The sequence below is a fragment of the Vulpes lagopus genome, chromosome 5, assembly GCF_018345385.1.
Source record: "Vulpes lagopus strain Blue_001 chromosome 5, ASM1834538v1, whole genome shotgun sequence".
Taxonomy (NCBI): Eukaryota; Metazoa; Chordata; class Mammalia; order Carnivora; family Canidae; genus Vulpes; species Vulpes lagopus.
In genome coordinates, this window is record NC_054828.1 from 79,204,989 (window position 1) to 79,347,622 (window position 142,634).

Sequence of the window (142,634 nt, forward strand, 5' to 3'; positions counted from 1 at the left end):
CCACTTTGAGGCTTGCCTCTACCTCTTTTGGTAGTATTCTTTAATGAATGCAAGTTCTTAGCATAGTCAACTTTTTCAAACCTCTTTTTTTTAATCGCAAATTCTTTGGTACCATCTGTAAGAAATCTTTCCTGATCCAGAAATCATAAAGATATTCTCTGATATTATCTGTTAGCTTTATTGTTCTTATTTTTCCCATTTGATCTATGATCCTGCTGGAAATGATTTCTGTGTATAATTTATTAAACACTTTCAAAAGAATTCTTCTATCTTTTGGTGAAACTGAGCTTCTGCAGCCTTGGTTCTACATACTCCAAATTTGAGACTAATTAAGATGTCAGGTCTACCAAATACCTAGACAGTGAAGTGACCTACCAGGTCTTTAAGATGCTACAAAGAATGTATACATATAATGCAACTTGTACATGCGATACACACATGTGTACAAACAAATAACAATAATGATCATCTACCAAGAAGAGAAAAAGATATCCCTTTGCAAGGAGACAGAGATATGATGGTGAAGGTGACTATGTTTTGAGAGAATGCAAAAAACAAGAAATATAAAGAACTGGCTATTGACAGAAGTCAGTGTCTTGGGGTTCCCTGGATAGCCCAGTTGGCTAAGCATCAACAAGTAGGGATGCTGAGCTCAGATCATGATCTCATGGGTCATGAGATGAAGCCCCACATCAGGCTTCATGCTCAGTGGGGCGTCTGCTTGAGATTCTTTCTCCGTCTCCCTCTGCCCACCCCCAATCATGTACGCATGCAGCATACAATCCCTTTCTCTCTTTCAAATAGATAAATAAATCTTTTTTAAAATGGAGATCAGTGTTGAACATTTGGTCTAGTAGTTATTGACATAAGTCAAGTGTAGTGCATGCATGTCTACTGTTTTTCTGTCCAGAACAATAGTCCTCTTCTAAAAGTTTTATAAAATGTATGCTTCTTGATATCAGGGTCTTGTTGGTCTTGCTCATCACTCTATATTATCCACATATGCACAGTGCCTAGCACAGCAGAAACACTCAATAATATCTGTTGAATGAATGAAATGCTCCTTCTAATATCATGGATCCAAATGAGAGCTATCATCTTTTCACAGATCACTACATAGCCTTAACTTTTTTTTATTTTAAAGGTTTTATTTATTTATTCATGAGAGACAGAGAGAGAGAGAGAGAGAGAGAGAGAGGCAGAGACACAGGCAGAGGGAGAAACAGGTCCCATGCAGGGAGCCTGACGTGGGACTTGATCCCAGAAGTCCAGGATCAGGCCCTGGGCTGAAAGCAGTGCTAAACCACTGAGCCACCCAGGCTGCCCACTACATAGCCTTCATGACAACTTTTGCTGCATGCTTACTATGTGCCAAGCAAGATGCTATATGATTAACTTTCATCGTCTCATTTATTCCTTAAAATCACCTGACAAGGCATGAATTATTATTGCCCCCAACTTATAGATGAAGAAACCAAAGACACAGAGCAGTTAAATGAGTTGCATAAGGTAGAACTGTAAGTGCAGGAGTTGGAATTTGAAACCAAATAATCAGACCATGGAGTTGATGCTTTCAGTCTTTCCATTAAATTGCCATAGAGATTGACTTAAGCATGACCTCCTAACACTCCCAGTTGAACCAGGAATGATTGTTGATTGCTCACCTTGTGGCAGGTACTACATAAAATTCTTTACATGTTTTATCTCATTTAATTATCACATAAAGCCTATAAAATAGATGCCATTATTATCCTCATTGTACAGATAATGAAACTGAGGTAATAGAGCTGAAATAACTTGCCCAAGATCATACAGCTAGAAGGCAAGGGAGTCAGTATTTGGACCTCTTACCTACCATGCTATCTGCCTCAACGATCCTATGGCCCTTGTCTCAGAAAGGAACATCTCAACATGCAATGCCAGCCAGAGCCCTTCTCCAGGACTTTTGAACATCTCCCAAGCAGAGATTATTCTTTTCTGGAGGGAGAAGATGTGAGGCTAAGAGCCAATGATGACCATAAGCTCCATGGGGTGGTGGATCCCATCTGCAGTGAAACAGAAAAGAACCCACCAGAGAAAGAGTGAGAATCTTGCTGGCTCATTCACTTACTTTCCAGCTCTTCCTTTTGTTATGAGAGCTTTCCAATAAATTACTCCTTTCACTCCTTTTTGTTCTGCCTAAGCCAGTTCCATCTGGCTTCTTGTCACTAGCAACCAGAATAGTCTTAGCTAATATAGAAGGCAATGGTCCGCTCCCAAATGTCCTAACATTTATGAAAAAGCATCAAAGCACTTTGGAGTTTAACACAAACTCCATTTTCTGGCTTTCCATTCCATGTCTGAATGAGGATGATGACTTTTATGAAGTGCCCCCTCTGAGTTTATAAATGAATGAGAAATCTGATCTTGTTTTGTCCAATGCTGCAAAATCTTTCCAGTGAAGGGGGTGGGCCTGTTTTATGCTCTTCTAAACAGTACTTTTTTCTACCTGCTAATCTACTATGTAAAAATGCAGAGTCTTTACCATGGGTAGTTTCTCTGGGCAAAGTGGTCATAAGTCTTAGACTTCCACAAACAGATATTGCAGTTGTATTTCTTCATGGGTTTTTGAGACTATACCTTCTTTCTAGCACTGTGAGTCTTAGTCATCATATCTACAAAATGAAGGGATTGGACTGCAGGGGACCTTTGAATCCTTTTCCAACTCTGAGCTTGGTGATTGAAACTGAGTCTTATAATAGCTCAAGAGAGATGGGTCATTTGTTTCATTGGTTCTGGTGTTGGTGTGGATGAGATAACACCTGTCATTTCATACTGTGAGGACCACTCTTTCTTAGTTCACTTCTTTGATGTCTGGTGTCGCATTTCCCTGAGGGTGTTCTGCAGGATGGAACGCTAGGCCTTGGCACGCTCCTTAATAAAGAACTCAGTGATCAAAAGCTGTATGTTCCCTCTCCTCAGGGATTCCCAATGAACATCAGAAACTTAAAGGTCCTGGGAAATTTTGTAGTAAAGAAGCCTGTGTAACTTACTCCACCCTATCTAAGATTTAAGATGCACATTGACATCACCTTTAGGAACTGCTGATTTAGCTAACATCTTCCCTGTAGGTCTACACAGTAGAATAGATGTCAGGACTGTCTTGGTGTGAGCATATTTGAAATGTAATAATGTTGTCCTTAACAATCTCACTTCCTGGGTAGCTTTTTGTGAATTGAAAAGTGATCTTTTTGGAAATTATAATCTAATCTAATTGTGAGTTCCCATTATATTACTCCTTTCCCTGAACACTAAATGGCTGTAAAGATTCCCTTCAATTGACCAGAAGAGGGAAGCAGAGGACCTGCGATGGCATCTCAGGCCCCTGTGGTGACTTGGGAACAAACCTAAGATAAGGCTGCTAAGTCTAGGAACTTGCCTCAAGGACATCATTTCCCAAGCAGAGTGAGGTCCAGCTTTGGACCATTTGGACCATAACCTGAGGTCTGCAGAACGTGAGGTCTCGTTGTTGGAGGCCATCCTATCAAAGCAGCATGAATTTCCCAGAGCTTCCATAGGAACAGTTTGGGGAGCTCCTGGAGACCCATCAGCAGGTCCCATTTGGGTCCCATTTGGACCATAACCTGAGGTCTGCAGAACGTGAGGTCTCATTGTTGGAAGCCATCCTATCAAAGCAGCATGAATTTCCCAGAGCTTCCATAGGAACAGTTTGGGGAGCTCCTGGAGACCCATCAGTAAAAGACTGACGGAGATAGCAGAAAGTAGTGAGGCGTGGCCAGCAAAGAGGCAGACCTGGGATCACAGTAACAAGGAACAAGCCCTCCTCACAGTTGTGTGTTTGCTCCCTCTGATCCCTAAGAGCAGCCACTGCTCAGCTGGACTCAGAGCTCAGCAGTCCCCTGCTGGCCACACAATGGCAAATCGATTATTACCTATATTATTACCTATGTTTCAGGGGGCATGGTATTCCTTGGGGGGCAATACTGGGGTTGGGCCCAAGGTTCCAAACCCCAGATCCATTATTCCCAGAGCTATGTGCCCTTGCCCGCGGGGTCCACAAGAAAGACATGTTTAGAGGACAGGGCCAGGAAAACACGTACATTTTATCATGGTATTTTGGCCTCAAGCACCATGCTAGTCCATTGAGAAGCTGAGAGCAACCACTGAAGGATTCTTTTTGCCTAACCTAAAGGCAAAACTCTGTTTTACAAGTAGACCAAATGATGAATGTCCTCAGCATCTTTTCCTCTAAATTTATACCTCTTCGTTTATACCTTTCTTTGACTTCCGTATTTTAATTTTCTGATGGCAAGAAAAGATAACTCCAAGGAAAAGAGGAAAAAATGAGTTTCTTCTAGAGATTTGGAATACGGATGGCGTGAGTTACTACAACCTTCTTACACTACAACCTTTCTTAGCACACCAGAGGTACATAAGAGAAATTCCCAAGACGTACATTCAAGAGAATGATGTGGCCAATCAACTACCTATGAACTTGACTCATCCTCATTAACCTTTTTATCACTCTCTGCCTTGGCTGTGTGGGTGGGAATTATTGGAGGGGAGTGAGGTAAGGAAAATGGAGTAGGCAACATAAAGGAAGCCATTTCTTCTCCTTTCTTCTCCCACCTGCCTCCTCTCCTTCTTTCTGTCCTATTTCCACTCATCAGAGTCCCTAAGTATAAACTCGAGGATCATTGTGTTGAAATATCAGCACCCATGCTGTATTCTCTTGTATTTTCTGCTTCTCATCTCTTGGTGGTTCTGTAAGATTGGGAATTACTTGATGTTTGGTGTGACTTGGTGATGTGACCTCTTTTCTCCTCCCAACCTAGAGAACCCAGGAATACACGAGCCTCGCCCTTTCAGTGTCCCTTCATGCCTTTAGTCTCCCAAGAGACTTTCATGCCAGGCAAGGAACAGTGGCAGATACAAATCAGTAGCTAGACCAGCTCCTCATAATTGTCAGTATAGGGTTTTCTGGTGAAAGATAAGCTTGATTCCATGGTTTAAGTTTTGCTGTCTGTATGGGATCTTTTATTTCTCTTCAGTTTGAAATCTTAGGCATGATATGGTAGATAGAGAGATCCAGGCTCTACAAGAAGAACTAAATTCACTTACCCTCCTAGCACAGTGTTGAGGAAGAGATAAGACATCTTATGTCTGCTTATCACAGGAAGAGAGGAAGCAGAGAGTGTAAAAACAGAGCATGAGTGCTGACATTTCAACACAATGGCCCCTGCTAATAATCAGGGTCCAGTCAAAACCTTGGACTGTGACCCATTAGTGTACAGATATTCTTCCCTCAAGTTGGAGAGATTGGGGCTACCTACAGGGGTGTAAAAAGAGGCATAATCTCCTTCATATATGAAAGAAAATTTCCTGTACAGTTTGGATATCTGAAAAGAACTCATAATAGATTTTTTAATCCTAAGAAGGAGATCAACATCTATCATGCCTTACATTGTGCAAGGCAAATTTCCTCAAAGTATCTGTTGGCTTTTTTAATTTGTAAATAACAAAAAACAATGCTTACCTATTCAAGCAGAAGGGGAACTTATTTAAAGGATATTGGATAATTCATAGAATTGCTAGTTGGAATGGACAAGCAGGCTCAAATACTCAGTAGTCAAAATCAGTTCCAAAACTCAAATTATCTCCTCTTTGGCTAGGGGAAGACTATTTAAGTTAGTTCCTGAGTCCTTTGAAATGATAACTTCAATAACTTCTTTGCTACCTGGATGACAGAATATTTTATGCCCAATTTATACACTTCCCTTGTCAGGCCTGGAATTGGACATTCACTAAGGAGTTCTGGTTCATTTTAATAGGAAATGGTATTTAGGGGATCCCTGGGTGGCGCAGCGGTTTGGCGCCTGCCTTTGGCCCAGGGCGCGATCCTGGAGACCCGGGATCGAGTCCCACGTCAGGCTCCCTGTGCATGGAGCCTGCTTCTCCCTCTGCCTGTGTCTCTGCCTCTCTCTCTCTCTCTCTCTCTCTCTCTCTGGGACTATCATAAATAAATAAAAAAAAAAAAAAAAATTAAAAAAAAAAAAGGAAATGGTATTTAGAGACTATAATCTGGGCACTAGTGGTCTCACTGCTAGGGGATTGGTCTTTGTTTCTTGCCTTTTCAGGAGATACATATGGAATACCTCTTTGTGCAACACAGATATTATATTGTACATAATATATATTAAAATAATATAAATTATAAATATAAAACACGACATGAGCTCATACTGATAGTTTCATTCAAATTCAGGACCACAGAGTTTTTATTTAGCCTTATTCATCTTGCATCCATGTTTCCTTTCTCCCATATCATACATTTCAGTTCTCAGTGTACCTATTATGGACTGAATTATGTCCCTCCCAAATTTATATATTGAAGCTCTAACCCCAATGTGATGTATTTGGAGATAGGATCTTTAAGGATGTAACTAAGATTAAATGAGGTCACAGGAGTGGCACCTTAATCTGATAGGACTGGTGTCCTTATAAGAAGAATAAGAGACAGAAGATTCACTTGCTCTCTCTCTCTCTTTGTAGGCAAAGAGGAAAGGCCATGTGAAGACACAGAAAGATGACAGCTGTCTCTAAACCAAGAAGAGACCTCAAAAGAAACCAACCTTCATGACACCTTGATTTTGGACTTCTTAGAAAAATAAATTTCTATTGTTAAGCCACCCAGGCTGTGCTATTTTGTTACGATAGCCATAGAAAACAGTACAGTACCATAATTACTCATCTGCTTTATCTCACAATGCATACACAATAATACCATGGCTACCACTACTAAAATGATTATTGTAAATAGTTTAAATTCTTTATGTAATTTTTTGTTGTTGTTGTTGCCCTTAGTGACTAGTCAAGTCACTTTGACTAGTTCTTTCCATGTGGATGTGCCACCATTTAAATACAAATTAGAATTGTTTGTTTCCTTTTTTTTTTTTTTAAGATTTTATTTATTTATTCATGAGAGACACAGAGAGGGTGGCAGAGACACAGGCAGAAGGAGAAGAAGGCTCCATGCAAGGAGCCCGATGCAGGACTAAATCCGGAGACTCCAGGATCACGCCCTAGGCCAAAGGCGGACGCTCAACCACAGAGCCACGTGGGTGTCCCTGTTTCCTTTTCCTTTTTATTTTTAGGGATTGCTTTTTAATTTTTTTAATTTGTTTCATAATTATGTAAAATATTACATGATTCTAAAGTCAAATCTGCAAAGCATGTTTCATTTATAGAATTCTATCATTAACATCCATACGCCCAATTACAAATCTGTTTTTTCAGAAGATCTAGAATATGTTTAGGTGGATGTACAGCAAACTCTGTCACATCAATAATTTGTGTTTTCTCTCTACTTTTAATTTTTTCTCTTTTTCTTTTGTGTTTCGTAATTTATGAAAATGTGTTTAGTTGTAGACATATATTTTTCATCACATTGAAGACCTAGCATGCTTCTCGAATCTAAGATTTATGTTTTTATCAATTCTGAAAATTTCACAATCATTTTCTCTTCAAAAATGTCTTTGTCATTTTATTTAATCTTTCCCTTTGGAACTAAATTGCTCCTTCTCAATATATCTTTCCTGACTCTTAACTTCTTTTTAATATATTCTATCCCTTTATCACTTGGTGTTACATTCAGGTTCATTTTCCCAGATTTACCTTATTTCTTCAGTTGTGTTTAAATCTGTTATTTAATTTTTTCCTCTGACTTTAATTCCAATTACTAGATTTCTCTTTTATAGAAGTTCCTGCAAAAATTTACTTCCTTTTATCTCTTAATCATTTAAAAATACTTATCTTTTTTAAAGATTTTATTTATTTATTCATGAGAGACACAGAGAGGGGCAGAGACAGAGGCAGAGGGAGAAGCAGGCTCCTCCCAGAAGCCCGATGCAGGACTCAATCCCAGGACTCCCTGGAGTCAGGCCCTGGGCTGAAGGCAGGCGCTAAACCGCTGAGCCACCCAGGGATCCCTAGAAATATTTATTTTATACAACTTCATGTCATACTTTTGCCTGAAATTTGCAAGGCTGCTATCCTCCTAGTTATTTAGTTTATAGCCTTTCCTAAGTAGTGGATGACCTTGTCACATAGAAATTTTTTGGTCACACAGTAACTTTGTGTTGTAAGCTGATCTTTAATGGGGGGTATTACCCTCCCCCCGCTTTGTGCTCTGGATCAGGGGTTGGCATGCTTTTCCAATGAAGAGACAGACAATATACCCAGTAGCCCCTCTTTATCCACAGAGTATATGTTCGAATACTCCCAGGGGATGCCTGAAGCCTGAAGCCATGGATAGTACTGAACCCTACATATACTGTTTTTTTCCTACACATACATGCATATTGATGATAAAGTTTAATTTATAAATTAGGTACAGTAAAAGATTAACAATAATAACTAATAATGAAAGAGATCAATTGTGGAAAATACTATAATAAGAGTTATATGAATGTGGTCTCTTTTCTCTCTCATTCAAATATCTTATTGTGCTGTACTCACTCTTCTTGTGATGATATAAGATGATAAAATACCTACTAATGAGATGAAGTGAGGTGAATGGTATAGGCATTAGGCTGCTATTGACCTTCCAGACTCAGAAGGCTCATTTGCTTCTAGACCATGATTAACTGTGGGTACCTGAAGCCATGGAAAATGAAACCGTGGTTAAAGGAGAGAATTGTATTTTAGTTTTTGTAGGTCACATACATTCATAAAAGCTCTATCTCTCCTCCCCCCTCCTCCTCCTCTTCTTCCTCCTTCTTTTGCTTCTTCCCTTTGATAATGCAAAAACTCATTCTAAACAAGCAAGTCATACAAAAACAGTATATGAGCAGTATTTGGCCCTTTAGCTTTAGTATGCCAACTCTCACAATTGGCGTCAGAAGAGTGTGCTTCCATCTGCTGAGGATTCTAGGGATTTGCTAACCCTAAACCAGCTTAACATTACTTTTTTTTGACAGGGGCGCCTACAACCCTAGGGAATATGCATTTGGACTCCACACTCATGCAAAGTGCACTCATGCAAAGGCTCTGTATTTGGTTTCTACAGGAAGAATCTTTCCTCTAATCAGAGTTCTGGGCAGATTCAAATTTCCGTATCACTTTTCTGGTCCAGAGAATGAAGTATGTTTTTATTCCTAGTTCACTTGGTGAGGGAGATGGTCACATCTTTGTGATGTCACACCCTTCAAAGTTCCAATTTTATGCAGTGAACTGAGTCATAAGCCTCCCACCTTAGGCAGGACCCAAATCATTGCCTTATCCTTTAGTGAACAACAACAAAATGCTGATTTTTGACCCTTAGAGCAATAGTGGGATTTAATACCTCTCACCCCCCATCTCCTAGATCATCACTACATTAGCTTATAATTCTGGCTTTAAGTGTATTCATTATTTATGTACCTAGTTTTTTCTTTCTTTGGAGGCCTACTATTATTTTTATTGTATATGTCGTATATTATCTACCATTTCTCCGTGTTGAGTGAAGCAAGAGGTCCAAGAATTGCTTATTCTTCCAAGTTGCTAATGAAACTCTTAATCAGAAAAAGTGTTGAATTTTATCAAAAGCCTTTCTTCATCCTCTGTAATAATAAAATAGGTCTTACTCACTGAAAAAAAAATACGTCATATTATATTAACTTTTTTTCTAATTCTAAGCTATTCTTGCATTTCTGCAATAAAGGTTTTTGGGCTGTGATGCATGAGGCATTTAACATAGTGTGAATTCAACTTAGTAGTTTCATGAATAAATAATAAATAAATGAGTAAATAGTAGAATGCATAAATAAAATTGCTGTGAAGTTTGATATGTTCTTCTTTTTCTTTCTTTTTTTGTGAAGAGGTGTTCAGATTTTGTATTACAGCTGTCTTAGTTCTGTTTAAAAAATTGGGTAACTTTCTTACTTTTTTTTTTTTGAGGGAGAGAGAGAGCATGTGTGGGCACATGGGGGAGTGAAGAAAGAGGTAGAGAGAGAAGGAGAGAAAAAATCTTAAGCAGACTCCATGCTAAGCACAGGGATCCTATGGCAGGGCTTAATCTCACAACCCTGAGATCATGACCTGGGCTGAAATCGGGAATTAAATGCTTAACCGATTGAGCCACCCAGGAGCCCCAAGTGACTTTCTATATTTATTTTTATATCTGTGTTTTTAAGCAATTTTTTTGTTTTTAAACAATTTTTGATTAGATGCTTATCTTTTGCACTTTTCCTCCAAAATAATAAATCTTGAATTTTTAAAAATAAATCTTGCTCTTTTTTTAGTTATTTTTATTTTTTCTCTCTCTTTTTTAAAGAATTTTTTTACCCTTATTCTAACTTCTTGAATTGAATTAACAATTCAATAATTTCCATTCTTCCTTCAATTATTAGAAAACTTAGAGTCATCAGTTTTTGTATTTGCTGCATGCTATTCTCTAACACATAGTGTAGGTTGTCTCTCTGCTGGAATGTTCTTTTCCCACATCTTTATGTGGTGAATTCTTCCTGATGTTCAGATCTCAACTTAAATGCCATCTCAAGGAGGCTATTCCTACCAAAAGTACCCACCCCCGTGCCAGTCATGTTACTCAGCTTTATCTTTATTAAAGCAAGTGTTGCCCCTGATACTTTCTTGCTTTAGTCATATCTTCATTAGCTATTTTCTCCTACTCTAGTGGTAGAATGTAAAACCATGAGAACAGAATTTGTCTTTTCAGTGCTATATATATCCTGCTGTTAGAACAATGTCTAGCATCTAGTAGATGGTCAATAAATATTTATTGCATGAATTGCACTAAAAGTGTTCTCATTTCATTATTTCAAAAATAGCCTACTATAATGTTATATCTCAATTATACCGCAATTAAATTTAAAAAAATTTTTGTTATTATTACATTTTTAAGGAATGTTTATTTCATTTTGTCATCATAACTACTTGGAAGTTTGCCCTCCACTTCAAGTAGATGGTTTATTTGCTTATTTAATTTCCAATTTTATTACTTTCTTATATGATAAAATGGCTCAGATAAATTTTATGCTTTGAAACATATGGAGTTCATCTTTGTGTCTTAGTTATGGTCACTTTTTGTAAATGTTCCTCAGAAGCTTAAAAAGATGGCATGTTTTCTCTTTGTAAGAGAAAAATTTTATGATCCAGACTCCTTATGTGTTTGACAGTTTTTGTTTATTTCAGCTGCCAATATTTGAGATACATGTGTTTAAAAATCTTACAAATATCATATTTCAAGCATTTTTTTCTGACATTTCTAACATACTCTGTAATTGTCACAATAAGTTTCCAGCTATTAGATCTTTATGGTAGATTGTATCTGTGTTTAAAGGTAGAAGATATTTTTCTTTGACCCATTTAATACTTTTTGACATGACGTCTATTAGTCTGAAATAGGCCACTCCTTGCTCTTTTTGTGTTTGTGTTTGTCTCAGGAGAGAATCTGGGAAACTCTGGCCTCAAACTCTGATGGTTCCCAGAGCCCCATTCCTAAGGTGCAACAAAAGGTTAAAATAATACCCCAAGGGCCAGCTGAATTTAAAGGGGGGAATTTAATGAACTATATGTTTGAAATGTTTCTCTTGTAGGAAAAAGAGAGCATATATTGGTGAATTCTCCAGAAGTGCTGAAATTACAATTTTACCAGAGCCAGAAATTGCATACCTGTTGACTAGTTTAGCAATGTCCCACCTTTGATGTCTCGAGACCCAAGATTACCTGGCTTTGCGGGACAAGATGGCACCCTTCATGTCACTCCTGACACTCAGAGGATCAGAAGGCCAGTACATGGTGAATGGACCACCACATTTTAGGGAAAGCACATTGTTTCCAAGGGAACCTGGGAAAAATGACAAAGTCTGTACCTTTTAGTAAGGATGGCACCTTGTGCATTAACGGGAAACTACTGGCACCCCTTCCACCTCTCAAAGGCAGTTTGCTTGGAGTTCTCACCAAAGCATGCTGTTCCAACAACGTGGCAGCCTCACACTACTTCTAAAGATGGCACAGCTGGGTTACCCAACTTACAACTTTATGATGTGAAAACTGGTACATGTCTGAAATCTTTCATCCAGAAAACAACGTAAAATTCATGTCAGAATATGAAACTATTTGTGCCCTGGTCAGAAGATGAAACTATTTGTGCCCAAATGTTAATCATGACATTCACTTCTTTGAAAACAATGATTTTAGTATGGAAAGATTTATGAAATTAACTTATTATTTACTATCAAAAAAAAAAAAAAAAAAGACTGTCTCCAAAGTGATTGTGCTTAGGATTCACCCTGGACTATGTAATTGACTCTTTTATGACCATGTCCCTAGAACTGACTGTGATTTGTGGTAGCCATATAGCTCAGAAAGCAGGATATGGAAGGGGTAAGGTGTGGAAGGCTCCTGGTGTCTACTTCCCTGAGACCTCCTTGCTTGGTATGGTTAGCAATGGTTGAGACATCCTCATCCACTCCCACCTAAACCTAGTTCTGGTACCAAGATGTGGGAGTGCAAGATGCTTGAGAAAGTTCATGATGCTCTGGCAATGAGGCAGAGCCCTGCCAAGTCATCTTTCTCCGCAAAACGAAATAAAAAATAATGCTCAGCTTTGGCTTCATGTCACCTAGACACCGTGGCCAAATAAGAAGCAATGATGCGGTAGCAGAACCCTGGCTGAAGGGCAGAACTGTATGTGAGTCCCTGTCTTGCTATATGCCTCTTTTCATGATGTGAAAAATGGTCATGAGCAGAGCAGGGTAGTACCTCATTCCTCAAGAGCCTTCTGCAAATAGATGAGAAAAATGTGCTAGTTTGTGAAGTGTTAGGAGCTGTTTGGAAGCAAAATACAGTTTAAAAAAAAAAAAAAGACCAAATAGTACAACCGAGCTGTAGTGCAAACTGTGATCTGCCACCAGATGCCCCCTCCCTTTCACTGAAGGGCTGGCTGTCCCAGCTGCTAGGAATGCTGTTGGCAGATGATCCTCAGCTGCCTCACTGTAGAGAGCTTCCCCACCCAGGAGAGCCCCTGTCTCAGGGTGGCTCACATCCCAAGACTGATCAGTGGTGGATATAAAGTTCATATCATTTTGCTCCAACCCAAAAAACCCCAAAGTTCAGTTCCAGAATTTCTAGAGGATTCATCTGAGGCCTTCACTGAGACAGCACAGCCAGATCACTTTCAGTTGGAGCCCAACTCCAACATTGAGCCATGGAGAGTCGGAGGAAATTTTTTTCTCATTGCTTTTTCTCCAGAAATTTTAACATACCCTGAGTACAGGTGCATCTACCTTTAAGAAAAACCCATCTTTGAAAGAGTGGATTTTTTTTAAGAGTCAGATGGAAGGAAAATTTTAACAATAGCTACCATTAATTTAGCATTTAATATGTGTCAGATCCTGCTAAATGCTCTCTATCCATTAGCTCATTTGATTCTCAGAACAATCTTCTGAGATAGATACTAATATTAGTTTGATTTTATAGTTGTGGGGAACTAGGCTTAGGAAGATTAAGTAATTTGCCCAAGTTCACCTCTAGGAAGTGGTGGGTTTGAAACTCCATTCTGTCTGATGCCAAAAAACTGGCTAATTAACAAGCTCACAATACCATCTCTTGAAACTATGCTATAGCATGTTTCCCTATAATTCCTATAAGTAATAAATTCTTTTCTGGCACTGAGAAGAGAACTGGGTTTGCAAAAAGAGCTGGGGTGGGGGAGGAGATATACTATGTTTTTTCGCAAAAAGGGATACCAGGCACAGTATAAATATTAAACCTTTCCTCTTGGCCTATCTCCTCCCCTACCCTAGCCTATGAAAAGGACTGGAAATAGAATAAGAAGCACTTTTTATGATTTAAATACATTGGGAATTTATAAACTATTCAGGACAGTAGTGTCCACAGAACAATGCATCTTGAAAATAGACCTATCTGTTGTCCAAGAGGTAGGGGCCTATCCATAATTTCAATGGCCTCTTTGGTTTATGTAGACATTGTTAAGCAAAAATAATTTTGGGTGCATTTTTTAACCTCTTCAAAAGAGAGGTCATTCCATCAAGGCCATTTCAGTGTTTCAATCCCTCCTGCCTGGGCCCTGCACATACACCTCCATTGTGTGCAATGCCCTTGGAAACCCCACTTGCTTCCCTAGCTGTTGTGTCCACTGAAGAACCAATCTCTGTCCCACCCTTCAGGAAGCAGAAGCAAATTTCCACAAGAACACCGACACCCCCTTAAACCAAGCCCCAGGGTCAGGTTAGCATGCCTTGTTCTCAATTCCTCCCCAACCTTGCTGGGAGTATAACACCCAAAGCCCGAGTTGGCAGCATTCCAAAGAGCTGTCAACCCTCCTTTTCCCCCATCAGGTACTGCAGGCCAGATCTCAATCTCAACCACATCATTCACGTAGGCCTGACTGGCTGAGAAAGAACAGAACAAAATTCTCTCAGGTCACGGGCCACATTCTTGCACCAGATAATCCAAGCTGTTCCTGCAAGAATATTTGTCCCCTAGACCAAACACCCCGGGCCTCTGAAAGCTGAGTCCATGCTTTCCTCTGTGAATGCTCATAGCCCCTGGCCAGGACCTGGTACCTTCCAAGGCTCTCCAGAGTGGGCTTGAGCAGCCCCCTGCATCCATTCTTTCTGTTCATCCAGTCCCCCAAGGATAGGATAGTGTGCTGTGGTACCCTAACACAGAATGCTCAGCAGAGGTCATTCAGCTGTAGAGGATGGGGGATCCCTGGGTGGCTCCGCGGTTTAGCGCCTGCCTTTGGCCCAGGGCGCAATCCTGGAGTCCCAGGATTGAGTCCTGCTTTGGGTTCCCTGCATGGAGCCTGCTTCTCCTCTGCCTGTGTCTCTGTCTCTGTCTCTCTGTCTGTCTCTCTCTCTCTCTCTGTCTATCATGAATTAAAAAAAAAAATCTTCAGCTGTAGAGGATGTTGTTGCAGAAACTGGCTGTGAGGGATGACGAGTGCTGGCTCTGCTTTAGAGCTTTCTGGGAGGAGCTCTGACCAAGGACCTTCAGGTCTTCATGATTTAGTGTGCTAATAATGGCAGTACTAAGTTTTATTGAGTATTGATTATGTGCCTGGCAGCATTCTAAGTGCTTTGGCTACACTATGTCACTTAATCTTCCCAAGAATGCTATGAGATAGACCCAAAGTGATCCTCGCATTATGGATGAGGAAACTGATGGTGAGAGAGGTGCCTTGCCCAAGGTCACAGACAGGGGCTGTGCAGGATTCCCACTGGTCTGTCTGCCTTCCACCCCAGTGCTGGGCTGCAGATGCCGTCCAGGCAGCCCATGGGCTGGACTGTGGTTAGTCTGCTAGTGTTTTCAAAGCCATTTAAAAATGTAAGCCAGTATTTAACATGCAAGAGATTTCCCTTATAAACACGTACAAAATGCTATTATCTCTGTAAGAATAGATGTGTCTGGTGATATTGGGCCCTCAGGCCCAAAGGCTCCCAACCTCCTGGAAGTGAGCATGAGGTGGCTCATTAGGTGACACCTGTGCTCCTCAGTTTCCATAGAACTCAGCATGGCAGGCCAATTCTGGTGACACACATGCATGACTTCCATGTGCCTCTGGGTTACCCGGTCCTGCTCTCCAGGCCTCTGGTCTGTGATTTAGGGCTGGAGGCGTGTATCCCTGACCCATACTGCCCTGGAAACAGAATTTGGAGCTAACACTTGTGTCTCTGACTGGTTAGGAACACAGAACACAGTGTAAGCCAGTGACGGTTCCCTGCAACAAGGCAGGGAACTGGTTTATGGTTCATTCCAAAGTCACTTCATCTCCATCTCCGGAAGGTGGGTTCGGGGGTGGGGGGGTGGGTGTGGGGGGTGGGCGGTAAGATGAAGGAGTGGCTTGGAAGATGCTGGGAAGTGACTGCAGACCTGCAATTCACTCTGAGTTCCACCCAAGCAGCTTGTGTGAGCCAGGCTGAGTCACTTCTCTGCCCCTAGGAGAGGGAGAGAGTGAGGCTGGTCAGTTAGAAGGCAGATGTCAGTTCTAATACTCTTCTGTTGGGACACCTGGGTGGCTCAGTGGTTGAGCATCTGCCTTTGGCTCAGGTCAGGATCCCAGGGTCCTAGGATCAAATCCTGCATCGGGCTCCCTGCATAGAGCCTGCTTCTCCCTCTGCCTGTGTTTCTGCCTCTCTCTGTGTGTCTCTCATGAATAAAGTAGACTCTTTAAAAAACTAAAATCAAACTCTTCTGTCCTCCTGCTCATAAGTCATCTCTTCACCTGAGAGAGATTGACTCTGAGAAGTGGACAAGTCTTTGTCTCTTGCCCTCAGTAGCTACAAAGGGACAGGTAAGTAGCAGACAACTCTGGCTGGCCAGGGTTCAGAGCAGCCGTGAGAAGGGCCATGGCTGGGGTTTCCGCACCTTCTTTGGCTGCCAAATTCCTTGACGTTAGTTCAGGGGGTTCATGTTGAGGCTCGGTTCTTTCTTTATTTAGCAAACCATAACAGCAACCACTGAACCCAGTGCTTGCCAGGACAAACATCTCAACCCCAAACAATATTACTGAGAACTCTGGGAGGGAGAATTTCACAATCTTGCGGTGCATGCAGAGGAACCTGTAGGAACTGTGTTGTTTTCTACTCTTCTCTCTCTCTCTCTCTCTCTCTTTGTCTCTTTAAAGCACAAACCTCACCATGACAGCATGAACCTGGTTCTCAAATTAGAGGAGCCATGAACATAAATATCCCCAAGACTGCACTAAAGGAAACCAAGGTATACATCAAGAGATCAGACACGGGTCCAAGAAAAACCCGCATTATACGTTTGACCTACATGCTATGTCGTCATAGCTCTGTGGGTTTCGTCATTCCCTGGGGCCTGTCACCCCCCTGTGAGTGTAAGACTTGCTGGTGCCTTACAGGAAGCCTTATTTTCTCTTTGTCAAGGGCGGTGTGTACAATCTGAAGTTCAGCTGCTTATGTGAAAATCTGATCTTGAGTGTGACTTCCTAGTATTCCCCTCCCCAAGCCCAGGCAGGCTTGAGGGTGGGTGTTGGGGCCTATAGGAGGGAGCCTGCTACCAACAGAGCCTGTTTGTGGCCCCTTTAAGGAAGCCAAGTCAACCGGGCCTCATCTTACAGCCTTGCCTCCGTATCTAGGGTCACCTGCCTGAATGGCTCATGCAAGAGCAAAGGGTGTCCGAGAGTAGGGATCCCAATACTTGAATGTGCAAAGACATCGGTGTTAAATGCAGATTTTGGGTCAGTAAATCTGGGGTGTAGAGGCAGCCATGAGCCCTGGGCAAACTGGCCAGGGTACTCCTAGTAGCACGAGTTCTCCAGAGAGTGTGCTGGGTGCTTTTCCAGCAGCACACGGTGGTGTTCAGGCGAGACCAGGCTATACTGAGCACCAGGGCTGCAGGGAGGGAATGAGTCTGAGGGTGAGGGTGAGGGTGGGGCATCAGGGGAGGCCCAGCAGGCAGCACCCACCTGGACAGCAGGCAGTTCACAGTGCCATTCCTTGCCTTGAGACTTGGAGGATAAGCTAATGACCAACTGTGAAATTTCTTCCTAAAACCAGTGACATAGGGGTGGGAGAAACCTAAGTTCATCATGTGTAAGGACCCCCCATTCCTGCTCTTCGGTCTCCTCTAGAGCTTTCTTGCCCTGCAGTGCAACAACAGCTGGCACATGTGGACACATGCAGAACGAGGACTCCCTGCCTCCTGAGCAAGAACTTTCCTTTGAAGCAAATGAAAATTGACATTCCGGTAGCTTTCTTCCATCTGTTGTCCCTTCCTTAGAGAACGTTGGCTTCCCCCGTCCCAACCTTTTTCTCCACCCAACCTTGCTGAGTGCTTTTGAGCAATTGTCTTCTCTTTCTGTGCCTATACCTTCTCTGCCTGTCTGAGAGAATTTCTGGCAAGATCAAACAAAATTATCATGTGAAAGCACTTTGAACTAGTAGATTGGCCCTAGAACATAATCATGTTGGTTATTGGTTTGTTTGGCTGGCTAATTCTCCCACTTGGTGCCATGCTTTCATGTCTACCCTCCAGCTCCAAATCCTATAACTCCAATATCTATCCTTTCCTCCTTCTTTTTCTCTTTCTTCTTCCACTCCTTCTCTCCTCCTCCTCCTCCTCCTCCTCATCTTCCTCCTCCACCTCCACCTTTTTCCTTCTGTAATAAGATGCCAAGATATGAGTAACATCAGTACCACATTCTTTATAGAGATACAGCTGCACCCCACTCTCCCTCCTCCTGTGTGGGAAATGGCATCAACTGCAGCAGCCACAGGTGGGAGCCACCCCTGAGGATGGAAGAGCTGCCCCAGTACCTATATCTCTGATGACCTCAGGGAACAGTGCTGTATGTCTGTTCCACATCGCCAGCCTCTCTGTGGACACTTACAACAGGAACATTCAACTACTGTCTTATTTGAATCGCTGTATTTTTGGATTTCTTTGCTGTACGGTTACACCTGTAACCTAACTAATAAGGATGTTCATTTTGGTGTTCATCAGTAATAAAAGTGGAAACAACCTAACACGCCTCAATAGGAAGAGGATGAAATAAACAAATATATAGTTTATCATATTATAGAAGGCAAAGGCAGCCACTTCAAAGGAGATAGGTTTGTATGGACCAGTATGTTAGTCTATCGAGTTTTTGTAAATATGCTATGAAATAAGTACCATTACCATTTCCATTCTATAGATGGGGAGACAGAAGCACAGAGAGGGTAGCAAGCTGCCCAAGGTAACCAAATGATGGAGCTGGGGTTGCATGCAGGCAGTTTGGCTCCAAAGAATGCTCTTACCCCCACTGTTATGTTAATTGATGGAATGAACAAATGAATGAATGAATGCTAAAAGTAAAAAAAAAAAGAAAGAAAGAAAGTTTTCTGGCTAAGTCTTTGATATGTAAAAGAATCAGTGAACCAGTAAGGCTCATTTCCAGAGCATTCTGCTTAATCAAGGTTCTACAATTTATCTTTCATTGCAAGGTAATGGGCTGTTTATACTCTAAGCCTTCCAATGCTGAAAAGACACTGATGTTAACAGTTGTTGATGAGTGGCTGGGAAAGGCTGAACATTTTAATTTAAAGTAAGTGAAAGAATTAATTGCCAGCAAATTAAAAGGCTTCATCTGCCATTTTTTCTGGTCCTTGGTCTTCTGCCTTCCGCCCAGAACAATAACAAGGGCGTTGTTGAGCCTAAGCATGGAGGGCTGGTGTTTCTTTTTCCAAATCACCTGGTTTTGCAGCTTGTGCATATACCTGGGGACCTGGACATGTGATAATGAATTCAGTACTCCAGAAGCACCTTGATTCCCTGAGGGGTAGCAGGGACTCCTACCTCAGGAAGAAAAAGGCTAAAGTGTAGACAGTAAGTTCCTGGATCAGAGGAAGTAGATTGCATCCTGATTGTATCCTCGGCAGCTGGAAGGGTGCCTGGCACATAGCAGGAGTTTTGCACAGGACCGGCTATTAGCACTGTTAGATCTGTAGAAAAAATTTTAAAATATTTTATTTATTGGGATCCCTGGGTGGCGCAGCAGTTTGGCGCCTGCCTTTGGCCCAGGGCGCGATCCTGGAGACCCAGGATCGAATCCCACATCGGGCTCCCGGTGCATGGAGCCTGCTTCTCCCTCTGCCTGTGTCTCTGCCTCTCTCTCTCTCTCTCTCTCTGTGTGTGTGTGACTATCATAAATAAATAAAAATTTTTTAAAAAGTAAAATATTTTATTTATTTATTCATGACACACACACACACACACACACACACACACAGAGACATAGGCAGAGGGAGAAGCAGACTTCTCTGCAGGGAGCCGGACATGGTGACTCGATCCCAGGACACTGGGATCTCAACCTCAACCACTGAGGCACCTAGGTGTCCCAGATCTGTAGAAATTTTGATGGCAGAGAGGAAGTTCTAAGAAAAATGATAAGCCCTCCTTAACTGGAATAGTGTTTTCTAAATTTACAAATTGCATTCATTCAGCAAATAAATACTAAGCAAGTGCTATGTGCAAAGCACTGTGGGAGGTACAGGTGAATACAAAGTAGTCCCAGTCTTCAAGAAGCCTCCAGTGTGAGAGATGTATACACTATGCTGACCCTGTGACTTTAGAATAAGGAGAAGAATTTTGTAGATTTGAAGAAGGAAAAACAGCATCTTTCTTTTTTCTCACACTCTCGCCCTCCCTCCTCCTGTCCCTCTGCCTAATCTTAGATTATACAGGAGTAATTGTGTGGGTTATGAAATTCGTATACGTGCCTAAACTGAACTTTTGTGGCACATGGAGAACAAACAGAACCATTTCCCTAGAACAGTTGAATGTGGTTTCCTGGGAGGGTGGAGACTGGTTTATTAGTGCCCAATTGAGTTGAGGGTAGGTTTGCACAGAAGCCAGGCACTCTTCCCGCTGCTGAGGATGCAAATGGAGTGAAATGTACTTTTTCCGTTCCAGGAACTCACAGTATATGCTTTAGCCTTTTCTCCTGAGTGAGAGAGCCTCAACAATCCCTTAAGAAATAGAAGTGCAAAAAAAAAGTGCAAAAAAAAAAAAAAAAGAAAAGAAAGAAATAGAAGTGCTTCTGGAGTAGAGAATTCTATCCCGCATTTCCAGGTCCCCAGGTATAAGGACAAACTGCAAAACCAGGTGGCTTGGGAAAGAAACACCAGTCTGCCACCCTTGTACTAAACAACGCCCTTGTTATTGTTCTGGGTGGAAGGCAGAAGACCGAGGAGCAGAGAAATGACAGATTGAAGCCTTTTAATTTGCTGGCAATCAATTCTTTCACTTACTTTAAGTCTCTTCTGTGGGAAGGCAGAAGAAATCCCACAGGAAAAAAAAGACATGTCAACCTGTTTGATGGGACAAATGACCTACCAGGGGGAGAGGAAAGGAGAGCATTGCTTAAATTAACAGCCATGCCAGCTACTTGATCCTTAGCAGTCTTATGGAAAGCATATAGAGCACTGAGTAACTAAGACACATAACTGATGGAATTAGAAAGATACTTGGCCAAGACTTGGACTACATACCCCTCTGTCTTTCTCGAAGTGGATCTGCACAAGTTCCAGAGTTGAGCTGCAACAAGCCAGGGATATTGCACTTCTCCATTTGCTTCCAATCAGAAATAATACCACCTCATTGAATATTTTTCTTTGAGTTTTGGGGAAGATGGCATAGAGCAGTGGTGAGAAGAGCAGGCATTGGTGTCAGACTGCCATTGGTCCAAGTGCATCGTCTGTGTCACCCTGGGCAAGGACACCCTGTGTGGACAGTGAGAAATTCGAAGGGTTGCGGTCAAGGTTAAATGAGGTAATATATGTGAACTATGTGGCACATTATAAGGACTCAATAATTGCTAGCTGTTATCACATTCCATAGTAACAAGAAGTCAAGTATGCAGAACCTGAGTTTGCAGAGTACTTTCACATGCATGATCTGGGGTGAAGCACGATTCTTAAAAGTCAAACATCTGGGGTCGTACAAATGTGAATTCAAATGCTGGTTTCCTTCTCATCCAAACACAGGCAACTCAGTTAACCTCTGAGCCTCAATTTCTTCATCTGTAAAATGGGGTAATAGCAGCACATAAGAAGTATAAGATAGTAGTGAAGGTGAAATTAATTAATGTATGTAAGTTGTTTAGCACATACTAAGAGCTCAATAAATATTAGCAATTATTTATTCTCCTATTTTTCCTCCTAACAGATCTATCATGAGGAACCTAAAACTCTATATGCCAGAGCTTCTCATATTAGCTGGACGCATTCTGGAACAGGACTGAGATCACACTCTAAGGAAAGCACCCAACTGAGAACATGTTCCAGTGGTGACGTGAGGGAGACGTTTCAGAAAACGAGTTGGAGGCTTCAAAGAGACATACCCTGTAACTGAGCCAGGAATGAGGAGTCTAGCCCCAGAGGCCTTAAAGCCAACAAAGGAAATCTGAAGGGAGGAGTCCTCCATTTGAACCTGGAGCAATGCCACAGTGATCTCTTCACCTCCCTAAATGGGGCCATTAAAGTGGACATTCTCTTCTGGTCTTAGCTCTGGTTATCAGGAGTAAAGGGTGGAGAGATCATAATAGGTCTTGGTGTGCCCAGAAGGTTTTTGGTTGGCCTTGAACTCTGTGGATGTGCTTTAAATTAAAGAGCATGCAGAATGTAGACTCATCAGGGTGGGGCCAGCTGGGCACTCTTGGATGAGCTCCCACCATGCTGCAGAACCAGGTGACTCAGCTCAGAGATCTGCTGGGTCAGAGAAGATTGTCTTCTCACAGGCACCTGTAGCAATTGTGCATCAGATACGAAGGGACAGAGTTCTATTTCTATTGAGCCCATCATCCCTCAGCTTTCTCTTCCCCCTCTAGTTACCACCTTCCAAATCACACCTCCACAGATTCTCAGATTCTGAATTCTTCCTCTGTAGAGATGCCCACTCACTCAACTCTATTTTTTGATTATTTTTTAAGATTTTATTTATTTATTCAGACACACACACACAGAGAGAGAGAGAGAGAGAGAGAGGCAGAGATACAGGCAGAGGGAGAAGCAGGCTCCACGCAGGGAGCCCGATGTGGGACTCAATCCCGGATCTCCAGGATCATGCCCTGGGCTGAAGGCAGCTCAGCTAAACCACTGAGCCACCAGGGCTGCCCCTCAACTCTATTTTTGAGTTCTGTGTATGCGGCCTAGATGAGTGTCTACACATGTTGATGTACAGTGTGTACCCCCAGTGTGCTTGTTAATATGTGTATCAGTATGGTCTAGAGGAGTAGCTATCAGGGACTTAAACCAAAATCAGGAAGCCAAACCTAAGGGAAACATTCTGATTTGCTGAACTAAGATAAATCTGAAGGTTAAACTTTTCTTAGAAGAAAAGCTTAGAAGGAAATAGCTTGGTTCAATTTAAGACAAGCAATAGAATTTTTCAAAAATCATTTAATCTTGTAAGTAGATAATACATTTATAAGATTCAAAGTTAAATAAATATGTATATATCAATGTCTGTTTTCTATCCATGTCCTCAATGTATTCAGTTCCATCTCACCTCCCCAAAATGGCCACCATATCAATATTTCCTGTGGATTCTTCCAGAGATTTTAGATATATGCACAAGCAAATACAAATTTACAATGCAATGTCTTCCTTTCTACACAAATGAGAGCATGCTCTACATATTATTTTGCAGCCAACTTTTTTTTAACTTCATAATCCATCTTCAAAATCTTTCAATTCAAATCATAAGAAGTACTCTCATATTCTTTTTACAATTACAAAGTATTCTACTATATAGATGTACCATAGTGTATATAACCAATCTCCTATTGGTGGACATTTAGGTTGTTGCCAATTTCTTGCCATAGCAAACAGTACTGCAATGAATAACCAGTTCTGATTGTTATTACCCATGAGTGTCACCAACTGACTTGCAAGAGCAGTGTAAGAGAATGCCGATTTCTTCTTTCCTTGCTAATACCATACATTAATACACTTACTTATAATACACTTATTTTTACTAAGTTGATAGTGAAAAATGATATTTTGTTGTAATTTGTACTTGTGCTTCTCTTAAAATATGAAGGACATTGAACTTTGTGAGATGAATTACAAATAATTTGCTCCCAATTTTTCATTTGTATTTTTACTCTCTTCAAGGAGTTTTTGCTAAGCAAAGATTTTAATTTTTATGGAATTTAATTCTTAAATATTTTACTTAATGCTTTCCAGATTTTGTATCATAGTTAGAAAGGGCTTCTCTACTCTAAATTTATACAGGAGCTTTCATTTTAGGATTTGGTTTTTACATTCAATATTTGATTCATTTGAAAAGGATCCCAGTATAATGCACTTCACAAATTCAAAACCTGAAGGACAAGGAAGGAAGTCAGAAGGATGTTCCCATGTGGGCTGAAAGTCGGAGTCAAAAGCATCCAGAAGATTCTCGTCACTTTGCCATGTTTGTCATGTGTCCCTGCCTTTCTAACCACAGCTCTTTGGCCCAGAGGTGAGTATGTAACTCAAAGACCTTCTTAGGCATGTCTGAACTTGGGACCAGAACAAGAATTGGGCAGTTCTTGGTGGAGACAGCCATTAAAGGTGAACCCTGGGACTTGTGTGAGCCAGGCTTCCTTCCCCATGAGGTAGCAGAGTTGTAGTGAAAGAGTGAAATTGACACAGAAAAAGGCAGGGGTGATGGAGTACGACTCGGCAATAAAAAAGGAATGAACTAAAGATACAACAGCATGAACCAATCTGAGTGAAAGAAGCTAGGCAAAAATAAGTAGCTACTATATGATTCCATTTACACAAAACTCTTAAAAATGTAAACTAATCTAGAGCGACAGAAGTCAGATCAGTCGATAGCCAGGAAGAGGAGGGTGAAGAGATGCAGCATGGAGTGGGAGAGAGAAGTTACAAAGAGGCATACAGAAAACTGGAGAGTGATTGATATGTTACTGTATTAACTGTGGTGATGGTTCCATCAGGCTCCCTGCAGGTAGCCCAATGTGGGACTCCATCCCAGGACCCCGGGATCACAACCTGAGCCAAAGGCAGATGCTCAACCACTAAGTCACTCAGATGCCCAACAAAGGTGTTTTTAAAAAAGCAGACATGAGAGGAAAAATTGACATAGAAAAAATCAGAGTGTATATGTAGGAGGGAGGGAGATCAAGAGAAAGAATGAATTTAGATGGTATCTAGTTCTTCTGTTCTAAATGCCCAGCTGTTTTTCAGTTTAGTATCTTGACCCAAATTTGTATTCTTGGGCTAACATTTTTATCACTTCGCCCAAGCTGAGTTTCTATGCTTTACAGACAGAGTAATAGAACCATACCCTCCTTCTTCCCAAGAAAGAACTCAAAGACTCCATTTTGGCTCCTTTTCTTCTTTACCTTTCACATCTAGTTTCACCAAGCCAACCAATTCTACCTGCGAGCATTTCTTGTGCTTGTTCTCTCCCATCCAGACCTGCTGAGAATCCAGGCTCTCATCTTCCTCCAATTAGATTCTTTAGGCTTCTCAACTAGGCTCTACCCTCCATATTGTTTCTAAAGTTGCATATTCAAAGCATAGATCTGATCCTTCCATCCACCCTTCTTAAAACAATAGTATCAACAACCAATGATGACTTAACACGTTGCCCACTGCAGCTCTCGCCTGGCCCCAGGATCCCCCTCTAGAGCACCTCTGGTGTCCCCCACTTCCTGGCAGGCAGCTAACTCCTACGACACCAGGCATATTTGCCCTTGAGTACTCCTTTCCTATTTGTCCACCTGACAAACTTCTAACAGAGTTAAAGTCTGACTCAAACATGACCTTTTTATAGCTTTATTTGGTCTCTCAGGCTGAATTAATTGCTCCTTCATCTGTGTTCCCATAGCTCTTATCACCTCTTCTGTGGTGATTGATGAGTCTGTCTCTCCCAGAAGATGATAAACTTCTAAAGAACAAGAAGGATGTCTTATCCATCTTTATAAACCCAGAAACTAGCATAATTCACAAAATTGTAGCAGGTGCTTAATTAATGTCTTTTAATTGATTTAAATTGAAGGAATCAAATAGATCAATGGTTTCCAAGTCTTTTTGAACAGTCCTCAATATAATTCTTATTAGAAACAAAACATTACAAGGAATCTCAATTTATAATTTGGATAAAGGTAGAACTGATCTGGTCAAAGAGTAAATTAATGAGTTTGATACCAAGGCTATTTTGTCATTCAAGTTTTCTTTCTAACTGGATCAACACGTAAGAGACTTTTCTGCCATCTTTCTCTATCTCTACATCCTTTTCACCACCTGACAAAGACTCCACTACCCTCTCTAGAAGTATCCCTGACCCTCCTGTATCACAAAAAGACCCCCAAAAGACAACTCCCCTGTGTAACCAGGTATCCCTGCTCACAGCTTTCCTGTGCCATAACAAATTCACAATTCTGGGGGCCTGAGGAAGGGAAATGTTTTTGGACAAAGAGATTCTTAACCACAAAGAAAATTCTTACAGAGAGGCCTCTGGCCATTTGCTCAAATTACTAAGCTAATTTGCAAAACGTTACATGAAAGAGTAAGTGCATCTCCAAAGTGCCAAGGAGTCTGGGAATTAAGCCATTGCTGTTGAGTGCCTCTCCCATTTATTCTTCCAGCATGCAGAGTCTTAATTTAAACTTTTCAGTCTCTGGTCTTTTATATCCAGAATTCCAATTTATAGAGTTGATTCTAATACCATTTTCTGTCTGGCATTATCCACAGAGTTACCATGTTTTAATTCCCCCTACAGTTTTATAAACAAAGCTGGTTCAATTTAAAACCCAATAGGCTACATTTGGAACCCATAGGAAGCATTCAGAACATTCATGGCATATAGAATTTATGATAAAAATAAAACTGAAGCAATTTCATTGTTTGTAGGCAAAGTAAGGGCATTGGACCAGATGATCTCTGAGGGTTCCTCCAACCTGTTAGTTTATTATTTCTGGGCAGATGAGAACAGCAACATAGGTTTCAAGTGAACTGTGTAAGGAATAAATTGTTCTTTGCACAAATAGCATACGATGGCAATAAATCTTAGAAAGAACATTTCAAAAATTATCTTCAGTGCCTTATACAGACAGTTTCATTTTTGTCTTATTTTTCTTTCTAAGAAACGCCACTTTTATGAGGTTTCAACTGTGATTCAGCAAATGGTATGTGTTATTTATAATATCTTCCACACCCCAGGACAGAAGCCACAGGATCAAGAGCCATTTTGCAAGGCCAATAGGACAAAATTAAAGGAGAGGATTCTTTTCTAGCTGCTTAAAAATGTGAAGAAAGAGAGTATTTCAAAAGTTGATATGTTGATAGGAATTCAAAATCCATTTGCCCAAACCATTATATGGCTAGTTTACCAGGCTAGATCCCAAAAGTCATTTAACCCAAAATGTAATATAAAAGGACCATTAACAGCTTTATCTTGATATAATTAGCCTCATTTACAGCATCATTTTCTTAGGGGAAAAAAAAGAAACCGTCCTGTATTCCCTGCCACGACACCACAGACATATCCCCCTCGATGCAGCTGTAGAACAGACCTGCTGCAATGGGGACAATTGTGGACAGATGATGCCAATCCCCCATAGTTCACTTAAGCTTTATACCTGCCTAAGAGAAGGCAAAGTTGTCCCAAATTAGGGAACAAGGAAAAATTATCCAGAAGGGTGGAGTTGTGAACGTCAACTCTCCCCATTCTTATTTTTTAAATTATTCTATAAATCAAATAGTCACAACAGATTGCTTGTCTTGCTTTAACTCAGAATCCTGTTTTGTGACCATGATTGAGAACTCAAAGGTCTTTTTGCTCTTCGTTATAACTAGTAAATGGTTTTATATACCTTGATTATAATAAATTTGTTTTTGAATTTCATTACAATTTCTAAATTGATTATCACAAATAGATGTCAGTATTTGACTGTCAGTGTTTTTCTGCTAGCAGAAATGAATGATACAAAATTTTTGAATTAATATATTGTGGGTTTCTCTTTTAACTACTTGAAAAGAAAAAAACACACGATGATAAAGTATATTTTGAACCAAACATGAGCTCAATCATTCATTCAACAAACATTTATTGAGTACCAACTATTGGGCTGAATCCTCTGTAGTATACTAAGATGAATAAGTCACATTTCCTGAACTTATGGAACTTATGAATTACAGCAAATAAATAAATAGCCCTACTAAAGGTAAAATGAGTAAGTATTGTAAGAGATGACAGTTCTTTAGGCAACAAAGGAGGGGGAGAGGATATTCAGCTAAGACAAGAGAAGTTTCTTGGAGAAATTGGTGCATAAACTGATTCCCATTGGAGAATCAAGACCCAAAAAGTGATGGGAGGGGCCTGAAGGAGGAGGAAATGGAAAATCATTGATGGTTTTAGAAAGAGGAAGTAACATGGGTTAGCTGATTGGTTTAGAAAGCAGATAGACTCTAGCTCAACAACAATTGCAGTGATTCAAATGAACTTTACATACCTGAACCAAATGAGACTGGTGTGAACAGAGGACACAGATTCCAGAGATACGAAGGAAGTCAAATCAACAAGCCTTGAGGATCCTTTAGAAGAAAGAGTAGAAACACAAGGAAAGGGAGAGAGAGAATCTCCAGCAGACTGCCTTAAGCATGGAGCCTCTCCCTCTACCCTTCCCCCCATCTCAAATAAATAAATAAAATATTTTAAAATAATATTTCTTGATTACTGAAAGACTCAATGCTGCAGAATGGCTAAGAAGGTGAGAACTAGAAAAAGCCATTAGATGGTATAATTAAGAGGTTGCTGGGAGGAATCGGGGAAGGTGGGGTTATTAACTAGGTGAGGGACATAGAGGAAGTTGCATTTTGGGGACCAGGAGATAACAGTGGGTGGAGGCAATTAGGAAGGTCAATGGTGGAGAATGGACCTTGGTAGAGCTGATCTAGTAGAGATAACAGAAAGGAGGAGCTTGTGCCTTGTGCCTTGGGTAGTACCAAGATAATTGAATAATGGCTGACATCTGAAAAAAGTGCCATAATTACATGCTAAATGATTGTTTTTTTCAATCTCTCACAGGGATGTGTGTGAGTGTGTGTAGATGAGTGTTAGTGCTTACACAACTGTGGGGGTTTGGATCCACAAGAGTAGTGTCTGTTAGGAGGAAAGCATGTTCATATCTACAGGGATATATATTTGTGCTGGCAAATTACAGTTGCTTAAACAACTTTCTCCCTTATTCTCTTCCTCCTCTTTTCCCATCCCTTACTTCTTCTTTCTCTTTCTTTCCTTTCTCCCATTCTTTGATGCAGGTTTCTAAAGATCTTGAATCAATGAGCTGAGATATTCCCTTGAAAAAAGATTCTAGGGTCGCCTGGGTGGCTCAGCAGTTGAGTGTCTGCCTTCGGCTCAGGTCGTGATCCCAGGATTGAGTCCTGCATCGGACTCCCTGCATGGATCCTGCTTCTCCCTCTGCCTCTGTCTCTGCCTCTCTTTCTCTCTGTATCTCTCATGAATAAATAAATAAAATCTTTAAAAAGAAAAAAAGATTCTAATTCAAATATCCTGGTAATCAAGAAGGGAATAAAGGACTTCTCACCAATGTCATACCTTAACAAATAAGAGTGGATATTATCTTTCCAAGCTGAATTTGTGATGTAAAGTGTATTTCAAAGAGCCCAAGGCTACTTTCTAACTAATATATTGGTGGACTGCCCTTTTCACAAGTGCCTTTCTAGGTGGAGGTGAACCTTGCGTTCCCTCCCATCTGGGCCCACTGTGAAATATTTTGGTCAGAAAATGTGGTTGTGAAGGGCTTGCCCCATTCTAACCAATAGAATCTATTATAACTTGATGGATAGAATCCCAAAGAAATGCTTCAATATGTGTAACATTTAATTTTTTTCAGAGTGGCCCATGAAATTAGTTTTAAGCATCTCATAAAACCGGGACACATTCCAAATTTGTGTTGCTATAAGATTATCTTTAAATAAAATATCATAAAGACATTTTATCTTGACATAACAAACTACCTTCCACCCGTATTTTAATACAATTTCCTGAATTTCAGTACATGCCATACCTACTAGAGTAATAACTCCTAAGTGGTCAATCGGCCTATTCTATGCAGACTTACAATAGCACAGCTAATAAGGTGCTGGAGTAATGCCCTGCCTATTTTTAATGACCTTGAGCCAAAGGCTCCTCCTTTGGAAAGCAGTTCTAATTTAAATACCTGGCTGTCCATCGAAAGATGAAAGGATAAAGAAGCTGTGGTCTATGTATACAATGGAATATTACTCAGCCATTAGAAACGACAAATACCCACCATTTGCTTCAATGTGGATGGACCTGGAGGGTATTATGCTGAGTGCAGTAAGTCAATCGGAGAAGGACAAACAGTGTATGTTCTCAGTCATTTGGGGAATATAAATAATAGTGAAAGGGAATATAAAGGAAGGGAGAAGAAATGTGTGGGAAATATCAGGAAGGGAGACAGAACATAAAGACTCCTAACTCTGGGAAACGAACTAGGGGTGGTGGAAGGGGAGGAGGGCGGGGGGTGGGGGGGAATGGGTGACGGGCAGTCAGGGGGACACTTGACGGGATGAGCACTGGGTGTTTTTTTGTATGTTGGTAAATTGAACACCAATAAAAATTAATTTATTAAAAAAATAAAAATAAATACCCTGTTAATTAAGAAGAACATATTTACATTTAATTTAGAAAGTTCTTACCAGGGACACCTGTGGCTCCATGGTTGAGCGTTTGCCTTCGGCTCAGGTCATGATCCCGGGGTCCTGGGATCGGGTTCCCCACTGGGATCCCTGCATGGACCCTGCTTCTCCCTCTGCCTGTGTCTCTGCCTCTGTCTCTGTTTCTCAAGAATAAATAAATAAAATCACTAAAAAAAAAAAAAAAAAAAGTTCTTACCAACCTTAAATCAGCAGTTCTTGACTATAGACATAGCCCCTTGTTCTCGGGGAGGGGGGTAGTTGGAAATGCGTAGAGGCACTTTCAGTTGTCAAGATAACTGGAGGATTGGCACCAGTCACCTCAACTATCCTGAAGGCCCTTCCCTGGCAGTTTTGTCTGTTATTCCCTCTTCCTGCAATGTTCTGCTCCATCCCCGTGTCAACTATAGGTATGTGTTTATTATTGACTAATTGATAAGCATTGTCACTACCTAGTTCCAGAACATTTTCATCACCCCAAGAGGAAACCCTGTGCCATTAAGTAGTACTCCCCACCTCCATCACCAATCCCATCCTCTGGAAACCACTAAATTTCCTGTCTTTATAGATTTGCCTATTATAGATATTTCTCATACATGGAATCATGCAATCTGTTGCCTTTGTGTCTGGCTTCATTCACTTGGCATAATATTTTCAAGGTATGAACATGGGTGACCATGTTGTAGAATATATCAGCACATCATTTCATCTTATGGGTAAATAATATTCACTCTATGGATATAAATATTTTGTTTATCCATTCATCTGTTGATGGACATTTGTGTTGTGTCTACCTTTTGGCTCTTGTGAGTAGTACTAATATGAATATTTGTGTACAGGTTTTTCTTTGCACCTGTTACCTGTATTGGAGGTTACATACCCACGAGTGGAATTGCTGAACCAGGTGGTAATTTTATGTATAACAATCAATTTGAGTATCTTTTAAGAAATCCTCTCTGAAGTCTTTCTGGACCTGTCTTTCCCCTTCCACCCAAGTTATCCTTTCTTCAATGAATTACCACTGTTTCCAATGTATACATCTCTCCTGGCACTTGAACTTGAGTTTAAAAATCTTATATTTTCTGCCCCCTGTAAGTAGATTATAAAACTCCTTGAGGTCTTCTATTTCTTTGTATTGTTTACTGCAATTCCATTTATCTTTGGTGAAATGTAAGCTCTTTATCTTTGCTGGGAAAATGACTTTTCTGGGTGCAGAAAAAACTTAGCTTCAAACAGGGTAACTTTTCATTTGGAGAACCAAGAACTTTAGATGCTCTAAAGTGGTAATTTCTGTTTTTAAAGGTAATTGCTAGGGCTGTACTGGCACACCCAGGTTGCTATTATATTTATTTAGGCAAAGAAAGAGAGGGTGTATGTGTGTATATGTGTGGGGAAGAAGAGGCTGTATTTTAGATGTTGCAGCTTTTTTGACAGTAAGCTGTATTTGCAAAATCTGTCTACCAGCCAAGTGACCTCAGCCAATGTAGGAGGAATTTCTCAGAACTTCATCTTTGAACAAGTCTGAGTTGCTGAGCTCCTCCACTGCTATGCTGATATCTGAAAATGCTGCATTTTATAAGTCATAGGTCTGCTTAGAGCTACTAGCATTTTTGGCAGTCTTGCAAAATCACAAGGGGTTTAATTAAATTGCTTTCAAAGTAACTTTACTTAATGGGTCATAGGACAAAATGTTGAATTAACACAAAGAATTTCCTAATGGAGTGAAAACAAATGCAGAGTGGCTTCTCATGTGAGCTTCCTGTAATTGGAACCACCAATCAGAGGTGTTGCATGAGGGATCCCTAAAGAAAGAGGGCTTTTTTGTCTCTGAATCAGCATCCAACATTAAATGCTGGAAAAGGGTCGACTTTCCAAGTGCAAAAGCACCAAGGGTCAGACAGGGAAGTATAAGGCATGGCTTTTTCTTACGAAGAACTTATAATTTAGCTGGAGAGGTGAAAAATAGACACATATAAGATAATTAGTGATTTAGGTAACATGTAAGAGCTAAAGGAGTAATATAAACACTTGGCAGTATTAGGAGGGGGGAGGTTAGGAGAGATGCTTCTCGAGCAGTCCGTGAAGTGCAGAGAAGTGCTTAATATACACAGAGAGGTTGTGTGTTCCAAGTGAAGAGCATGATGCATGTCAAGAGCATGCAATGGTTAAGGACCACTGAGTAAATTAATCTAAATGGAACAGAACATGCAGATAAGGGAATAAGGGGATACAGGAATGGCATGGGTAAATTGGGAATCAGATTGAAAAGAGCCTTGAAAATAAAAAAGTAAGTTTAGATTTTATCCTGTAGGGATTGAGAAGCAGTTAGGGCTTCTGAGCAGGAGAGTGACACCTTGACAGTTATATTTACAGAAAAGTAATCTAATGAGGTTTTATAGACTGGCTTAGAAGGAGAAAATAATGGAAAAGAGAAATAAGTCAAGAGACTCTTGAAATAGTCTGGCCAAGAACTGAGCATTTGAACTAGAGCAGGGGAGTAAGAGGCAGATTCATAAATAAAATTGGGCTTTCTTTCATTTAGGCAGACATTAAAAAGTGTTCATTTTATGTTAAATTTATCTATTCCCACTTCATAATTTCCTGTTGGAAATCAGTACCTCCTTAGCTGATGAAGGAGATCAGAATATGACACCCTAAAACATGCCACTTTGGCTTAAGGATTATTTTGAGCTGAAGGCAATTAAAAAATTGCAGACACAGGAGGAACTCTCTGCCCTCGCCTTACTCCCTAAAAGGAGTGAATAAATTTTTCTTTGTAAAGGAAGCACAAATTTCCATTTGTAGAAGCGTCTCCCTCTCTAGCACCAGGAAGAGAATACTTTTAATCACTGGAGATGACTCTTATCACTGGAGACAGCACTAACTTCAGTCTTCATAACAAACCTTATTGAATAAACAGCTTTTATCTATCATGCATTTTTCCTAGTTACCTTCCCACAATTTATTGCCCCTAGAAGTCCAAACTGCCCCTTGCTTTCCTTTGTCTAGTCACTTTTCCACCATGCAACACCTTTTGTTAAAGTGGTATGTAAACCTCTGGGCCTAACTCCTTCTTTGGGTTTTCACTTCTTTTCTGGAAAATCCCATTGTGCAGACTAAATAAACCTTTCTCCTGTTTTGTTTTTTGTTTTGTTTTGTTTTGTTTGTATATTTTTTTATTGGAGTTTGATTTGCCAACATATAGTATAACACCCAGTGCTCATCCCGTCAATGCCCCCCTCAGTGCCCATCACCCAGTCACCCCATCCCTCCTCCCACTTCCCCATCCACTACCCCTTGGTCTTTTCCCAGAGTTAGGAGTCTCTCATGTTCTGTCTCCCTTTCTGATATTTCCCACTCATTTTTTTCTCCTTTCCCCTTTATTCCCTTTCACTATTTATTATATTCCCCATATGAGTGAAACCATATAATTTTTGTCCTTCTCCGATTGACTTATAACCTTTCTCCTGTTAATCTGTCTTTGTCAGTTTAATTTGCAGGCTCTGGGAACAGAACATAAGAGGGTAGAGAAAGTTTTTTGTCCCCTACACTGACCATTCAACAATACCCTTGAACAACTGACCAATAATCAATCGTGTGACCTCTTGTATTTATAGACTGATGCCGGATCTCAGGTGGATCCAAAGTGCTGCCTGACAGTCTAAATACATTTCTCTAGCAAACTTACTAGACTATGAGCTCTATGTGGGCAAGAATTTCTGTTCTGTTCACTGCTCTATCTCAAGAGCCTAGAGCAGAACCTGGTACATAGCATGTATAGTGAGTGTTATGGACAAGTATTTCACACTTTTTCCTATTTCCAAAGACCTCAGACCCTTTTACTGCAATTCACACTCAGCTATTTAGTTCACCAAGAAGATAACTGGGACACCTGAGTGGCTCAGTTGTTAAGCATCTGCCTTCGGCTCAGGTCATGCTCTCCGGGTCCTGGGATTGAACTCTGTGTGAGGCTCCCTGCTCAGCAGGGATGTCTATTTCTCCCTCTGCCCCTGCTCATGCTCTCTCTCTCTCTCTCTCTCTCTCTCTCTCTCTGTCTCAAATAATTAAATAAAATCTTCAAAAAAAAAAAAAGAAAATAGAATTAATCCAAGGAGAATACCCACATATATACTCCCACAGCAGAGGCAGCCACACCCTTATAAGCCGACCCATTATTTGTTCTGTTCCACTTATCACAAAGGACAACTTCTCCTAGCTCTTACTTGAGGCTGATTCTTCTGACTTTACATGTTATCCCAGCCCCTGGCATAGACTTTGCTCCTGTAGTTGACTCTTCTCTCTTCTGCATCACCAGTTTTCCCCCTCAAATGGATAATTCCCAGTAGGATTCAGATTGTGTTAGGAAAAGGCTCTGAGGCAGGAAAGCAAAGAGATGCTTTGGCATGTGCTTACGTGCTGGCAACCTGCACAGCACTATCCAATGAAACTGCTTTTAGGTGACCCACCGCCACCCAAAGCATCTGCTGAAGGAGCTGACTATAGTTTTTTTAATGCATAATTTTGTACCTGATAATTAGCAGATGTTCAATAAATATTCATTGAGGAATGGATATCTCCTTTATTTATTTATTTATTTATTTATCTCCCATTTTAAATGGTCCCTCTTTGTGCTATAATCCCTCCAACTACCATCCCATTCCTCTTCATCCTTGTATAGTTAAGTCCACAAAAGCATTGTTTATGTACTTACTGTTTCCACTTCCCACCCTCTTTGTCTCTTGATCTCACTGCAATCATTCTTTCATCTCTACCACTCTACTGCAATTTTGAGATCACTAATGGCTTCCAAATTTTGAAATTTTGCCAAATTCAATTCTTAGACCTCATCTTACTTGACTAATCAAGCAATCATTTGACCCAGGGAATCATGCCTCCTTACCTTGTCCTCATTGGCCCCTCCTTCTCAATCACATTTGCTAGTTCCTACTCAGCAATTGGTTTTGGAAGATTCTTGCTTCTGCCTCCAGACATCTCTTCTCTATCATACTTACTCCCACACTTTACATATTACCTATATGCTGATGACTAAAATTTGTATCCAGCCCCTAAATGTGAGACTCATGTATCCAATACCTACTCTTGGATTTCAAACAGACATTTCTCTCTGTCTCTCACTCTCTCTCTTGCTCTTTCTCCTTTTTAAAAAAAAAAAAAAAATTTCAGGTGCATAGAAATGATTTTTTTTAAAGATTTTATTTATTTATTCATGAGAGCCACAGAGAGAGAGAGAGAGAGAGAGAGAGAGAGGCAGAGACACAGGCAGAGGGAGAAGCAGGCTCCATGCAGGGAGCCCGACGTGGGACTCGATACCAGGACTCCAGGATCATGCCCTGGGCCTAAGGCAGGCACCAAACCACTGAGCCACCCAGGGTTCCCTAGAAATGAATTAATCATAACCTTTGGTTGATGACACACTCAGTTTTTATCAATGCTTGGCCTTCTTTAAAACATTTTTTATTAATTGGTTTGATGATAATATAATAAGTATCTATGAACCCACAGCCCAATACAGAAAAAAGAATATTGACAATAATGTAAATCACAGTCTAGGGTCTTCCTCTGTTCCATCCTCCCCTCCACCCCTCAGTTAACCCCCTCTCACCATCTCCATCATTATAATTGTCCCATACAACATCAGCTGTCTCCTGGACTTACGCAGTAGTCTTCTAACCGATCTCCCTGCTTCTTCTTTTGCTTCCCACTCTCACCCCCAGCTGATCAATTCTTTTCATTGCATCTGAGGTGATTCTTCAAAGTCAGCTCACATAAATTCTCTCTCCATAACTTCCAATGGCTTCCCATCTCATGCAGGATAAAATCCAAAATCCTTGCAGTGGATTACCAGGATCTATACCAGGACTCTCACTTCTCATCAGCTATCATCCTCCTCACTGTTCCTTTGGCTTAAAGTCTTGGAAGTTGCTGTTCCAGCTGTCTAGAATACTCTTTCCCAAAATATCTTGTCCCTCTCTCTTATTTTATTCAGGTTGTTGCTCACCAGTGACTCCTCAGCTTTCACTAAGAATGACTTCCTCATCCACTTCGCAAGTCATTTTCCAGCTCCCTTACTCTATTCATGATACCCTTTAACTTCTTATAAGTGTACTTTTTTTATTGTTTGCCTTGTCTCCATAGAATGAATGCTCCATGGGGGCAGAGACCTTGTCTTGTTTATTACTCTAACCCTACTACCTAGAACAATATCTGGCACTTATTATAGTCTGGAGCCCCTGGGAAGCAGACTCTGAGACAGGGTTTGGTGTGCATGACTTCTGTTAGAGAGTATTCTTGGGATGAACAGCTATAAAGGGGAAGAGAAAGAAATAGAACTAGCCAGAAGGAGAAGTTGAGTGATGATAACAGTCTTAATGAAGGCCTTAGCCAACCCCATAGGAAACTCTCAAGCTGGGATGGTCTTCTAGAGTTGTACCAAATTGGAATAACAAGCCAGGGTCTTTGTAAGCCCACATAGATCAATTATCCCTGGGTTTGCCCTAGGAAGGGGACATGACCTTGGCAGAAGGGCTCTCTTCAGCTAGGCAGTTGAATAGTGGGCTGACAGCTGAGTGTTTGCTTCCAGCAGCACTCCAAGAAGCTAGGGAAATAATTCCTTCATTTCTGAAGGAAGATCTGCATGGCATATCACAATATTCATTATAGCATTCAATAAGGTAGTTGAACAAACAAACTTATTGAAATCCAAGAAGAGAACAGATGGGATGAGAGTTCATGACATGCAAAAGAGGAAAGAAAGGAAAACCAAGTCAGTGAATCCTCATGCCCAGAGTCCTCCATTTGCCTACTACAGGGAAGGCTCTTTGCTGGTGCTCTTTTATAATGTTAAAAACAATATGATCCCTGCCCTTGAGAAAGAGAATGAAGCATAGACGCAAGCATCCATGGCGCCAAGCATTGTATTTTAACTTCTACGTGTAGCACAAACTAGTACTCATAGTGGGAAAAGAGGAGGAGGGTAATAGATGTAATAATCATCACTAGTATAGCCTTACAGATGAAGAAACTGAGCACAGAAAGGGGAAGGGACTTCTCAGGGTCACACAACAGAGCAGTGTCAGAGGTAAAACCTAGCGATAAACACACAGCCCCCAATGCCCCTTAAACAACTGCCCATTTGGCCAGAGCTCCTTATGTGATGCCTGCTTTCCCCCTTCTTTAGTTAATAGTGATGGGAGTCACTGGCCAACCCTGTTGCTGGGTCAAGTGGAAGCTCTCACTTAACTGTTACCACTGCAAAAAGGAATAATGTCACTTGAGTCAGCCTGGAGTCTGTTTTCCTGTAGCTCATGAATGGCAATCTGAGAAATAAACTCTGGGCATTATTATTGGGGTATAAGAATAATTCATAAGGCTCTGGCAGAGGTAACTAGTCTTAGCTGTGATGGAAAAAAGAAAATAAGATTGTGATTTCAGAGAGTGACAAACAGTCACTTAAAATCATGGTTTTAGGGGCACTCAGGTAGCTCAGTGGTTGAGCATCTGCCTTTGGCTCAGGTTGTGATCCCAGGGTCCTGGATTTGAGTCCTGTATCAGGCTCCTGGCAGGGAGCCTGCTTCTCCCTCTGCCTGTCTCTGCCTCTCTCTCCCTCTCTTTGTATCTCATGAATGAATAAATAAACTCTTAAAAAAAAGAAAAGAAATTATGGTTTCAGCTTGGCTTTGTGCTATCCCTCAAATTAATCAATTTCCATTTGCCTACACTAATCAACCTGAATAGCAACCTGGCAAACTGCCCTCTGTCAGGTTATACTTCTGCTTGCAATGCATGAGGGTGCCTGTTTACCCAAACCCTTGATAAAGATTTTATTTATTTATTCTTATTTTTCTTAAAGATTTTATTTATTCATGAGAGACACAGAGGGGAAAGCAGGCTCCATGCAGGGAGCCTGATGCAGGACTCAATCCCGGGTCTCCAAGATCACGCCCTGGGCTAAAGGCAGCACTAAACGCTGAGCCACCCAGGCTGCCCCCTTGACAAGCCTTATTGTCAAACTCTTGTATTGTTGCCAATCAGACGGATGAAAATAGCATCTCACTGTAGTTTTAATTTGAATTTATCTTACTATAAATGAGTTTAAGCAGGTATTCATAATTTTAAAAGCCATTTGTTTTTATTTACCATAAAATGTATGCTCATATCCTTTGCCCATTTTCCAATGGGTTGTTGAACTTCTGTATTTATAAGGAAATTTCTATAAGGAAAATTTTTTAGAAATATAAGCCCTTCATTTGTAGTATGAGTTGCAATTAACTTAATTTGACATTTGCCTTTTGATCTTGCTTTTAGCATTAGTTGTGTGTATATGTGTGTGTGTGTGTGTGTGTGTGTGTGTGTGTATAAGAAACCATCCCAACACATATTGGCTTAACACAACAAGCACTTATTTGTTAATAATGCTATGGTCTGTCCTCAGCTGAGACCACTGATCTCTATGCCACCAGGCGTCAGCTACGCTCACCTATGCTTTAAAGTTACCGAATGGTTGATGGCCTCAATCACAGGTCTGGTGGTTGATTCATCAGTAGAGATAATGGAGATCACTAGCCATTCAGCAGGCTAACCTAGTATTCTTCTCATGGTGGTCACAGGTTCCAAAACACAGCAAGACAGCAAGCACCAATGCCCATGTTTTTTAAGCTTCTGTTGTGTCATATTTGTTATTGTCCCAATGACCAAAGCAAGTAACATGGCTAAGGCTGGAGTCAGGGTGGAAAAGGAATACCTGAGGGTGTGAATAAAGGGAAGAAATTTGGGGCGCTTGCATGGTGCAGGCAGTTAAGCATCCAACTTTTGGTTTCCACTCAGATCATGATCTCAGAGTCATGGGATCAAGCCCTGCATCAGGCTCCATATTCAGCGTAGAGTCTGCTTCTCCCTCTCTCTCTGTCATGTCCCCACTCGTGCTCACTCTCTCTCAACTAAATAAATAAAATCTTCAAAAATAAATAAGTAAAGGGAAGAAATTTGTGGCCATTTTTGCAAGTAATCTCACACTTATGGGATTTGTTTGGGGTTTTGATTCTTTATCTTGGTATTACTATTTGTTTTTCTATACAGTTTTTAATTTTTATATAATACAATTTCATGGATTCTGAGTTTTGAGTCATAGGTAGAAAGCCCTTCTCCACTCTAAGGTTACAAAGGTAATTCCTGTTTTCTTTTTTTATGGCTTCACTGGTTACATTTAAACTTTGATTCATTTGAAATTTATCCTTGTGTTCACTCCACATTTCTACATTTATATATATTTAAATATATATTATGTATTTAAATACATATAATATATAGTGAGAAATAAAGAATGAAAGTGGGGGCAAGAGGCAGGGGGAGAGGGCAGCCCTGGTGGTGCAGCGGTTTAGCGCCGCCTGCAGCCCAGGGCGTGATCCTGGAGACCCTGGATCGAGTCCCACGTCAGGCTCCCTGTATGATGCCTGCTTCTCCCTCTGCCTGTGTCTCTGCCTCTCTCTCTCTCTCTCTCTCTCTCTCTCTCTTTGTGTCTATGAATAAATAAATAAAACCTAAAAAAATAAAAATTTTTAAAAAATTAAAAAATAAAAGAGGCAGAGGGAGAGGGAGACAGTCTTAAGCAGGCTCCACGCCCAGTAAAGAGCCTGACGTGGGGCTCAATCTCACAACCCTGAGATTGTGACCTTAGCCAAAATCAAGAATTGAACACTTAACTGACTGAGCGACCCAGGAGCCCCCACATTTATATTCTTAACTAACACATAACATAATCTTCCTCTATTTGGGAAAGTTGTTGTATTGGTCAGGATAGGCAAAGTTATGCCTAATTACAACCCAATTACAAACAAATCCTAATCTTAGTGGCTTTAAGAAGAAAAATTTATTTCATGCTACATTGTCCATCAGGTTTTGCCATAAGCTCTGCTCCACATCAACTTTACTCAGGGACCTAGACTGATGAACCAGTCTCCATCTAGAACATTCCCAGTATCACACAGAAGAGAGATCATGACCAAACACAGACTGTCTCTTCCAGCATCTTCTCAGAAATAACACATCCTTTCTACTCTAGTGTCATTTGCAAAAGCAAGTCTCACAACCAATCTTGATGCCAATGGGATTGTCCCTTGAGGAGTGACAGCAAATATTTGGGAACAACAATTCAATCTTTCATAACTGTCCTTTCTGCTAATGTGCAGATTTGGAAAGAAACACACATGGAGTCTGCAGCCAGCTGGGGACCCCATCTCACCAGCTGGCTCAGGAACATCACTGCTAGCCTGTCGTTATACCTGATGTCCCCAGGTCTTATACTCTGCTCAGATCAGAGGGCACAAGTATAGCCCAGAGCAGCAAAGGACAGAAAGGGAGGAACAGTGGGCCTCACCCAGGGGACTGCTGTGAGTTGAATTATGCCTTCCTAAAAAGATATATTAGAGTACCTACCCTCATTCCTGGTGCCTCAGAATGTTATCCTATTTGGAGATGGGGTCTTTATAGAGAGACTCAGGTTAAGATGAGATCATTAGGATGAGTACTGATCCAATATGACTGATATCTTTACAAAAAGGGGAAATTAGGACACACACATGTACTGGGGGAAGACAGTGTGAATATGCAGGGGAAAGATAGCCATCCACAAGCCAAGGAAGGAGGTCTGGAAAAGATTCTACATTCAGAGCCCACAAAAGGAACCGGCCCTGACAACACCTTAGTGTCAGCCTTCCAGCCTCCAAGACCATGAGATGATAAGTGTCTGCCGTGCAAACTACCCAATTCTGGGTTACGGCAGCCTGGGCGAATGAATACAGGGAACATCTCCAGCTGCTTGGTAGGGGCTTCCTGGATGCTCTTTTAAAAGTGTTTCTGGTGCCACACTGGATGAGCAGGAAAGACATCCATGACCAACGATCGATGCCATTTATGAAAGTGAGCTTGGGAGCAGTACTGGATTTGGAATCAACTGGCCAGGAAATGCACCCGGGCTCTAGGATATTGTGACTTTTCCAGGAAAACAGGGGTTTTGCTGAAAGATGAGGGAGGGAGCATGGAGAGCCAGCATAGCGTCCACGGGGATATTGGTCCCTAGCCTTGCTCGGCAATAAAGCAATTAGCCCTTTACTAATAAGATAGCACTAGCAACTTGCAAGAGAAAGTCAATGTCTCAAACAAGATGAGGGCTCCTTAATATTTTACCAGATGTCAGCATTCCTTTCAATTATCCTTTTTGAAGTTTTCTATATTAAGATGACAATGTCTGCTCTCCCCAGCTCTGCTGAGCATTATGAGATCTCTTCACCTCCAGCAGAGTATTAGAAGACTTCAGAGCCCTGCTAACCACAAGGTGTCTCTCAGAGCAGATCTTAGAATGCACTAGTGTATAAGAGAAAGCCTGAAATGTGCATGAAAAGGCACACAGGTATGGGTATAATAGTTGCTTTTGGCATCTGAGGGCCCCCCTTTATTTCCTTTCTTTCTTTTTTATTTTATTTATTAGAGAGAGAGAGAGAGAGAATGTACATGCCGGGGGAGAGGACCAGGGGAGAGGCAGAGGCAAGGGAGAGGGAGAAGCAGGCTTCCCGATGAGCCTAACACTGACACCAGGCTCCATCTCAGGACCCCAGGATACCAGGATCATGACCTGAAGCAAAGGCAGATGCTTAACTGACTGAGCCACCCAGTTGCCCATCTGTATTTCCTTCCTGATGGCACATTCAACAGCAAACTTCTGTCTGCTAAACCTGAGGCATTAGTGCATGCATGCATATGTGTGTGTGTGTGACATGGCTCAGCATACTGGGTGCTCCATGGGATACCATTCCAATTTTTTTTAAGATTTTATTTATTTATTCATGAGAGACACACAGAGAGAGGCAAAGACACAGGCAGAGAGAGAAGCAGGTTCCATGCAGGGAGCCCGATACGGGACTTGATCCTAGGACTCCAGGACCACACCCTGGGGCCAAAAGCAGGCACTCAACTGCCAAGCCACCCAGGGGTCACCAACCATTCCAATTTTGGAAGCAAGGTAGCACTTCTGCTACTGACATTAGGGTTGATTCCACAGGCCACAGCAGTAGTAACCATGGTGAGATGACTTCTGAAGGGACCTTAGAGGCAGTGATGCCAGAAAGAAACACGGAGCAGAATTGGATCCCTGGGTGGCTCAGCAGTTGCACACCTGCCTTCGACTCATGGTGTGATCCTGGAGTCCCGGGATCCAGTCCCACATTAGGCTCCGTGCATGGAGCCTACTTCTCTCTCTGCCTGTGTTTCTGCCTCTCTCTCTCTCTCTCTCTCTCTCTCTCTCTCTCCGTGTCTCTCATAAAGAAGTAAAAATTTAAAAATCTTAAAAAAAACACACACACAAAGCAGAATAAGACTTAAGAAGAGCATTCTACTGCTTATATAACAAACCACCCCCAAAACTGTGGCTTGAAACAACAACCATTTTACTTGTTCATGATTATGTGGGTCAGTAATTTGGGCTGGGCTCAGCTGGGTGATTCTTCTAGTCATCCAAGGTCATTCATGTGGCACTAGCCACCTGGCAGGTCAGCTGGGGACTGGGTGCTGTAGAGGATCTCAGCTGGGTTGGCTTTCTTCTGTTCCACAGGCTTTATCACAAGGTGGCAGAAGAGTCCTCAGCAGCCAGAGAGGGCAAGCCCAAATGCATTAGCACTTCCCAGGCCTCTGCTTGCATCACCCTTGCTAATGTCCCAGTGGCCAAGCCCAGAGCCAGTGTGGGAGGAGATTGCACAAAGGTTTAGATCCAAGAAGCCATGATTCCTTGGGGGCCTTTCAGTGTAAGAATCTCCCACAGTTTGCTTTTCTGGGAACCTTTGTAAAAGGTGCAGAGATTCTCCAAGGTAAAATTTGCAGACAGCTAGAGCTTCTACCTTTGAAAGTAGTGATAACTTTATTACTTTCATTATTATGATCTCATCTATGTGCACAGGCAAGTAGGCCTGGAGAAACTCAAATGATGGGCCTCAGTCAAATCCCTTCATCTCTAAGGCTCAGTTTCCCATTTGTAAAACTCACCCTATATGGGTTATGGGAAGGATCGCATGAGTGTACAGCCTTTTGTGGAAAGTGCAAGGCCATTAGTGGGTGTTCTGCTATCAGCCAGGAGAGGCTAGGAGGGAAACTTTAATCTGGTGTACAGGGAAATGCACAGATACTCAATGAGAAAAGAGAGCTCTGCAAGACGGAACTGTTTAATGAGGTTTTTGCAGGTTTTTAAAAAAGATTTTATTTATTTATTTGAGAGTGAGAGAAAGAGAGCAGAAGCAGGGGAACAGCAAGAGAGGGGAAAAGCAGGCTCTCTACTGAACAGGGAGCCCCACACAGGGCTCGATCCTAGGACCCTGGGATCATGACCTGAGCTGAAGGCAGACGCTTAACCAACTGAGCCACCCGGGCACCCCTAATGAATTTTTTAAAATTTAAATTCAATTTGCCAACATGTAGTATAACACCCAGTGCTCATCCCATCAGGTGCCCTCCTTAGTTCCCATCACCCAGTCACCCTATTCCTCCCCTTCCCTTCCATAACCCTCTTTTTCTTTCCCACAGTTAGGACTCTTATGGTTTGTCTTCCTCTCTACTTTTCCCCCACTCAGTTCCCCCCCTTCCCTTATGGTCCCTTTCACTATTTCATATACTCCCTGTATGATTGAAAACATATGCTGATTGTCCTTCTCTGACTGACTTACTTCAGTCAACGTAATACCCTCCAGTTCCAATCACGTCAAAGCAAATGGTGGGTATTCATCCTTTCTAATGGCTGAGTAATATTCCATTATATATATAGACCACAGCTTCTTTATCCATTCATCTGCCAAAGGACACCGAGGCTCCTTCCACAGTTTGTATATTGTGGACATTGCTGCTAGAAACATTGGGGTGCAGGTGTCCCAGCATTTCACCACATCTGTCTTTTTGGGGTAAATACCCAGTAGTGCAATTCCTGAGTTATAGGGCAGTTCTATTTTTAACTTCTTGAGGAACCTCCACACTGTTTTCTAGAGTGGCTGCATCCCCACCAACAGTGCAAGAAGGTTCCCCTTTCTCCACATCCTCATCAACATTTGTTGTTTCCTGTCTTGTTAATTTAGCCATTCTCACCCATGTAAGGTGGTATCTAATTGTGGTTTTGATTTGTATTTCCCTGATGATAAGTGATGTGGAACATTTTTTTCATGTGCCTGTTGGCCATGTGCTCTAATGAATTTTTTAAAAATTCATGAAAAGACCTTTTGGTTCAAGAGACATTAAGTTAGTCTTGGTCTCTCTGTCTCTCTCCCCAAGATCAGCAAGAAGAAAACAGAGTTTGTCTTTGTTTCACACATCTGCTTTCCTTTTGTGCCAATCTGAAATCGTTCCTCTACCTCGAATGCAACGTGTTCTCTCCTGCTCTGAACAGTGTTGATCCAGTTCATGAGACATTGCCTCCAGAAAGTGTTTGATGGATCACACCCCACGCTGATCCCTGCTCACCCATCCATCAAACATTACCACGTCCCTTTAACGTGTCTGGCACGGTGCTAGGACCCGGTGACACAAAGACGAATGAGGCATAGTTTTTATCCTCTGGCCTCTCACAGACTGGCGATCAGATAGATGCATAAACAGGAAGTAGCACTAGCACTGTGTGCTGTGAAAGAAAAATGTGCATTTTTTTTTAAACAAACACATAATGATCCCTTATGCTGTTGCATGCCTAAGACTGGGGTGAAATACAAAAATGAATAAGATGCCTTTTCTGTTTTTAAGGGGTGTCTAGGGCAGAAGCCAGACAAGTCAACAGTCACAATTGGGGAACATGAAAGCAAGCATGAGGTCCACGTGGGAACCCAGAGCATGGCACCTGCCAGATTGAAGCAGCCGGGGAAAGTTCTCCATAGAATTTATATCAAACAGGAAAAAACAGGGGGAGGACTCCAATCAGGCAGGACAGCATGCACAAAGGCAGAGTGGCTTGGGAGACCGTGGCATTTTGGAGAAACCCAAAGCAACTCAGCATGCCTGGTACACAGCGTGAGCAGGGGGAAGGTGACAACAAAGTAGTAAAGTCCGCAGAGGTAGGCAGAGGCCAGGCCACAGGTAGTGGCTGGGGAACCATTGATCATTTTAACCTGGCAAGTGACCAGATTGGATTTGCATTTTAGAAAGATCACTCTAGCAGAGGTGGGTAGATAGGCACATACAGGAGCAGTCTGGGGGCCAGACAGTGACATAAGAGCCTGTTTAAAATTCACTTCAAATGGGAAATTATGAGGGATTGCATTTAGGTAATAGTACTGAGGACAGAGAGAACAGGTGGATTTAGAAGCCATAAAGCAGTGTTATGGGCTGAATTATGTCCTCCCCTGAAAAAATGCACGTGTACCTCAGAATGTGACTGTTTGGAGAGACCTTTAAAAATGTGATAAAGTTAAAGGTCATTAGGGTGAGCTCTAATCCTATATGGTCGTTGTGCTTTTAAGATTAGCACACAGAGGGCAGGCCGGGTGGCTCAGCTGTTTAGCGCCACCTTAGCCCGGGGCGTGATCCTAGAGACCGGGGATCAAGTGCCAACTCGGGCTCCCTGCATGGAGCCTGCTTCTCCCTCTGCCTGTGTCTCTGCCTCTCTCTCTCTCTCTCTCTCTCTCCCTCTGTCTCTGTCTCTCATGAATAAATAAATAAAACCTTAAAAAAAAAAAAAGATTAGCACACAGAGACACAGAAGGAAAGCCACGAGAAGACACAGGGAGAAGACAGCTATCTACAAACTAAGGAGAGAGGCCTCAGAAGAAACCAATCCAGCTGATAGAATGTCTTGGACTTCCAGGCTCCTGAATTATAAGAAAATGAATTTCTATTGTTTAAGTCACCCCATCTGTAGTACTTCCCTATGGCAACCTGAGCAAACAAATACAAGCAGGTAGACTCAGAGACCTGGGGGCACCTGGATGTCCTGGGGGTCCATGGATGTCCGGGAAGTGCACAAATGTAGGGGCTGAGGGAAGAGACCAGAAGGTGGCTTTCAGGTTTTTTATTTTGCCACCCCACATGTGATACCGCCTCTTTCCAAAAGGTATAACTCAGAAGGAGTGGTGGGGTTGGAGATGGAAGATGGTGCCTTCTAGCTTGGACACGTTCAGTTCCAGCTGGGACATGTTCATGGGTCCCTGTCGAACAATGAGTGGAGATGCCCACTAAGTAAGTGGACTCGTGAGGCTGGAGCTCACACAGGAGTGTGGGGATATGGATAATGGGATCTCCAGACTAGGGGCAGTTGAAGCAAAGGACAGTCAGGGTCACCGCGGGAACATATGCGCTGTGAAAAGAGAAAGCAGAGGCCAGGAACCCCAGAGAACCCCACCACTTACAGGAGAAGTGAAGAATGATGGCCTGGGCACAGGACAGAGCGAAAGGTTAGGCATTTCTCAGAGCAGAAAATGTCAAGAGAGGCTCTTGAATCCTGGGGAGATCTATGTCTCAAAGTCTCTATCTTTGTCTCTCTTTTTCACACACACATACTCTTTCCTCTCTCTCTCTCTCTCTCTCTCTCTCACACACACACACACACACACACACACACACACACAGACATTTATGTGGTTTTACGGTCTTGCAATATTGGTCTGGTGCTTTGCAATGATCTTCCCATCATTTTATGTGCATCGCTCTTCAGGTTATAGAGTCAGAACCAGAGCAATGTCTGTCTACTTCTCCAGAGGCAGCAGAAGGCCTTTAGCTCTATGTCCCCAGCCCCCCTCATGGTGGGTGGGCTCCTCCGGCCAGCCCGCAAACATTGGTCTCTTTCTGGCTCCCACAGGAGCATGTCAGGGGGTCGTCTTGGGTTTTCCTCCAGGGCCTGCTGAGCCCATCCTGTAGTGATGATGAATGACTGACGGACATAGACTCACTGGCCCTGCTCCAGGGCATTTGAGGTGAAGCCGCTCTTTTTAAGGCTTTTTGAGGAGCTGGGCAGAAACCTTGTGCCTCTGGGGTGGGGTCAGCTGTATAGGAACTGTGGAAATCCCTGCTCCTGCTCCCACTTACCCAGCCTCCCAGACCTGGGGAAGTCCAGTTAGCACAAACACTCCATAGGTTCCCGGTGTTCCCTTTATTCAAGTCTGGGGAAAGGAAGGCACGCGGACTCCCCTCTCATGGACCCCTCACTTCAATCAAGATGCCTTGAAGAAAGGTAATTCGCCCAGAGTTGCAGTTCTTAATTAAGAACTTACGATGTGGGGGAGCCTGGCTGGATCAGCGTGAGTTTTTGATCTTGATCTTGAGCTCATGAGACCCCTGAGATCTTGATCTCAGGGCCATGAGTTCAAGCCCCACGTTGGGTGTAGAGATTAGCAAAAATAAACTAAAAAAAAAAAAAAAAAAAAAAAGAATCCAAGGTGTGGGCCTGGCTCTGGGTGACTCTAAAGATCTCACCATTGTTAAACGCCTGTCTCCCCCGTGGTCTCCCTGGTTCTGCCTTCCTGTCCCGCATCCTCCATGCCTATCCCAGCCGCCCACAAGCCAACTCTGAAATCATGCGGCTGAAACAACAGGGTGCGAGCGAGAGAGCTTTTTTTTTTTTTTTTTTTTTTTTTAATTTATTATTTTTTTTTGCGAGAGAGCTTTATGCCTTAAGAACTTCTGCCTCCTTGGAAATCTGAGTGCTGGGTAAGATGTCAGAGATCGGTCCTTCTAGCCCACTCACCCGGCGGCAAGAGCTCCTGGGCAGTGTCCCTGGGGTGTGAAGGTGCCTGTGAGGCGGGCAGGGCCCAGCCTCTCCCCCTTGCTCCGAGAAGAAGCCTCCAGAGGTCTGAGGTCTGCCCACCCGGCCGGGCTGTCTCAGGGGCCCGGGGCCAGCTCAGCCCTCGGTGACAGACTCAGCGCCCGGGCCTCCCGGCCTCCCGGCCTCCGGGCCACAGAGGTGAGTCCCTCCTCGAGAGTCCACACCAGCGGGGGCGCCTGTGTGTGAGCATCACCTGCCCCGGGGCTGGGGACTGGGCCTCCCCGCCTCCTGGCGGGCCCTGACACTCTGAGCCGTTCCAGTCCTTTCTCAGGTGGAGATCAATGGCCATCCCCGAGCTCCCTTCCAGAGTCGGAGGCGAAGACGTGCCCTGCATGCAGGGGCCCGGGCGGCTGTGCCCCCCCCCCCAGCAGGTGGAGGCTCCCGAGGCAGCCCCGCGGCCGGCCTCCCCGCGGCTGGGAGCGGGCCAGCTGTGCCTGCGGGGACTTGTGCCCGGCAGGGCAGCCGCTTCCTCATACCTGGGCCGGCCCCGCCGCCCCACTCCCGGCGAGCGCTATTTAAGGCGGTCACCGCCGAGCCGAGCCCAGCCCAGCCGAGCCGCGGAGCCGGAGCTGCGGGGAGTCACGGCCCAGCAGCGCCCCCCACGCCGCGAGGGCGCTTCCCCTGGCCATGGCTTCCCCGGGGCAGATCATCTTCTGGAGGTAGCGTTGCTTGTCCGGCTTCACAGTCGGGGGGAGGTCTTTGGGGGCGCTGAGGACTGCCGGGCTGCAAGAAGCCTGGCCAGACCAGAGCCTCGCCAGATTGCACCAGCAGCACACCCCGGCCGCTCAGGGCCCTATGCAGGGTTGGGCTGGTTTCCACCAGCGGGGGCTGGCACCTGCGGGGCAGCTCCGGATCGGGCAGTGTGTGGGGGGGCTGAGAGCATCCCGAGCCGCGGAGGCTCTTGTGGGGCACCCAGCATGGTGGCCTGGAGCTGCTGCTGGGGTGGAAGGGAACCGGTGACCGACGATGGGTAGGATGCAGGCAAGTGCGCTGTTGTCCCCAGGATGAAGCAGGTGAGCAGCTCTGACCCTTCTGTGCGGGTGTGACTTCCCGGTACTGCTGCCTACCCCAGCCAACACCCTCCCACCACCCCCAACTCCAGGATGGGGTCCCTAGTTCTCCAAAGGCTCCCTGGAGAGGAGAGCCCTGCTGCTGGCTGCTGCTGCTGCTGCTGAGGCCTGAGTCTGCCCACCCTGGGGTCTAGGCCAGGGAAGGAAAGGACGCAGGAAGAAAGAACAGGGAAGGGCAAATGGCAGGAAGCTAGTAGAGCTGAGAGGATGGAGAGCCCAGAGCTGAGAGGAGGGGTGAGCCTAACCCCCCTGCAGGAGGAAAGAAGAAAGCCTAAGCCTTACATTTTGCTCCTCCCACTTAGCTACCTCTAGTTGCTTATTCTTCCCTCAGGACATCACTTCCCTTTACAGAAAGAGATGGAGGGTGAAGGAAGGGTTTTCCCCGAGAGGGCTGGTGATTCAATGTCTGACACAACTGATGACGGTTTTTAGGAAGACGGGTACCTGTCAGGTCTCAGGGTTGTTTGAGAGATCAGTCCTCTAATTTCTAGATATCTTTTCCAGGGAGAGGAAAAGAAGGGAGTGATGGAGGAAAGCTCAGGTTAACAGTGAAGTTTGTGAAGAGGCTGAGGGGATATGACTTCCCAGCAGCAGCCTAGAATATTCTCTCCCTTAAAACAAAATAGCCGCTCCCTCACTTGTGTCCATCTGCAATAGCTAGTCCTGCAGCAGGGGTTGGCAGGGACAGGGTGAGGGGTGGTTTCTGGTGGCCAGTAAGGGTGTTGGGCAGCACTCCCCTTCCTGTGGCTCGTGAGGACACTGCTCCCAGGAGCAGCAGCAGGTAGGGCTTCCACTGGGGCTTTTCTGCCCTGCAAGAACGCCCAAGGAAGCACCGACGTCAGAGGAACTGGTGTGCCAGCACCTTCTATCTCCATGCCCTGGGCTAGGTAGGTGCTTTACAGAAGTCTCCTTTTAATCCTCACGGTAGCCTGTGAGAGTTCATTATCACCTCAGAGAAGTTAAGTCACATACTCAAGGCCACACACTGTGCAAGCAGGGCAGCATTTAAATCCATTCTATCTCTGAAACCCAAGCTCTCTCCTCTGGGGCATGCTCGCCCCCACTCCCCTCCTTGACCTAGACTCCCCCTCCCCCAGCCCCCATTCCTCCATTCTGGTTCCATAGATGGGAAACACTCCTCAAGCAACAAGTGGCTCTGTTGTTCCAAGGATGGATGTGTGGGCTTTCTAATAATACATTATAACCAGCCTGACTGGTTTGGTGGGAGGATTAGCAGGAAGTGGGTGTTCAAAACGCATATTCCCCCACCCTTTAGAGACCAAATGGAATCAACAGAGGCTCTTCTTGTTGGCCCTAGCATGCCTCATTAGCTATTCATACTCTGCAATTGCAAAAGCAATGACAAGCCACAAGGGCGGCAGATCTTTTGTGCAAAGAGGCCACCAGGAAGAGGGTCAATGGGCAGGCTTGGTGGGAAGCAGGTCTGGAGAATTCATCCCAGGGAGCCACGAGAGCCCACCTAGGGGAACCTAGTATCCACTCTTGGCCCTAACAAACCCTCTTTATTTGCCATAATTTTCCCAATTCATAATAATTCCTTTTATTAAGGTGATCATTACCGTTGGTGATGCAGGAGAGCTTATGAGAGGGCCTGCCATGCTTCACAGACCCGCTAGTGCATTTACTCTCTTAATTACCAGAGAGCTTAATACCTTCAAGTCTCATGCTCAAAAATGTATGCCACTCAGACGTGGAATACTGTTTCTACTGTGCCTGACCTTCTTGGTATATTTAAGTACCATGTGATCAGAATTCTCCTCCCCTCTTCCTATTATGGCTGTCAACGAGAACAGCATTTGCCCATGGAACATTTGTTGAGTACCTGCTAGGAGTGCAAGTCATGATCCCTGCTCAAAGAGGTTATATTCTGCTCAACACTAACTGAGTATCTACTATATGAAGGGCATTAGACCAGGCACTGGGGCAAAGGCAGCTATGATATTGATGAAATTATAGCCTAGTGGAGGAGAAGGCCTCCCAAACAGATAATTCCAACCTGTTGTTCATTAAGTCAAGAGATAGTAAGGGCAGGAGGCAACAGCAGCCTTCCCTAACCTGAGGCTTTGAGGAAGGTTTTCTGAGCCAGGTGATGGCTGGGCTAAGTCTGGAAGGATGAGTTAGTGTGATCCAGGTGAAGAAGGGTAGGAAGGACAGACACTCTATGCAAAGAATAGAATAGAATAGAATAGAATAGAATAGAATAGAATAGAACTCATGAACCAGCATCGGGTGTTGGAAAGCTACAAGCTACTCTCCTATCATCATTAAATTATGAGCATGAGGCAGGGAGTGCTAGGATGAAGCCGGATAGGCCGAGTCAGGTCATGCTGGGTCTCATCTGCCAGGCTCGAAGTTAGGGATTTGTTGTTGTGATGAGGAGCCAAAGAAAGCTCTCAACCAGGGGGATCTTGGTGGTTTTCATCTTAGGTGGGTAACTCCAAAGGTAGCATGAGGATAAATCCACTCTATCCCTGGAACTCCAGGGCATTGAGCCTGGAGGTCGGGAGAAATAGTAGGGAAATAGTTGCCATCAGAAGGGTAGAGAATAATGAGGACTTGAAGTAGAGAATGATAGCAGGGATCTAAAGGGGAAAATAAATTCCAGAAACGTTTAGAACTTAAAATCAGTAATATATGATAACTGAATGGAGGGGCAGGTAGGGTGGTGCAGAGTAGGACTAGATGAGGCAAAAGGCGGAGCCTGGAATGATCCCCTTGTTTCTGGATTGGACAGAATGAGTTGGGGAAGAATGAGGAGAGATGAGAGCTAGCTAACTCTCATACATGACGAATTTGAGATTCCCCTGGGACCTCTAGTTGGAGATGCTCAACAAGGAGTGGAAAGCATGAGGCTGAAACTAGAAGAAGTCAGGGCTGGAGATAGCAATTGAGTGTCAATGACTCACAGGCAGGAAACAGTCACCTCAGACGTCTTCTGAGGAAAGCACATAGAGAGGAGCAAGGAGCCAGGAATGGGAAGCTAAAGGAAATCAACTTTTCAAGGTGGGCAGAGGAAGATGAGTCAAAGAAAGAGCTGGGAGTACGTGGTGGGAGAGGTAGGAAGAGACCAGGATGGACAAGTCTCAGGGATGTCAACAGAGCAAAGTTTCATAGAGGTCACAGGGCTGGAGGAGGTGTCATTCAGGCTCAGTAAGGTCTGGTGCTGATAGAGAAATCCAACCCAGGTGAAAATAAGGCCTATGCAGCATTTCAGGAAACTCACATGGCTTTGCCCAGAAAATGAAGGCCAAGTAGATCCTGTACCCAAATGAGGCCAAGAAGGGACAGGGGTGTCTCTGAGTCTAGCTCATGAGTGCCTCGAGTGCACACAGTCGGCAGAGAACACCAGATAGCTAAAACATCTGGTAGCTCCTCTTCCTGAAAGACACAACTGTAGCAGAAGTGAAGCCCAGCTGGCACAGATTTCAAATTATTATTCTGCTTTCCTTCCCTCCATCCTTCTCTCCCTCCCTCCCTTCTTTCCTTCCTTCTTTTTCCCTGGGTTCTTCATCTATCTTATTCTGACTCTTCTATCTGAGGTGAGTTCTTTGGAGCATTAGCATTTAAGACTGGGAGGAGGTCACCAGCAACAACGGGATGCATGAAGACCTGTCAAAGGAAGGAAGTTACTGGGTGGAGAGGGAGCAGGAATCTTTTTACCAGAAGAAGGTGCGTGAAACACAAAACGAGGGAGGCTAGAACATGAGCAGTTCAAGGAGCTTTGCTCCACAGTCCTGGTTCCTCAGGAAGGAACCTTCCTTGCCCCTGAGTTTTCAAGCTGCGGCTGGCTCAAACACCCCAGACATCAGTGGCCAGAGCAAACAGGGCTTGGCAACGCACAATGAAAGTTTGCCTGAAAATCATGAAAGGCCTGGCTTGGGGTGGATCTCAGCACAGGCTACAATGATGCTTGAAACCCCACTGAGATAGGAGATGGGCCTAACTTTTGGATTCTCTCAGCCTATCAGATCTAAGACTTCGGGGCCTCTGGGGCCCATCCTCATGAACAGGACAGGAAGTTTAGAAAATGAGATACAACTGCACCTTGGAAGAAAGACTTAAACAGGTTGTGCTTGTGTTCCTGCCCCTATCAGAGGTACATCATCTTCTGAGCCTGGCCCTGTTTCCCCATTTCTACCTCTTCCAATGCCACCCCTCTCTCTCAACCTTCAGCTTGAATGGCATTTCCACTTTGAAGTCTTCCTGGATCTTTCTGGTTGCAGTTAATTGCTCCTTTTATGTTCATAGTTGGCCACGTTGGTGGATTTCTGTTCCTGGTGCCCATCTATTTTCCTCAGTAGGGTTAGCCTTTTGGGGTTCTGGCCTTTGTCCCATTCACTGTTGTATGGAGGCAGTGTAGCACCACGGCTACAATCTGGGCTCTGGAATCAGACTATCTGGTTCAAATCCTTCTGCCGTCTTGAACACTTACCCTCCATGAGCCCCAATTTCCCTATCTGTACAATGGGGACAACAGTACCTAACTCCTAGGGTTATGTGAATGACATGGGATGATTATGTGCCTGGCACATCCTAAGACCTCTATACATGTTAGCTATTGCTAGAGTCATTATTTGCAATTCTACAATGCCCAACACATGACTAGCTCTCTGCAAGAACTTATTAACCTCAACTCTATGACCCCACTGGCCCTCCCATCCCTTGAATAGATGTTCTCGTGAGACTATACTTTGGATAATTGCCAATGGGGTCACCTAAAGATAGTTAACTCTAACAACACTCTGGAGAATAGTCAGAGTTTTCTAGATTCTTGTTTTGGAAAAAAAAAATCACCTCTATTGTTTATGAGTCTGACACTAATCCATCTCTCAACCCGAGAATGACTATAGTTTAGAATAAATGTCTGGCTCTGCCAGTATCAAGCATGAAATCAGATGAAGTGAGTCAGGAAGATCCTTGTGTGTATAAGTTCAGCATCTCGATCTTTCTGATGAGGCACTTGTGGCATCAAGAGCCACAACCTCCAGGGGGCAGTTGGAGCTATGGAGATCTGACCAAGCACTAGGTAATGGCTTAATTAGCTAAACCACCCCACACTCCTAATTATCTCCATTTTCCAGATGCAAATATTGAGGCAAGACGACTTGCTCAATGTCTCCCAGCCGGCCAATGGTAGGAACCCGCTAGCTCCCACCTAGACCTTCATACTGACTATTACTAGAAAAGAATCTTTCTAATCAGCTCTCTTTCCTCTCCTGTCACTTGAAGCAAAACCCATCTCATTGCTGGCAAAATTCACTTCCTCTGGGACAAGTGACTGCCAGGGTTCTTAACCACTAAGGAAGGAGCTGTCCCCAGAATAGGCTAGAGCCTTTGGATTATTGGCCCCTGGTTTGCAGTATTTCAAGTAGCAAACAGCTACTTGAGCTCTAGATAAGTGAGCTCAGGAGGAAAAAGTGACTGAAACTCAGAATTACATACTTTCAGAACTTGAAAATTCAGATAGTACACCCCCTCATTTTTATTGCTGAGACAATGAAAATAAATTGTGTGCCTTGCCCAAGGGTCATGCAGCTTAAAAATGAGTACAACAGAGCTCTTTCAATAATTCTATGTTGCTCAGTGTCCCCAGCTAAACAGTGTGCTGGATCACAGCCAACCACGATTTACCCAACAGCAAGGGCCCCTACATTGGAGGGACTGAAGCTTCCTTTATATTTGCCTTTGACACATGAAGAAGTAGAAATAATGTTGGTCCTGGAATTAATCTGACCTGTGTTCATATTCTAGGTCTTTACTTCCTAGCTGGGTATTTTACTCGACTCCTCTGTGTCTTCATTTCTTCCCCAGGAAACTGGGATTAATAACAGTACCTACTTTATAGAGCTGTTGTCAAGACTAAATGAGTTAACCCACAGGAGATGTTGAGAGAAGCACCTGGCACCCATAGCACTTCATGTAGGAGTTACTCTTATTCAGTTACTCCCACCCGCTGTTTTTACAGAATAACAAAGTGATTTGGAGGGAGGGAGGGGAAGGACGAGTCCCACAGTGGCAGCGGGGGCTGAAGGGAGCTCAGCGTTGAATTGTTCTGGGGCTTCATTCAACTGGAGATACCTTCTTTTCTAGTCCGTGTTGCAAGAGATCTGGGAACATCCCTGGCCCCCTAAGGTGGCAATACCGTCTACAACACTTCAGAGTTCAATCTGACAGCAGCACCAGTAGCACCACCTGGGGCTGTTAGAAATGCAAATTATCACAGGTACCCCTCCCCCCAAGACCCACTGAATCACAACAGGAGGCAGGGCCCAGCAACGCATTTTGGCAAGCCGTCCAGGTGATGCTGATGTCTCTCAGGTTCCAGGAGCTCCGTGTTAGCATTCTCTCCGCGCTCCTTGGTTCCTTGTGGAAAGCATGAGGATTTCATCCAGACAGAGATAAATTTCACTTGGGATCATTTATCATCCCACATTTCTCCTTAAGAAATGTTCTAAAGAGGGACAGATGGGCCTTGATGAAAACAAAGAGAAAAACATGAAGTTGCTGCAGGTAAGAGGCCCAGGTCATATTTCTCTTTATATTAGTTTTCCGCAATCCCAAGCCATCTGCCTGGAACGGTTCAGATTTACTAGCCCATCACTTCCAAATGTATTCCTACTACTCCCAGCACAGCAGTAATGGGAGAAAGGGCAGGCGGTTTCCCCTCTTTTTCTGCAGGTTTAGAATGAAAAATTTCATCAAATAAAAACCATGAAAGATTTGAGAAAGGGAGAGAGCATCCATAAAATTTAGGGGTATTGTCTCTTTTAGCTTCCTATGCGCTCCTCATTGTGCTCTCTCACCCCCACCCCCACCACGAAACAGCCATTTCCTACCTCTTCAGTCCTCTTGCAAGGCTGCCCGTCCTCACCTCCCACCCCAGCCTCAGATGATTATCTTGCTGTATCCTTCGCTGAGAAAATGAGTCTGCAGACAGGTACTCCTTCATCTTTCCACTTCCAGAACTACCTGCTACACTCACTTGCGCCCTTTTTCTTTGCCTTCTTTCCTGGTATGGAGGCAACCCCTCTGTGCCCTGGATCCATGGGATCCATCCAATCTTGCCTGCTGTTCCAGAACACCTCTGCCAGCCAGCATCCACAATCCTCCCTCTGCTCTTCTTTCGTCGCCGTCACCATGCAGCCCACAGTCAGTATTTGCTATCTGCAAGGGAAAACCCTCTCTCAGCCTTCATGCTTCTCCAGCTTCCACGTCATGTGTCTTTTCCCTTCTCAACAAACTTGCCAAAAGAGCTGTCTGGAGTTACTGATCTGAGATTTGCAGCATCATGGAGGGAGTAGGATGTGGTTCCTAGCACAGACTGGAGCCAGGCTGCCACTTTCTAGCCTTTTGGACTTGGGCAGATTATTTATTCTCTTTGTGCCTGGATTCCTCATCTACAAAGTGAACATGATATTAGAATCTGCATAATAAGACTGTGAGAATTATGTGAATTCATACACGTAAAACACTTAGCAGACGCTTATTGTAAACCATGATTTTGTCCCCACTATGCCAAGGTATTGCTCCTGTCAATGCCAAACCTAATGTGGACTTCTCTGTTTCTATTTTCACAACAGCATTCAGCACAGCTGTCCCACTATCTACTTCTTGATTTCTTTTCTTGGTTCCCATGATACTAGACTCTCCTGATTCTGCCCTCTGCCCCTGTGACACTGGTATGGTCTCTTGGGGTTCACCTCTGCTTCTCTATGCCTGGTCCTGGTCTGGATATAGCTACCCGCCCCCCACTCCTCACCCCCCGCCTCTGCTGCCCCACATAATTGGAAGCGAACCAGGATCTTCCTCCGGGAACCTGCTCTGGTATGAGGACTTTGATTCATTTCCTCCTATATTTGATGGTTTGCTCTACTCTGCTAAAAAGCCTCAGGATCCAGAAACAAAATATAACAGTAGAGGGACAATTATCCTTTAAAGGGGCTGGCATAAGCTTCAGGGTTGGGATATAGTTCCATAAGGATGCTAGGGTAAGTCACAAACTAGCAAGTGCCGTGTAGGAGGATGGCCTAATTGGGCCACCCTTCGTGGAAACAGCCTCAGTGCCTAGCAGGATTCTCCCATCTGTCTGCTTCTTATTCTACTCAACCCATTATCCTGTTGCATCAAAGCATCATGGAGTCCAAGTGACATGCATGATTCCAACACCTTATAATCTCTGTATTTAAGTACCTAAGACAGTGGTTCCCAAAGTGAGTCCAAAGGACACTGATACTGCAACAAAATTTTCCCCAGATGAGTTCTGTAGTCAAGCAAGTTTGGAAGTGTTGAATATTATTGTGTTGGACCATATGAAATTGTCAATGTTCAATTGTTTCTCACCTACAGAAATGGTCATTTCAAATGGCCCAACCTAAAATGTACTCTTCTGGGACATTCACTTAGGCATATTAGCATATTAAAGTCCTAAAGGTAAAGAAATCCATTTGATTGTGATGGATGCAATGTCATGCAAATGTAATCCTTTTAAAAATTATTAATTTAATGCTTATTAATAAACATCAGGACACACTTCAGAAGACTATGGGCCAGAGTAATTAGGAAAGAACAGAAGTCATGCATAGAATAAAGCACATTAACGTGGGAGCCTGGGAACAAGATCAAGGGCTGAGCAAATGCATGGGAGGGAAAGAACAGGCTGGTATTTTCCATCCTGAGAATGCACACCCATCTTTGATACCCAAAGTCATATTCTTCAGACCTTCTCTTTGTACTGTAATTCTTCCTTGATCAACCTTCTTCCAAATAGACTTTTTTTTTTTTGTGTAACTGACTTCTGCCCTTTTTTTCCTTCAAAAGCATAGGGAGGATTCATGAGGTGACATCAGTGACTTACCCCATATTCCTCAAATGACAGATACTAAATAAACAGGAGTATTATTTTGACTGCCCTTTCATTAGTATCATTATTAATTAGTTCATCTTTTCTGGGAATTATCATCAACCCAGTTCATAGGTGTTCATCTAATTTGCTTACAACTCGGAAATAAGTTCAGCTAATCTGGATGCGGTGCCTCAGGGAGCATCTCACATATGCTCTATAAAGATGTGGGCACATGGCCAGATTTGAATTTGTTCCTCTGCAGGCACCAGAGTCAAATGTCCATGACAGAGCATGAAATTGGATGGGGTAGAATCAGGTGGAGGAGAGTGAGACAGGGGCTTGGGCAGGACTAAATCCTCAGTGCTTCCACCCCCCCCACCCCCCCACCATCCCACTGTCTGGAGTTCTTCCCACAAGAGAGCCTTTAACAGGTTTCTCTGTCATTCACATGCTGGCTAATGGCCATCACTGTGACAGACCCTCTGTGGAGTGACTAAACATTTTGACATCATTCAGCCCCTCTGGTCACCTAGCAGGTGTTAGGTGCGGGTAGGTATTATCTAGTACTCTGGGGAAGTGGAGGATGAGGATTGATAGGTACAGTTTGCTTCCCCCTGAGAGCACAGAGTTAATTAAAGTTGTTAATAGTAGTATGGTGGGACTTAAGTGACATTAAATGGGGCCTTGACCATTTTGTGTCCTGCAATGAAAGACACTGCCCAGAGTGAGCATGCTTGCAAAAGAAATTCTTAGCCTTTCAGGGGCATTGCTACAAACATTCAGTTGCCAGGAAGAGTAAAAACAAGCCTTTCTTCTTTCTTTCTCTCTTTCTTTCTTTCTTTCTTTCTTTCTTTCTTTCTTTCTTTCTCTCTCTCTTTCTTTCTTTCTTTCTTTCTTTCTTTCTTTCTTTTTTAGAATTTATAGTCCACTTTATTTTTTTTTGTATTTTTTTATTGGAGTTTGATTTGCCAACATATAGTATAACACCCAGTGTTCATCCCATCAAGTGCCCTGCTCAGTGCCCGTCACCCAGTCACCCCATCCCCCCACCCACCTCCCCTTCCACTACCCCTTGTTCGCACCTTTCTGATTTCTTATGATGTAAATGAAAATAAAGCCTTTGACTTAGGGATGCTGAAAGAGCAAACACAGATAAGCCTTGAACACGCCACATCATCTTTCACATCTCATTTGTCTTCTCCGTGTTAAAGTCAAATAATCTTCATAATACTTGGAGAGCTCTGAGAGCAGCAGGAAGGGAAGAGGGCATGGATATTGCCCTGTCTATTCAGCTGCAAGATAGCTGGGGGAGAGGGTAGGATTTGGCACCAGAGGAGCCTGACTTGACTTCCCCTTCCAAATTTATATTATATAATATGCCAGTCACTTAATTTCTCCTGTTTAAGTAAGGACAATAATGGACCCAAAACTGCCCTGAGGTGTGAAAGGCACAATAGATAATCATGACAGTGACATTAACGGCAACACATAACTCTCTTACATTACTTGGTATGTCTACATCTTTAATTGAGAAGCTGTCTCACCCATTTGAAGAAAATAACTTTTAAAAAGCACCAAGACCCATATACCGTGGACTTTAAAATAGAAGTATTAAAAGCATTAAATATATGGCCATATATGTCCTATTTTCCATTTCCCTTTGAGTCTAGCTTTCAGAGGGTCTGCCCATATCAGAGATGTAGCCCCACATTTTGGATCTCTCAGACAACTTATGTCAATTCTGGTGTTGGCTCTCTTGTGGGATCACTTACAGTCATACATGGCCTTATATATTGTGGGACTGTATTGTAGAACAGTTCTACAAGTTCTGCATACAGTATTGATTTATTTAACACATATTTACTGTTTTGTTTTGTACCTGGCAACCGAGGTCCTAGGGTTGCAGTCCAGGGATAGAGCTTAACATTGTTCAGAGTACAGATGAGAAGAAGAGATAGATAAGTAAGAACACAATTATAATACAGTAGGCTACATGCCACTGCAGGCCAGTTTCAGAATGCTTTGACATCAGTCTCTAATCCAGTGTTAGTAGTAGTGATGGTAGTAGTTGTGTTGGTAGTAGTTGTGGCAGGTGATTAGAGAGTCTTTTTGAAGGAGATGGCTTCTGAATGGAGATTAGTAAAGCAAGAATAAATAGGAAGAACATCTAGCAAAGTACAAAGTCTATGAGGCGGGCAGGATGGGAAGACGAGTGGGAAGGCAGAGCAGAAACCAGAGTGGTATCTGGAGAGATCAGCATGCTGGATTTAATCTTCTCAACTATGGAAGAAGTTGGGTTTTATCTTCCCATTTTGCAGCTGAGTTAAGACTTCGGTGCTGTGAGAAAGTGAAGGGAAATGTCTGGGAAAGATTAGAAGATGTGCAAAACTAGCAGAGGAGATCAAATCACTTTTGAGAACGATTTTCAAATGAGTGAGGAGAGATGAGGTCAGGAAGCCTTTGGTTAATGGCAGGATGCTGTGAGGCCTGTTATTTGATACTTTCTGCAAGGGATTATAAATTTCACTATTTAACCCTTACCACAACTGTTGAATATAATAAATGCAAAGGGAATCAAAATAGAGTTTAGATATATCTACCTTCAAAGTCTATACCCTTTCCTAGTTTAGAAAGAAATTTATTTTATTTTTAATACTAAGATTAAGTGGTTGAAGCATTGGGGAAGTCAGAGTGCCTGGGCTGGTGTCAAGGTGGCTCTTTATGAGGCCAGTGCCTTTAGGTCCAAGGGCTTGATGGCTATACTTTGCCAAGAGCCCAGCTCCCTACGAACCCCAGTACCAAAACCCCAAATGCCCTGTTCCACTGCCTTTCTTTAAAAGCTCTTAGAAGTATGGGGCAGCCTGGGTGGCTCAGCGGTTTAGCCCTGCCTTCAGCCCAGGGCGTGATCCTGGAGACCCGGACTCAATCCCATATCGGCTCTCTGCATAGGGCCTGCTTCTCCCTCTGCCTGTGTCTCTGCCTCTCTCTCTCTCTCTCTCATGAATAAATAAATAAAATCTTTAAAAAATAAAATAAAAAATAAAAGCCCTTAGAAGTGAAACTGTAAGTGTCTGCAAAGAGGGATATTGGTATAAGAAGGAGGTATTTTGATATTGCAAAGCTATCAGGTTCTTGGCCCTTTTGAGGCACCAAAAGAACTTTTTTCCTTAAAGAGTTCCCCCCAAAACTTCTGTGCTTAAACTGTAGGAGAAAACTAAAATTTTGAAAGCTTTTGGGGTACCTGGCTGGCTCCATTGTTGGACCACGCAACTCTTGATCTTGGGGTTGTGGGTTCAAGTCGAACCCTGAGTGTAGAGTTATAGAGATTACTTAAAAATAAAATCTTGAAAACAAACAAACTTTGAAAGCTTTTGACCATGACCAAAACTGAAAAAAAAAAAAAAAAAAAAAGATAAATCTGGCTGTTTTCTCACGTTTCCAGGTTGACATTTTCTCATAGACAAGTTCCTAGATCAATAAAATGCTCGAGTTTCATAGATTTAGCAAATAGGTAATTATAGTTTCCCTAATACTGACCCCAACATATTCTATTTATTCTAATAAAGGTGTTAGCTGAATGTAAATACTAATTATCCGAAGCAGAAAATAGGGGGCCTGCTAGAGAATCTGTTAAATATGTGTGTAGAGGATCCTGCCAGTTTCCCTATTTCCTACCCTTAAGGTAAGTACAATTGTAAAAAAGTGAGTTGTAAGATGGTGGGCTTTCACTGGCATTCCCCAAAGTGCCAAACTGTGAAGTGTTCTTCATTTACTGAAAATTCTGGGAACTCCTGGTGCTGCCCACCTGGGCTTCCTAGAACTGAGGATTTTTGGAACCATCATGTAGGGCAGGTGTGACCAGCCTATTACATTATGAAGAACACGTCTGGTCACTTAAATGAAGGCAAACCAGTTATGTGTAACTTCTAGCACATATGCACTGGATCCTGGTTCTGACTCTCACAGTCCAAACCATAGACCCAGGAAACTGTTTTAACTGTTTCAGTTCTAACTGCATCCCATTGAAAGAAGCCTATTCGCCCACCATCCAAAAGACAGGTCAGATCTATGGGACACCTGGGTGGCTCAGCTGTTGAGCATCTGCCTTTGGTTCAGGGCATGGTCCTGGGGTCCTGGGATCAAGTCTTGCATCGGGCTCCCCACAGGGAGCCTGCTTCTCCCTCTGCCTGTGTCTCTGCCTCTCTCTCTGTGTTTTTTATGAATGAATGGGTAAAATCTTAAAAAAAGAAAAAAAAGGTCAAACCTAAAGAAAATAGTGTTTTCTTTTGCAAAATGTATTTTCCAAAATTTGTTTTGCAAATATAATGTGAGGTTAGTGTGGAAACTTTGGAAAATACAGAAAAGCATAAAAGAGAAAAATATTAAAATCTATATCATTCCTGATGGAGGTATAACCGCATTATGTCTTTCCAGTCTTTTCCCTCAGTATTTATATAATAAATGATATCCTACAGTGCATATTATTTTAAATAGTTTGAGGACATCTGGCTGGCTCATTCCATGGAGTGTCCAACTCTTGATCTTGGGGTCATGAGTCCGAGCCCTACCTTGGATGTGGAGATCACACAGACAAAAAACCTACTTTCTACTTACTGGTTTGGGGGACATGTCTCATATAAATAAATATTCTTGGGTGATATCTTTACAACTACATAGCACTGCCTCTGATAATGAACCTTGATTCACTCATTCAGTTTTCTGATCTTGGACATGTATGTGCTTTCAATGATTTGCTCACAACTACTAGGTTAATTTTAACTAACCTCTTAGTTGCCATCCTTAGAAATGCATCTCGTTCATTCCTTAGAATGAATTCTTAGAAGTAGAATAACTGGATGGAGGCTCAGTAGGTACATCACAAGCCTTCTGATTCTCTTGGACAAATCCCTGCAAACCCTAAAGTTTGCACCAACTCACACCCCTACCAGCCATCCAGACTTCCCCAAAATAATAGTTTCTGCTTAGGCCTATTCTAGGACCAGCAAAAACCCCTTGCCAAAATTTTGAAAAATAAAATAGCAAATTTTACATCTAATGTTCCCACTTTTTCCTATTTCTGAGGTTTTCTTTGTCATGCCTTAGCCTCCTTAATTTACTTTCCAACCCTACTCTCAGTGAAGTAACTAATACACTCATTTATACCCAGGTCTCCATGACTGATGAGATAAAATACTATACTGTACATTTTGATCAGTAACAAAACCAAAGGGCTAAATTTTTTATAGGGTTTTATTTTTATAAAGCTGAAGATGGGAGTGATTGTGGAGTAGAGAAAGCCCCGGAGGTAGTAAAACAGAGGGCCAGTTGGTCCTCTTACTCCTAGAGCTGCCTTTTGCCGAGTCTCTCCTACAGAGTGACAGAGGAAACAATGAAATATTCACAGCCTCTTCCTTCTCTGCTCAATCCCTCTGGAAAATCTTGGTGTTTTCTACTAAGTCTCCCCATCTTCCAGCTCATAATTATTAATTCAATGGAGTAAGCCCTACAGAGAAAACTGAGAGAGGTCTAATAGAGAGGAGAGAGGATTTGCTGGTGAGAATAGACTTAAAGCTATGAGGGAGAAGAGACCAGGGAGTGGACTTCAGAGAGAGTCTGGGAGAGATTTCAAGAAGTGAAGTTTGGGTATGCTAAATGGAAGGATAGAAGTTGCAAAAGAGGATTTTTTTTTTTTTTAAGCAGTTTTGCTGGGCAGCCCCGGTGGCCCAGCGGTTTAGCGCTGCATTCAGCTCAGGGCGTGATCCTGGAGACCCGGGATCGAGTCCCACGTCAGGTTCCCTGCATGGAGCCTGCTTCTCCCTCTGCCTGTGTCTCTGCCTCTCTCTCTTTCTCTGTGTCTCTATGAATAAATAATCTTTAAAAAAATAAATAAAGCAGTTTTGCTGTGCGTTGTCCATGTAATGCTTTTGATATTTTCCTAGATGTCCAATGGTTTCAGTGAAAGTTTTCCATTGGGTTGGTATTTGTTTGACTGTGACATTGTGAAAAATGGACCACAGGATATTTTGGTTTTCTATAGGTTATAATAAGATCATGTCTTTAGGGGTGCCTAGGTGGCTCAGTCAGTAAAGTGTCCGACTCTTGATCTTGGCTCAGGTCTTGATCTCAGAGTCATGAGATCAAGACTTATGTGAAGCTATATGGAGCCTACTTAAAAAAAAAAAAAAAAGAAAGAAAAAAGATCATGTCTCTGGAGCTAGACAGTACTTATGTATAATAATTAAGAGCTGATTTCTAAATGTGTATTTATATTTAGCTACTAATTTTAATTATTCATATAAAATCTTTCTGAAAAGGTTATTCAAGGGGAGATAACCCTGAAATAAATATATGGACTGCCATTCAGTTGGGCTGTCTCATGGACATATTTTGGTTCACTAGAAGAATATGTTCCAAAATCACATCAGCTCAGTTTGGTATTTATCAAATGCCTAGGATGAGTCAGGCACTATGTCTGACACTTAAGGGAATAAATGTGACTGATAAATCGATTCAGCATGACCAATAGGTTATAATCAAAGCAAAATTTTATTTTTATCTCTTTCTGACCTTTTAAAGTGCATTCAGTAGGGAACTACATGATAAAACTTCTGAAGGCTCCGATGAAAACTTGGCCTCTCCATCAGTGAGCTGATGTTCCCTCCGCCCCGCCCCGCCCCTGGTTCCTGGAAGGTCCACTTGTCACATGACTCTTGATACTCAAGTCCCCTCTCCCCAGTGTTTCTTTTTTCTTTTTTCTTTTTTTAAGATTTTATTTATTTATTCATGAGACACACACACACACACACACACAGAGAGAGAGAGAGAGAGAGAGAGAGAGAAACACACACAGGCAGAGGGAGAAGCAGGCTCCATGCAGGGAGCCCCATGTGGGACTCGATTCCGGGTCTCCAGGATCAGGCCCTGGGCTGAAGGTGGCGCTAAACCGCTGAGCCATCCGGGCTGCCCCTCCCCAGGATTTCGATGGGTGAGCACTCATCATGACTCAAGGATCTCTGGCCTGTTGGACAAACTCACATTTTCTTTGCTTTGTACAAGGGCAAATGACCTCCAAATGCAGCTCTGTGTTCCTTCTGCCCCCACCTGAACCCCTGCCTCTGTCTTTCTCTCTCACTGACCTGTTCTAGATTACATTAAATTTCTCAGGTATGATTTAGGGTCTAGCTCATGGTGTCACCACCACATGCCAACTTTGTGCTTTGAGAAAGGGGAGGAGTTATGTCCTCAGGAACAACTGCACAAATCTTCTCTCCCTACTCTGAGGCCCCTTTATATCCTTCATCTTACTGAAGTGTCTCGGGATTATGGAGCTGGCTGTCAAAGATCCCCCTTTCAAAATCTGTACAGCAGTGTGGGATCTTGCTTAGGTATGCAGCATCTATTGTATCTTGGAACTTCAGCTGAAACTTGAAACTTAATATCCTATTACACAAAAATAAAAAGATACAGTGCCTGTTTGAGTAGTTTAGAAGAGAGCAAAGGAGACAGGAATGTGTAAACCACTCATTTTGATTTGATGTGACAAGCATCGCGCTAGAAACAGGTACCAGGGACAAGAAGGACATGGAGACAGCTTCTAATACATATTGTTGCCACTTTCCTTCAAACATTATCTAGAAGAAGGCCATGGGCAAAAGGATGAGGAGGCTGGGTGGCTTACCAGGAGTTCAAAGAATGTGGTGTCTTCCCAGGAACCTCATGCCTGGGGAAATGATAGGATTACAAATTTAGGATAAAACTGTATAATTGGGTACAGTGGATAGGAAAAGGATCCTTTTCTAAGTATTTTAAAGGAGCCCTGGAAATCTTGGCAGCCAAATGTAAAAATAGCAAGCTTCTCTGAATCTGCCTTGAGGTATTGTAGAAACAGGGCAGGTTCCGGAGGCAAGGCCACTGTGATGTGTGTCACGGCTGTGCTGCCAGCATCATGGCATCCGTGACCACATAGAAGACATCTGCACAAACACAGTCCTGGATAGGAAGAGTGGAGAGGGAAAATAAGGAGCCCTGTCCACTAAAGCTACCTTCTCATTCTCTGCATGTTATCTCCCATCCAATTCCTTCTGTTGCCTTTGCAATAAATAGCTTATTGCATTTTCTCAGCCTCCCACCCCACCCCGAAACATGGCGTTACAAAATTATAAGGAAAATCCTGAACATCTAAGAATGAGCTTGCTCCTCTAAGGCTGCTGAGGCGGGGGGAAAGAGTGTGTCCAGTTAGGGCCTCAGCTGAAGTTTATGCTGCTGAGCCCAGAACCCCAGAGATGTCCCATCCAGCTGTCCAAACAGGTACAATCCACTTCGCACACAGAGAGAGCCCTACCATGGCCACACGTCCACAGGGCCTGTTATACTTTTAGTTATTTTACCTATTGTCTGTCTGAGCCATCGAAGGGGCCCAGAAATTCAAGTAACTACCCCTTTCAGACCTCTCACACGTGTCAAACTACAGTTCCCATTTTTGGAAGGATCGCTCCCGCAACCAGAGACCATTTTGGAGCAATGAAGCAGCATTTCATGCCCAAAGTATCGACAACCCTGTTAAATTCTGACCCCTCTGGCAGCCTTTGGAAGCTTCCTCTGGGAGGGTGTGGCTGGCCCTCACTGGGCAGCAGGAAAACTGGCCGCATGGAGGAGTTCCAACATCCCCACCTGTCATTCCTGCCTCTTGTCTTCTGGGTCCCCTGTCAGTGTTGCCACATCCCCACAGTCATCCTGGGTTTCTCAGCTCTGGTGGCCACTGGAATAGTCATGTTTGACTGAAATGTGAGAGATTATTTCTGTCTTTGGTCTGGATAAGATCCATGTAGGAAGAGGAAAGAAACTAGGAAGCCATTGTAAATATGAAACTGAGAAGACCATTTTTTTTTAAGATTTTTATTTATTTATTCATGAGAGACACAGAGAGAGAGAGAGGCAGAGACACAGGCAGAGGAAGCAGCAGGCTCCATGCAGGGAGCCCGATGTGGGATTCGATCCCCTGTCTCCAGGATCGCGCCCTGGGCTGAAGGTGGCGCTAAACCGCTGAGCCACCCGGACTGCCCAGAAGGCTAGTTTTTTATCCTAATTTCTGAAATCTGGGTAAAGATAGATGTGGCTGGTGCGGTTTTAAGGGCACTGACATCACTCCCTTTTCTCATCTCTAGCTAACTTAGAAACAAAACTAATCAGTTTCTAGACCAAGGGAAAATTGGGGAGGCATTTCTCCCAGGCCTGGCAGCGTTCTTGGTCCTCAACTGAATGTGCTTCTAATTGTCTCTGAAGGAGCCCCTCCTCTCCTGACTTCACCCTCCACCCCTTGGCCTGGAAAACAACACAGTTTGTATCCACAGCTATCCTGCTTCTTCACATGGGCCTTGGCCTCTTGGGAGAGCAAAGGAATATAACATTTTTAGTGACCTTGCCACATGCCAGGCACTATCCTACAGGTGTTATTTATATGATGAAGAAAGGCACCAGGTGAAGAAGGTAGTTCCCTTCCTGGCCTTCAAATATTTCTCTCTTGAGTTCAGAGCATTAAAAAGATGGGGATGCCTGGGTCCTCAGTGGTTGAGCATCTGCCTTCGGCACAGGTCATGATCCTAGGGTTCTGGGATCCAGTCCCACATCAGTCTCCTCACAGGGAGCCTGCTTCTCCCTTTGCCTATGTCTCTGTCACTCTCCATGTGTCTCTCATGAGTAAATAAGTAAAAATCTTAAAAAAACAAAAAACACTGCTACACTTTCCAATAGTAAAAAAAAAAAAAGATGGTAATGGTACCCACTAATGCCCCATCAACTAGCCCGTAATTCAAAGTACAAAAAACACAAGACCTTAACACACAAAAAAAGTATACACGAGTTAAAATTAAAAACACTTCCTTCCAGTTTTCCTGATTGTAAGACAAACTGAAACTCAACTTTGATCTCCAGTCCTATTGTGAGTGTTGGTCAGGGGTGGGAGGGACAGGTTGCCGTGCCTGCTGTGCTAATGCCACAAGGTCATACTTGGTTGGCCTCATGAAGAGCCCGGTGCGGCCCAGTAAAGTCTGCTTTGTCCCATCTCTTGCAGTTCTGAAAGCTTAGACCCCTGGACAGCAAAGCTTTGTCTGTCACTTGTTTCTCTAACTTGCACAAAATTGCCTGAAATGAATTATCTGGATGACCATTAAGAGCGATTTTGCCCTGGGGTGGAGGTACAAATCTTGCGTTTCAGTTTTTGTAGCATCTTCTAGTAGCCTGTCAATTGGGCATGAAGCTTCATGTTGGGTGCCATATTCTCTCCGTATTTTTTTTTTAAAGACTTTACTTTTTTTTTTTAATTTTATTTTATGATAGTCACAGAGAGAGAGAGAGAGAGAGGCAGAGGGAGAAGCAGGCTCCATGCAGGGAGCCCGACGTGGGACTTGATCCCGGGTCTCCAGGATCACGCCCTGGGCCAAAGGCAGGCGCCAAACCGCTGCGCCACCCAGGGATCCCCTTCTCTCCGTATCATATCTGTGTCTGTAATACCTGCTGAGCCCTGTAGCCAGACTTCATATCTCTCATTTCCTGTTCTTGTAGCACTTTGGAGATATAATCCCATCATTTCTCCAGCATCCCTTGTGACTTTTAGTTGTCATTCCTTTCTAGGTAACCTGTCTTCTCTCTCTCTCTCTCTCTCTCTCTCTCTCTCTTTTTTTTTTTTTTTTTGTCTTCTCTCTTTTAAGATCGTTTTGGTCTTTGCTCATTGGTTGCATTATGAAGTGTCTTGGAGCTTTCATTTCCCTTACTTGAGATTCACTGAGCTTCCTGAATCTGAAAATTGGGATCTTTCATAAATACCAAAAAGCACTCAGTCTTTTTCTCTTCAGATATCGCGTCTCCCTCTCTCTCTCATTCTTTACTTCTGATGAGATATATACTAAAATTTCTCATTTTGGTCTTGGTGTGTCTTTTCATATTTTTCATCTCTGTTTCTCTATACTGCATCTTGTGTAATCAGTCAACTCTTACTTCTGCTTGACTGATTGTCCCTTCCAGTTGTGCACAGTTGTAACTTAACTTGTTCTAGAGCTTTAAGCTCAATGATTTATTTTTCGCTTCTAGACGTTATGTTTTGTTGTTTTTCAAACCTTTATCCTGTCAGACTTAGTCTCTTGCTCCTTCCTCAGGCTTCTCATTCCCTCCTACTTTCATTTGAACACATTGAAAAGCCTTATTTTATATGCTGGGCTCTGTGGTTTCAGTATTTGAAGTCTACCTTCCAAATCTGCTTCTCTTTTCTACCGGTTCTTATTCATGGTAGTTTTTTCCTTGTGATTTTTTAATTATGAGCTTATATATTTTGGGGAATTTAATCTGCTGATATCCTTTGAGGCTTGGATTGAGAGCGCATGTCTTCAAAGAAGGTTTGCTTTTTTTTGTTTTTTAAGATTTTATTTATTTATTTATTCATGAGAGATACACACACACAGAGGCAGAGACATAGGCAGAGGGAGAAGCAGGCTCCATGCAGGGAGCCTGATGTGGGACTCAATCCTGAGACTCCAGGATCACGCCTTGGGCCAAAGACAAGCGCTCAACCGCTGAGCCACCCAGGCATTCCAAAGAAGGTTTGCTTTTGCTTCTATGAGGCATTGGCACATTAGCAACTAGGAAGCCTTTACACTTGATTCTTAGCTTAGGTTTTTTTGGAACTGGAGGACTTGTGAAATCAGGCCTCAAGCCTGCAGGACAACTGTTTGGTACACACACCATCTCAGGTAGTCCTGCTTTTCTTCCACTGAAACCAAGACCAAATGAGGTGGTCACCTTTGGGTGAGTGGAGGATCCTGGATTATGTGAGTCTCCAATTAAGAGTCTCTAGCTTGGAGACACCTGGGTGGCCAGTGGCTGAGCATCTGCCTTTGGCTCAGGTCATGATGCTGGGGTTCTGGGATCAAGTCCCACATAGGGCTCCCTGCTCAGAGAAGGAGCTTCTTCCCTCTGCCTATGTCTCTTTCTCTCTCTGTCTCTCATGAATAATAAAATCTTTTTTTAAAAAAAAAAAGAGTCCCCAGCTTGTGCAGCATGGTAGCTTTGTCTCTGTCTTCTTCAGCATGGCTCTTAAGATTGAAGCTTTTGGCCACTAGAATGCATAGACAGCCACTGTGTGTAGCACTCTCCTCTCTGTCTGGATTCATGAGTCTCCTTTGCTTTAGCCTCTGCTAATCTCTCCTACTCTCTTACCAGCAAAACCAAGTGTTCAAAAACGTGTATGGGGGTTTTTTGTTTGATTCAGCATGTAAAGCGTTTTTTTTTTTTTTTAATTAACTTTTATTGGTGTTTAATTTACCAACATACAGAAAAACACCCAGTGCTCATCCCGTCAAGTGTCCACCTCAGTGCCCGTCACCCATTCCCCTCCAACACCCGCCCTCCTCCCCTTCCACCACCCCTAGTTCGTTTCCCCGAGTTAGGAGTCTTTATGTTCTGTCTCCCTTCCTGATATTTCCCAACATTTCTTTTCCCTTCCTTTATATTCCCTTTCACTATGTAAAGCGTTTTTAAGTACGACTGTTATTTTTTAAAGAATATTTATATTCACTATTGCTGGAAATTTAAATTTTCATTCTGCAACAAGTTCCTTTTTTTTTTTTTTTTTTTAGAGGGGCACCTCTATTTTGTAAGTCATCTGCAGAGAGAGATGACTGAAAAGACCCAGATTTAACAAGTGATCAAGCATGGCTGTTATCAGTTAATTCCATTTCCAGGTTTGCTTCCTGCCCCCACCCCCACCAGCCAACTAGGTCTTCTATTTCCAGCCCTCTGAGGCGGTGTGTTAGAATTCAGGCACCAGCAAGATTTCATAGACCCTAATTTTTTAAAAGATTATCTTCCTTTAGAGAGGAATATAAATGATAATTTCTCCCATAAAAGGCTGCTCAAAAGTTAAGACTGCATTAGTTTCCCTTAGTAACACAGCATGGATATTTGATTTATTCATTAATTCAACAACTTTTAAATACTATGTGCTAGATACTCTGAGGGAAGACTTCTCTAAGGTGAAGCATTTATTCAGCAAACATTTATTAAGTTCCTACCATGGTCGAAGAACAGGAAAAACAGCTTGAATAAAACACAGAGGGAAGAGACAGCCTGGCATCTTTAGAGGCCCAGAGTAGGTTAGAGGGAGGGGCCAGAAATGGGGCAAGAAATGGAATGAAGGATCCACACATTTATTTACATCTTCTTGAGCTTATATTTGTGTTCAAACTGCTGAAACTTTCAGAATTCATATACATTCTTTACTTTTTAATGCTCAAATCAATATTTTAGATTTAGATTCAAATTTTAAGCTTTCACTAAAATACAGTATTTAAATATGTTGAGGTCTAAATCAGAAGATAAAACAGAAATTTTGTGTTTCATAGTAGCCCAGTAACCCATTAATCCCTGGGTTAGTGCCAAACTCTGGGCCTGCCATGGGTTAGGGTGGCCCATGGGGTCTCAGATGGTGGGTTGGGAGCAAATACAGGAGAACACAGCAGAACCTTCTTGCATATAGTATCAGGCTGGGAGTCCCTGCCTTTGGGAATGCAGCAACCAGGAGTCTACATGAGAAAGTTAAGACTGTGCCCCAGAAGTCAGGCTGGACCAGAGGGAAAAGACCGGGTGGCAGCGTCTGAAATCACAAGGAGGACTTGGGTTCAAAGCCAGCTCCAGGGCACAAGCAGGGTGCAGATTCTAGGTTGGAAGGCCAGGGAAACTTTCTCTGTGTCTGTTACAGATGAACAGATCCACAGAGGAGTTTAACTCAAGGATGACTGTGGATCCTAGGACAGGGTATGTCTCCTCAAGCATCCTTGGAATAAGCAGCCAAGGCCTGTCATATAGAGAGAGTAGCCCCAGGGTCTGTGGCTAGGAGCTCAGCTCCAGCAGGCCAGGCCCTCAAGGATTGGGACAGGCTGTCTAATTGCCACACGTTCATCCCCACCCCTGCAGAGCTGTACCCATGTCTACACAATGAGAATGTGGGGCCTGGCAGATGAGGGTTTGTGGGGGGACTCTGGGTAGGACTTTGGGAAGATTGAACGACATATCCCTATTGATTTCTGGGATCCAGTGGTCTGCTTATCAATGGGGAGATTTCATGGCATGACTGAATTAGAGTCAATGACAGAAGCCTCAGGGGGTGTACAAATATGACACTGCATCCCGTTTCAGAACATAGAGGTATCAGACTGCCTGTGACAGGTATATGTGCTTGAATCAAGTTCTTAGGGGGACAGATATACTTGGTTCTGGCTTTATTAATGAATAAACAGTGAACCAATCCCAGGACTAGGCCTTCTGAGAGAAGACAGCCCAAGTACTTCTCTAAATCTCTCCCGTGATAGCATGGGTTTCTTGAAGGCAAGAAAGGAACGAAACATCACCACTGTCCCTGGGGCTTTCGGGTGTTGCAGGGTAATCTAGACTATAGATCATCCACTCCGTGGGCCACCCCTCGGCCTGAGGCCCAGATTGCCATGACCGACAGAGAGAAAGGGTAGAGGGGAATGTACACGGCCCAGAGTGGTTGAGACTGTCCTGTCTTCCCCCATCAACCTTCTCAGTGGCCCTCCTGTCTCCCTCAGGCCCTGCCCTGTAAGGTTCCCTTTCCTGTCTCACCCCCTTAAACCCACTAATGAAAGGGAAAGGAGAGCATCCTCTGGGCGAGGCTTTCTCTAAGGTGTCAGAGGCGAGGCAGAGCCACCCTGGGCTTTGAGTGGGGCCCACCTTTCAAAGCCAGAGAAGTGGTGGAAGAATGTTCTAGTCAGGGAGCAACAGGAGACAATGCACAGATTGGTTTGCTAAGATTTCACAGCTCCAGAGGGAGAACAGGGTCACATCAATCATATGGAGCATTTTATGATCGTCTTCAATGCTAAGCAAAATGCAAACCTTGATCTATAAGCCATGAGAAATCACTTACATTGGAGGGAGAAGGGTTAAAAATAAGAATTAGCCTTAATAATTTAGAAATAATAACTGATACCGATACAAAGCGCAGTTGTTTCTCTGACCCTGACAGCAATCCTGGGGTGATAGTGGTGCTTAGTCTGGACGTAGATATAGAATGAATTGCAGCATGGCTCCATTATACAAGCCCCCTGCTCCCATCAAGGCTTCATTAGGAAAAGGCTGCCAGGTTCTCCGTGCAGGTGATAAGCAGAGAAGGATAGAAGCACCCCCTTTGTTCCATCCATTCCAGAGATGACCAGGCTGCCACTGAGCAGTGCCCCTGCCCTCATCTGGACTGGGCTCAGCAGGAGGGGTGAGGAGGGCAAGGTGATCTGGGACAAGGTGGGAAGGAGGCCGTGCATGCTAGAAGAGCAGCCCCCAAATCACCGCTAGTCATGAGAAGGATGTGCTTATTAGTGGCCAAATTTCACTCCAGGTACTGTGAACGCCTCTGGAAATCTCTCCCAGGCTTTGGTCTGGAAAACTTAACAACTAGACTGTCTCGGTTCAGACCACACAGACTGCTTCGGGGATCCCTGGCTTTTCTGACAGTTCAGACACTTCATGTGAGGTTCATAAACGTTCTGAAGTATATTTGTTATTAAACACAACGGGACCAGTTTATACTGCTGGAGAAGTCTTCTGGAAATGCATTTTTGCTCTCCAGTGAGAATAAGGAGGAATGGGAAACACAGGTATGATTAGGGAAAGACTGGCAATCAACCTTAGATTGACTTTTGTCTCATTCCGTTTGTGCCACTGGAAAACAGTGTGCACAAGGTTGATGAAATGCTAATATGTGCTTCACGGGCAATCAGCGGACAGGTATAAATAGAGTGGCCAAAGAATAAAAAGAATGGCTTGCTGCAAACTCAGATACTGTTTAGGGAGAGGTATCTACCTGTTAACGTTTTGTATTTTTCCATCTGTTACTACTCCCTCCTTTCGATTTTCCTTCCAGAGGCTCAAACCAGAGATACCACATGAGAGAGGTGGACTTCTTCAATCTGTGCAAGATTGGGGAGCATCTGGGTGTCTCAGTGGTTGAACATGTCTTTGGCTCAGGGCGTGATCCCAGGGTTCTGGGATCAAGTTCCATATTGGGCTCCCTCCACGGAGCCTGCTTCTCCCTCTGCCTGTGTCTCTGCCTCTCTCTGTGTCTCTCATGAATAAATAAAATCTTAAAAAAAAAAAATCTGTGCAAGATTGGGCACGTTGTCCTTCCGTCAGTTACAACCATACAAAACATGAGCCTGGAAACTGATTTGAACCCTGGGATTTAGAAAACTTTGGATTTGTATAACATACAGTATATTAAGGCCATGGGTGATGGGAAATTAGACCAAAGTCTAATCCTGCTCTAATTTAATAATCTTAGGGTGAGCACTTGGATGAGGGTGGCTTCAGTTTCCCTATCTGAAAAGAAAGATAACAGTACCCATCTCATAGGGTTGTTGTGGAAATTAAATGCGATAAATGACAACATGCACTCAGGAAATACCAGCTATCATCATTATGTTATTAATATAGGTTTTGGGAAGCAGATACAGAATAGGTAACTGTGGCAAGAGCAAGGCGAGAGCAAATCCCAAGGAATATCAAATTATGGTATCTTTTAACTATCTGGAAGGGACTTTCAAAACTCTTCTAACCCCTCTCTGGTGCCCCAAAGTAGTTACTCAGTCCCTGCTTGTAGGCACAGTTCCCGTGACAAGAAACTGCAGTATCAAGCCAATACCAGAGAGCACCCTTGGAAAGTTTCTCTATATACAGAATCTAAATCTAACCTCCTACAATTCTCACCTATTTGCTTCGTTTCTTCCAGAGTGATAGAGAACAAGCCTATACGGCACCTTTCAGTTTTTAAAATGATCGTCACTATATTTAGACTCCTCTAAATTAAACTACCCCTGTTCCTTCAAGTCTTCTTCAAAAGAAATGTCTTCTAATCACATCGCCATGCTGGTCCCACTTAGATCAATGGTTCTCAACTGGAGCAACATGTCTAGAGACCTTTTAAGTTCTCACCAGAGGGGCAGAGCTACTGCTGGCATCTAAAGATAGAAGCCAGCTGCTAAAGATCCTACAAGGCACAGGACAGCCCCCAGCAGCAAGGAATTATCTGGCCCAAATAGCCAATAGTGCTGAGCCTGAGAAACCCTGTCCTAAACAAATATGTTAATCCATGTTCTTCTTAAAGCATCGGCCAAAAATGTGCACAGATGAGTGTCCTCTAATGTTGCCATTTTACTGTCATTACTTTGCTATTAAATTAGCCTAAGACCCTGGTAGTTTGTGGCCAGTGGTCAGTTCGAGCCCCTTTCATGTTTTGCTGCTAGCCCAGAGATGGCACTCGGGGCCACAAGCCCACTCAGAAATCACTCATCGGTGGTGGCATTCTCTCCTGCCAGAGGCGGTCTTGCAATCTTCTCCAACACAATATCCAAGGCCATCACTATCAATCATTCAGAAGAAGTTGGCGTGCAAGATGCAATCTATTTCCTGGTCATGTCTCCCTGGTTTTGTGGCATTGAGGCCCAGGCAGGATGTAATCCTGAGGCCTGTGCTTTGGAGGACTCCCCATAAGACTGTGTCATGATTCTCAGCTTGAAGGAAGATGGGATGCCTCAACCTGATACTCAAAAGCACCCAAGTCTCTTCTGTGCAATTTTCTCAAACGTCTTCCCCAAACAGAAAGCCATGCTGTCCACTGCCATGAAAGCAGTGTGGACAGGGCAAGGCTTCCCAGGAGGCCCGCCCTCCCACACACACTGCTAAAGCTCCACGAAACAGTGTCCTTTTTGCCAATTGCTTCCTGACCCTCCATTTACCACTTCAAATGCTCATGCTCTCAGTTCCCCGGATCAATACTGGCCCTGATTGTACCAATACAAAGAGATAAAGCAGGGGACTATAGAGATGGGGAAAACGTGTTGAGGAGACAACAATCTAAGCCCCTCAGAAACCTAAAACCAGTAGTAATCAATATCTAGAAAATAGATCATTTTACCTTGAAGCCCAACACTCTCTTCCACGTGGTATTTAAAAATAATTCCTTTTCTCCTTTTATGGGGGGGATGGAGAGAAGAGAAATGTTTTGGATAGGCTAAAATGTCTTCAATTTCAGTATTCTTTATAAACTCAGTCACTCGGTTAGTTTCTGAACAAAGTAATGTATTTGATTTATTCAAATATTTACTTGATTTACTCAAATACTCTGCTTGATATATTTAATTTAAAAGTATAATTTATTCAGATTAATCATACGTGTGCTAACTTAATTGACTTTTCAGAGTTTTAATCATTTATCATTTATTCAAGTGGAGGAAAGCTGACGATCTGAAGGAATGTGGTATCTCTCGGTTCCATTCGTATTTGGGAAGGAGGCAGAAACCAGAAAACATAGAAACCACTAATGTTTGGATCAAACAGAGAGCGCTTTGTCAGAATGTGTGCCCTATACACTGTGTAGCAGATCCAGAAAGCCCTTGTTTTGGGAACCGGAGCTAGAGGAGCTATTACAGGGGTGGGGATGAACTTGTGGCCTCCTGCCACATGGAACTTTGTGGCTTGGTGTGGCTTTCAGGTTCGTGATTTCCTCAAAAAATTTTAAATAGACACCTGTACTTGGGGCTCCCTCCCCAGAGAAACACATCTTAGGCTCACCTCTCCAGGTACCCTCTGTTCCAGAAAACTCACTTGCTCATGGTACCTTCAGTCAGTGTCTCTTCAATAGTGTCTGTGCATTTTTACTTTTTTTTTAAGATTCTATTTATTTATTCATGAAAGACACAGAGAGGCAGAGACACAGGCAGAGGGAGAGGCAGGCTCCCCAGAGGAACCTGGGATCATGACCTGAGCGAAAGGCAGATGTGCAACTACTGAGCCACCCAGGTGCCCATTTCTGGGCATTTTTAATATCCCTGGAAGCTTCTGGCCCTACTGAGCTGTCTGCTTTGGCTGTCCGAGTCATCTCCCGATGTTCCAAGTGTTGTTTCTGTTAGTAGACTGATTACAAAGTCATGTAGGTTTTGAGTGCTCTGCCCTGAACCCTTTTTCTCCCCACAAGCCTGGCTCCTCTACTGTGCGACTTTGTACAGCATGAGGCCTTTCTGGAACACACATAGCATGTCATCACAGAAATGCCTAATTTCTTTCAAGGCAACAGCGGCAGAAGCAAAGACGTGGGAGGGGACCGAACAAGGCCATCTTCAGGTGGTATAGACGTGTTTGGTGGAATCCAATTACCCACCCCATCCCTCTGCAAAGCTCTGAGTCCTGAAGCCCCTGAAAGCCCCTTCTCCCGGCCCAGAGCTCTGAGTGGGATGCTTGTGTCCTGACCCTGTGCAGGCAGCAGAAATATCACTTTTCTTTGGGTTTCGGCCTTAGAGAGACAGTATTAGACAATTCATACTGTAGCAGCATGAATTGGCTAAATATATTTCTCAATGAAGCCTTTCTCTTAACCTTCTCTGAAATTTGTTAATGGAAATACACTTTGAATTCCCCTATTTCACTCAGATTTAAAATACTTCCTACTCCCTGGGATTCCTGTAAGAATATGTTCCTCTCTTTACCGACGCCCTGCCCATATGTGTCTAGTGTTATTGCAGTGCACAGGTGTGCATGTGCATGCATGTCTGTGCATGTTGTGTGTGCATGTTTGCATGTGTGCCTCTGTGTGTTGCATTGCATGTGCGTGTGTCTGCATGTTGTGTGTGCATGCGTGTCTGTGTATGCTGTGTGCATGTGTGTGTGTCTGTGAATGTTATATGCCCATGAATGCGTCCGTGTCTGTTTATGTTGTGTGTGTCTGTGTATGTTGCATGTGTGTGCGTGTGTGTTTTATCTCAGCTATACTGTAAGCTCCTTGAGGGCAGACCCTTCATCCCTATATGTCCTCCCTATTGCCTAGGAATGTCATTCACACAATACATACTTAATCAATGCTTCCTAAACAGATCCTCCAAAAGCACTGATTTTCCACCTGGGCCCTTTCATAAGGTGTGTCTAATAAGTGTGCACTGTGAATTCCAATGCAGCGGTTAAAAGACAGTTTTTGCATTAAAAATGTCCCCGCAGCATCGTTATTGGAAATTATTCTGGAAAAGTAAGAACCAAAAAGCAATGTCAGAACACCTTATGCGAATATTTTATTCAACATCTTAAAAAATTAATAAGCAGCAGACGGGAATTATTTAATTTGGCTGCTCTGGGCTCCTGCTTCCTTTTCCAAGGCTCTAGAGGTTGAGCCGTTTCCCACGGGAATGGCAGTGCCGCGCCAAGCTCAAGGTGATGCCTGCTTAGAGAAATTGCTGAGAGACAATCAGAGAAACATGCGGGGCTGCGCTCCGCCTGGTCCCTTACCTCCACTGTCGCCTGCCTTCTTGTCCCCGGAGTGGCCAGGTATCTGTTCGGAGCCTTTGCTCTTCCTGAGAGAGAGGACAGCATATGTGAAGGCCAGCGGCAGGAGGATGCGCGATTCTTCGGGGCAGCTAGAGTGCAGAAACCCCGGGGAAGTGAGGGGAGGCAGAGGCTGGAAAGAAAGCAACGTACCCCCTTTGAGAGGCCATCGAGGGACACATCAAAGAGTGAATCATTGGGACTTCTGAATGGTTCAGCAGTTGACCATCTGCCTTCGGCCCAGGGCCTGACTCCGAGGTCCCAGGATCGAGTCCTGCATCGGGCCTCCTGAGGGGAGCCTGCTTCTCCCTCTGCCTGTGTCTCTGCCTTTCTTTCTGTGTCTCTCATGAATAAATTAATACAATCTTAAAAAAAAAAAAAAGAAAGAAACAGTGAATTGTTATCACAGAGGAGAGGAGAAGACACTCAAAGTCTTAAGCAGAGGACGATTATGACTATAGTTCAGTTTTGAAATCATTCTTACAAAGAGCTCAGTAGTGGAGTGGGGAGGGGAGGGGGACGGTGTTAATCCCCAAACAGCACCACCAAGGAGACACATACTCTAACTTAGAAGCATGTGCTTGTTATGTAACCACAGCCGAGAAATAAGAAAGGGAAGAGCTGATATTTATGGAAGCTTCCCACATTCCGGGTACTATTCCAAGTGATTTTTACAAACCACTTCACTCGTGTTAGCGTTGTGTTAACTCATTTAATCTGAACAAGAAGGAACGGGAAGTCACTCGACTGGAAGCGGTAGTGCCGTGGCTCGAACCTGCAGGCCTGGCCCAGAAGCCATGCTTGGGGCCTCAGCATATCTACCCTCCCTCTGATCCCTCCGGCTCCCACTTCCCACTAGGTTGTCTCCCCTCACCACTGTTGTATAGAAACTCTGAAGTCACCATGAGGCTGGCAGTGTGAAGAGTGGGTAGGAGAGGTCCAGCCTGGGAACAAGGGAAACCGTTAGGAGAACACTGTAAAAATGCTGGGGAGACATGGTGGTGAGTGGGGGGGTGGGCAGTGAAGACAGAAAGGAAGGGATGTCAGAGAAATTAAGGAGCTACTCAACGGTGCTTGATAATACAAAGGAGAAAATGCTCATTGGACACCAGCACTGAGCCTGGTGCAGGGTATTTTTGATGTATCAAAATACTATTATGTTGCCATTATTACCAGATGGACTACTCCCCAGGGTTAAGGCATAGCTTTTTTTTTTTTTTTTTAAGATTTTATTTATTTATTCGTGAGAGACACAGAGAGAGGCAGAGACATAGGCAGAGGGAGAAGCAGGCTCCCTGTGGGGAAGCCAATGTAGGACTCGATCCCAGGACCTTGGGTTCAGTCCCTGAGCCAATGGTAGACTCTCAACCACGGAGCTACCCAGGTGCCCCTAAGCCATAGCTTTTAATAACAAACTTAAAGCCAACAGCTGCAGGTAGACTTGTTTATAGTAAAAAGCAATATATGAACAGCCCTTTATGGATATGCCACAACTACTGTCTAATTTGATCTTAAAACAACCCTTTTACATAAGTTTGCTAGGGCCATTGTGACAAAAAACCACCGACCAGGTGGCTTAACCTGCAGAAATATGTTCTCTCGCCGCTCTAGAGACTAGCAGCCCACTTGTCAGCAGGGTCGGTTCCTTTGCAGCGTCAGGAAGAGTCTGCTCCAGGTCCCCCACCAGCCTCTGGTGGTTTGTGGGCCATCTTGGTTGTTCCTTGGTTTGTAGATCTCTGCTTTCATCTTCATGAGTGTTTTCCCTGGGCATGTGAGTTTGTGAGTGTGAATGTGTGTGTGTGTGTAGGTAAATTTCCCCTTTTTATAAGGTCCCCAATCATATGGGACTAGGGGCCCACCCTACTTTATTAGGACCTCATCCAACGAATTATATCCTCAAAGACCCTATTCCTCAGTCAAGTGACCTTCTGAAGTCCTTGGGGTTGGCGCTTCAAAATATAAACTTTGGGCCACGGGGGACACACTTCAATCCCTAACGACCTAAGAGCGGGTAAAGCAGAAATTACTCCTATTGCCATTTTCAAGATGAAGAACCTGAGTCTCAGAGAGAAGTAGTTGGTCCACGGTAAGCAAGACACTGGTTCACAAATGCAAGTCCGCCCTCTGGCCCAGGAGTCAGAGGGAGCCAGATGGTGCCTCTTGCTGAACTTGTGTCACTGTTCTCACCCACTTGAGCAGTGAGAACCGAGGCTGCATCGACGTAGGGAGGGTGGTCAGATGTGTCTCCCCTTGGAATCAATGGCAGACACCCGATTGCTAAAAGCCTCGTTGGGCTTATTCCATTGCCGTCTCTCCAGCTGCACCTCGTGATGGCTTGACCTGCAGGGAAACTGTTGACTCAAAATTGTTTCTCCTAAGTCTGTTGTCTCTGTCCGGTGGGCCCTTCCCTGAGCCCAGGGCGGGGGGTGGGGGGCCAGTATGTGGTGTGCAGGTACAATGAGCCCATTCAGGGCAGAAAGTAAAAACTTCCTGGCTTCCCTTTGCTCTCTGTGGCATCATTCTTTGCCTCCCTGTGCGTCTCTTTTGTCTTGCTCTTGAGTAACATCGGTGTGGGTGTGGGGACTGTGTGAGTTGCCAGCAGTGAGCGAGTGTGGCCAAGGACACCTGCCTGGTGACTATGCACAAGGGCGGGCAGCGATGGGCCAGCTCCCGGGAACCCCTCTGCTGGGCACAGCAGCTCTGACCTTTTGTCCTGCCCAAGTCACTCTCAGCAGCTAAACCTGGTGCCCCTCGAGGAGCCCAGGCCCACCTGGAGGCAGCAGGCAGAGCTGGGCATAGAATCCGTCTCCGGCGTCTGCACTCATCTACTCCCTCCCCGACCAGCGCTGCGAATTAAGGGAAGATGCTTAATCTCCCTGTGTCATTTCCTCATCAGTAAAATGGAGATGATAAATTTGCTTGCCTCGCAAGGTTATTGAATAGATAAATGATATAATCCATAAATGGTGCCTAGAACAACGTGTCTGCCAAGTAATTCTAGCACTTAGCAAATACAAACAATACTTTCTTCCCCCCCCCCCCAATCTTATTTGTTACTTTGTTCATTGAAAATGGGCAGGATACATCTCCAGAAGCTAACCATGGTTGTGTCCGGATGATGGCATTGCAGGTTATTTTGTTGTCCTTTTTTTTTTTTTTTTAACTTCTTTGTCTCTTCTAAATTTTCTGTAATAGATATGCATTCGTTTAATTTTTATTTATTTTTTAAAGATTTTATTTATTTGATAGAGAGCGCGTAAGCAAGGAGCATGGCAGGCTGAGGGAGAGGGAAAAGCAGACTCCCTGCTGAGCAGGGAGCCTGATGCGGGACTCGATTCCAGGACCCTAGGATCATGACCTGGACTGAAGGTAGACACTTACCCAACTCAGCCACATTATAAATAAGCCAGGTGCCCTATTACTTTTTAAATAAGAGAAAACAAACTGCCACTGAGAATCTACAGGGTTGAGAGGGAACTAGGGATGAGAAGAAGGTACAGGCAAAAACATGACTGTCGTCCTTAGTGGAGTGTAAAGTCAGTGGAAGGAGACAAGACAGGTAGATCATTGATGGGCATTAATGCTTTGTGTGGGCTGAGTACCTGGAACCCCTCCAGTGGCACCTGGCACTACAGAGATGTCATCAGTAGTGCCCCAACGATTTTGGTACATGGTCTCTCCCAACTTGGAAATAGGACAGTCAGATGACACACGAACTCAGGTAAAAGGGTCACTCCTCTCATCTCTCCCAGCATCCCAGGGGGAAAGGGACTGTTGACAATTCCTTTCTGTGGCACCTCTTAATAGGAATGGGCTTCTGGTGAAGACAGGCTGAGATGCTCCCTGTAGACCTCTGACAAATGACAGACACAAACCCTAGTCACAAAGTGGCATGTCAAGTGAAATGAAGAGTAATTTCCTGTTTCTCTATCTCTCCATAGCATTATTAGCGTCATCATTATTTTGGCTGGAGCCATTGCCCTTATCATCGGTTTTGGTATTTCAGGTATGTGATTTCTCGTGTTACCGTGACCCACTCACCCCTCACCATTACATTCCCGACTACTCCATGGGGTCAAATGGAAAGAGTGTGCTTGGACTCAGGAAACCCCAGAGCAAACTGGTTCTTCTGCTTATTGACTCTGCTCTCTTCCTCCGGTATAGGTGGGGAAATGTCTATGTCACCAGGTAGTTGAGAGAACCAAATGGGATGATTATCAGAGTGTTCTCTCTACCAGTCAGTGTAGAAGAGGCCGCTCTGGCATGGTGGGAAAGGGCTGTGGCTGAGCCATTCTATCAGTGGTTGGGCAGATGATTCCTGTGCAATGAAGCTTCCTCTGACACATCGAAGAGTTATCAGGTCTTTGCACACAGGGGTCTTAGGCAAAGAGAACACTGGTTATGATCGCTGTTCATGTAGGGAACAGATGCCACCATGTGTGGATGGTGAGTTTCTGAGTGCAGCTGATGTCAGTGGCAGGAATACTCTTGTCTTTCCTCTTCTGTATGGACCATGTCTTGGAATCATCCATCATGGACATCACTTAATTAAGACATTAAGTGAGTTAGGCCAGCAGCTGTCTTCTCTGAGGCAAACTGGTTGCTCCATTTCCCCTAAACTGCCTGGCTTGGGCCAACATTTCTATTTTAACTTAGTCTGCAGCCAAAGTTGTCACATTATAACTTTAGTTTTTACAGTTCCACCTGCCTTTTCTCTCTGTCCCTCTCCTCTGATGTGAGTGTACTGCCACCATATAGTGGCCACGGGCCTAAATGAAGAAAACTTATGATAGATGTGTTTGGCTAGAAGAGGCATTATCACTTTTCCTCACTTTATCAAAAATAGCTATTTTGGAGCACCTGGCTGCCTTAGTATAGCACATGACTCTTGATCTTGGTATGGTAAGATTGAGCGCCATGTTGGATGTGGAGATTACTTAAAAAATAAGATAAAATATATGTTTTCTAAAGGGTATTTTTGTCTTTAATCCATTTTTCAATGGGATTACCTTTTTCTTTTTGATTTGTAGGAATTCTTTATATATTTTGAGTGCAATTTGGTTTATATGCATTGTAAAATCGTGTCTTCTACTCTATGGTTTGCTTTTTCACTCTATTTTTTTTTTAATTTTTAAAAAATAATTATTCATTTGAAAGAGAGAGAGAGCATGAGCAGAGGGGAGGAGAGGAGCAAAGGGAGAGGGAGAAGCAGACTCCTAATGAACAGAGAGCCCAAAGCAGGGCTCGATCCCAGGACCCCAGGATTATGACCTGAGCCAGGGGCATACACTTAACTGACTGAGCCACCCAGGCACCCCACTTTTTCACTCTCTCAGTGATGTCTTTCAATGAGCAGAAGCTCATAATTTTAACCTTGTCCACTTTATCCATCTTTTCCTTTATACTGGATCTTCTCATAATCTGTTTGACTAAGAAGCATTTGCCTATCACAAGGTTATGAAGGTTTTTTTCAGGTTATCTTATAGAATCTTCACTGTTTTACCATTCACATTTATATCTTATATTAAGCATCCAGAATTCGTTTTGCGTATAGTGCAAGATAGTGGTCAAGATTCACATGTTCCACGTGGCACTCTAGTTGACCTAGCACCATTTGTTAAAAACACTGTCCCTCTCCCACTTCTCACCAAGTGCCATTTTTGTCATAAATCAGGTATGTAAATGTGTATGGATCTGTTTCTGAATGTACTAGCCTGTTTCATTCTAATATCCCTTTATAATTCATTTTCTTTTTTACGTTATCTCTTTATTCCTAATCTTGGGCATTTTGTCTGTGTGTGTGTGTGTGTGTGTGTGTGTGTGTGTGTGTGTGTGTGTGTATGTGTCTCATCTTAAAGGTTTATGAGGTCAACAGTAGCTTTGAAAGAACCAGGTTTACGTTTGATTTTTACTTTCTCTGATTGTTTTCCTACTAATTTTGGCTTTTATCTTTACCAATGTTCCTCTTTCTGCTTTGTTTTGCCTTTGTCTTTTAACCCTTTCTTCTAAAATCTTAAAATAAGCACTTTGTAAAAGAGTATGTCCAAGAAAGCCAATAAATAGCTTTTAGTAGATACTGTCATTCAGTTTTCCAAAATGATTGGCCAATTTACTCTTCACCAGAAGTGTATGAACGATCCTGTGCTCCATGTCCTCACCAACACTCAATATGGTTGAATCTTGTTGTTCCTATTTCCCAATGACAGAGGAGACTGAGTACATGTTCATATGAGAAACATAATGTTGATTGACAGAGCCAGACACTAAGCAGTACATTCTGGAGGATTCCATGTATGTATAGTTCAAAAACAGGCAAATGAATCTGTGCTATTAGAAAGGCAGGGGAAGAGGGAGGAGGTAACCATTAGGAGGAACATGAGGGGACTTTGGGGGATAGTAAAGTTCTAGTTCTTGGTGTAGGTTGTAGTTACATGGAATGAAATTATGATAATTCTTCAAACTGCACAGTTATGTGTACATTTTTATGTATGGATGCTATACTTGAATACACTCATATATATACAGATATATTACAAATATATATTATAAAATATGTGTATATAGGTTTGTGGAAATAAAATATTGACTGATAAAGCAAATATTTTGGGCTAACTTTTAAAGATATCAATGCATACATTTTGGTGCCTTCCTCGTTAATGCTTAATTAACTTTTCCTTAGTTATAATTTACCCTATTCTGGATCTTATATATCACTTTGAATTAAAAGCCTAGAGTTTGGGATCCCTGGGTGGCTCAGTGGTTTAGCGCCTGCCTTTGGCCCGGGGCGTGATCCTGGGGTCCTGGGATCGAGTCTCACATTGGGCTCCCTGCATGGAGCCTGCTTCTCCCTCTGCCCGTGTCTCTGCCTCTCTCTCTCTCTGTCTCTCATGAGTAAATACATAAAATCTTAAGAAAAAAAAAAAGCCTAGTGTTTGTCTTTCCCTCTGAATCTTAATAACTGACCTTTTTTGGGCTTAGGGCTAAATGGCTTGGCATCAAAGCCCGAAAGTATCTTTTGCTTGTCAGTGGCTTTGACTACCCTAGCAAGACTTTTCACATTGTCCCAGCTTCCCCATGAAAGTCAATGTTTTGGGATGCCTGGGCGGCTCTGTGGTTAAGCGTCTGCCTTCAGCTCAGGGCATGATCCTGGGGTCCCGGGATCGAGTCCCACATCGGGCTCCCTGCATGGAGCCTGCTTCTCCCTGTGTCTTTCATGGACAAATAAATAAAATCTTAAGAAACAAAGTCAACATTTTGCCACTCACACTTTTTCCTGTTACGTAACTATAGGGACCTTGAGTATGTAACTCAGCTCCCAGAAGAGGATGTTCAAAGGGTACTCGCTAAGTGCTTTTTCAATGGACAAGTGAAGGGATGCTTGGAGAGGCAAATACATAAATAAAAACAAGTCTACTCAGTTCAGCAATATTCCACCAATAATATTAAAACCCTACTACCAATGAAGAGGTTTTCTGCCTCCTTCCTATTTCACGGGATAAAAGCTGATTATGGATAAATTGAGCTGTTTGGATAAAATGAACTATTAATTCAACACTCTTTAGTTGGATTTTTCTCAATTGCTTTTATTAAAAAGACAATAACCCTTACCTGAGAGCATCATATTATCACACTTCAGATAAATTCAAAAAATGTTACTGGCTTAGTACACAAGGTAGTGAAATTAAGGAAATGGCATTACAAAGGTGATGATGATATCTTTTGAATCCTTCCTATGTTCACCTCACTGCACTAAATAACTCTACATAATTATCTGATTTACTATTCACAACAAATAAGAGATAAGTATTATTACTACATCCTGATAAGTACTCACCCAAGGTTGCACACAGCTAACAGGTGGGACAGTTGTTTCAAGCCCTGCTAATTTGCTTCAGAACCCACACTCCTCCCTGCCAACCTGTGCCAATAATAACATTCCTACAGAGTAGTGGCAGAGAGGGTTGTTTTCTGATTTGCCTTGAAGGCATTATTCCTGAGACTATAGCTTTTAAAGACAGAGATATTTCTAAGTACAGAAAAAAATTATATTTCTTTGAAACTCTCCTTGGGCCATTTATGCCACCTCCTCATAGCCATCCTACTCCTTATATGTACCAAATATGGACACTACAAAACATAAAATGCGTTTGAGGTAGACTGTTTGGAACAGAGGTGGTGAGGCACCCATTAACCCCTGGGCATAGGACAGCCTTTGTGGATGACACCCTTTGAGGAGGAGGGAGATAGGTAGAAAGAAACCTGACCCTATTTAGCCCAGTCCTGTGCGATCACTCCCTCCCTGGATGACTTCAACAAGCTCTGTGTAATGGAAGAGTTTAGGAATCAGACAGAGACATTCTAATCTCAGGCCTGACACTAACTGTATGTCCTTTGGGACATAACTTCCCAAAAATAGTTTCCTCACTGGTAAAATAGAGCCATTGTGGGAATTTAATGAGAAAAGTGTTTGTGAAGTTCCTGGCACATGAGATAGTAAATGGCTAGTATTGTTTTTTATATGAATGGCATCGGTGCTTAATAATCATTTGTTATGATTAATGCATGTATATAGCACTTCCTAAAACTTGCACAATTTCCTGGCCACACCAGGGCTGGCTTCCTCTGAAGTTAGAGAGGCTGGGGCAGGAAGCCACAGGACACTGCCTCCTAATAAATGCTGCTGCATCTTTGGACATTGGATAAGCCAAGGAGGCATGTGCTTATGGCACCCAAACAGGAGACTTAACAAATTGTTTGAAAAGTATTTGAGAGAAAGAGCAAGATTTTTGTTTTAATTGTAGTCATCTCAGAAACAGCTGTTGGCCTTTCTTATTTTTATTTTGTGGTTTTCAATTGCTTTTATTTTTACATAAGGTGGGGATACCAACCTCTGCCTATCTCAGTCTGGCCACTGAGATCAGCAAGACATTGTAGAAAGAAGACAGGCTTAGTTCCAGACGAGATTGCTTTTGATACTATCTTCACTGCTTGCTAGATATGGGGCTGTAGGCAGCCATTTACTCCCATGGAGCCTCTTCCTCCTCATTTATAAAATGGGCATAATGGTAATTCTTACCTTTCATGGTTCTTGGCAGGCTTAAAACAAGTCACTATACCTGAAGCACTTAGTATAAAGTGTTTCCTTTCCTCCTGGTGCTCTGATCTGCAGTCTTTCCAAAGGATTCTAGTTCATAACAGCTATCGATAACATTAAGACTTAACATAGGGCAGGGCAGGTACTGTTAAGCTCTTTACCTACCTTGCATCATCTGTCCTTTCAGGGATCAACAGAGGGGGCTGCTACTATCATTAACATCTTCACTTTACAGATGAAAAACGATTTGCCCAAGGTCACATATCCAGAAAGTGGCACAGCTATAACTTGAACCCAGACAGCCTGATACCTATTCTCAAATACCAGCTGCTTCCCACATTGTTCCTTCATCTAGCCTGGCCCAGCATCCTTCCTAATTTCTTCTCATGGAAACAACTGTTATCTCCAAACCTTTTCTCTTCTCAGGCAAGAGCGGTGCTAAAGTTGGTGTCAGTTTAAACCTACCTGTTACCACCTTTAAGCCCTGTGCTGTGATGTCCTTCTAGAGGGCTGGGTTCCAGCCCACGCTGAGCGACCATTGTTTGAAAGGCTCTAGGATGCTCTCTGTGCTGCTGGAATGTATAGCACTTGCCCTCCTGAGCCATTTCAGAAGATAGTTCATTTCCCAGGTTTTATGTACTGGGACATCCCAGATTCATAGTTTCTGTAAAGAATCCTTGCCTTGACAGAATTACCTGTAATCTCACATTCCAAGAAATTTCTGCTCCTATGGCACTGGGCAATGGAATAGTACTCCCCCTGTGTGAAAAAAAAAAAAAAAAAAACACTCAGATTTTGGCTTGCTCCTCTTTTATGGCGCCTCTTTTCCCATGCAAGTCAGAGCTGTCATAGTGATTAAACCTCAAGGCCTAGAGAGTACATTTTCAGTAAGTAGCTGGGTCTTCCAACTTCAAAGTACAAATCTGTGACTGTTTCAATTAACAGAATTCTCTATCAACAGATAACTGCTTCAAACCCACCTCCTAGAGCCCTTTTATCCTTTGGCTCACCAAATTACACAAGAGCCACTGGTGGTTAAGAGATTGGAGAATCCTACCAGGCCAGATTATGTTTCCTAGAACATAGCTTTTTGAGCTAGTATTTGTTTGCGAGTTTGAATACAGATTTCTTTCTTTCTTTCTTTCTTTCTTTCTTTCTTTCTTTCTTTCTTTCTTTCTTTTCTTTCTTTCTTTTTTTTCTTTTTTGAGAAGAAATATGTATATGGTGTTGCTTGTTAATTAAATTTCATTGAATCACTTTTGATCATTGTTTATTCACCTAAAAAGTGTTTATTGATTGCTTTTTGGGTGCAATGGCTAGGTCCTCCTGGTTTTTTAAGTTCTAGCTAGTTTTTTATTCCTCTTTTTGATTTGATGAGGGGAGGATTTAATCATTATACTCCTTCCATCTGTCACATCTTTAATGCAACCTTAAATGGGCTAGAGCCTGTAGCAGGTCCCTGGGGTACTCCACACTTGCCTACTTTCAATCATTAAATTCTCTAAGAGATATTCCAGCAAATTCTCTACCTTTGGGCTCAGGGCCAACACATTAAAATTAATTCGGTAGCAAAATTACCAAACTAAGATATGTCATTACCATTTCATTCCCCCCATAAACTGTGTTAATCATGTATGTTTTCTGAAAAGTAATTTTTCAATTCCACTTTAATGGCACTTTATAAACTACCATCAGATTTATTCTTGTTCTAACATAGTTACATTTACTCCAAGATTTTATTGGGAATCTCTGCATTTTCATTGCCGCCTTTTTCACTGGCTCCCATTTCTCCAAAATTTAGATGTGATAATCCTGCCGAATGCTTCTTACTCCCACAATCCTTTTGGATAGAACCATTATCTCAGACAGTGTCTTGGTTTCTAATGATTTCCATTCATTCATTTATTCATTCACTCAACAAGTGCTATTTTTCTTTGTAGAAATGTGGCACTAAACACTCGTCTTACTTGACTCAGGCTGCCATAACAAAATGTTATAGACCGGGTGGCTTAAAAAAAAAAAAAAACAGAAATTTATTTTCTCACAGTTTTGGAGGCTGGAAAGTCCTCCCCAGGCTTCAGGTGGCCTCACCTCTAAGGCACCATCTGTGGCCTTCTGTCTGGCCTGTTGAAACAGAGGCAATGGACCCATCCTTTGAAACCAAGGACATTTCAAGGAGCCCTAAGGATCTCTCAACCACCTTTAGGGTTATTCTTCCCTTTTCTGGAAGAATAGCACACATTTATGGCTAGATAGCTCTATTGTCCTGTCCTGCAGGATCTAAGAAATCTGACAGCCTTCCATCATTTTGCCTCATTTTTTCTATCCCCTTTAATTTCTCTGTTCCCGTTTGGTAGTGCTGCTGATGGTATTCCTCTATTCCTGGCTTCTGCTGAGGTGGCTGATTAAGCCTAGGAGTAGCACCTATGTTCCTCTTTATCAAATGGCTGAGCAGCCACACTCTTTGTGTTCTCTTCCGAACAGAGTTCTCATTTTTTGCAATTTGGATAGGTTGAGAATTTTCCAAATCTTTAAGTTATGGTTCTTTTTTTTTTTTTTTTTTTTTTTTTTTTTAGATTTACTTATTTAGAGAGAGAGAGAGAGAACATGTGGGTACCCATGAAGGGTGGGAAGCAAAGGGGGGAGGGAGAGAAATCCTCAAGTAGACTCCCTGCTCCCTGCTGAACAGAGAGCCCGACACAGGGCTCAATTCCAGGACCCTGAGATCATGACCTGAGTGGAAACCAAGAGTCAGCTGCCTAACTGAGCCACTCAGGCCTCCCTGGTTCTTCTTTACTTAACAATCTCTTCTTCAATCCATCTCTCTTCTTTCCCACACTTTATATAAGCAGTCAGGAGTAACCAAGATACTCCTTCAAACCTTTGCTAGGCATCTTAGCTAAATACCGAATTCCATTACTTGTAAATTCAACCCTCCACAAAACACTAGAACATAGTTCAGCCAAGTTCTTTGCCACTTTATAACAGGATGGCCTTTCCTCTAGTTTCCAACGACCTATTTCCATCTAAGCCCTCACCAGAATCTCCCTTAACGTCCCTATTTCTGGCATATACCTTAAAACGTTTCCAGCCCCTACCCATTACCCAGTTCCAAAGCCTCTTCTTAGGTATCACTTCTCAGTACCAAAATTTGTATTAGTCAGGGCTATCCAGAGAAACAGAATCAATAGGTTTGTGTGTGTGTGTGTGTGTGTGTGTGTGTATGTGTGATGAGAGAGAGAGAAAAAGAGAGAGAGAGATTTAGAAGGAATTGGCTCACATGATTATGGAGGCCGAGAAATCCCAAGATCTGTTATCAGCAAGCTGAGATGCAGATGGTTTAGTTCCAATCTGAGTCCAGAGGCTTGAGAATCAGGAAAGCCAATGGTGTAGTTCCAGTCCCAAAACTGGCAGGCTCAAGATCCAAGAAGACAGTGTGTTTCAGTTCTAGTCCAAAGGCAGGATAAGACTAATGTCCCAGCTGAAAGCAGTTATGCCATAGGAGTTCCCTCTTAGGCTTTTTATTCTATTCAGGTCTTCCACTGATTGGATGAGCCCCGCCCCCCATATTAGGGAGGGTGATCTACTTTACTCAGCCTACTGATTAAATGTTAATCTTACCCAGAAACATCCTCACAGATACCTCAGAATGTTTGACCAAATGTCTGGGCACCCCATGGCCCAGTCAAGTTGACACATAAAATCAACCATCATAGCATTATAGGATTTTCAAAAATCATTAAGACAGTTTCTGTCCTTGGAAAGCTTACAAATTTGTTCTGGGGACAGACGACACACAAGGTAGAAGGAGACAGCTGCTATAATAAAGGCAAGGGAAAGTGTTATGGGAGAGTAGAGAAGATATTAATTTTGTCTTGGCAGATCAAAAGAGGGTTTCATGCAAGGGCTGCCATCTGAATAGCCTTGAATATAAGTAGAATTTGGATAACTGGTGATGAAGGAGAGGAGGAAACTATAAATTGTAGGTGCAAGATGAACAGGGGTGTGAAAATGCATAGTATAATTGTATAACCAGTACTAGCCTGGAATGTTTTAGATATTAGTCTATCAAGTAAAAATAATTGAAAAGCAAATTAAATCTTTAAAGCAGTGTTCAAGAGAATGCCAAGACAGGGGATGGGATGTGTTGCATTCATATTATACAGCAAAACTTCATACTATCCTCCTCTTTGATAATTCCTCTCCCAAATCTCCCACATGAATGGCCACCATGCATGGCAGCTGCTCCAAAGTCTCTCTTCTCCCACACTCTAAAGCCCTCATAACATCCTCCTATAATTTTCCTGCCATCAGTAACTCTCTGTTTTTTCTAATATAAATCCATCTGGCTCAGCTTCTCCAGGGCTGTCCCTCATCCATTACCTTCACCTACTTTCCAAAGGACTAGGAGCCAGTTAGTTCCAATCCCTGAGGGGCAAGAAGAGGTGAAATGCTAAGGATATCCTTATGTTCATAATGTTTTTTTCTGAAATCTGAAAAATATCATGTATACTTTGCTTATGTATTTTTCCAGTGAAGGCAGAAAATAAATAAATCACTTGATATACATAAACAGTAGAGACTATGAAAGGATGTAGCAGGAAATGAGACTGGAAAGGTGGCAAGAAGAGCTAATATGGGGCAATCACCGTGTGCCATGCAGTATTTATACCATGTAGCATTTAGCTTTGAAAGCCATGCTGGTCCATCTGAACTTTAGTCCACAGCCCTTGGGAACCATGGAGGATTAGTGATTATAAAACTGACATGTCCTAATTGTGTTTCAAGGTCTACCTGTAGGATTTATGCAATTTTACAAAATAGAGTGGATGGAGGCAAGAATGAGAGGCAGGAATACCAATAAGGAAGCTAAGAAGTACAGTTGAGAAGTACCCAAGACTCATCAGTTTGGACTTCTGGGGTTGTAAGAAGGAGAGATTTGTGCAGACTGTTTTAAGATAAAGTGTTGTTTAAAGGTTACTCATTTCTAGTGGAAACTAGACTTGAAAACTCTCAGGATCTAAGACAGCTCTAGGGATGGAGGACTCTCTTCATCTTTCTCTCTCATGTCCTCTCCCGCACACTTCTTTGCAACTGTTCCACTCTCCTCTTGGACTCAGATACCTTCACTTCACATCCAATCACAGGAGGAGCCTCTCACGAAGATTCAGTTAATTAAATCACCCCTCTAGACATTCCCAGTCAGCAGCCTTCAATGAGGAAAGAACAGTTGGCTAATTCCTCACAGTCCATCCACTGGGCAAGTCAGGGAGAGGCCGTGGACATGGCTGGCATAATTTATATTTCTGTTGCTGGTATGTTTGGAGAGGAGAGGCTGGCTTCTATCTTAAGCCAAAAATCAATTTAATTAATTCTTCATTATACCATTGCTTGCACTATAACCTTAACCACATCATTTATCTCGTCTTTGCTTTGGTTTCTTCATTCATTCAAATGGAATACAAGTAACCGCACTTTAGAATTTAGCATTTTTCGAACTGCTGGCCACATTTAGTTAACATGAGGTTTCACTTCTGTGCCACTTCTGGTTAACTAAGAATAACAATACCTTATGTGTGTAATTACAGTTTGCACATCAAGTTCACATCCATTTGATTTGACCCACACAAGGACCCTTCCTTTAAGGTAGGTAAGACAGATATCATTACCTCCACTTTTTGATACCCAGAGAGGTTACATGACTTATTCAAGGTCACACAGCTATCAAGTGACAAAGCCAGGACTTGAATTCTCATCTTCAAACTCAAAGTTCAATGTGTTCTCCCCTTGTTTCCTCTCAAGGCTTGGGTTGCTTGTTCTCAAAGAGCAGATCTCCTCTAGATATCAAGGCTGCCGTCTTCTTGTTCTTTCTATCCTTATTTCTTCTTCTTTTTTTTTTTTATGCCTCTCCTGTTCTTCTATATTTCTAATATAATACAGTATAATACAGAAGTCTCTGTTCGGAATTTAGTAATGAAGGGTTTGGTTGTCAACATTCCGAAATTTCCTTGGCATTGACCCTTGCTTCCTGAATTACAGGGAGACACTCCATTACAGTCACCACTCTCACCTCAGCTGGAAACATTGGGGAGGATGGAATCCTGAGCTGCACTTTTGAGCCTGACATCAAACTTTCTGATATCGTGATACAGTGGCTGAAGGAAGGTGTTATGGGCTTGGTGCATGAGTTCAAAGAAGGCAAAGACGACCTGTCAGACCAAGACGAAATGTTCAGAGGCCGGACAGCAGTGTTTGCTGATCAAGTGATAGGTGGCAATGCCTCTCTGAGGCTGAAAAACGTGCAACTCACAGATGCTGGCACCTATAAATGTTACATCATCACCTCCAAAGGCAAAGGGAATGCTAACCTTGAGTATAAAACTGGAGGTGAGTTACTTTTGGAAAGAGGGAAAGAGAGTACCTGAAGGTAATTGGGGCTAGAGACCATGGGTTGCTGCTGAAATATGTTATGGTTATGACTGATCCATAAGACAAAGACCATTCTGGCAGCAGCCATTCTTGCCATCCAACACCTGCACCAACTCCAAAAATAGCTCCCTATAAGATTAGGTCTTCTCTTCTGGATTTTCAGGTATAGTCTTTTCTGGATTTTCAGGTATATTCCCTGAAATATTTTGCCAAAATAAACGTGGTCTCTTTTATGGTAACCTTGGTTATTGCTAGTAAGAGAAAACTGATCTGGCCTGAGACTTTTCTATGCTAAGTGGACCCTGGCCCAAGTCTGAAATCAGTACCTCCAGGGACTCATGTGAGTGGAACCCATTTTAGGAGAAGTTCAAAAGGAACTAACCAAAAACAATATTGTTCTATAAACTTACTAATCCTCTTCCAGTGAAATCCACCCTTCCTTATTAACTCAGCTTGGTGAATTTATGTATACGGAACTCAGATAGGTATTGAGAGGAGTAAAAAGATGATTAAGAAAACTAGGTGACTGTCCCACTTCTTGCAGAGCTCACAGTATACAGCTTATAGAGTTGCGGGCTGGGGCAGAGATAAGAAAAATAGGTAATAATAGGTAATAATAATTGGTCAAGTCCATCAAATGCTTTTAAAAGAAATATAGAGTGATTTGGGGATTCAGAGAGATTCACCCAAATGCATCAGGAAGGAAGGGATAGGAGAGTCCCCATGAAGAATTCAGCATTTGAGAAAGGCCTTTGCAAGATAGGCAGAAAGTATCCTGAGGCCTCCTGCCCTACACTAGTCTGCAGAGGCCTTTCTTGGACACTTCATAACGTGTGTTTCTATGATGGAAAGCACAGACCTAGAGCCAGAACTAGGCAAGTACTAGGGCCTTGGCAAAGCAACCTCACCAAGACTCAGTTTCTTCACCTTAAAACGGGGACTAGCAGGGTCACGTCAAAGGGACACTGGAGCCATCTGAAAGAGCTTCCAGTGGCAAAGATAGAACAATTCGAGCAACAAAATAAACTGCATAGTATTAAATGAAAACTGCAGGTATAAAATACACATGAATCCATACTTCCATAAATACAAGCAAGCTGATACAAAGCGTCTTCACAGATGAACTCCAAATAATGCACTCAGATCTCCCTACTCCAGGAGGGGGAGCTTAGTACTTCCTCCCTCCCCCATGATCACACTCTGGGTGTGTTTTTCTTAGTGAAGTCCAGCTTCCAGAGAAACCTGGCAAGCACTGCCTCAGCCAGGTGATCAAAGTTAACATTATCAGTGATAAGTCATGTTGACAGTATGCATTCTGATGTGATATGATGAGAAGGGCACTTTTTCTCCTATGCCTTCCTCTTCAAAACCCATAGCATCAATCTAATCATGAGAAAAACCTCAGACAAATTCCAATAGAGGGGCACTCTACAAAATACCTGACCTGTTCCACTCAAACTATCAAGATCATGGAAAGGACAGAAAGATCGAGAAACTCTCACAGATCAGAGGGACCCAAGAGGACATGCCAACTCAATGCAATACAGGATCCTGGGACAGATAACGGACATTAGTGGAAAAACTGCTAAAATACAGATAAAGTTTGGAGATGAGTTAATAATTATATACCAACGATGGTTTCTCAGTTTTGACAAATGTGCCATGGTTGTTTAAGATGTTCATATTAGGGAAAGCTGTGAGATGTTTATAAGAACTCTCTGTTCTATCTTGGCAACGTTTCTATATATCTAAAATTATTCCAAAATTAAAAGCTTATTTTTTATTTTATTTATTTATTATTTATTTATTTATTCATGAGAGACACATACAGAGAGAGAGAGAGAGGCAGACACATGCAGAGGGAGAAGCAGGCTCCCTGCAAGGAGCTCGACATGGGACTCTATCCCTGGTCTCCAGGATCACGCCCTGGGCCGAAGGCAGGCACTAAACCGCTGAGCCCCCCGGGGCTGCCCAAAAGCTTATTTTTTAAATGGTGATTATAATAGATATCCCTAGAACTGCTATGAGGATCAAATGAAATAATGTCTGGAATTTAGTACCTGGCACGGAGTCCACCCTCAATAAATGGTGGTTCATTGTCACGTAAAGGTAATTCCTTACATCATCTCCTAGGAGCTCATTCCCTGCCTGCATGAGTCTCATCTCCTCTGCTAGGGCAAAGCAAAGGCTTTCCTTTCACCACTCACTCCATTCCAGCACAGTCCCAGGCAAAAGAAAGTGCTAAATAAATTAATTAATTGGATCTTGCCATTTGTCATAGTAAGCATTTTATAGTCAAAAGTCCAGGCCTTAACATTTTCCCACAAATATCTCATTGCCTGGATATTAGAGGAAGCTAGTCTTAAATTCATTTAGTCTTAAAGTTCATTTACCTCCCCAATAAGAAGGATTATCTTAGAAGAAAACAAATGACTGTCTCTACTCCTGGATACCAGGGCTGGAGTCTCCACCCAACCAAAATCCAAACCCTGTGACGTTAAGGCCTGTGTATGGAATTTCTGTGGGTGACGGGTGAATGCTGTTTGTTTTTTCTTTCTACCTCTCCCTCCCCACCCTAACTTTATCCTCCAGGCAGAAAAATAACATAAAATCCAAGAGACTTCACAGTTGCCTGAGAAAATGCCCAATTTCCTTAAAGAATAAACGTTTTATGATCAACTTTATCCTTTAAGGGATGAACTGGCACTCCTCTTAGTTGGAGAAATCTATCTGTTATAACAATTCCAGCCACATGGGCCTGGACTTTTCTTTGTGGGAAGGTTTTTAAGTACAAAGTAGTTTCTTTATTTGATATATTTGATAACAGTATACAATATAGAGCTAATCAGGTTATCTATTTATTATTGAATGAACTTCACTTATACCTAGAACTTAGGTCTTTGGAGTTTGTGATTTTGGCCAAAGGGTTGCACAAATCATTATTTGTATCTATAATAAAATGGGCCATACACAGAGGGCCCACTGGGGAAGTACTGAGTCATTTCTTTCTTTCTTTCTTTCTTTCTTTCTTTCTTTCTTTCTTTCTTTCTTTCTTTTTTTTTAAGAATTTATTTATTTATTCATGAGAGACATAGAGAGAGAGAGAGAATGGCAGAGACACAGGCAGAGGGAGAAGCAGGCTCCATGCAGGGACCCCAATGCGGAACTCAATCCTGGGACTCCAGGATCACGCCCTGGGCCGAAGGCAGGCGCTAAACCACCAAGCCACCCAGGCGTCCCAACTGAGTCATTTCAATGGTGGAAATGACTGTTTTTAAGACCTAGCACTTCAAAGGCAATATTGTTTTATCTGTATGATCTTGACATCTGCCCTTTTGACCTCCAACCCTGCAGCCTTCAGCATCCCAGAGGTGAATGTAGATTATAATGCCAGTTCTGAGAACCTACGGTGTGAGGCTCCTCGATGGTTCCCACAGCCTACAGTGGTCTGGGCATCCCAGGCTGACCAGGGAGCCAACTTCTCAGAAGTCTTCAATACCAGCTTTGAGCTGAACTCTGAGAATGTGACCATGAAGGTTGTGTCTGTACTCTACAATGTCACAATCAACAACACATACTCCTGTATGATTGAGAACGACATTGCCAAAGCTACGGGAGATATCAAAGTGACAGGTGAGTTTCTCCATGCTTTTGGTATGGGTTTATTGGGGCGAAAATCGAATCTAAATTAAAATCTAATTTGTTTTAACAGATACATTATGTATTGGGGCATACAAAGCTCTAGAGTCCTCTTCATGGAGATCTTGACCACAATTATATTTGGGATTGCATTACATAAGAAGACTAACACAAAACAATATTTATGGAATATAGGTCAAAAATCACAATGAGGCTTCATCTTATATGCCTTCTCATTGACTGGGGGTAGTTGTCTGGAGAGCAAGTATTTAGGATTCTATGGCCCTGTCTAACTCAATAGGACTGCTTTGGGGAAGCAATGGGGAAAATGACAATAATCTGACATATTTGTTATATTCAGCTCATAGTCTACATCCCACACCAACCAAAACTGATTTGGTTCTAGCCTGCCTTTGAGATGACTTTTGATCTGAAGATTAAAAGCCTTAGGGTCTAACTCTGACTTAGTCTTATTCAGTCCAGCTAGGACTGGCTCACGATCCCACCAATATTGGCCCAGGATTAATTGAAGAGCTCTAGGTTGAACTGGCCTTACAGGCTCAAAACACTAGGTAGGACTCAGAGAGGCCCAACACCCTAGCTTCCCCACCTTAGTGTATAAAAAAGCTAAGGTTGAGCTAGTATCAAGAATATACACAGACAGGATTGTGACTTTTAAGACCATCTTTACTGCAGCTGAATTAAATTAAATCTATCATGGAGGGAGTATGTCAGAAGAACCACTGTCTTATATCAAGACCAGAACCAGGTGGAATACCTGGCACATTTAAGCACCCTATAAATGTTTGCTGAATTTAACTGAATAAATCATAATTTTGTCAGCTTACTTTTTAATTTAAAATTGTGTATATGAAAAGGCAATCTATGAAATGGGAGAAAGCATTTGCAAATCATATATCTGATATACAGAATACATAAAAAATTCCTACAGCTCAACAACAAAAAAATCTAATAACCCAATTTAAAAATGGACAAAGGCCTCGAATAGATAGTTCTCCCAGAAAATAAACAAATGGCCAACAAACATATGAAAAGACGCTCGATATCGCTAATCATCAGAGAAATGCAAATCAAAATCACAGATCACCTCACAACCATTAGGATAGCTAGCATTAAAAAAAAAAAAAAAAACCCTGGAGGGCAGCCCCGGTGGCTCAGCGGTTTAGCGCCACCTTCAGCCCAGGGCCTGATCCTGGAGACCTGGGATCGAGTCCCACGTGGGGCTCCCTGCATGGAGCCTGCTTCTCCCTCTGCCTATGTCTCTGCCTCTCTCTCTCTCTCTCTCTCTCTGTGTCTCTCGTGAATAAATAAATAAAATTTTTAAAAAACTGGAAAATAACAAGTGTTGGTGAGGATATGAAGAAATTGGAACACTGCACATGTTGATGAAATTGTAAAATGGTGCAACTGCTATGGAAAGCAGTATGGAGATTCCTCAAAAAATTAAAAATAGAATTACCATATGATCTAACAATACCATTTCTGTGTATATATCCCAAAGAATTGAAAGCAGGTTCTCAAAGAGATATTTGTACATCCATGTTCATAGCAGCATGATTCACAATAGACAAGAGATGGAAGCAACCCAAAATGTCCATAGCAGATGAATGAACAAACAAAATGTGGTACATTAGGGCACCGAGGTGTCTCAGTCGATTAAGTATCTAACCCTCAATTTCAGCTCAGGTCATGATATCGGGGCCCTGAGATCTAGCCCTGTGTCAGGCTAAGTGCTAGGTGTGGAACCTGCTTAAGATTTTCTCTTTCTCCCTCTCTCCTCTCTCTCCCTTTATTCCTCTGCCTCTCCTGACCCCCTCACTCACCTGCACTCTCTCTCTCTTAAAAAAAAAAAAAAGTGGTATATACATACAATGGAATATTATTTACCCTTAAAAAAGAAGAAGATTCTTTCACATGCTACAACATGAATAAATTTTCAGGATATCATGCTAAGTGAAATAAGCCCATCCAATAATTAGTCTATGATTCTACTTACATGAGATATCTAAAGTAGTAGTCAAATTCATAGAAACAGAAAGTAGAATGGTGGTTACCAGAAGCTTGTGAGGGGTGGGGAAATAAAAGGAGTTGTTTAATGAGTACAGAGTTTCAGATTTTCAAGATGAACACGTTTTGGAAAACTGTTTCATAATAATGTGAATACACTTAAAACTGCTGAATGGTACGCTAACAAAATGGTAAAGACGGTAAATTTTATGCTTTTTACCACAATAAATAAGCAACAACAACAAAAAAAGCATACATAGGAGGAAAAGAGAGCTCTTCCACCATCCTAAGGAACAAATTGGTGACTACTGAAAAGAATGCTCTTAGTTGACTCTAACAGAAAACCAACTCAAATAAGCCTAAGTAAATGGAGAATTTAATAAAAGAATATTGAGATTATCTCATGGAACCAAGAACAGGAAGTGCAATTTGGCTTCAGGAACTACTGGAACCAGGAATTTAAAACTCCATTGGGATTTTCAACTATTTTCTTGTTACTCTCTAATTTACTTTCTTTTGTTTTAGTCTATAGGGCAGAATGTGATTCCCGAGAGTTCCTAGCTTTAAAAGTCTTTCTCACTCAATAGAGTAACCAGAATGAGCCTTAATCCCACAGTCTTATTCCACATTCCCAGAAAGGCTCAACTTGGGTCAGTTGCCCACACATAGACCAATAAGGCAGTACCTGGGAAGGCCTTCCCAGAAGAAAAAGGGGGAATGAAGGATTGGGCATTTAGAACAATGGGTGGTAATGATGGTATCTCATTTAGATCTCAATAAATATCTCCAAACTGTATAAATAATGGCTTCTAAAAGAAAGGACAATAACCGAGAAACTACAGAAATTGAGCACACCTTTTATTCAGTGAGCAGATTCTTTTTCCATCTATGCTTATTGAATACATCAGGATAAGTGTCCCATGTATGAGTACTAGGACTAAATACAATATGGTAGTAGGATATAGCTCAAAATTCAGAAAATAACACAATCACTTCTTGCCATGTACAAAGTAAGTACTCCATACATGTTTTTAAACAATTGGATGAGACAGCAGAGTTTACACCTCATATTCTCTGACTATACTGCTAATTTACATCATTCATCAATAAGGATCTATTGTGCGCCAAATACGTACAAAGCAATTTTTTAAGTCCCATGAAATACTGAGGTGAATAGCATAAATGTTGTAAGAGCAGCTAATCTCAGTGTAGATACGGTGTCTAGTTGTTAATTATGACTGTGGCTCAGTAGTTGAGGCAGAGTTCAAGTTGGGCTCTGAAGAAGAATGGTTTCAATAGAATAGGAAGGTATGAAGTCAGGAGCCTATGTCAGTGGTTCAGAGGAGAAATTATGAGGGCTTTAACTGGGGCAGAGGCAATGGAAAAGAAGGGAGAAGAATCAAAAGCTAATGAAAAAAAAGCATCTTGGTGACACAAATACTAAGGACAAGAAAAAAAGCAATCAAAATGGGTCTGATCTTTCTACCAGGTTGCTTAGGAAGTTAGGAATACCATCAACCACAGACTAAAACGTAGGAGAAGCAATATGGAGATGAGGGTTTTGGAGATGTTGAATTGAAAGTGCCTGTTGTCCACATAGGTAGAGATGTCCAATGCTTAGCACATTACCCAGCATGTGATAGTATTCTCCCCAAAACTTTCCAACCTACTCTATATATTTCCCCCTGTGAGAAGAGACCCCACCAATATAACCCTTCTAGTCTCCTTCTTCATCCTTCTCCTCCTCCTCCCCAGAGGAAGAGGAATTAATTTGATTAGTGACTTTACTAGGAGAAACTGGACACAAATAGTTTAGCTCCTTCTTTTCCTTTTCTCTCTAGCTAACCCTCAATTTCTCAGAAACAGAACCTAGCCCTTGCAGCAGGAAGCCTACCCCAATCTGGTGCTACCTATCACTGGGAAAGTCTGGGCTGCAGCCCATCTGCCTACAGGCAAAGCTTCATCTTCTATTATCAGACTTACCAATGATAGAGATGATATTTTGGTCTTCCAGTTACCTCACTCTATCTTACTCTTTAATTGATTCAGAACTCAAGTGGGGAAGAAGATATTACTTACTAAACTCCTTTGAGCCCCAAAAGCATGTGCTCCAAAATATTTACTGAGTAATTAAATTTTTAACAAACATATATAGTAGCAACTAAAAATCCAGATGTAGAACTCAGGACAGAATTCAGACTAAGATGGTGGGTTTGGAAATGGTCAGCTTATTGGGCTTGAGTGGGGTCCCTCTTATTGTTGTTACAGGTGATATTTATTGAGTGCTTATTACATGCCAGGTCCTGTTGTCCTGTTCTAAGTGCTTTACATGTATTAACTGATTAATCCTCATAAGAACTCTGTGAAGTCCATTATTATTTTAGCCTTATTTTCCAGGCAAAGAAAATGAGGCACATATAGGTTGAATAACTTGCCTAAAGTCACACAGCTAGTAAGTGTGAAAGCTGAAATGAACTAAATGAGATTGTATTGTCCGGGAAGAAAACAAAATAAAAGAAGAGTAATCTCATTTCTTCACTTCTACCTTTCTCTTCAAAATGAGAATAATACTTTTGAATCACTTTGTAGTGGTGTGATGAAGCAAATGACATAGAACCTGTAAAGGTCACTGCCTACAGGCAAAAATGTGTCTGAAACCAAGCACTGGCCATGACCACTTATCCTATTCTTTATTTGGTAAGCAATAACAATGTTTTTATTGGTCTAGTTTTTCATGTGGCTGAGTGTTCACTGGAATGGACAACAGAAGGGAACTTTCTTTGAAGAAAGAGAAAGCTCTAATATTAAGCCAGTTACAGAGAAGTAGAGAAAAGGGTACAAAATTGCCTCCAAACTGGGGTATAAGTTGTATTAGAAACAACTTAATTCTGTTTTTCAGGTGCTTTTCTTTGCTAAACCGGCCATGTGAAGAAGACATCCAGCTTCTCCTCTGTGACCCTGAACCTTTTTCTCTCCCTTTGCAGACTCTGAAATTAAAAGGCGGAGTCACCTACAGCTGCTGAACTCAAAGGCTTCCCTGGGTGTCTCTTCTTTCTTTGCCATCAGCTGGGTACTCCTGCCTCTCTCCTCTTACCTGATGCTAAAATAAGCTGCCCTGGCCACACAGAAACATGCAAAGTCATTGGTATGACAGGTGAGATGAATCACGAATGGTGTGGGGATCGGATCTGTGTGTGCTTGTGTTCCTAACAAGAGTCAAGCAACCTGGGATCCCTGGGTGGCGCAGCGGTTTGGCTCCTGCCTTTGGCCCAGGGCACGATCCTGGAGACCGGGATCGAGTCCCACATCGGGCTCCCGGTGCATGGAGCCTGCTTCTCCCTCTGCCTGTGTCTCTGCCTCTCGTTCTCTCTCTCTCTCTGTGTGACTATCATAAAAAAAAAAAAAAGTCAAGCAACCTCCAGCATCAGCGTCAGAAAGAAACACTTGACAATGCCAGGGCAGTGGATAGTATTCCTCCTGGTCTTGTGAAATGTGAACAAAGAGTGTAGATCTCATGGATACACTTACAGCAAAAACAACTACATGATGCAAATATTTGTGTAAATTCAAACCTCTTTTCATTTATTGAGTCATCCATCCACAAGGTGAAAAGAGAAAGAGAAAGAGATGTTTAGTCCCCATAGTTCCTCTGGATTTCAGTGCTATTTTACAAAGCATCATGCTGTGCACATAATCTCTCACACGAGTGACCTCCTCCAGGTACCTCAACAAAGCTCCCATTGACCAGCAGTTTGACAAATGACTCACCAACTAGCCCCTCCTGCTGAGACTTCTCCCTGTCACTCGAGCATCCAATTATTGGTAGGATGCTGTTTTCTGAATATTGGTCTTGTGTGGAATTTGTATACAGCTGAGCTCATGAGGCCCCAGGCAGCAATGCCACATCATTCGGTGGCATCACCACCACACCCTCAGGCTTACAAGCTTAGAACTATTTTTGTGCCCTTCTGTCCTTCATGTCCATTTGTTACCAAGCCCTATAGCATTTCCCTGTGCTGTCTCTCAGACTCACCCTAATCCAGCCTTCATTGTTTCATCTGCCAGACTAGTTCTAAAACCTTATACTTGCCCCTTGCTCTCCCTGTGTCCAGTGATAGGAAATAAGATGACAAAATAAAATTATTCAAATGCTATTCTCATCACAGCATTCCTTTGCTCCAGAACCTAAGGTGACTCCCTGGGTACTATCACATCAAAGTTAAAGTCCTCAGCCATGACGTCACAGCTCTCTGATAGTTTCTTTTCCTGAGCTTCCTACTTCTCTCAACTGCCTGCTGCACTCTCTGGCCTTGCTCCCTCTCATACTGCTCCTTTCTGGAAGTCTCCTCTACTCTATGACAATTCAAATCCACACTTCCTTCACCCATTTCAATCCAGTGCTTCCCAGCTTCTATAGCCCACTTTCCTGATGGTCCCTTTGGCCCACATCCCCTTGGCATGCATGAATAATGCACATATATTCCTTGCCTAGATTGTTAAGCAGGGCAGGCAGATCTGTTGATCTGCTTTTCCTTCTTTCTCCTGTTCTCCAAATACAACAGTGCGGTGCACAAAATGGACTTTTTGTAAAGAAACCCGCCCGTTCCCACCTCCATGGTTGTCACTGGAAGAAAATTTCCCTGAGGAAGCTCTCTCTTGAGGATTTCACTGGTAGAAAAGGAACTCTTTCTCCTTTCCTTGATTCCCCACAACACTGTAAATGAATTTTTAATATCCTGCAACTAGATAATCTGACCTATAGGGAGTATAGCTTATTCATCTTCATCTTGTATTCCCTTCGAGCGGTAATTTGCAGCCTTGTTTAAAAGCCATGACATACAAGTAAGAGATGATGTTCACATGCAGTATGCATAGGTTATATACTGCTGCCTGATTAGCTACAGCTCTCCACCTCTTTCTCCCTAGAACTACAGAGAACCCTGGAACCTTAAATCATTTTTTTAAAATAAATAGATCATTACTTGGGAAACACATGAGTGACTGTTGTGGAAGGCCATTGAAAAGGCATAACTATCAGTTGACCCATGAGCTACACCCAGGTGATCAGAGGCTCCTCACCTCCACCCCTGTCCTTGGAACAAGGGTCCCACTTGCCTGTCTCACTCCCAGAGGCTGCTGCAAGGATATGGCCTTCAGATAATAATGTGGTGTCGAGAACACCTTGCACGGTATACATGACTGAACCTAGTAAAGGCCCCTATAAAAATTTTTAAGACCTGTGGGGATCCACTCATCTTCTTGCTGCCCAAGACAAGCCTCATATGTAAATGTCCTTTGCTACTTGAAACTGCCAACCCACCAATCTGGAGTACCCTGCTTCTTTCTTCTGAGTCTTCCTGCCCTACAAGTAAGGGGTGTAGGGGTGCCGTCTCAGACTACACATGGGGAGCTCCTGGGAGAGTTGCAAACCAAAGCTAATCACAATATTTGGGTCACACACATTCCTTGGTTGGAAACTCAGGCAGAAGTCATCTTTCTACTTCCACCTGGGAGTCTGCTCAGAGTTCATCTCTCAGTTCCTGTTTATTCTCAGCATGATCCCCTTCCTTAAGAAGAGACTCAAGCCATCTCCTTTCCCCCAGCAACCCATAGTACCATGTGGTCTCAATAGGACATCCTCAAAATACTGGAAAACAAGCCCATTTCTAAACAAGAGATACCCTCATACGGTGGCAGAGACAGCCGGTTCTCAATAAGTGCTGAACGGTTGTAATGATATCCTATTTCTGTTATTTTCAGAATCCTGGGAAATCTGCAGAACTATTTTACCACAAGATATGACCTAGTTTTGTATTTCTAGGGGGAAATGAATTCATGTCTAGAAGTTTGGAGTGAACAAATAAGATCAAGAAGCAAAAAGAAGCCAAAAGCAACCCACAGAAGACTCCAATATAAACAAGATAAATCTATCTTCAAAGACATATATTAAAAGCTGGGAACATAATGCATCTTAACTGGATTAAGTAAAATGCACATGGAGATAAGTGGATCTCCATATCTCAGGGACCTTCTCTTAGCCGCCACCCCACCACCACCATCCAGGGAATGACAGGATGAGATAGTGCCTCTCCCTTATCTCTAAATCTTTATATTGTTATAATGTTGCTCTGAGTTCCAAGAAAGTTTTGACTGCAATACCTCCACTTCTTATAATGCATAAACTATAGTGGATATAGTAAGAAGCTGCTAATTAGCTGCCACTTCATAGTTCAGAGGTGGCTAAGTTTTAGTTTGGGTCAAAGAATTCATTTTTCTTTAGGATGCTTCCAAAAATGCCTTGGAATTGCCTCCTATCTGACAAATGCTAAAGAAATATGGAAAAGGTCCTAATTTTAACATAAAACATGAAGTTTGGAGACATTGGTTTTCTCAATTATGTCAGCATCTTCTTTTTAAAATAAACAAATGTCATTTTATTCCTCAGATGACATGCATCCTTGAATGGCCCAGGAAAGGACCTCTCATCATCACTGTATATGGCATTATGTCATCACAAGGTTTGAGGTTTCAACTTTCTGTCTTGCATGGACAGCGATAACCTCAGCCTTCAACAGCATCTAGAGCAGTGGGACTTAGCTGGGGTGATTTTTCCCACCCCTTCCCCCCAATACAGGACACATGTCTGGAAATGTTTGGAGACAATTTTAGTTGTCACAACTTGGGGGAGAAGGGAGGGTGCTAATGTTATAGACAGAACCTAATGCTGCTCAACATCCAAAGCAGGATAGCCACCCACAATAAAGAATTATCCAGCCCCATATGTCAGTCGTGCTGATACAAGAAACCCTGATGTAGAGTAGAAAAGATCTAGAAAAGAGGGGAGCAACCAAACCTGTTTGCTTCCTACAAATATACACTATCCTCTGTTCCTTTGGCTGCTGTGTCAGCACAGAGAGCCAGAGCTCAATTTCAGGCAACCAGGAATTCCTGATGGGGTTATCTCCAGCTGGTTCCTTTCCCTTCATTCTACAGTACAAATCAGGTTCTGTGAAAACTTCCTGCGTTTTATCTCAAGCTCTCTCACTATGAATTCAGGTCTCAGGATCCTGTCTAGTCCCACTCAAATTAAGGCAGCAAAAACATGTCCCTTCCTTGAAATACATGGAGACTTCTGAAAGCAGGGGCAATGAACCTTCAAAATGAGACCCTGAGGAATAAAGCTTTGATTAAGAATGTTCTGTTCAGGGATCCCTGGGTGGCGCAGCGGTTTGGCGCCTGCCTTTGGCCCAGGGTGCGATCCTGGAGACCTGGGATCGAATCCCGCGTCAGGCTCCCAGTGCATGGAGCCTGCTTCTCCCTCCGCCTGTGTCTCTGCCTCTCTCTCTTTCTCTCTCTGTGACTATCATAAATAAATAAAAATTAAAAAAAAAAAAGAATGTTCTGTTCACATCCCCCTATTCCATACTTTTCATGTGTTGATGTCTGCCTCCCTTTGGACCCACCATGTCTGTATTCCATCTTGTTATAGAAAACTTAATTTTTGAGTTCTGACCCTTCATGAGGATTAAATACATATTTCCTATACTGTTGTCTGCCTGGTTTGTCAAAGGAAGTGAGCATAAGGGAAGATGGATAAAAAGCCATGGATCAAGTTCTAAAAATTAGCACATAACAGGCCTTCAATAAATGTTTGTTGAATGAAGAGATAAATGAATAGACGCCTATGAGTATGGGCCAAGTGGCTGAGCCTAGTTTTTTAAGGAAACTCCATAGACTTTCCCAGCCTGCAACATGTTCATCTGGGAAAGGTCTTAGTGGCTTGAGGCAGTTAAATTTGGGAGAATACAAAAAAGCTGGACAAACCCATTGTTCTAGTGTCAAAAAATCTGATTTTTACTATTAACTATCAACTTCTCACATCTTAGAGGTGGAGGACCTCAAAACCATCTTTCCTAGTCCTTTCACTTTTCAGATGAAGACCCAGAGGCCCAGGGTGAAGTGTATATAATTGTCTGCCCTCAGGGTATGTGACTTGCCAAAAACTGCACTGATAGTTGGAAGAGGGATAAAATTTATATAAATTTAGTTGCCAAAGGGCAAATTCTCAAGGGACTTCCAGAACAACTCTTCCCTGCTATATTTTCAGCTTGGTTCCAATCTGGAAAATTTGGTTTTCCAATCTGGTTCCAATCGGCTTTTTGCAAGAAGAGACCAATGCTGAACCAAATTGAAAAAGCAAACGGTAAGAGAAGAAACACTCCCAACCCAGGTTAATTCTTTGGCTTTGTCCATGAGCACACGGCAGATGCGTTAAGACAACAGACATAATCATATCAGCTGAACACAAGAACCAGAATGTGATGCACACCACAAACATGTGGGGAAGCTCAAATTTGGATGCCAAAGGCTAAAACATTTCAGAAGTATTAACATATTTGACTGAATACATCAAACTTCAAGGTGAGGCATCAGCTCCCAACTATACCCGTCATTTGAAGATTAAATGCATAGTGCATAGTGACCTCATGCTGTGCATTATTAATTGGGGGAAAGGGTTTACAGGGTGCATTATTGCATAATAAAGCTTCCGCTTGATGGCATATGTGGTATGCTTCAGGTCTATTGAGGAAGCATAATGCCCAATCTCCCTCTGGCTGGGGAAGCCTCCACGCATCCAGCTGGCTGCCCTAATTCAGATGTCTTCCTATGTGCCTGAGCTCCCGCTCCTTCTGACTTGGTCTTATGGCCTCTTTCATGTCAGTCATCTCCAGGAGTCTCAGTATGAAAGCCATGAGTGAGAATTAACTGTCACAAAAACAGAGCATAAGCTATGCCTGCTCTCTCCTGTCTTTCTTTAAATTCTACCTACCCTCAGCAAAAATGCTTTCCCCATGAAGCTGTTTCTGAGCAGTTCTACACAACATGATTTTACTCTTGTCTTTGGTCTATACGTGCAATTTAGCACAAAATCACACTCTGTTTTATCTATTGGTTTTCACTGCCTGTATGCTTGTACTCTCTTGAAGATGATGACAAAATAAAGATGAGGGTCCAGGCAGACAGCCCTTGGAAGTCTGCTCTTAGAAGAGGGTCAAGCAGATACACCCAGGAAGCCTTGTTCCCTGATGGTGTTTGCTGGGACAGAGCAGGTAATTGCAGTCTAGAAGGGGGCTCTGCACTTATCACTACAGGAGCACCTGTGTCTACTGAAAGGTACGGCTCCCCCTGAAAATGATATGTCTGTGTCTTCTCAAAGTCATAACTTGACCTTCAGCATTATCTTATCTCTTCAGTTCCAATCTAACCATCTGGTCTAAGGCGTATCCTTAGCATTTTCAATTATAAGGTCCCTTACCCAAAACTCTAAACATTTCAAGTAAGAACATTATGAATGCCTTGGTCCTATATCCCTTTTTTAGAACAAGCCAAAAGCGATGCTCAGTTAATCTAGCCTGTGAGCAGTTCATAGCAGAATGAGAGCATTTCCCTTCTCTTTGCCCTCTATATTTGCAGTTAAGCAAACAGTTATTTGTAACTATTCATGTGTCATTCTAGGGAGAATGATTTAGGTTTTGATGGATACAATTCCAGGTCCTTATGGTACCTAATATGACTTTGATGAGTTGGTTCAGGTAGCCATAAAAGACACCAGTGGTGGGTCCAGGCCTCACACCTAGGGTAGGTGAGACCAGAAGCATGACAGGGCTATAGCATACAGACAGTAGTTTCTAATGAGAGGCAGTGGTGCCCCAGAAAAAGCCGAGTCAGAGCCTGCTAAATGAGGATCTGTGAGAAAAATGATAATTGTCTTCAGTTTCCTCTCCCCTCTCTTTTTCCTCCCACATGGCCTCAACTCTCCTCTAGGCCCTGAGTACTTGCTGTGTTTCCACCCTTCTTTCCACTAACTGCCCCACCTACCACTGCCCAAGAAAAAAATGCTTCCTGGCATCTAGCTACACATGAGAAGGTAATTTATGGACTACCTTTTTCATTAGCTTACTGTATTGCCCACCCATGAAGGCAAGTCCTTACTTTGTAAAAATAAAGCCATGAGTGAACATTTTGAACAAAAATATTAAACTACTGAGAAATACTTGGAATGCCAAAGTGTAGACCAGTGATTCTCAGCAAGGAAGTCTGGGGGTAGGGGTACGGAGGCTTTTTAACAGTACAGACATCACTACTTCCACCTCCATTGCAACAGTTAAGAATCACTGTGTGACATGAGACATACTTGAAGAGAATAGGTTACCCTTACAAACACAGGACTATTTTGTGGAAGTTTGAGGTCAACCAATACAAATAGCTACCTTCAGAGAAGGAAAGGAAATCAAGTATCAAATGTCCTGGTAGGTATTTTTCTCATTCAAGCCTTATCCTATATGGAGGGTATCCCCTTGACCCATCACCATCACCATCACCATCACCATCACCATCACCATCACCATCACCATCACCATTTTACAGAGCAGAAAACAGGTCCTGAGAGGTTAAGTAACTTGCTTAAGATCACACAGCCAACAGGCTGAACCAGAATTCAAACTCAACTCTACCATCACAACCCATACTATTTCTGAAAGAGTCTGGCCATGTGTAAAAGTACTATCGGAGATTTAAAACATTATATAAATATTGGCCATCATGTTATGGTACGTATTAAAATATGAGGAGTCATTGGGACCTTTCAGCTTCATTGCTCATGCAGATTTTTTAGATCTCTGTGAGGACAGCTCTTCTCCCCGGAAGGAGACTGAAATGCTGCCTTGGTTACACTTGGGGCCATTTCCCATCATGGCACTTCCCTGGGTCACAGAGGGGCTGGTAGTGGAATTGCGAGCCTCTTCTAACTGGCTCTGGCAACACCACTTGTGATGTTGCCAACAGTCCTTCCAGGACTACCTCTAAGACATCAGAAGAAGGCTGTAATCTGCTGAGGTGAAGGCTTTTCCAGTTGATCCGAAATGTCTTCTGAGACCAGTTTATACATTCATCCTTGTTCAGCCTCAAGTACACCTGGAAAGAACACATTTAATTACTGTATATTCTTCCTTGAATCCACTGGATCACACATGGTCCTATCTCCTCTGCCATGACCAACTGTACTGCTCTTATGTAATCAAATCTATCAGTTTTTCTACTTTTGTGGGTTTTTTTAGTACTTCTGTTTATGTATGTTTAGATATAACTTCTGCACCCCTGGTTATGTTAAAATATTCATCTTTACATTATAATACTCCATGTTTCTTTTTTTTTTTTAAGATTCTATTTATTTATTCATGAGAGACACAGAGAGAGAGAGAAGCAGAGACATAGGCAGAGGGAGAAGCAGGCTCCCCACAGGGAGCCCGATGTGAAACTCCATCCTGAAGCCTTGGGATCACACCCTGAGCTGAAGGCAGACACTCAACTGCTGAGCCACCCAGGTGTCCCACTTCCATGTTTCTTTTTAACATTTTTAAAAAGATTTTATTTATTTATTTGAGAGAGGGTAAGAATGAGGGCAAGAGAGAGCACACAGAGGCAGAGGGAGGAGAAGCAGACTCCCTGTCAAGCAGGGAGCCTAGGGTGGGGCTCAATCTCAGGACCTCAGGACCCTGAGATCATGACCTGAATGGAAGGCAGACACCTAACCGACTGAGCCACCCAGTGCCCTCTTTTTTTAACATTTAAATCTTTACTCCATCTTAATTTTTGGCATAATCTGTGAGATAAGAGAGTTAACTACTGTTTTTTTCAAATTATTCTCTAATACTAGTTATTAATTAATCCTTACCTCCACTAACTTTTTAAAATATTACATTGCATGTTCCCATATATACCATGTCTGTTCCTGAACTTTCAATAACCTTGAGACTTACCATTTTAACAAGTCTATATAGGAAAGGAAAAAAGAATAGTTATATGCAAATCCATTTTTCTCAGCTACTCCATGGAGATAGATAAGAAAGAGACCAAAACAGAGGGGAAAATTAGAAATGAATAATGAATGATCAGAAGGGACTTATCAGGGATCCCTGGGTGGCACGACAGTTTGGCGCCTGCCTTCGGCCTAGGGCGTGATCCTGGAGTCCCTGGATGGAGTCCCACATCAGGCTCCCTGCGTGGAGTCTGCTTCTCCCTCTGCCTGTGTCTCTGCCTCTCTCTCTGTGTGTGTCTCTCATGAATAAATAAATAAAATCTTAAAAAAAAAAAAAAAACGAAGGGACTTAGCAGTTCAAAAAATAAACCCTTGTAAGACTTTGCCCTGTTACCACTCTCCCTTAATGTGGTGAGCAAGGAGGAAGGACAATCAGGGTAGACACACCTATTGGAAAAATGCTCAGCTCCATTTAATCCCTCTCCCCACCTTACCCATTTATGAGCCAATGTACCCTATTTACTTACCTACATTTAGGGTCAGGCCTGAGCATACTCTGAACAGAGTTCCTGCTCTGGGCAAAAATTATATTGGGAGTCCCTGTCTCAACAGGACCTACCTCATTTGGTAGCTACAACTATTAAAGACAGAATTCATAAAAAGCAGTCACTACATTGCCTGGCTGTATTAGTTTGCTAGAAAACTGCCATAACAAAATTTCATAGATTGGGTGGCTTAAACAACAAAAGTTCCAAGAACTAGTAATCTAAGATCAGAGCACCAGCAGGTTTCATTTCTCCTGAGGCCTATCTTCTTGGCTTGCAGAAGGCACCTTCTCACTGTGTCCTTACTAGCCTTTTCTCAGTACACATGCATCCCTGGTGTCTCTCCCTCTTTTTATAAGGACCGGTCATATTGGGTTAGGGCCCATCCATGTGACTTCGTTGAACCTTGACTACCTCTTCAAAGGCCCTATCCCCAAAGAGTCACATCCTGAAGTATACTGGGCATAAGGACTTCAATTTATGAGTTTGGAGGGGATACAATTCACACAATAACATTGGCATATATAAAAGAACTAATAAAAATGTGTTATTCTTAAGTACATGTGTTGGGCAAAGCAAATGAAGATTGATGCAACCATAACAAAGAAACATAGGAACAACTTTGCTTTTTCCTCTTTTCTTACCAAGAATAGATGTCTAATGCCTGAACAGCTGGGACATAACAGAAAGCCTTGTCCAAATAGCTACCGATCCCAACCAGGTCAGAGGATACTTGAAGACTAGAGCACAATGGCTCAGCAGGTAGATGCTGCTAAGAGAACTGAATTGGCTAATGGCCTCCCCAAACCATAGGTTACTATTTTAAATGTTACAAAAGACCGTAGAGCATGAAAAGATGAAAAATAAAACCAGTGTGGGTCCAATCTTCAAAGGGGGAGAATTGAGTGATAGTGGCAGTTTGGCTGCATGAGACTAAACTAAATTGCTGGGTACTGAGCTGTCCAGGGGCTAGAGGGAGATCACAATCTTTTCTGTCCTAGGGCTCTTGGGATAGAAAATAGTTTTTTCCTTCTTTTCTTTCCTTTTCACTAAAATCCTTTTGCAGTCCTTGAAGATGAAAAACATCTGTGCATTGGTCAAAATCATGCAAAAGGGACACAAACACACTTATCCCCAGTGCTACATAATGTTAACGTAAAACAGGGCTTATTTGGGGAAAACATTCCAAGCGGATTTGAAGGAGCAGGGCAAGCCTCTGCACCCTTTTAAGAGTGGCCTGGTTAACTAGGCCCAATAGGGCCAAGTGTTCAAGTAGAGAGTAGCCACCCAATCCCACTACAGTGGAAAGTGACCCTCCCTAAACCCAACCATGCTCTATGTATTTGTGGAAAAAGAAAAGTAGGTAACTATAATGTGGAGCCTGAGAAAAATTAAGGCCATTCCACCTAAAGTTTAGCATTAGCACAAGTACAGCCATCTTAGGCCCCTGTGAATAAGAGCTGAACTTTACAGGAAAAACTGCAGAATGTCCTCGGCAGGGAATCCCATATCAGAAAGACAACAGAGCCCATGCCCATGGTAGAAAGTCCCATATTAGAATGAGAACAGAGCTCAATGCCCTTGAAAGCCCCATATCAGAATGTAAACAGAACTTGAGAAATTCCTGCACCCCTTCTGAAAATACCCTAGACCAGCTTATAAAAAACCCAGCTGTAACCCACTTCGGGGTCCAAGTCTCTCCACTGTGTCGGGTATACTTGGACCCAAGCTTGAGCTTGCTATAAACCCTTATGCGCTTGTATCGGTGTCGGCTCCTCGGTGGTTTCTCGGATTCGCAATCTTGGGCACAACGTATAATGCTAGAGAAGCCCCCAATTGAGGAAATGGTCTGGTTAAAAGGGGATCACCCAAAGCTCAGGAGCTAGTATTTTTTTTTTAAGATGAATTTATTTATTTATTTACTTGAGAGAGAGAGAGATATCAGGCATGGGCAGGGGGCAAAGGGAGAGAGAGTGTTAAGCAGACTCCATGCAGAGTGCACAGCTAACATGGGGCTTGATCTCATGACCATGAGATCAAGACCTGAGCCAAAACCAAGAGTAAGCCACTTAACCAGCTGTGCCATCCAGGTACCCCTCAGAAGCTAGTATTAGGTCATTTTCTACCCAACGGCTTTCAGGCCCTCCAGATGCACATCTGCTTAGTCAGGGAAAAGGAATATGGAGCAGCCACTGTAGGCAGGGCAATCCTCACTGCATATAAATGTCATTGGACTGCTGGTCAGCTGAAATGACAGCACAAAATATGATTTTTTAAAAGATTTTATTTATTCATGAGAGACACAGAGAGAGAGAGGCAGAGACATAGGCAGAGGGAGAAGCCGGCTCCCCTCAAGGATCCCGATGCAGAACTTGATCCTGAACCCCAGGATCATGCCCTGGGCCAAAGGCAGATGCTCAACCACTGAGCCGCCCAGGTGTCCCTATGACTGATTTTCTTTAAGTGCTCTTACATAGGTGTGGCCACACATGCAGGGTGAGCCAGGACTCGGCACGACTCTTGTTTTTTGCAGTAGGGCCTAAATTGTGATTTTAAAAACAAACAACAAACAAAAAACTCAAGAAAACCCTCTGGAGTGACCGTGCCAGAAGGGCTGTGAAGGTGGGACCTCTACATTCCTTTTTGTCATCTGAAGACCACCAACAGTTTCTCATCCTCAGAGCTCTCTGAGTTCACTAAGTGATGAATCTTTTCCTTTGACCTCCTTCTCTGCTTCATGTGCTCAGTTGCTCCCTGGACAAATGGCAGTCCAAATGCTATCATTAGGGCCACCTGGGTGGCTCAGTCCCTTTAGTGTCTGCCTTCGGCTCAGGTCATGATTGTAGAGTCCTGGGATCAAGCCTTGCCCTGGGCTCCCTGCTCAGTAGAGAGCCTGTTTCTGCCTTTGCCCCTCTCTCTGCTTGTGCTCTCTCTCTCACAAATAAAATATTTTTAAAAAATGCTAACATTAACACTATGAAAACAATAAAAATGTCTCAAACATATATTGTAGAGCAAATAAAAATTAATTTACACCAAGGGAAGAGGGTCACTTTAGCCCAAAGATTGCATATATTTTTGGTAGTTACCAAACAAATAAAACATCTAATTCTCAAATTTTTATCTCCAACTTTTATCACTCTCTCCCAATCCAGACATGTCCCAACATGGACCAGGCACCTCCATCTAAAGCTATCTCATTCTAAACATGTCCAAAACAAGCTCATTTTTGTTAAGTAATACTACCTACTTAAGTCATCCAAGTTAGAGCTTTCAGTTTTTGAAAGCTTTCAACCCTAAGTCCTAATTAATTGGTCATTGCTTTTTATCAACTATACTGCCAAAATGCATCTATATCCTTACTGTTCCACTGCTCTTTATCCTTATAGTTCCTTAGGTCAGTATCTCCTCCGAAGTGAACAATTGCTTAGCCTCTAAACTAATCTTTCTGCTTCCAGTTTCATTTTGATTTTTGATCTGAGAACCATCCCTTTTGAGACATGGTGGATAGGAATACAAGCTTGATCTCTCCTGAACAAAGCAATTTGGTTCAGGAGGGAAAAAGCAATAATTCCTTAGGTCCAATTCACAACAGAAGAATGACAGAGCTGAGAAACAGAGGAGCAAGTCTTTCCCAGTCAATGTGGCTGTGGTTTGATTCAATGATTTTGGCAGAGTTTTATGCATTTTCTGGAAAGGAGATGGGAAGGAGATGTTCTTGATGGGAGATGGGAAGACAGAAGGAAAATGGCTACTGAACTGGTGGGTTAAATTAGCCAAGAATCAGGCAGCCCTGGGGGCTCAGCGGTTTAGCGCTGCCTTCGGCCCAGGACCTAATCCTGGAGACCTGGGATCAAGTCTCACATCAGGCATGGAGCCTGCCTCTCCCTCTGCCTGTGTCTCTGCCTCTCTGTGTCTCTCATGAATAAATAAATAAAATCTTTTAAAAAAATAGCCAAGAATCTTTTAGGATTAAAGACAGGTAACCTTTAGCATTCCTTAATTATACAAAAGAACCTGAGTATATACATACTCTAAAAATTATAGGCAAATTTTAATGTATAGAGAAAAAAATTACTCCTAAATCTACCACCCTGATAATGACTACCATGCCTGTACATACGCTTCCAGTCTCTTCCCACTACATATATATTTCATATAGTTGCAATCATAGCCTTTGTCTTGGGTAAATTTATAGAATGATACATCTAAAGATGTGCTAAGTTAGAAAAACAATTGACCTGGGTGTCTGGCTGGATCAGTTGGAAGAGCACTCGATCTCAGGGTCGTGAGTTCTGTCCCCATGTTGGGTTTAGAGATTACTAAAATAAATAAACCTAAAAGTAAAGATTTTAAAAAATAAAAAAACAAGAAAAATAAATACAATTGACCTTACCTAATCTCATGCATTTCACATGAGGACTTTTCAATATGGTATATATCATTCATTAGGGAGTAGCTCCTAATGGTGAAGGGTGACGTTGGAGCCTGGTTGTATCTACACAATTTTATACAAAAGAAAGGGTAATGGTGAGGTGCTAGCCATTAACATCTTTGGACCCCAAATATGGGGGAAGTCCCTAAACTCTAAGAAATAAACAAGAGAATCTCTTACCATTATAGCACATGCTAGGTCTTACTAACAACATCCTCAACATGAGGCTAATAATACCTACTTTCCAGGGCTTTTGTGAGGAATAAACTATGTGAAATTACATGGTATAAACTATTTTAAAATGACATAAATGTAAGGAAAAACTATTAGTATCATTCCTAAGTCTGTATCTCTCATTAAACTCCAAATTCCTTAGGAAACAACACCCTTACTTCCTATCTTTGTATCTCCCCACTCCACCCTCCAGAATGCTATAATATAGAAGCAGAAACAGAGCTCTCTTGGAGCTGAGAAACAATTTTTCCTGGAATTGTCAGGGACATCTCACCAAGAGTTTTACAGGGGTAATGATAGGGATCCGGGAGCTATTTTTAATATTTATAAAAGTCTAACCTGATATTATACTGTTATCAGCAGTAAAGCTTTACAGGCTAAATAAAACATCAGTGTTTTCCCTAATTTTTCTTGTTTTCCCTTGTAAATAGAATTCTATAAAACAAGTACGCATCTCATTGAAAAATTAATTGTTGCTTTATTTAATAAATATTGTGGAGGCCCTGTGGTAACTGCAAGGAAAAAAAAAAGATGAATAAAAGTAGTCATATTCCTTGCCTATATGGAACTCACAGTCCAGTGAAGACAGACAAGTTCAATGTCCAAGTATACATGACAAGGGCAATACTAAGGACAATCACAATAAAGGGAATATATGCAGGACTATTAACCTAGATTTAAGTAGGGCTGAGTGGTCATGAAAAGCTTCCTGGAGGAAGTAAAGCCTTAAAAGACTTCTGGGAGTTTTTTTTTTTTTTTTAAGATTTTATTTATTTATTCATGAGAGACACAGAGACCTAGGCAGAGGGAGAAGCAGATTCCCTGCGGGGAGCCTGATGTGGGACTCAATCCCAGGACCCTGGGATCATGACCTGAGCCAAAGGCAGACGCTCTACTACTGAGCCACTTGGGTGCCCCACTTCTGGGAGTTATCCAGGCAAAGGCTGAGTATATGTCCAGGCAGAGGGTGCAATATATGCAAAAAATCAAAGGTGACAGAAAACATGTCACCAAGACATTGTAATTCAACAGGTCCCAATGTAGAATCAGGGTATAGGAGTGGGTAAAGGGAAAGATGGCATTTTACTCAGACTTTTATTTTGAAAATGTTCGCACATAGAAAACACTTGAAAAAATAGTGCAATGAATATCTATATACTTTCACCTAAATAATCTAGGGATTGATGGGGAGGATTGGTGGGGAGAGGGAGAGATAGAAAGATGAATGAATGAATGAATGAATGAATGAATGAATGAAGGCAAAATGTTAATAATTGGTGATCAGTTGGTGATAGAGATTTCTAACACTCTTCAGATGCTCTCTCTCCCCCAATTTGTAACTGTAAATCTTTCTATGCTTTCCCCTATTATTTCCTCCTCTCCCTACTTGGGAAACTTTGAAATTAACTGATCACAAAAACATTCTGCTGTAATGTGCAAGCTGCAGGGATTTCTAGTCCAGATGAACCAGTATTTCTCAAGATGTTTCATAACCAACCCCCTAAGGAACATTTTCAGATTTTTTTTCTAATTGTCTCTTCAGGGAACTTTACTATGCAGGTATACTATATACTTGGCTTTGTAATGTGTGTATTATATATACATATGCACTGTATATGTTATGTATAAGTAATATATATGCTTTATACTTTAAAAGGGTAAAATTTGGGGGCACCTGAATGGCTCAGTTGGTTAAATGACTCTTGGTTTTGGCTCAGGTCATGATCTCAGGGTTGCTGGATCTAGATCTGTATCAGGCTCTGTGCTTAGTGGTGGTCTGCTTGAGATTCTTGAGATTCTTTCTCTCCCTCTAACTCTCCTCCTCCTCCTCTCTCTCTCTCTCTCAAATAAATAAATAAACCTTTTAAAAAACAAAAAAGAGTCAGATTTTTCAATACCCCAGAACAAATTTTTGCCCACTTGCAGGCAATATCACTCCCACTGACAATGTATGAGATAAACAGATCTAACATAAAGAGGAATAAATCAGATTATAATACAACAGATTCTCATTCCAATTAGCTTTTAGAGGCAATTTTAACAAATTAGTCACTTATATATGTGTAAAGTAAAATAAATTCAAAGATTTCTGACAAAAAAAAAGTTAATTCCTAAGGCTTTGTGTCAGATCTTCCTCAAAAAACTTTTTATTGTAAGCCACTTGGCCAAAGACACCATAACTAATATGCTCCAGATAACCTAGTACAGTGTTCAAGGACTTAATTCATCAATTGTCACCTTCCTGACACAATGAATTAAATAACATAAGTCTCTGTTGGGAAAGGTAGGGACAGGACAATGGTAATCCCAAGTAGTTTGGGGGCAACAGAAAGGAACCAATCCAAAGCAGACAAGTCCTAGAGAAGGAGAATGCTCTTTGTAGTAGGCAGCAAAATTTAGGCAGGTGTTGGAATGAGAAGATGGTTTTGTAGATAAACTACCAACAACATCATTTTACCAAAGTCTAAGCAGCGCTGTTCAGTAGAAATTTAATGTAAGCAGTGTATACAATTTCATTTTAGAAGCCATATTACAAAGGTTAAAAATGAGCAAGTAAAAATTTTAATAATAGATGTTATTAATATATTTTTGTTAAAATATTATCACTTTTAAAAAGATAAATAAGGGATCCCTGGGTGGTGCAGCGGTCCTGGAGACCCAGGATCGAGTCCCACGTCGGGCTCCCTGCATGGAGCCTGCTTCTCCCTCTGCCTGTGTCTCTGCCTCTCTCTCTCTCTCTGTGTGACTATCATGAATAAATAAATAAAATCTTTAAAAAAAAAGATAAATTATAGTAGATTCACATATTGGAATAGTATCCAGTGTAAAAAAGAAATAAGCTATCAAGCCATGAAAAGATGTGAAGGAAGCTTAAATGTCTATTATTAAGTGAAAGAAGCCAATCTGAAAAGGCTTCTGTATGATTCCAACAATATGACACTCTGGAAAGGACAAGATGATAGACAGTAAAAGAATCAGGGGTTGCCAGGAGTTTGAGGAGAAAAAGAGGTGAATAAGTGAAGCACCAGGGATTTTTAGGGTAGTGAAACTACTCTGTGTGATACTATAATGGCAGATACAAGTCATTATACATTTGTCAAAACCTATAGAATGTACAACACCAAGAGTGACCCTTGATAAAAACTATGGACTTTGATGATAAAAATGTGTCAATATTCCTAACTCTGGGAAACGAACTAGGGGTGGTGGAAGGGGAGGTGGGCAGGGGGTGGGGGTGACTGGGTGATGGGCACTGAGGTGGGCACTTGACAGGATGAGCACTGGGTGTTATTCTATATGTTGACAAATTGAACACCAATAAAAAATAAATTTATAAAAAATGTGTCAATATTGGTTCAGTTATACCAACTGTAATACCCTGATGCAGGACATTGATGGCAAGGTGGCTGTGTGTTGTGTGGAGGAGAGGGGAATATATGAGAATTCTCTGTACTTTCTGCTCAATTTTGATGTGAATCTAAAACTACTCTAAAAAATAAAGTCTATATTTTAAAATATATATATGTATATATATATATTTATAATCTCTATAATTTCAACATGCAATTTGTGTAAGACATTATTGAGATATTCTACATTCCTTTTTTCATTACAAATCTTTTAAAAACCTGCATGTATTTTACACTTAGACCATTTCTAATGTGAATTAACCACATTTCAAGTGCTCAAAAGCCACATGTTGGATAGCCCAAGTCTACAGCAGTCCAGCCACACTGGATATTTATACAAGGAAAATGTTTTTGCTATGCAAATGCAGGTTCCAATCAAGCCTCTGAATCCTCTTTCCACTTCAATTGCTACCTCTCAGCTCCTCTCATAAAGATACTTAGGAGCATCCTCCCTACAAGCCCCTTCTCCAGCTCAGTCCTCCAGATACTATCACTCCAGAGATTTTCCTGATGGGACTCTGTCTAAAAGAGAGGCACTGAATAATATAAGGGATTTATCACACCAGAGTTTCCTGAAAACACCATGTACTCCTCATTAATAAAAGGAGAAAAAGCTTTCACATCCTGCACAGTCTACAAAAAAAAATATGAAGAATTTATTAAGATGCAGTGCAGATTTAAATGCTACCTAGAAAATAGGTACTTAAGAAAAAAAAGAGTTGCTGTCAATATAGAAATAAATAACTCGGCTTTGCCTCAGTTGTTGGGGATTATATATACTTCCATGCAACTAGGAACATTAATTATATTTCCTAGCCACATTTCTGGAACTAATGTATAGACTTCTCTATAAGCCATGATATATTATAATCTACTCATGCTGTAAAGGCTATTACCAAGATGCGGGTGGACTTCAGCTCAGAAAAGTTAGCTGTCATTTGAATTAGAAAAGGCACTACATTAAATCACAGTCTGTCCTTTTATATCCATCATTTTCAGGTTCTATCATTCAGAGAAGTGAAAAAAAAAAAGGCATTTATTTGCTTGCCATTTTGAAGAGCTCTTGCAAAGGAAGGGAAAAGAAAAAAAACCCAGAGAGTGGCCCATGCAGTCCCACAGAATCCTGAGAAGAAAACAGCATGATATGACACAGGCTGCATACATATACATTTTACTTATAGTCACAGAAATCATTATTAAATGCCCAGCTCCCATCTGAGTTTTCTTTGAAATGAAGGAAGGAATTCTAAAATAAAACAAATAAAATTGGGGAACACCTGGGTGGCTCGTTCAGTGTCTGCCTTTGGCTCAGGGCATGATCCCAGGGTCCTGGGATTGAGTCCCCCAGCCGGCTCCTTGATGGGAGCCTGCTTCTCCCTCTGCCTATGTCTCTGCCTCTCTCTGTGTGTCTCTCATGAACAAATAAATAAAATTTTATAAAACAAATAAAATATGTATTTAACTATATATCGTATTTTTAAAATTAAGACTTCTACATGAGCTCTTCCCCCGAGCGGCCTGAGGTGACCTCTGGTGATGGTTCGCTACTCGCTGGACCCAGAAAACCCTACAAAATCACGCAAGTCGAGAGGTTCAAATCTTCGTGTTCACTTTAAGAACACACGTGAAACTGCCCTGGCCATCAAGGGTGTGCGTATTCGAAAAGCCACCAAGTATCTGAAAGATGTCATTTTGCAGAAGCAGTGTGTGCCATTCTGTCGCTACAATGGTGGAGTTGGTAGGTGTACACAGGTCAAACAGTGGGGCTGGACACAGGGTCGGTGGCCCAAGAAGAGTGCTGAATTTTTACTGCACATGCTTAAAAATGCAGAGAGTAATGCTGAACTTAAGGGTTTAGATGTAGATTCTCTAGTCACTGAGCACATCCAGGTGAATAAAGCCCCCAAGATGCAATGTAGAACCTACAGGGCTCATGGCCGGATTAATCCATACATGAGCTCTCCCTGCCACACTGAGATGATTCTTACTGAAAAAGAGCAGATTGTTCCTAAACCAGAGGTTGCACAGAAGAAAAAGATATCCCAGAAGAAACTGAAGAAACAAAAACTTATGGCCCGGGAGTAAATTCTGCATAGAATAAATGCAAACAAAAATAAAAACGAAAACAAAAAAAAAAAAGACTTCTACATGAAAAGTCAAAATATTTTCCATCATTATAACTAAATATTTTCAAATAGGTATCTTAATATAATCTCAATATAATTTAATAAAATGACATGATGTCTGGAATTTGATTGAAAATACTCCAATGGCGGGGGGGAAGAAAATACTCCAACAAATAAAAATGATAATAAAGGTGAAAGTTGGAGGAATAGCTGAAATAAAAATGACACAGAATGAGAGATACTTGGAGGGTCATTATATTTTCTCCACTGTGTATACCATATATCTAAAATTTTCCAAATAAAAAAGTTCAAAATTGTTGGTGGTAAGTTTTAAAATATGTGGGTATCTTTAACAAAAGAAACTTAACTGGTTATTTCTGACTCAAGGCATGGTGATTTACTTACATTCTTTTAGTCACATGTTTTTATCAAACTTTATTTTCTCAATAAAAAAATCTATATACACACATATGTTTACACACACACACACATTAATGCAGTCTACACTTCCTGAAGAAACTGGTAATGCATTTAGCTCTGCACCTCATTAGTTGTGGGTCCTTAAGCAAGTCACTTCCGAGCCTTATTAAGTAACAATAACATTTAAATGAGAAAATACATTTAAAAATACCCAGCACAGTGTCCGGCACTATGTAGGTACCGATTGTCAGTTTAAACAACATTTAATATACAGGAAGAAGTAGATTTACTATGGAGATAGGCCCATCCCTAAGGCTCCTGAGGAGTCATGAGCAAAAGGAGAAAAACAGGTATTTGGCTATATTGTTTTTCTCTTTCCACCCAATAGAGGACACCCCAACAGATTCCATCAATCTCCACCATCCCCAACAGCTGCCCTTTGAACACTCCTGAGGCAAAGTTGGAGGAGATAGAGTAGGATTATGTATTCTTAGTATTCCTTGTCCCCTGGGTTGGGATGTGACTGGAGAGAGGACTGAGTAGGTCCTTCCAAAGCAAAACGCCCAGGGGAACCAGGTGTCTGGACTAAGAGCTGTACTGATTGGAGACCAGGTGTTAGGGTTGGAGTCAGAAGACATGGATTCAAGCCCCAGTTCTTCCAGCAACTTTATGTGACCTCAGAGCATGTCTTTACCTAGCTGTGCCTCAATTTTCTCATATAACCATATAATAAATATTTATTGGGCTCCAGTTATGGGCCAGCCATGCATCTAGATACCATGAATACACAGACAATGGTCCTTGCCTTCAAAGCCTTACCAATCTGATAGGGAACACGCCATGAAGACATCGCGGGCAAATGTGTTCCAGACAAAGGGTCTCTTCTTAATCAAAATTTCCATGATTAATCTTACAAGTTGACAAGTTCATTAAATACAAATAAAAAAAGAATCCTAGGGATCCCTGGGTGGCGCAGCGGTTTGGCGCCTGCCTTTGGCCCAGGGCACGATCCTGGAGACCCGGGATCGAATCCCACGTCAGGCTCCCAGTGCATGGAGCCTGCTTCTCCCTCTGCCTGTGTCTCTGCCTCTATCTCTGTGTGTGTGTGTGTGACTATCATAAATAAATAAAAATTTAAAAAAAAAGAATCCTAAGGGGAAAAGAGCACAGGTTAAATTATGATGCAATACTATAAAGAGTGCAAAACATGCCTTTTATTTTTTCTTCTTTTTTTGTTAATTTTTTTGTGCAGTTGATACATCACATTAGTTTTGGTTGTACAACATAGTCATTTGACAAGTTTAACCATTCTGCTATGTTCACTGTTAAGTATAGCAACTAGCTGTCACCCTACAGCACTATTACGATATCACTGGCTATGTTCTCTATGTTGTCCCTTTTATTCCTGTGACTTTTTCATTCCATGACTGGAGCCTGGGTCTTCCACTCCCCATGTTGTCTATCCCCCCATCCCCATCCTTCTGGCAGTTATCAGTTTGTTCTCTGTGTAACAGGTGTGATTCTGCCTTTTGTTTGTTTATTCATTTAAAACATGCCTTTTAATATCTGTTCTCTAATATACCAGTATGAGCAATCCACAACCGCTGCTCTAATTTTAATCACAAGAATTATCACCATATACAATATAAAATCCAATCACTAAATGTGCCATTTTCTTTTTATTATTACCCAGTTTATGTATATTTTATGTGGAAGATAAATTTATATAAAGATAATGTAATCACAAAGCATTTATCCACATTAATTTTTTAGTAAATATGTTAATATATCAGGTGCTTTATGAAACATTTATTTCAAGAAAGGTTAATAAGGTTTATTATTTGATAAACATAAAAAAAGGAATTCACAGAAAGATGAATAAAGTACAGTCTAAGAATAGCTTATATTTATGCCAAACCAATTAAGATTGGGTGCAGCTTCCTGACTACATCAACTCTGGAATGATCAGGGTCAGGGCAGAACATCTAGGAGTCAAATGAGAAGAGCTAAAATATCTTAAAGAAGACTGGAGAATTTTTTCTGAAAGGGTGGGTAATTAAGTAATAATGGAACTTATGTCTCATGCAGTTCCAGTCTGACCTGAAAGAAGTTACACAAGGAGAGCTCCAAAGCTCAGATCATTCTAGCCATTTCATCCTACACCTTCACAAGGTTGAAGAGTTGACCACTTAACATAAAATCAGTTATGAGGAACTATTTATACTTGTTAGATCTCACAATTAATAACATCTCAAGATACAGGGAATTTCTAGATGAGATACAAAGCAGCCATAACGCACTGCAACCAAGTTTTCTCTTGGCCATCTCAGTTCAAAATAAGGAAAATAAAAGTCTGCACTGTCCACACTTTTAAGTAGTATAGCATTTTATTGCAGCTCCTTCCACTAGATGGCAATAAAGACTCTCTTAGGAATCAGGCTCCTTAAGAAAAGGTAGGGTGGGGCAGTAGAAGAAATGAGGTTGAGGAGCAGGCAGAGGTAGAGTTAAGGTTAGTCCCTAATAGAAGATAACTTCCATGAAAGTAGGGATTTTTGCTTGTCCCAGAACAATGATTGTAGCCTGGCACACAGTCAAAAGGCCCCACCCTCATTACTATTCCAGGGGGTAGCAAGCCACGAAGACATTCAGGGAAAACACATTCCAGGTGCTTAAAGAATATTTAATGAATAAATGAAGGTCCTGAAGATCCACTGAAGATCATGATCCAATTGGAGTTTCAGAAAGATACCTGACAGGACTATAGAGAATGGATTGGAGACAAGGATACCAGTTAATAATCCAAACGAAGTATGATAAGGACTTGAACTAAAGTAGGAATAGTGGGGATGGAAGGGAGGTAGTAAATTCAGAGATATGATGTGGGTACTAATGATAACAGTAAAAAGAGCCCCCGTATCAAACTCTGGCTAATGCTCTGGAAACACCACCTCCAAATCTGACAACAGTCAAGGGTAGATGAAGATTTTTTTTTTTTTTTTTAAATAGGGCGGAGGACTCTGGGAAATACTGATGTTTAAGAGCTGGGTGGGAGAAGTCTTGCTCTGCAGGGAGAAAAAAAAGAGTGGTTAGAGAGGCCAGAAGTAGAAAGAAAATCAAGAATAGCGTTATGGCACCAAGGGAGGAGAAAGTTTTGAGAAGAAACTTGTCAATGTCACAAGAAGGGGTGATTGGCTGGTTCAGTTGGTAGAGCATAGGACTCTTGATCTCCAAGTGGTGAATTTCAGCCCCAAGATGGGCAAAGAACTTACTTAAAATAAAACTATGGCAAATTCTCCTCAGTAACACCTGAAGAGTATCCAGTAGATTTAACAAGTAGAAAGTTATCAGAGACTTTGGAAAAAGCAATTTTCAAAGGAGTGGTGACAGCTAAAGCCAGATCCAAGTGTTTAGGAGTAAAACTGGAGAAGACTTAAGAGAAGCAAATGTAGACTATTCTTTTTAAGAGGCCAAAGGAAATCAGGAGCTAGAGAGGAGCATAAAGTAGGGGACTGACGCACGAGTATGCGTTGAAAGAAAAATCCACCAGGAAGCAAAGGATGAAAACGGAGGAGAGGGTGGAGGCAGATGAGGTTAGGCTTCAGAGCACAGATCCTACAAGGCTTCTCTTTCCTCTGAAGGAAGCAAGCAAGAAGGATAATGAGTGAGGTGCGGTGGCGAAAGGTTAAGTCTGACATAGCTTTCTGGTTCACTTTCTATATACTTGTGCAGTGTCTGATAGTGCTAATCAATCAAAATGTCCAATCAAGACCTGCCTTCTCATCCTTCCTGCCCCCCGCCCCCCGGTACTTTCTCTGTCTTGGGATACAAGAGTGGGCTCAAGCTCTTTAGATGCCTTGATGGACCTGATTACTTTAATCAGTACTGTTCCTGTGATCCTGTGACTTCTGTACTTCCTTCTATTTGCTTCCCCAGGGTCCCCAGAAAGATGAATATGTATGTGAGCATGGAGCAAAACGGTGAACTGATTCTGGGAAAGGAGAATCCTTAACTAATGCTCTCCTGTGATCTCACCCCATATCGCCTATGGTCTACACTAACCACAAAAGTCTTGGCTGCATGTAGTCCTGTCTATTCTCTATTTGCCATCATCATTTCCTGCCTCATCAGTAACAAGCCTTTATTATAGGTCTACTGATTAGGCACTAGGTTGGTTGCTAAGGGTTTCTCATCTTAATACAGAGACAGAGTGTGTGCATGTGTGGGTAGCATCTATATATATACATGCACCTGTATATACATATATGTACATACATAATAAAAACACTACTACAATGTAACACAAACTGAAAAGAGGAAAGTATAGGAAAAAAACCATTGCAACTCACACCTGAAGCCCTAAAGTAACAGCGAGTTTCAAGGAGGTAGTGTAAAGCAGGACTGACATCAAAGGAAGGGTAGGTTTAAATAATAAGGGATTCTGCAGACAAAACTGGCAAAAAAGAAGTGTGTCTGGCAATGCTTAGGGGATAACTAAAAGGCCAGTTGTTTTCGTTTCATTTTGTTTTTTAAGATTTTATTTATTCATTCATGAGAGACACACAGAGAGGCAGAGATACAGGCAGAGAAAGAAGCAGGCTCCATGCAGGGAGCCTGATGTGGGACTCGATCCCAGGACTCCAGGATCACACCCTGGGGCTGAAGACAGGCATGCCACTGCTGAGCCACCCAGGCATCCCTAAAAGGCCAGTTTTATGTGTGTAATAGGGAATCCAGATTTTATCCTATGGAGATGGGGAGCTACAGAAACTTTAAAAGACTCCCTTGTACCATGTTTTCCCAATTAATTGGGGGAAAATTGTAGGAATGACCGAAAAAAATAAAAAGAGAGGGCAGGGATAATCCAGAGACTATTACAACATTGAGGTTAAAGTCCTGTATCATCCTAAAGTTCTATTCAGTAAGATGTTGGCAGTGAGGATGGAAAGAAATTGATACCTGCCTGGATATGGAAAAAGAGAAAGGAAGCCAGGAGCACTATAAGGTTTCAAGCTGGATAGAGGGGAGACTAATGATATCCTTGAGAGAATAAAATTGAAAAATTCAGAGAGTATAGCTTAGTGAGAAAAAAGGTTCAGTGAAGTTTATGGTATGTGGGACTTAATGATGGGGACACATTTGGATGCAGATTTAGAATAGATAGTTAAGACCAAAGTTCAGGGAAGAAAGTGTGGATCTGGGAATTATTTGTGTAAGAGGGCATGTAGAGAGAAGGTAGGGTATAAAGAGGATGAAGTGAGGAAGGAGAGTGGGAGAAGCAGCCCAAGAGATACCAAGGCCAGGAGAGTAGAGCATTTCAGAAGTCAAGAAGGAAGCAAATCTGAAGGATGATGAAGTACATAACTATGGTGAGTACTAAAGAAATTGCATATTCAGAAAAGACCAGTGACTTGGCCACTTATAACCTACAAGAGAAAAGTTTCAATGGAAAAGAGGAGTTGGCAGTTTGTTCAAAAACTGTGGAAAAGAAATGGGTGGTGATGGTGATGAACACAAAGTGGGACTACTCTTTTGAGAAATAGAGGAGCGAGAGTCACAAAAGTCAGTAGGTGGAAAGCCAGCTCAGTCAAGGAAGGATTTGCTTCCTCCTTTAGGACTTGATCATAACTCCTGGTAAAAAGAACATGCTAGTAAAAAAGCAATTGAAAATGTAGGGGCAGCAAGGTTTTGAAGAGCCAGGAGAGGTTGGAATAAAGAGCAAAGGTCTTCAGGAACAGAAGAGAGGCAGTCAGGATGTGCATAAGAGGAAGTGTGACAAAACACAGATTTTTTAATTTTGGCGGGAAGGAGGGCAGAGGGAGAACCCAACATGGGGTTTGATCTCACAACCCCGAAATCACGACCTGCGTCAAAATCAAGAGTCGAGGTGCAGCCCGGGTGGCTCAGCGGTTTAGTGCTGCCTTCCGCCCAGGGCCTGATCCTGGAGATCCAGGATTGAGTCCTGCGTCGGGCTCCCTGCATGGAGCCTGCTTCTCCCTCTGCCTGTGTCTCTGCCTCTCTCTCTCTCTCTCTCTCTCTCTCTCATGAATAAATAAAATCTTTAAAAAAAACAAAAACAAAATGAAGAGTTGGACAGGCACCAAACAGACTGAGCCACCCAGGCATACTAACAAATCATAGATTTTTAAGTAGAAAGTAAAAGAGTTCTCTGGATAGTGTTGCTTTTCTTTGCTTTTTCTCACTCAATTAAAGGCAGTTACCTGCTCAGTATATAAGGGATTAGATGCCTAAGACGCCACGAAAGGAAAGGGAAGTTAGAGGTGAATCTTAAACATGGCATCTAGCACAGGAGTTCAAGTATCAGATGTGTTACCCTGGCGTGGCCACCAGACCTGAGACTCTGTTTCCTCACAGAGTTGTTAAATGATTACATGAAATATGCACATGTAAATTATAAAGCACTTCTTAAACAAGAGAAGCTTGGAACACCTACCATGGGAAATGTGATAGAGCATGAATAAGAGATGAAGCAGAGCATCACCAAGCATCAGGTAAAGTTCAGGCCAAAAATATATAGCAAACACAAGTCTGCATGGCTTTTGTGACTTACTCCAGCACACCAGAGTCGAAAGCAGATTTCCGAGTCAGAGTAGGTGAGGACAAGGAGAAGCTGAAGACATCTAGGTAAGGACTATTTTAGGACCTTGTAGGCATATTTATTTTTTGGAAATCACATGTAATTTTTATATGAAAGTGGCACTTGGGGGGGTCCCTGGGGGGCTCAGTCAGTGGGGCAGCCAACTCCTGACTTGAGCTGAGGTCAGTGTTCTCGAGGTCCTAGGATCAGTTTGGTGCTCAACTCTTGATTTTGGCTGGGGTCCATGATCTCAGGGTTGTGGGATCATTCAGTTGGGTGGCCAACTCTTGACTTCGGCTGGGGTCAGCGATCTCGGGGTCCTGGGATCATGCAGTTGGGTGGCCAACTCTTGACTTCGGCTGGGGTCAGCGATCTCGGGGTCCTGGGATCAGTCAGTTGGGTGGCCAACTCTTGACTTCGGCTGGGGTCAGCGATCTCAGGGTCCCGGAATGGAGACTCCTGTTGGGCTCAGTGCTCAGTGAGGAGTCTGCTTGACGATTCTCTCTCCCTCCTGCCTCCTCTCCCTGATTGCTCGTCCATGTATGTTCTCTCTCTCCCTCTCTCATAAATAAATAAATCTTTTAAAAAAAATGTTAAAGTGGCATTTGACTCGTTGACATGTTATATTTTGGAAATGGGCAACAGTTCCTTTCTAAAAATGTTTACAGTCTTCGTATTTTGGAGTCAAGTTTTATTTTATTTCGTGTTGTGTTTCAGACTTCCCTACTTTTGTAAGCTTAGGCTGCAGGCACTGTGCCTGGGGCATGAGATGAGTAATGCAGACGTCAAGGAGGCAGCTGCCCGGGGGTCCAGATGGAGCCCGGGGGTCCAGATGGAGCAGGGAGACAGATAATCAGGCCTCAGAGATAGTTAGGAACAGTAGCTCGGAGGCGAGGGCGCTCGGGTGTTCCGGTCCTGGACGCCGTGGAGCTCCAGGCCCCCGACCGCAGGCGTGGCAGAGCCCCCAGGGCCCCATCAGGAGGCTCCGGGGAGGAGACTCAGGGCCGGGCCCAGGGCCACCGGCCGCCGCCTGACGCGCCTGTGAGCCCACAAAGCGGTCGCCGGCTCGGACATCCTCTGCTCTCCCGCGGCGGCCCCGGCCCGGCCCCCGCCGGGACCCACGGGCCCGCGTCGGGCACACAGAGCCGTCGGGTTCTGGGGGAGCCGCCCCTAGGCCTCCGCCGCGGCCCCGGAGGGAAACAACGGCTCCCCGGGCCCCGGGCCCCGGCCCGGCCTCCCCCAGCGCAGGCCCGCCCTCGGCTCAGCGCTCACCAGGGCTTCGGGGGCTCTAGCCCCGGGAAACGAAGCTTCCGGGGCCGGCCCGCTAGGCCCGAGGGATTCCTGAACTAAAACAAGCCGCGGAGGCCCGCAGGGGGGCCAGCGGGCTCACACCCGCAGAGCAGGCACGACCGTCGGCGCCAGCGAGGCCTCCGCCGCCCGCAAGGCGCCTCGTCCTACAACTCCCAGCAAGCAGTGCGCTGAGCTCGGGGCCGACTGACAGCGCCCCCCGCCAATGGGAGGGCCCAGTCTGGGTCCGTGGGCCCAATCCGAGGGCGCTAAGGAGGTCGTCCCCGTGGCCTCTCAGCGCGGCTTTTTAAGGGGTCCCCTGGCTTCTCCGGTCGCCACAGCGATAGACAGTCCCCGTAAAAGGGTGACGCTGGCTGTACTATGTCGCTCGCCCCCGGCCCCTCTCTCTTCCGCCCCCCGGCCCCCGGCCCCCCGGCCCCTAGTTTGGTCCCTCCCCTCCCCGTCGGAGCGGACCGAAGATGTGGGATTTCCAGACGTTATTGGATGCCGCTGCTGTCACTCTGGCGGGAGGCGGGGCCCCCAGCGGCGAGGGCCGCCCCCGCCGGACGGTGATTGGACTCGCCCGAGCGGGGCCCGGCTGGGGTCGGAGCGGGGAGGGGCCGCGGCGTCCGGGCGCCCTGGGCCCGGGGGCAGGGGCGGCGGCGGCGCCGAGGAGCTGCCCTTGCCGCCGTGGGCCGTCCGCGGAGGGCCGGGTCGAGGGAAGGAGCGGGGGTGGGGGGCGCTGGTCGCGCGTGGGGCGGGCGGGGCGCGGGGGTCCCGGGGTTGGCGGCAGGACCAGCTCGGGACTTAGACCTGGAGGCGCTTGCGGGGAGGAGGCGGGGGCCGGGGCGGGGGTGCCGGAGGGCGGGCGCGCGCCTGGTATGGGATGCGGTGGAGAGGCGGGGGCCCTCCTAAGGACGTCTGCGGGTGGTTCCTCCGACGAATCGTGTGCCGTTCTGCCCTTTGAATTGCCGAAGGGCGAGCCCCCATGGTCTCTGCTCACATTCTGGAAGCCTTGTCTTTGGGCGGGCTCGAGCACCTGCTGCTTCATTATAGGGCTGCCCAGCGCCTTTCCTGATACTGGGCGCGAGCGTGGGGAATATGTCAGAAAACAGGAAGCCGCTGCTGGGCTTCGTGGGCAAACCCCCCGGTGGGACCGCACTTGGGAACTCAGGCAAGACTCACTGCCCTTTGTGCATGGGGCTTTTCAAAGCCCCCAGGCTCTTGCCTTGTTTGCACACAGTGTGCACCACGTGTCTGGAGCAGCTGGAACCCTTCTCAGTAGTGGACATCAGAGGGGGAGACTCTGACACAAGCTCTGAGGGGTCAATATTCCAGGAACTCAAGCCACCCAGTCTGCAGCCCCAGATCGGCATCCTCTGTCCGGTATGTGACGCTCAGGTGGACCTGCCCATGGGTGGAGTGAAGGCTTTAACCATAGATCACCTGGCCATGAATGATGTGATGCTGGAGAGCCTTCGTGGGGAAGGTCAGGGCCTGGTGTGTGACCTGTGCAGCGACAGGAAAGTGGAGAAGAGGTGTCAGACCTGCAAAGCCAATCTCTGCCACTTCTGCTGCCAGGCTCATAGGTAAAGACGGGACACCCCACCTGGTGTAGCTTCAGAGCAGAATACAAAGAGGTGTTGAGCCAGAAATCCCTTGGTGAGCAGATGGGAAGGAAAGCCCTCTCGAATGCCATGTCAGGCCAAAGAGCAGTGAAGGCTCTGAGAAGTACTTGAGAATGGCAGTTAACTCCTGCAGCCTTACTTAACACCCCTAGTAATAATAGAAGCAAAGGCTTGCATAGTTCTTTTCAGTTTGCAAAGCACATTCACAGTTTCCTTGGATCATCAGTCATTTGTATAGTGAATAATTGTAGTGGGTGCTGGATAAACAGAGAAGAATGAAAATAATAGCGTAGCCCCTGGCCTTGATCTCATTTGTTGCCTTGCAACTCTTATAGAAAAGCAGGCCCTGTTTTAGCTCCTATTTGTTATTTGAGGAAACCGAAGCTCAGCAATACGTGATTTGCCGAGGTCCCACAGTTGGTAGGTCGCATATAACAGTACCCAAGTTTAAATCCAGTTCTTCTCACCTTATTCTGTGCTTTCTACTAATCCATGCTGCCTCCCATTATAAAGTGGTATTAGGGGTAGGGGCCACCGCAGCCTTTGTCTTGCACCCTAGAGTGGTGACTCTGGAGCTTGGTGAAGTTGGCCCATCGGTGCTTGTTGGGGTGCAGATTTATGTCTTTTATGGCATTCAGTGAATAGTCGGTCACGTGAATCACTCTTGGTCCTTTCTCAAGCTCCTCCCCCATACTAGGACATCAGAATATAAAATAGCCAAGGTTTTAGGATTAGCTTAAAATAGTTCTTAAATTCTGCCTTCCATTTGTTTTCTGGTCTCACCAACAGAACACATTAGTAGTCTTCAGTCTTCCTATTTTTAACTTGTAATTACCACTGTCATGCTGCCAGCTAGACAGCTGACCCTGTTGTCTCTACAGCCACTCTTCTGGTGCCAGAATAGGCGTGCAAGCTCCAAGTTGATATCATGCTAACGGGGGGATCTCTCCATAGTCACTGTGTTTCCTGGGGGATTTCCTTGAGTCTCTAGAGGGCTACAGAAAAGAGAGCCGTGACTCTACTGGCCACTGATTTCACTCTTGCAAATAATGCCAATGACTCCTGGGGCAAATTCTAGCTTGCTGCTTTGGGTGATACAGGCGCTGGTCCAAGGAAATGCTTTACCAAAATCTCAAGTGAAAGTTGAAGGAGGCTTTCTGTGGGAGCCACCTAGACACTTTTTAATTGCAGGGGGTTTATTGCTGTGCCATGTGGCATAATTTCTGTCTCTTGGTGACTGGGGTCCCCCCGTGCTCTCACTTCTAGCTTGCTGAAGGAGTAGGCCGTGGCTCTTGTCTCAACTTGCCAAACTAACTCTTGAGAGAAAGTTCCAGGGCGTAGCCTTAGCGTTGCCACCTTTGGCAGAGTCACATCCCAGGCCAGGGAGCCCTAGTCTACTATCATTTTATTCGATGTGGTAGCCCTTCTGAGTAGGGAGTAGGTGTTACTCTGCCCCTGTCCCCCTTACAGATGAGGAACTGGGTCAGAGCAAGGGATTAAATCCAAGATTGGTTTGGCTTCAGAGCCCATGCTCTGAAGACGGCTGGACTGTTCCCCCACTGAATCGTGCCCCTAATTTCCTGCTCCTGACTCTGCTTGTAGGCGGCAGAAGAAAACGACTTACCATACGATGGTGGACCTAAAGGACTTGAAAGGCTACAGCAGGCTCGGGAAGCCCATTCTGTGTCCCGCACACCCGGCCGAGGAGCTGAGGCTGTTCTGTGAGCTCTGTGACCGGCCTGTGTGCCGGGACTGCGTGGTGGGGGAGCACCGGGGGCATCCCTATGACTTCACGAGCAATGTCATCCACAAGCACGGGGACTCGGTGCGGGAGCTCCTCAGGGGCACCCAGCCGCACGTGGAGGCGCTGGAGGAGGCCCTAGCGCAGATCAGAGGGACGAACACTGCCCTCCAGAAGCGAGTGGAGGCTGTGGCGGCCGACGTGCGAACGTTCTCCGAGGGCTACATCAAGGCCATCGAGGAGCATCGGGACAAGCTGCTGAAGCAGCTGGAAGACATCCGGGTCCAGAAGGAGAACTCCTTGCAGCTGCAGAAGGCGCAGCTAGAGCAGCTGCTGGCAGACATGCGGACTGGCGTGGAGTTCACGGAGCACCTGCTGACCAGCGGCTCAGACTTGGAAATCCTCATCACCAAGGGGGTGGTAGTAGAACGGCTCACAAAGCTGAACAAAGTCGAATATAGCACCCATCCTGGAGTAAACGATAAGATATGCTTCTCTCCTCAGCAGAAAGCAGGCCGCTGCCACGGCTATGAAGTTTATGGGGCCATCAACACCAAAGAGGTCGATCCGGCCAAGTGCGTCCTTCAAGGAGAAGGTAGGAAGGCATTTCCCACTGGCCTGGAGAGGGCAGTGGCCGGGGACATGCCATTTAAAGACGTGTGGCATTTTCAGCCAGGGCCTTCATTAAGCTAGAAAGAGTTCCCTGCCGACCAGTTTACCAAGGGAGAGAGCCATACTGATCTAAAGGACAGTGACCCCTCCCTTGCCCTTGCTTTCTGTTTTGTTCTTGGCAGGGTCCAGTTAGTATTCCATACGGGGGTGAGGCCTGACCCTTTTCCAGTTGATCAAAGTCGTAACTAGCAAGGACCTCAAGGAGCATGCTCTTTCGATCAGATGATAGAGCAGAGACAGTGCCCAAAGATGATAACAGGAGAGGCCGGGGTGAAATCCTGGAGAGCAGGATAGCAGGACCCAGAATGCTTGGGTCAAGTTCCAAAGAGTTTCAGAGGAGTGAGGAAGACAGGGTTAGAGCGTACTTCTGTGTCCTTGGTTTTCGGAAGCCACATCCTGGCATTTAAAAGTTGACGGTAGGCATTTCGTTCATTGAGGGGAAACAGTTTCCTTTGACTATTCTATTCCTAAGGGAGGCAGTTATTCAACTATATGTATGTGAGAGGTCAGTCCCGATGGGAAGACTGTACCATAGACGCAGCCTGACTCTGGCATAGGAATTTCTCATTGTTTGGAGGTCATGGATCTCTTTGAGAATGATCTCTCTCCAAGTAACATCCACTAATTTGGGCACATCACTTCAGGAGATTCTCAGACTCCCCATAAGACTTCCAGAGACCACAGGGTAGTCCATGAGCCCCAAGTCAAGAAGGCCCTTTGCATCTGCTGGACCAGAGGCTGTACCTATCGAATGTTCCCCCAGCAGCTTGGCACAGGTGCTGGAGTCCACGCTGATCAGCTGTACCCCCTTGCCTACTCCACCATGATCTGCAGCTCAGAGAGGGAAGCTTTGGGGGTTACGAGCTTCCCTCATGGGGTCTGGAGGTTTTCTACTCTGAACACGTAGGTCTATCCGGAGTATTTTCAAAGCTCCCTTAGGGCTGCAGTTAAGGCTCATGATCCTGTGCGATCCAAGAACAGCACCTGGCTGAGAAGCACCAGGCTTGCCAGGAGGGACTCCCAAGGGGTATGCTCTGGGGGACAGAGCGGGAAGAGAAGAGAAAGGGAGCAGGGTGATTACAGTAAACAGGAAGCATGGGCTTTTGTTTTAAAGAGAAGTAGCAAGATGGTGGGTGTCTGTGCTGGGGATGCGGCTGGCCTTTGAGGTGAGGAGTGGGTGTTTATCTTCCGCAGATCTCCACCGAGCCCGGGAGAAACAGACAGCCTCTTTCACCCTGCTTTGTAAGGACTCGGCAGGAGAGAGCATGGGCAGGGGAGGAGACAGCGTGCAAGTCGCAGTAGTCCCTAAAGATAAGAAAGACAGGTGTGTACTACACAGTCAGGTGTCAAGGGTGATAAGCGATGATGAAACTGGACACTCGAGGCCCTTCGCGGTAGTGGAGGTGCACCTGCAGTAGTTACGTCCTACCCACCCCCTCTTCTGCCCTCCAGATGCTATTAAAAAAGGTGATATGGCCAGTCGGAGCAGAGGTGTTTTCCTTGTGCGGGTCTTATGCCACCACCCCATTCGCTCCCAGAGGTCTGCACCCCCCATCAGATTGTCTGAAACAACACTCCACATTAGATGGAATGGTCCCCTTTGCACAATTCAGCCCCACTGCTACTGCGTTGTGCCGGGAGTATATTTAGATGTGTCTGGAATCAGAGGAGGGAGGAGAGAGGGAGGGTACAACAGAAGCCCATCAAAGAGAACAGCAGCATTTTTCAAAGGAATTCATCTGTACAACAGATTAAAATCAGCGTTTATGTCACTTCCCTACATTGTAAAATTAATTTCTGAAACCAGTGGAAGAAGTGCTCTGCTTGGGGGACACTTCAAATTAATAATGGGTTGAATGGTGTAGAGTTTGCATCCTAGAGTGGTGGGCAGCTGCAGCCGGCCTGTGAGAGTGAGTGGTTTTTTGAACCCCGTCTATATTCAGTCCAGTCAGAACGCTGGTACAAGATAACAAGGATGGGTCGTACTACATCTCCTATACCCCCAAGGAGCCTGGTATCTATACGGTGTTGGTCTGCATCAAAGAGCAGCATGTGCAGGTGAGTAGGACCTGTGTGCGCCTCCCTGGCCACCTCTCTCCCTGGTTCCTCTGGCCTCTCCCATCTCGGGATGCCCAGGATCAGCTGTATGGACGGATTGAGTAGGATTCTCTGTCTTCTCTCCATGTTAGAAATGACCCAGATTTTGCCGGTGACCATAAGAACTCTCTCCCTGTTTCTCCTTTCTCCTGGCAGTGTCCCAGTTGGGAGCATGCTTCTTCATTTGGGCAAGCACCTTAATCACAGGGGGCAGTCTGCCAGGGGACAGGCACACACATTCAAGCAATATAATCTAGCTCAGAATTTTCCAGCCTTGGTTCAGAGCGTGAGCAGACGTCCTGGAACACAATTTGGGGGAGTTACACCCTCTCCCTGCAACTGACCAGTTATCTACCCACCTGACCATCTGCCCTCCTAACCCTTTAGCCTGTTTACATATGTGCGTTGCTGTTACCAGGGTTACTGCACCACCTCTACAGACAAGGATTACACTCTCTGGTTCAGAGATCACAAATTTTTAAAAACTGGGCAATAGTCAGCATGTCCAATGGAATCTCGAGTCGTCTCAGGTTTTCCTCGACCAGAGAGCAACACCGACAGAGATGATAAAAACACTGTGGTGTCGTGATAGGTTGAGCCTGTGGTGTGGGCACCAGGAAGACTCCTGTTCTATAGCCACTTACCGCTTGTCTAATCACATATGCCGGAGTGGGTTAGGTCCCTTCGAGTACATTCTTACGCCTTTCTTCTAAGCCACTCAGGCATGGGAAGCATCGCCCACAGTACACAGTACCTATAACGCAAAACTAGAATTTCAGCTCCTTTCTTTGAACTCCAAGTTGTTTTTAAGGCGGATCATAAACTCTTGAAAGGAAGAGAGATTGAACATCTGAAAGGCGCCTCATGTGCCAGACTCTCTCTGTTTGGTGCTTTTGCAGACTGTGTACTTCTCGCTCAGGGACAAACACATAAGCTACGCTCTAATTTTTATTGTCTAACAAGGATGGAAAGTGGAGAACAGAAGTTGTCCTGGAAAGGAAGGGGCAGGGTAGGAGAGTTTCAAATTTGAGAATTATTAAACCACACACTCTTTACCTTTCTCCCTGGCCTCTATCCTCACAGACTGAGAATAATTTGGTGGGAAAATAGATATGTCCAGGACGGAGGGGTGGAAGGAAGGGAGCGAGGCTCAGTATGTGAGGGGAAGAGGAAGGATCACAGGATGGCCTAGGCTTGTGGTTGCAGTGCTCTACTAGTGACCCCCAAGACTCCTCGAAAACGGAGAAGATAGTGACACTGGGGACACAAAACACAGCCTGGGGTCATTCGTGTATCAGGTGGGCCACATGATAGACGGGCAGCATAGGGTCCTTGACTTTCACTGTATTTGTGGCTGGGGCCACCCAGCTGAGTACCCAGCTAGTCCCTGTCCCCTTGTCTGTCTCCCTCCTGCTGTCCTTGTCTCCCCATGGCTAGGCCCTGTGACTTAGGCTGTGTTTAAGCACGGGTGATGCTCAGCACCGTCCCTGTTGACTCATAGGGTCGCCTGTTCTTTGCTCTTGTTCTGAACACTGAAGGGCTCACCGTTCACCGTGACCGTGAGGAAAAGGCATCGCCCACACCCAGGTGTGTTTCACTGCTGCACGTTCTGCTCCAGCGGAGGCCAGAAAACTGCTCGCTGTGCCTGTGGAGGCACCATGCCAGGTGAGGAGGAATGCTCTCGGAAGTCCTTACCCCCCAGCCCCCCGGGCCTGTCTCCCAGCAGTGGGGGTCCACGGCCACATGCCATAGGTTTAGGATACTCAGACTCAGGCTTTCTTTCTATAGCGATATAATCTGTGCATATAAATACACTACAGTTCTAAAAATTTCACTTAAAGCTTCTTTATTCTGAGAAGTCAAATAGTCAACTTAAAAGTTCTGAGTTCTTTTAGTTCGGATACAGTTCATGAATCTTAGGAGAGCCCTGTGCTTCTCCCTGGGTGGCTCGATTTGCTTCCTTACCCTTTCCAGCAACCTGGCCGTGTAAAAAATCCAAACCCGCTCTGTTCCTTTTAAAACCTTAAAGAAAGTCCAGGCACGTCAGGGATGGGGAAGTGGGTGATTAAATCAGTTGACCAGGTCTGGCTCTTTTCTTGCAGGGAGGGGAGTTGACTCAAGCAAGAGATCTAAGTTGTTTTTTGTTTTGTTTTGTTTTGTTTTTTAAATGGGCTCCATGCTGGACAGAGCTTGAACTCATGACCCTGAGATCAAGATCTGAGCTGAGATCAAGAGCTGGATGCTTGGGATGCCTGGGTGGCTCAATGGTTGAGCATATGCCTTTGGCTCAGGTCCTGATCCCGGAGACACAGAGAGAGGCAGAGACACAGGCAGAGGGGGAAGCAGGCTCCGTGCAGGGAGCCCAATGCGGGACTTGATCCTGGACCCTGGGATCACACCCTGAGCCGAAGGCAGACACTCAACCACTGAGCCACCCAGGTGCCCTAAGTTAGCAGAATGTTAAAACAACACTCTTCTCAGAACTTCAGCAAACCTTTGTTGATTTGCGGTCTTCAATCCTTGGCCAGCGTCCTCTTCCCGAGGCATCAAATAGCTTTTTTCTCACCGGGTTTTTATTGAATATTTTCACATCCACGAGTCAACCTGTTGCCAGAAACTTTAGTTTCCATGGTCAGCCTGATAATGGTTGTCTTTTGTCTCCTCTTTGTACCACACAGGTGGGTACCTAGGCTGTGGCCATGGACACAAAGGCCACCCGGGTCGCCCGCACTGGTCGTGCTGTGGGAAGGTCACGGAGAAGTCGGAATGCACGTGGACAGGTGGGCAGAGCGCACCAAGGAGTCTGCTCAGGACTGTGGCCCTCTGACGCCTTCCTGGACAGGTGGCCAGCCTGTGAGAGCTGCAGCCAGAGCAACTTCATGGTACCGGAGGACCCCAGACCTTGACTAATGCTGAAGAAATGGATAGAATTAAAAACAAATTACCTTATCTTCTACTCTCTGAGTTTCAGTCCTTTTCTGGGAGTTATGTGCTAATTGGATGGATGGACGGTTGGTTGGGCACCAGAGACATCACATTTCTCTTCGTGACAGGTGGCAGTGTCTGTTCTACACCTGAGGCTCCCTTCTCTCATGTTGGAACGGAGCGATCTGTGCTGTTGGGACTCAAGAGATCACAGGGGTAGTGGAGTTCTGGACTTTTGGGTCTGTAACTCTTGTATTTCTCTTGGTGCCACACGTTTGCTGTTTCCCTTAAAGAATTAAAACTTCCTTTCATCGTGTCTCCTTTTTTCCCTAGCACACTTCAAGTGGATTGTAATGTGATCTTGCTGTTTAGGGGCAGTTCCCCCAGTTTCACCCCTGTACCACTCCATCTCGTCCTCGTAAGCCTAGGTTACTATTTGGCCAAGGGTGTACAAGTAGTAAGTAAATAAAGGGGAGCAATACATCCCCCCCTTTATGGCATGAGTTCTCCTCATGCCAGGCACCTAGATCCTTTCATCCTCCTCCCTCTCAACCCTTTGTTATTTAGAGAGGAGTCTCCACTTCTGTCTGCAAAGCTGGGAAGGTAGCTAGAAGCCCTAAGTCCTAGAACGTGCCTGCTTGGCTGTGAGAGCCTGAAGAGAATTCTTGGAAGAGGAAGCATGTAGGGCTGGTGCCTCATCTCTGCCAAGGGCTTTGCTGGATATACATGGTGTGTTCTTCTGGGACTCTGGATTTCTCCTATGGCAAAACTTGGCGTGTATTAGATCTGCATTGCAAGATCTGCTTAAGAAGCAGGTGACTCATCTGAGCAGTGATGGGTCAGTCCAAGGAAGTGAAGTAAACACAGGTCATAGTGTAATACATTTATTTCCTCCTTAGGGCTGATCAATAGGAGCTACAGCATAGCTGTAAATCCTAAAATATTCACTGTATTCTCATCCTTTTCTGGGAAGAATCCCTTCGGGTGCTCTCTAACCCAAGTCTGCTCTTCTCTGAAGACAGTGATGGTCCTGTGACCCTCTCTTGGGGTCACAGAGTGTTAGCTACTTGCTCTTCCTCACTCCTTATAACCACTGGGCCCCGAGGTCAGGTAGGTGTCCTGTGGGCTCATCACTGCTACTTTAGGATCGATGCTTCTCAGCCAGGAGTGATCTCGCCCCACAGGGACATTTAACCAAGTCTTCGAGACATTTTTTTCTTCATATGACTGGGTGCCGGTGCTACTAGCATCTGTCGTGTAGAAGTCTGGAATGCCGCTCAGCTCAGGACAGCTTTCCACAACGAGGAATTACCCAATCCAAAATGTTAACTGTGCTGCTGTTGAGAAACCCTGTTCCAGACCATTACCTCTTAAAAAAAAAAAATGGCCAGCCTTGAGGCTCATGCCTTTCTATAATTTGCTGCCCTCCCAGCCAACTCCACAGCCCTGCATCATTTCCCCTCATTCCTTGAAGACTTTAGCACCGTGCTTGCTGCCATGGCAGGAGCATACCTCATGGTCTCAGAGTAATTCAATATCTGCACACACTTCCCAATTCTCTGGCTGATTCTCTGTTCTTTTTTCCCTACTTTAACCAGTCGGTCATCCCCTAGACCTGGGGGGATTCCAGATGCACCCTCTGCACAGTTTCAACTTCAAGCATCCTACAACCACCAGCTTCTGTGTTTCCAGCTCACCCACTATCACAACCCAACTCTCCTCCTGGAACCCACGATGCAGCGATCCCACTACCTCAAACCCACATGTGCTTTCCTTCATCTTCTCTCAGCTCAGATTCTACAGATCATTTTTTTAAAAGATTTTATTTATTTATTCATGAGAGACACAGAGAAAGAGGCAGAGGGAGAAACAGGCTCCATGCAGGGAGCCTGACATGGGACTCTATCCCCAGTCTCCAGGATCACACCCTAGGCTGAAGGCAGCGCTAAACCGCTGAGCCACCTGAGCTGCCCTACAGACCATCATAACCACTCTCTTGCATGTGGTCTCCCTGCCATTCGTGACAAAACCCCTGGTTGGATCTGAATCTTCATCTAATCCAACCAGATGATCCTGAAGAAAAACACAAGAGCATGAGGACTTAGCTTCACTTAAATCTATGACCACTAATTTCAGTGGGCTCTTGGCATTGCCCAGTTGTCTGACATCTCTCTCGTGTTTGTTCCCCCACTCTGCTAGACAATTATATCATACTTCTCAAACTCCACTTTCTACCCAATTCTCCCTCCCCACTTATGATCTTGCCTCCCCTATTCCACCAAAAAAATAAAAGGATTAAGAAACGAATTCTCCTACCCTCCCACCACAAGTACAAATCCGCCTACATCCCTATCAAAAGCAAACCTCTGGGGCGCCTGGGTGGCTCAGTTAAGCACCTGCTTTCGGCTCAGGTCATGATCCCAGGGTCCTGTGATGGAGCCCCACATCTGGCCCCCTGCTCTGCGGGGAGTCTGCTTCTCCCTTGGCCTTTTCCTCTGTTCATGCTCTCTCACTTGCTCTGTCAAAATCTAAAAAACAAAACAAAACAAACCTCTATATTTATATGCTAAACCCATTCCATCTCCACAACCCAGGAACATTGCTCCAGGAATTCCCCCCTCTACTGACTGCTCATTTCAGAAAATAAACATGATACAATATTACCCCCTCTTAAAAAAAAAAAAAAATTTCCCTTGATTTTTCTATTAGCTAGGGCTGCCATGACCAAATATCACAGACGGGGGGTGAGGGAGGGAGCTTAAACAACAAAGATTGTTTCAGTTCTGGAGGCTGGAAGTTCAAGAGGAAGGTTTCTCTCGAGGCTCCCTCTCCTTGGCTTCCAGATGGCCACTGGTTTCTGTATCCTCGCATGGCCTTTCCTTGGTGCAGACACAACATCCTGAGTGTCCCTTTATTTCCTTTTTTTTTTTTTTTTAAGATTTAATTTATTTATTGGAGAGAGAGAGAACAAGTAGGGGGGAGTGGCAGGCTCCCCACTGAGCAGGGAACCCAACTAGGGACTCTATCCCAGGACTCCAGGATCATGATCTGAGCCAAAGGCAGACACTTAACCAACTGAGCCACCCAGGCATCCTCTCGTCTTATAAGGATACCAGTCCTACTGCATTAGGGCCTGTATCTGTGACCTCATTTGACCTCAGGTATCTCCCTAAAGGCCCTGTCTCCA

At 43.3% G+C, this 142,634-nt stretch overlaps 3 protein-coding genes across 6 annotated transcripts; all 3 read left to right on the plus strand.

Moving 5' to 3' along the window:
- The first annotated feature begins 48,558 nt into the window (after nucleotides 1-48,558).
- On the plus strand, nucleotides 48,559-107,056 carry VTCN1 (V-set domain containing T cell activation inhibitor 1). 3 transcript variants are annotated; one of them, XM_041754384.1, is made up of 6 exons: nucleotides 48,559-48,683; nucleotides 82,266-82,330; nucleotides 93,458-93,805; nucleotides 97,202-97,480; nucleotides 102,499-102,668; nucleotides 105,275-107,056. In XM_041754384.1, exons 1-5 carry the CDS (start codon nucleotides 48,652-48,654, stop codon nucleotides 102,621-102,623), a joined length of 849 nt encoding a protein of 282 aa, XP_041610318.1. In that variant the 5' UTR covers nucleotides 48,559-48,651; the 3' UTR covers nucleotides 102,624-102,668; nucleotides 105,275-107,056. The 3 variants fall into 3 exon arrangements, with proteins under 3 accessions (XP_041610318.1, XP_041610319.1, XP_041610320.1); XM_041754385.1 differs by having other exon boundaries at nucleotides 105,336-107,056; XM_041754386.1 differs by having other exon boundaries at nucleotides 102,499-102,659.
- A 14,405-nt stretch (nucleotides 107,057-121,461) lies between these two features.
- Nucleotides 121,462-122,041, plus strand: LOC121491553 (60S ribosomal protein L17-like). Its single transcript, XM_041756583.1, has one exon. It carries the CDS (start codon nucleotides 121,493-121,495, stop codon nucleotides 122,039-122,041), a length of 549 nt encoding a protein of 182 aa, XP_041612517.1. The 5' UTR covers nucleotides 121,462-121,492.
- Nucleotides 122,042-131,008: 8,967 nt separating this feature from the next.
- Nucleotides 131,009-139,763, plus strand: TRIM45 (tripartite motif containing 45). 2 transcript variants are annotated; one of them, XM_041757211.1, is made up of 6 exons: nucleotides 131,009-131,973; nucleotides 133,615-134,348; nucleotides 135,620-135,749; nucleotides 136,369-136,483; nucleotides 138,024-138,187; nucleotides 139,201-139,763. In XM_041757211.1, exons 1-6 carry the CDS (start codon nucleotides 131,486-131,488, stop codon nucleotides 139,430-139,432), a joined length of 1,863 nt encoding a protein of 620 aa, XP_041613145.1. In that variant the 5' UTR covers nucleotides 131,009-131,485; the 3' UTR covers nucleotides 139,433-139,763. The 2 variants fall into 2 exon arrangements, with proteins under 2 accessions (XP_041613145.1, XP_041613146.1); XM_041757212.1 differs by having other exon boundaries at nucleotides 131,012-131,973; nucleotides 138,061-138,187.
- The last annotated feature ends 2,871 nt before the right edge of the window (nucleotides 139,764-142,634 follow it).

What these genes read in the sequence shown, in the direction of transcription:
- VTCN1 (XM_041754384.1), top strand. Translation starts at nt 48,652, where the DNA reads ATGGCTTCCCCGGGGCAGATCATCTTCTGGAG. An exon ending in GGGCAGATCATCTTCTGGAG is followed by an intron (nt 48,684 to 82,265) that starts GTAGCGTTGCTT and finishes ATCTCTCCATAG; the next exon opens with CATTATTAGCGTCATCATTA. An exon ending in GGGAGATATCAAAGTGACAG is followed by an intron (nt 97,481 to 102,498) that starts GTGAGTTTCTCC and finishes CTCCCTTTGCAG; the next exon opens with ACTCTGAAATTAAAAGGCGG.
- TRIM45 (XM_041757211.1), top strand. Translation starts at nt 131,486, where the DNA reads ATGTCAGAAAACAGGAAGCCGCTGCTGGGCTTCGTGGGCAAACCCCCC. An exon ending in GTGCGTCCTTCAAGGAGAAG is followed by an intron (nt 134,349 to 135,619) that starts GTAGGAAGGCAT and finishes TATCTTCCGCAG; the next exon opens with ATCTCCACCGAGCCCGGGAG. An exon ending in CCTAAAGATAAGAAAGACAG is followed by an intron (nt 135,750 to 136,368) that starts GTGTGTACTACA and finishes GTCTATATTCAG; the next exon opens with TCCAGTCAGAACGCTGGTAC.
- LOC121491553 (XM_041756583.1), top strand. Translation starts at nt 121,493, where the DNA reads ATGGTTCGCTACTCGCTGGACCCAGAAAACCCTACAAAATCACGCAAG.